This window comes from Vidua chalybeata, chromosome 3 (genome assembly GCF_026979565.1).
Source record: "Vidua chalybeata isolate OUT-0048 chromosome 3, bVidCha1 merged haplotype, whole genome shotgun sequence".
Taxonomy (NCBI): domain Eukaryota; kingdom Metazoa; phylum Chordata; class Aves; order Passeriformes; family Viduidae; genus Vidua; species Vidua chalybeata.
Genome location: NC_071532.1, coordinates 42,310,406 through 42,454,584, shown reverse-complemented (window position 1 = coordinate 42,454,584; position 144,179 = coordinate 42,310,406). Strand labels below are relative to the sequence as shown.

At 41.5% G+C, this 144,179-nt stretch overlaps 3 protein-coding genes across 6 annotated transcripts; 2 read left to right on the top strand and 1 right to left on the bottom strand.

The window, feature by feature from the left end:
• Positions 1-39,026: 39,026 nt before the first annotated feature.
• DLL1 (delta like canonical Notch ligand 1) lies at positions 39,027-47,169 on the bottom strand. The gene is made up of 11 exons (XM_053938251.1): positions 47,087-47,169; positions 46,579-46,890; positions 46,313-46,373; positions 45,747-46,004; positions 43,236-43,296; positions 42,633-42,763; positions 42,318-42,487; positions 41,973-42,189; positions 40,209-41,001; positions 39,979-40,093; positions 39,027-39,624 (listed from the first exon to the last, which is right to left on the bottom strand). The coding sequence occupies exons 1-11, from the start codon at positions 47,144-47,146 to the stop codon at positions 39,619-39,621; spliced, it is 2,184 nt and encodes a 727-aa protein (XP_053794226.1). The 5' UTR covers positions 47,147-47,169; the 3' UTR covers positions 39,027-39,618.
• An 8,156-nt stretch (positions 47,170-55,325) lies between these two features.
• On the top strand, positions 55,326-110,291 carry FAM120B (family with sequence similarity 120B). Of its 3 annotated transcripts, XM_053938509.1 has the most exons (10): positions 55,326-56,345; positions 60,645-60,825; positions 66,959-67,054; positions 73,060-73,232; positions 77,004-77,096; positions 92,236-92,442; positions 96,296-96,404; positions 97,670-97,783; positions 108,485-108,533; positions 109,374-110,291. In XM_053938509.1, the coding sequence occupies exons 1-10, from the start codon at positions 55,326-55,328 to the stop codon at positions 109,459-109,461; spliced, it is 2,130 nt and encodes a 709-aa protein (XP_053794484.1). In that variant the 3' UTR covers positions 109,462-110,291. The 3 variants fall into 3 exon arrangements, with proteins under 3 accessions (XP_053794484.1, XP_053794485.1, XP_053794487.1); XM_053938510.1 differs by lacking the exons at positions 108,485-108,533; positions 109,374-110,291 and adding an exon at positions 99,904-100,844; XM_053938512.1 differs by lacking the exon at positions 97,670-97,783 and having other exon boundaries at positions 108,485-109,465.
• LOC128785722 (uncharacterized) lies at positions 103,617-106,921 on the top strand. 2 transcript variants are annotated; one of them, XM_053938508.1, is made up of 2 exons: positions 103,617-105,931; positions 106,632-106,921. In XM_053938508.1, exons 1-2 carry the CDS (start codon positions 103,629-103,631, stop codon positions 106,633-106,635), a joined length of 2,307 nt encoding a protein of 768 aa, XP_053794483.1. In that variant the 5' UTR covers positions 103,617-103,628; the 3' UTR covers positions 106,636-106,921. The 2 variants fall into 2 exon arrangements, with proteins under 2 accessions (XP_053794483.1, XP_053794482.1); XM_053938507.1 differs by lacking the exon at positions 106,632-106,921 and adding an exon at positions 106,197-106,617.
• Positions 110,292-144,179: the final 33,888 nt, after the last annotated feature.

The following is a 144,179-nucleotide window of genomic DNA, read 5'->3' as shown; positions in this document are numbered from 1 at the left end:
GACAAATATTTACCAACCTTCTGTGCATAAAGTGACAGGCCACCTGTTCTCCCCTCTCATTATGTCTCCCTAAGTCTAAAGGTAACACTGCCTGGTTAGACCTACAACATTCAAACCACTTCAGAGGCTCATAAACATTTTCAACAAAGCTGAGCCAGATCTGCCAAGCTCTGTTTGTTTCATCCTCCGTCTTTTTTAACTCCAGCTACTGTACACTCCCTAGATGCAAACTCAACTAAATGCTGTTGCCTCTTCTATCATAAGAGGTAATTTCCTGTCTAGATTCTTAGCAAATAATTTCTGTCTTCTCAGCCAGAAATCCTTTAAGGTGCTCCCAGCCTTGACAAAGAGCTCCAAAGAGAAAAGCAATAGGCAATGCCATATTATTAGTTGCAATAACACTACTGGCAACACTAATAGTTATAAAAGACATCACAGTCATACAGTCATAGCAGTTGCATTTAGCATTGTAATGTAATTATAATGAAATTAATAACAGTAATGGTTTTAATCTATTCTTGTTTTCATTGAACTAGATGGGAGTTTTGGGATTCACTTCAGGGGAACAGGGTCAGATCCTAAATAGGCAAAGATTATCCTACAAAAAAAAAAAAAAAAAAAAAAAAAAAAAAAAAAAAGGACGCGGTATAGGGTTAAGTCTCCCTCCCTTTTCCACTCCAAGCAAAAGAAAACCAGGAAATATTAGAAAGCTGTCAGGGAGACAGGCAAACAAGAGACAAGCAGAGGTTAAAAAGCAAACAAAGCTGCATGCATAGCACTGAGTGGTGCCCTTATTCACACCAGCAGGGGAATGTCCACCTGAGCAGTCCCTTACCAACAGGAATGAGGGACTCCATGCACAGCTCCTCTGGAGGAATTAATATGTGCCTCACGTTTCACCTCTCTGCTTTCATTCTTATGTTTTCATTCTGCACTGAGGTGTTAGGTGCTCCTATGTGCTCAGGCTGCCCATCCATCCCAACTCGTGAGTATGGGAAGTTCTAGGATCCATGGGAGGAGACAATGTTTCCACACAGGCAGGAAACTCTCTTCCTTTGGCACACAGGATGGAGGTTGCTGCACACAGAGAAACCAACACACTGAGTGACCAACTGCAGCTTGGACATTCAAATGACACGAACCACGTTTCTTTACAGCAGGCCAAGTCTGAGATCACAAGACCCAATGCTGAATCAAAACATACCCTGTCAAAGGCCAGGAAAAAGAGCCCCATAGGCAGCCCTGCTCATGCTGCACCGTGTTCAGCATGAGTTCAGGTTTTGGTAAACTGGACCCAGAGGGGCAGCTCTGGCCCTGGAGGTAGGCTGAGTCATGCATTTCTAGTGGCACAAGGAAGAGTAGTTGTGAGTGCAGATGAACTTGACAGTTTTCCACCTCTGCCTCCTCTGATCTGCCATCAGTCACAAAACTTTCTGTTTCACATCTGTATTTTTCTGGGAATGGCATGACACAAAGCAAAGCCCCATGGTATTACAAAGTCATGAAAAAAAAAGGCAACATTAAAAAAAAAAAAAAAAAAAAAAAGGTACTGCCTGCTTGCTTGTTCCTCCATCTCACCACAGCCAAACATTAACAACTGACTGTTTCTTTGTAGATAGTTGACTGCTTCCAGCCCTGACATGTGCAATCACTTTCTGGTGTCCGACCCGACAAAGCACAGTGTGAAAGGATATACACATGAAAGCTAGGGTAAATTCAAAAACATCAGGCCTGGGTTGCAAGGGAGCTGAATTCAATATCAGCAAAACATACAGGAAAGGACAATGCACAATGGAAGTGGAGGGGGACAGAAGGGAGGGTGCACAGGGGGAGGGGATAACGTAAACATTCACTCATGAAAATATCAGATGATTCTTGTTGCACAGTGACTTGAATTCAAAGTATTTATGTGGTCATTTCCATTTCTTTTCCCAAGAGAGTGCTGGGACTGGCATGGCTGTCAGAGTAGTGTGAGAAGATGCCAGCACAGGCAAGCAGTTTCCAAGGCAGAACTACAGCAATGCCTGATATTGTATTAATGTGAGTGCTGGCCATCTGGCCATTAGGGACAAGCTGCTGCCAGGGTGTTTCTCTTTTTCCATCTCATTTCAGAAGCTCTGGAGCCGGGGACTGAGACCCCTAGGGAGATTCTGGCTAAAGATCATTCCAGCATCCACTGAGATGTTGTAGAGAAAGGGCCAGAGAGATGATAAGGCAGGAGAATGTGCTCACACCCACACAGGAAAAAAAAAAAACAAAAACAACAGAGAATAACACTGAATGGGGGGGTTAAAGGCAGAAAGAAAATGAGAGCAGATGAACAAGGGAATGGTTTAAACAAATAAGAGGGAGGAAGCAGGAAAAGAAAAATAAGAGGCACAGCACTTACTCAAAGGAGCCTTTAAAGGAGGAGAGAGGAACAGAGAAGAAAAGGAGTAGAAAGGGTTCAATAAGGAGAAATGGCTATCATTAAAGGCACAGGGCCTATGAAAGGACTACTAGCACAATGCACCTTTTCGGATTTTAACTACTCAGAACTAAAGTAAGGGCTTTCAGTCTACCCTCTTGAATAGTACCTTGTCCCAGGAGTCTGCAGCAGCCAGTGCTTGGGTTAAGGGATTAGGGAGTGTGGGTAAAGGTGCCAAAACTTTGTCCTGACAAAATAAACGCTCTTCCTTATGCTTGTTTATCTATTTTTTAACCATCATTGGATGTGCTTAGACTGGGAATTTTTCAGTGTGTAGAAAGACAAGTACAAATTTGATAGTCACTATTTTGTATCAGTATAGAAGATTGCATTCCTGGAAATGTCAGCAGCTTTACTTGATTGCTGCTAAATCAGAGTGAGAGAGAAAGACAGAAAGGCAAGGCAAGGCAAGGCAAGGCAAGGCAAGGCAAGGCAAGGCAAGGCAAGGCAAGGCAAGGCAAGGCAAGGCAAGGCAAGGCAAGGCAAGGCAAGGCAAGGCAAGGCAAGGCAAGGCAAGGCAAGGCAAGGCAAGGCAAGGCAAGGCAAGGCAAGGCAAGGCAAGGCAAGGCAAGGCAAGGCAAGGCAAGGCAAGGCAAGGCAAGGCAAGGCAAGGCAAGGCAAGGCAAGGCAAGGCAAGGCAAGGCAAGGCAAGGAAAGGAAAGGAAAGGAAAGGAAAGGAAGGAAAGGAAAGGAAAGGAAGGAAAGGAAAGGAAAGGAAAGGAAAGGAAAGGAAGGAAAGGAAAGGAAAGGAAAGGAAAGGAAAGGAAAGGAAAGGAAAGGAAAGGAAAGGAAAGGAAAGGAAAGGAAAGGAAAGGAAAGGAAAGGAAAGGAAAGGAAAGGAAAGGAAAGATGGATGTGGTACCAAATTCTTCTGTAAAGTAAAGCAAAATATCATCCTACAGAATAAATCTTGGCTAATGGGCAAGAGATTGTCATGGAAGATCAAGAGCACTAAAATGACAACCTGTGAAACCTCACTTCCTGCAAAAACTGCTCAAGAACCAGCATTACAGTGTCATTTCCTGAGTAAATCACTGAAAAGTAGGTGTAATGAACAGTTTCCACGTGCTCCCCAGAGACGCGGGCAGGGCCTTCCTAGTTCCCATGGCAACACTAAAAAAACTACTAACTCTAGCTAAGTACCGATATTGAAATGCTAATTAGCTAATTGCTCTGTTTCTTTTCTCTAAACTACCTGGAGATAACTGGCCTCCCACCCCTCCACGCTGCCATTCTGGGACTAACATGCAAATAAAAACCCCTTAGGATCATGGGAGTATTTCTAGGAGATAAAAAGGAATATAAATCAAAAACTGAACACAGTAGAGGAGTCTAGACAAATGCCCTAGCTGAGGAAGAGGGAAACACATCCCCTGATTGACTTTTAACTGTCGCCATCACCTAAGAAAGAACAGACTATATCAGGCTCTGAGAAGCAGGAAGACAGAGACAGAAAGCTCTGGTGCTGCCACCACGGAAGGAGCAGGGACAGCTGTTGTTCTGGACTTCAGCAACAGACTCTGTGCGCCATGCCTCCTCATCCTCGGGCCACCGGTGTGCCACAAGGAAAGAAGAAAGGATAGCTGCTGGTCTGGACTCCAGTGACAGACTCTGCATGCTTCCTTCCTTTTGGCTGCCTGGGAAAGCTACGACCGCGGGGGTGAGCTCTGCGTCAAGCCCCCTGCCCAGCTGATCTTTTTAATAAAGAGCTGAACATTAATAAAGGCATTAGCCCTGTTCATTTTAGTAGGCATCATGTGTAACTGTTACTTCTGTTGCTAATATTAGAATACTACTATTATTTTGTTCCAAGTGGATCTGCAGGCAGGACTGAAGTCTGACAACAGGATCCCTCCTGAGATTTCCCATGCTTCCTCATTTTACCTAATATCTGCCTGATCTGTCTCTGGCATTTAAAGAATCTTCTTCAAAAAGATGCTTCTCACATGAAAACTGCGGCATTAACTCCACACAGAGAAGCCTAAGTCCATCTCTGGATCATGGCAGCCTAAGAGGGGCAATCTGAACTCCACTGTGACACAAAGGACATTCAAGTCTCAGTGGTGAGTCTGGTATGGGTCTCACAGTTTGGGGTTATCAGTAGTTCTAGAGGACATGGATTACAAGAGAGGGGAACTGGGAGGAGAAGGCTTTTCATTGACATGAGGTCTCCCACATCAGGAGAGCCACTGCAGAAGTGGTCAAAGAGGATACCAGTGTTCTCTGGGCCCTCTGGATTAATCTGGTTGACAAAGCAACCCAGAGCCCTGTAGGAGGAGGGGTTGGGGAAGGCAGTCTAGGGTTGCCATGGGAAACAGCAGTTGTATGAGTTCCCCACCCCTTTGTAAGAGAATTGTATTCTCCCCCTGTCCTGTCAGTTATTGTTCAAGTCTGCCCCTTAGCCTAGAATCTTCTCTGTTCCATGTTTCCCCATTGGTTCCTCCACCAAGACCACTCCTTCCCCTTTCCCCCATTGGTTAATGTTATATCTCCCCTCCCTTTAGCCCTTTCCCGGTTGGCCCCTTGTATCCTAGACCCTCCTACCCTTACACAGTTAAAAGGTCCCTCATCCCGCCCCTCTGGGCTCTCGGAGCCCGCCTCCCTTCTGCCTCATTGTCTCCCTGTCTGACCCTTCTGCAATCCTTCAATAAACGAGCAGGATTTCAGCAGCCCGAGTGTCCCTCCCTTTCTTCTGGTGGACCCTCAGATAGTGCAGCTATCCGAGCCGTCATGCTGAGAGGCTACAAGCCCCCGCAGCTCAACAGAGCCCAAGTATCTGTTGCCCAGTGGAGTTAAAGTTGAGAAAATCAAGGTGTTCCCTTCTCTATGCAGATCACATGAAGAAGTACAATTTTCCCCCACTTCTGAGAAGCCTGTGACCATTACTGATTCCCCAGGGAGGTGACGTGGTGCACAGCCTGTCCTGGACTAGGAGAATAGGGGATTCCCGCATTGGTCCGAGAGGTAACCCTCAGCAGAAGGTTTATTTGGGGCACCGCCTGCACAGGTGCACTCCTGGTACTTCTGCTCTTTCTGAGGGCAGGAGGCAGCCACCACTGCTCTGTGGCAGCAGTCACACAGCTGGAGCACAGACACAGCTACTGTTTTTGCCAGAAGCACACGCTCTTGCAGCTGTGGAGATGTCTCGCCTCATCTGCTTGAGACAGTGGAGAGAAGTAGCTCAGAAATGAGAAGTGAGATGGAGATAAAACTCTGGGAAATCAGAGCAGGATACCACCAGCACCTGCCAAAACAGGAGTTTGCAATGGCCATTTGACAGAGCAACCTCAGAAATTATCATAAAACTCTTGTCAGTGTGGTTCTGTGATCTTGGCTGGACAGAGAAGCAATGACACAGAAATAAATGACAAAGTTTCCCACAGTGTCGGTTACATGAGGTTCACAGCACAGGAGAAAGCTGAAGATCATTGTGCAGGAAAGCACAAACCTTTACATCACAAGTAGTGTTGAGCCCAGCTTTACAATATTTACACCCCGTGATTATGATATTCTCTGGTTAGGAGAACATCTAACTAGCAATAATGGATTACACACATTAATTTTGGGATTACACACATTGTTTGGGATTTGATTTTGATTTTGTCCTGTGAAGGCAGAAAAACTATGAAGGACTTAATATTCAGAAATTATATAATTCACACTCCAGAAAAATCAAATCCTAATGCAAACATTTAAAAATAAATATGACCTTTTTCATAATATGCACTTTAACATTGGAACTTAACCTTGGCATGTCCTGAAAGACCAAGTTCCTCCAAAACTAAAGGTTCTTGTTACCTTTCAGGACCAGTCCTCAGTCTCTTCTAAATGTTAATATGGGACTTTCTTCCCTTTTTAGGCTTATTTTTTTTTTTAATCAAGAGCCAATTAGACAGATTTTGAATAAGGTTGGAGGACTTTTTGTTCAAATTAGAAATTTTTAGTCCCTTGAAGTGTAATGGGTTTTCAATAGAAATTCTCTCCTGCTATGCATTGATCAGTTATTGATTGGTGAGGGTTTAAACTAAATTATCACTGCCAAATAAAAAACTTTCAGGATGAAGGAATTGAGCTGAGTACAGTGTTATATGAAAAGTAAGCCAGTCCTTTGTGATGGAATCGAAAGGCCCTGGTCACTCCTGAAGAAAAAAAATGTTAATTGAAAAATTCCTTAAATAGGTAACAGCTCTGAAAGTCTGCTTTACATAAAAGATATGAAATCACAATCAGCCGACAGAGAGAAAAGGATCCTGCAGCTCAAGTGGTTTTTCTCTCTAAATGGTGCTGATTACTTTCCCATTCATGGATGACATGGAGTGATGGAAATTAGTCATTTCAGAAGAAAGGACTAATGATAGCTGAACTTGTGGGCACTGGGGGAAGTCTGATGATTGGCTCCTCGAGACAGAAAGTTAAAAGAAAAGAACTTCCTATTGGGTGGAAAGATTTATCCCAAAACTAGCAGGAAAACAAATATACGAACTTGGTCAGGCTTCAGGAGATCTGGGTTTTAATTTTTGCTTTCACCAGCAATCACAGGAGTCTCAAACCTTGTGGAAAGAGCAAGGGAAAAGAACTGTGTTGACTACACACAATTGGCTATTTAAAAAAAAAAGTTCTCAAACAAGTCATTTTCTTTCAATTTGGAAATTAGAAGAACGGATCTTGCTGATTGTCTGAGACAGGTGTGGGAGGTTAGAGCTTCATCCAGCTGTTAGCACTTCAATCAAAGACGTGATCTACAGAGGCACTAAAAAGCTTTTGGTAACCTCTGTGTAAGTTAAAAAGGGAGGTCAGTGTTCTTAAAGACAGGCCAGATCTTTGAGGAGGTAACTCTAGACACCTGTATCTCAACATGGATTGCACTCTGCCAGAGTCAGAGCATTGCAGTTGCTCCAAAGTCTCCAAAGCTGTATCTCCCCATATTCCCAATGGAGCATGGACATGTCTTGTCTTGCCCACATCCTTGACTACATTAATCTCTGTCTCTATGCTGCAAAGCCCACCAGAACCACCCTGAACATGGCTCTGCCTTCTCTGCTGGGAAATGTCTTTGTTGCAAGCCCCCATTATGTCTTTTTATGGGCCAGGTGGCATGTACACAATACTGAGTATCTTTCTTATCCTATCAAAAGGTAATATGGAATAGGATCATTTAGGCAACAAATCTAAACATGCCATTTCATTACAGGCAAAATTACTTCAGGAGAAGAAATCTGTAACCCTGTTTGCAGGATTTCAGTACCTCGAAGTCCGGGATTCAGGACAACCTTTTTCCCATTTCTGAACAGCTGGCTCCACAACTTGATGTAGATACCAAAACACCATCATTCAAATTCGTATTTACAGGGCTCTGTAGTGTCTGGTTTAGGGATTAGTTTAGTATGTAGTATTAGTTTATTCACACCTCTAGAAAAGAAAGGTCTGGTTTAGACTCCACAAAAATTCACTTTCAGTCTGGCACTTTGTACAACAAAATTACGTGCATTTCAAAATTTCAAAGGTGTCAGAGCCAAGATGGTTGCTTGGTTTCTTTCAGCCAGAGGAACCATATCTACCTAGTAAAAGCAGTTTATTTGATTATGCTAAGGTTTTTTACCCTTTCAGTAGTGATGAGTCACCTGGCCTAAGGAGGAATAGACCCTGAGGCAAATGAATCTGATGATGCTGAAGACAGCAGTCTGGGAGAAGGAAAACATATAAAAAGGAGACTGCAAATATTTTCTTCCCCTGCTGGGCACAAAATATCTTCTTCATTCTTGCTCATATCAGCATATTTATGCAACAGACAGATTAATAAATTAAATAGTACCTCCCTAATCTCCAATCTATCCCCAGCATGGATAGGATGAATTTTAGAATTAAAACTAAAAGAAAAACCTCTAATGAGGATGCAGAACTTTATCATCCACATAGCAAATATCGAGCAAATCATGTCAAGTTAAATCTGATGGTTTTATTGGAAGACCTGATTTGACCCACAACTCATTGCCAGATACCCTGTTATGTCTCTAGGGAATCAATGCTTTGGGTGGCCAGGAAGGTCCACTGGCCTGGAAAGTCAGGGTGCTGGAGTAATGCTGGGTGTCTTCCCAGAACATTCTGCACAATGGGGGTCAGAGTTCAAAAAAAGAGATTCAACAAAGGGAAGTCAAGTCTCATCTCTCCTGCACCTTGAATTTCAGAACCTACATTTTATGTGTCAGTGTTTCAGATTACAAGTGCCTCGCTGTCAGACTTTGGCAACTGACACAACATGTTTACTGGGCATGTTTTTCAGACTCCAGAAACTCACTGGGCAAATGAAAAATAATTTGTTTAACCATCCACACTACTCCTTTGAGGCGGGTATAATGAAAATGTCAATTTCACAACAGAGAAAACTGAGGAATGGAAAAAATATCACCTACCTAAGGTGAGGAAACCAGCATCACAGACAATGCTACAATGCAGATCCTCTAATTACTGGACTGCGTTCTTCTAATTGCCAAATAAACCCACAACCCTAGTTTACTTAACAATCCAGTAATAGAGCAATGACTGGGAGAAAACACACTTTGGTTTTGTAAAATTATCACTGAGGTTTGACAAGTCCTCACGCAGAGACCTGTAATGAGTTCAAACCACTCTTAAAACTAAAATCTGAAACAAGCTTCTGAAAAGGAATCTGTGTCACTTTCTGAAATGAACTGTTCATTTACATTCCTTTAATGATCTGACTGTATTGAACCCAATGCACTGAGCAACCCATGCAAGAAAGCTCATTTACACTTCCAACTTTGTTTTTCCAAGAGAGCTGTATTATTTACCTCCTCATTTCCTTTGGAGCATTTACGACAGGAGCTATAACCTAAATGTTTCAAGCAATACATGGAAGATGAAAGGTGACTAAATATATTCAAGCGGGTAATAAACAGAGAGCATTTGTAGGTGAAAACAACCAGCTTGGCATGAGAGAGAGGGAGAGAGGGATAGAGGGAGAGGGGGAGAGAGGGGGAAGGGGAGAGTGAGAGAGAGAGAGAAAAAGAGAGAGAGAGAGAGGGAGATAATGCAGTGGGTTTAATAGGAGGCTTTTAACATTTCCTGTTCGGGATTGGCTGGCTTATTAATGATTCAAGCACAAATTGAATTAACCAAATATTGAACATATGTTCTTTTAAACTCTCTTAAATCTACCAGAGCCTTGCACGAGAGAGCTATGCGGCCATGCTGTTCAAGATGGGGGAGGATGACAAGGGGGTATTGAGGGTGACTGGGTAAGTAAAACATAACCTGAAGGTGGTCAATTTAATGCTGTGTTAGTGGCCTGAACTTTCAGTTCCCAAAGGGAAAGGATGATTAATGCCACTACCAAATGTATACCCATACCTGACCCTGATCTCATCAAATCCTGCTGCCACCATCTGCTGTTTTTAATTCCTCTGCAATATTTGTATTTGCTACCTCCCTCCTACAAAGAGAGGGAGAAAAAAAAAATGTTCCCTGCTTATGAATGGTGTGATCTGGTTGTACTGGCTGAACGCTGGCCAGGAGGCATCTGTTGCTTATAGTCCTGACAGCATCTGCTACTATTTCTCACTTTTCCCAGCATGCTGTGAGATATGGTTTCTCCCAAAGGTGGCCTTTGTATGCACCATTGTCAATTCCATCATTGTCTGCCACAGCCTGTTCCCACGATGCAATGGTAGTTATTACCACGCTGCAAAACCTTTTCTTGCAGGCTATCTGTAATCTAAGATATTGTGTATTGAGTTATGCAGTTAACCCTTTTCCTATGCATCAAAACATTAAAATAAAAAGAAACAGGCTGGACCATTTTTGGTAGAAAAAGCTTCAGAGCTTGCAGTGGATGGGAAAATGAAGCAGATTTTCTTTTTTGGTTAGGTTGTTTTGGTTTGGGGTTTTTTTTTTTTTCTTTTAAAATAGTGACAGATTGGCATTAAGTCAAGGTTTAAAACCAAATAAAGATACCAAAAGCAAAAAATGTCCCAACAGCAGTTTTAATTAGCAGTTTTTAATTTAATTAGCAGTTTTAATTCCTTTAAAAATACTATAAAGGATGCATTGTTTTTTCTCCTGATTCCTGATACGGCTATTAAGCATTGTAACCAAATGTGTGTGAATGCTATTATTTATTTGTCTGATCCTTAAATACCCTCTGCTAGTGGGATACAGACTGAGATTTCTGATGGACATAGGCGTCCCAAGCTGTCATCTTGCCTTGTCCTTCTGTCAAACAGTTAGTGTGTCAAGCACTTCTGCTGGGAACTTTTAGAGTATGAGCCTGGAAGCACAGAATGGTCCCGTCTCCAGAGAGTCACTTTTAACTCATGACAATATCCTTGGTGTCAGCTCAGAATAGCCCACTATGGGGCAAGGAGAAAGAAAGCGCAACAGATGTTACTAGTAAAACCGTGTTTACAATTCAGTAAAATTATTGCCCTTATGTACCTTCTGACCAAAACCCACTTAAAAGACGGCTAGGTTCCTAGCGGTTGGAATTTTTAAGTCAATTCTGTTCACACAAACCTCCATGTAGAGAACCAGCGTTATTAAAAGAGACATCACACCTCTCATATGTATGTGCCTCTCCCATTCCCCCGAATCACCTGTTAACACTGTGGACTTTCAACTAAGATAGTTATCACCTACATCGTATTTATGGCAATTTCTATATCCATATAATCTTTGTAAATATCTCTCCCTATAATACATAGATCACAAGTGATATTTTATCTCGCCAAATGTATTCATGCATCTTTTATCCTCTTTTTTTCCTCAACTTTTTAATTTGAAGCTACTAACTACACATAAAATCACACTTAATCCCTTCAGAGGTACCTTTAAAATTCCATAGTAGTTAAAGTAACCTTTAACTACATAGTAGTTAAAGTAACCAAGGTAGCTGACTCTGGAAGTAGTACTGATAACTAACAGAATTTTTAAATCTTAGTGCTGACTAAAATACTGGAGAGAGGGAGGGGAAAAAACAACTATGGAACTTGTGAAGAAGACTTTTAAAATCAAGCCCCCCACTCTCCAGATCATCATCCCTCCTTCCGTCTAGTCTCCAGGAACTGTCAGGCAGTGCAATACAGCACATGGTGACAAAACAAGTATCAGAGAAGCATTTACAAGACTGCATTTGGCTACTGTTTCTCTTAGTCTCATTAGTATTATATTTTGCATTATCTCTATTACATTTTTGGATGGAAATTACTGAGGAAAGGAAAACATTGTAGGATTTAATATCTCTGTGATTCCTATTTTAAATGGGGACTTGTGCTATTTTACACTGCCAGCTCAAATAAGGCCAAGTGCAGTACCAGCATGGAAGTAACATGAACAAGTACTGTACAGACATACTACTCTCTTTAGCACCAGATCACCTTGCCTTCACACATTAGCAAGTTATTTAACATCCATTTTCAGTTTTAACATAAATTTAAATGAGGACTTCTGATTTAAAACTGGTTTGTGTTCTCTCTGAGCATATATTAAGTTTAGGGAGAATAGGCTAAGCCAGGTATGATGTTAGACAACAGATCTCCTGAGTTGTCGCTGGTTAAGACCATTTAAAATACATTGCTGAATTCATGATCAAGGTCCTCTCTGCAGTCTGAAACCGTTTTTCCACAGGCAACAGATAACAGAAAAACATGTCTGGGTAACTCACTTGCAGCTTTTCTACCACTAAAATAAAATGAGCTTGGGGAAGCACAGACTATCTAGAGCTGGGCCCCTGGACTCAGTATCTAGTCTCCATAATGGCTGCAAAATCTGAGCAATGGAGAAATTCACTAGTTCTTTTTAAAAATGGAGGATGAAAAAGAGTGTATGTGAAGGAATTCACATGCACAAACTGTATATGATCCACTTTTATAAAACTTTATATCCACAGGCAGAAAGCAATAAAATTATCTTAGCAGCCAGAAAACATGACTTGTGACATTGAGCAGGATTATAACATGCAAATGCTCCAAACAATAGATTTTAAGCTACAGATTCTTCCCAGGTTGGCTGTGAGAGCTAAGTTGCTGCAAACCTACCACCCACCATTCCTGAGTCTGTAGGTCCCTGAGGCACCACTGCATCCTTTGCTACTGCCGTTAAGATACAGGATCCTTTACTGACAGCTTTTTTTGCAGGAAGACCTGTGTGTTTATTATTTCCTGTAACAAGGAGAACCAAGCTAAGACCTGTTATGAAGGGCACTATGACCTTCCCAAGAACTTCAGTAAAACACAGCAAATCCCAGATGTGATGTGAGGAGGCACATAAGTGCTTATTTCAATAGAAAAGAGATTTGCACCCTATTGGCACAATATGGCTTCAACGAGCCTCACTGGGTATTTTTTCCAGCTTCAGGCCAACCATATAGACTGTGATGCTTTTCATTTTCACTGCTCTCTGCTGGCGGCCTGGCTGGAGCCAGCACATGGCTCCTGTGAGAGGTGCCAGCCAGGGGCACAAGCCCCACCTGAACCAGCACCAGTCAGGCTGCCAGCAGCTCCCCTGAGTGAAGAGCAGCACTGGCACATTTACAGAAAAGCCTGTGTATAAATGTTTTCGCGTGTCAGGAAATACTGCAGCAGTGATTTTTTTTTTCCTTGTTGTTCCAGCAGCAAGAACAAGTATGGACAAAATTCCTCTTAGGATGGGTGCGCAGGGTATTTAGGTGAGGAGCTATTCCCTCTCCTCCTCCCTGCAGCATTACTGCCAGCAGATCAGTTTGCAAACTAGAAAAGGGCCCCTGCTGTGTGCAGGTAGGTTTGGATGGCAAGCGAGAGCCGCTGGCTGCCCCTGCTCACCCACCCTCTGCTTGGTGAGGGTTTAGCTAAGCAGCTCCAGCTCCCGCCCCGCAAAACAGAGCTGGAAATATTGCACAGTAGTAGCAGAAGAGGCCTGTCCTGGATGGGGAAGGGGTCACAAGGGGAGCAGATCACTGCTGCTCGTCCCCTCGACAGTGGCCGCCCAGGTGCTCGCCTCGGGTCTCCGGACCACAGGTGACCTCCTTCCCATCGCCCGTGAGGCATCCGCCAGCGGTCTCCGCCCGCCACTGCAGCAGCGCCCAGCAGCGGGGCCGGCTGGGATCCTTTCTCCAGCCTTCTCTGGCCTTTCCCGGCCTTCTCTGGCCTCTCGCCGGCCTTCCTTCCCCGGCAACAGCGGGGCGGCAGCCAATGGAGCCATGGCGGGTCAGGGCGGCACGGTGGCGGTGGCGGCCGCGGCGGTGGCGGCGGCGCGGGCCTTTGTGCGGGGTGGCAGGTGACCACGGCGGGGGAACAAAGCGGGGTCAGGGTCCCTTTTCTCAGGCCCATGTTCTCCACTCCTTACAATCTGTCTGAATTTAACTTGCCATTGAGGGTCCTGCCTGTAGAAAACAGCTTTATGTCGACTAATCCAGGCAGAAGTAAGGGTAGACAGAGAGACAGATTTGAAGGCGGGGACGTGGCTATTCTGATGCCTCTTTTTTTTTTTTTTTTTTTTTTTTTTTTAAACTCCCCCTCCCTTCTCCACTGCCTCCAGTGAAAAGTTTTCTGAACAAAAAAAAAAAAAAAAAAAAAAAAAAAAAAAAAAAAGTGACAAGATTAATCAGCCCGTGGAGCTGAAACACATGCTTGACTTAAACAACCTCTTTGCTGTTATTAACAACTGCTCCAGCATTTCTCTTGTTATGCTAATGGTACAGATTAGAGTAAAATCTATTCCTTCTTTGCTGAACAGGCCAATTGATAGAGGCTGATCTATTTTCCTCCCCGTTTTAGTTCTTTTTTTCACCAGGCACAAGTGTTTGCAGCAGCAAGAACAACAGAACATGAAAAAAAATCCTAAAAAGCAAAACTGCACACAAGAGTGACTAGGCCCCACATTCACTAAAGTCATTAATAAATACAAATCTATATCATTCTCCACTATGCCCTGAAAGTAAAGTCTGAGTGTTGTAAGATACTGACCACAAAAGACAGGAAATTCAACATCATGCCTGATGTCCTGCCTTTACCTCATTCATTTTTTTTTTTAACTTGCAGACGAGTGCCTGCTAAAAGAGAAGCTTTGATTAGTTTTAATAATTCCTTGGATGAAATACGAAAGAGAAGGGAGTGTTGCTGGCTAGTCTTGGAGAGGGCAGCTTGACTCAACACCACACCATGTGCTGGAGCATCATTCGGTTGGAAGGAGACAGTCCTGTTGCCAGCATAGGTTGTGAGGACATTTGCTCTATGGCATCAAGGGGAGCAGGGAGGGGCCTGCGGGTCAGGCTGGCCTTGGTGGTTTGTGCCTCCTGTTAGCTTGGGCCTGACCCTAAGTGCTCTTTAGTTTTGCAGTGTTTCCCCCCCCCACAGTTTTTTTTGTAACCAAAGCCTGGGCTCTGCATTACAGGTAATAGCAAAGATGACATTGCAATCTATGAGTCTACAGTATGGTAAATATTTAAAAGGCTGGTATGTCTGACATGTCAGAGAGGAGCATTCAGCACGTAATAGCTGCTGAATTAGAATGTCTGCACCATCAACTTCCATTAGCAGCATGTGTATGGTATTTATATTAAACCCTTTATCACTTCCTCTGGATTTGAATTGTTCCTATCTAAATAAGTGGAAATATCATCACCCTGGTTTGGCGTAATCCTAACAGTGAGAATCCTCCCACAGATCTTGCTGATTTTCTAGATTTGGCCTGCTACTGTATACCGTGTATCTGTGTACAGTCACTGCCAAAAGGTTAATGTTTGCTGCTACCTACCTCCTTCTTCAACCCAGCCAGACCCAGTCACAGCTCGTAGATACTGTAAACTTGATCAGTTTCAACATTCCATTACTTCAATGAGTCAATCCACTTGTGATGCCTAAGGTAACACCAGTCTGATCTGCCTGGATCCAAAGACATTGAAGACATTTCTAGGCCAAGCCTAGATTTGGAGGTCTGCGCTTGGCTAGCGCTAAATTTGATCTGACAGATTTCATATTTGCACAGAGTCAAAGACCACAGGGATTTTTAGATCATCTGCTCTGACTTTCTGCATACCATATGCCATCATATCTTTTCCCAGTTATTCCCATATTGAGCCTAATTACCTGTAGTTGATTAAAACAGATCACCCATCCTGCTTTAATGAGTAGAAATTAAAAAAAAACAAAACAAAACAAAAAAATAAAAACCACCAAAAAAAACCCAAACTGCTACCTCCTGTGGTAGTTTGTACCAGTATTTTAATGACTTTAAGTCTGAAAAACATGTACCTAATTTCTTATTTGAGTGTGCCTTGCTTCCATGTCCATTTTTGATTTGGCCTTCCTGAACCTGACTTTTTCGCCTTGTAGAAATATTTCTTTGCAAATTTATGTCCATATTTGATATTTTTTTTGACAATATGAACTGGTTGAACTCCTTAAGGTGTTCAGTGAAAGCTGCTTCCTTGATCTTTCTTGGCTATTAAGTGAGGATTGACTGCTGTCACTTGCAAATCCTGTGCAGGCACCCAAGGACTGCTTTGACCCCTTTGCCATAGCTCAAGCAGCTTGTCCATAGCTCAAGTGCCACCCCTTTCCAAAATTGTCATATTTCAGGAGGCAAACCCACTTTTTCCAAGAGTGGCTCACCTATTTTGCTCCTAAGTATGCACTGTTTTGGAGTTTGAAAGATGTTTTGTTTGTCTGACACACGGATCACATTGCTCCATATGAACTGCTGTGTCCTCAAGCACTCCATTAATCTTTTATGTAAATTTATATTTAGAAGGGCAATTTTTTACTCCAAGATAAGCAGGATGAGGCTTGCATCTGGCTGTTGCCAAGCACTAGGAATAATCTCATTGAAAGATAATTATGCAGGGACACCTTCTTTTCCATACACGCCGATGTCTAGCTCTGGATCTGTTTATAATATGATCTACTGCAATATTTTAAAGGATTTCAGTCTTACTTTGTGTCCCATAGCATCAATACTGTATGAAGTATACTTTATTTCTATAGTAACCTTAAAAAGTTGAACTTCGAATCTTATTAAAGGAACTGGCAGTTATCTGGCAAGTTCAATTTTCTTTGGTGTCATTAATCTAAAAAATATTTCCATCATCTAATTTCTTATTGATTAAAATCTTTACTAATCTAAGCATTATTCACCTCAGATAAATGGTAGGCTAATTGGGTCACTGTTTCTTGAATCATCCTACTTGCTCTCTTTGAATGTTTTGCACTCTTTTACAGCTGGAGTATCCGGCTCTGAGGTGGATTTAAACTGAATGTCAACAAACTGAGGACTTCATCAGTCACTGGTTTCCAAATTTCTGTGTGTAAGTTACTGATCTCTAACATTTCATAAATTACTATCACTGAAAGATGTTGCCTTGTTTTTCTTCTATGAAAATAGGAGTATATCAAGAAAAGGAAAGAAAAGCTGTGAAATATCTATTTTTCCACATCTGAGTAATCAGTTTTTGTAATCTTAATCTCTTAATATTTATCATATCAATAGGAATTCTTTGGTTCCTACTGTATGTTAAAAAATTGTGTTCATTGTCTTTAGCAATTCCAGATACCAATTTACTAAACCTTAGCTTTCCCTTATCAATTTTCTAAATTTTGTCCCTTATTTTATCCTTTAGAGGAAGCTACTGGGTTTTAAGAAGAGTCATGACATTGTTTAGCACTTATGCCTCTTACAGCAAAAAACTGCAACCCAACGTAGTATTATAAAAAGGGATGAAGACAACTATTCCTGCAAATCAATGAGGAAAGAGCAAAAGTGGCTATAGTTGTATATGTTAGTTATATATTAATCTTTGTTGTTATTATTATTATACATCATTTTTAGTTCTAATGCTTCAGCCAGAGACAGTGAACTTCTGTCATAGCAAATAGTCAGGAAAGCTGAACAAAACTACAGTTTCCATTTACCAGCATTCACACAATTTGCTTCGGTCAACATACCATGCAATCCCTGGTTTACCCAAAAATAGCTTGTAGACAGAATCTGTGCCTAAAAATAAGTCATCAAGGGAACTAAACACAATAATAAAGAGACCTGGTGCTATGTGTACATTTTTCAAAAACTTGCACAATATCTAGCAATAAACACATTTTCAAACCTGAACTACTCCATCATTAGTTGTGTTGTGCACTGCCTCCTGTGTTGTTTATGTTTCTGTAGCATTTCGGAGTCCTATTTGTGGACCCATTATATTTAGGCATCAGCACTCTGTTGAACAATACCAGATTTTGTGGTCTTGCAAATCAGCTGCTAGTTGGAGAAGAAGTAATGCAGAGTTGGGAGATTTTCTCAGTGTGGAAGTTATCAGGTTTTCTGGATCAGAGACTTGTGACAGCCATTCACATTTCTGTCTGAGGTAACCTTAAACATTCATCTTTTAGCTCAGTGCACTCCAGTGGGAATATTGTTTCATAAACTAGCTTCTTGGACAGCTGATGGTGTACTGCACTCAGGCTGGAAAACAACTGATTAGGCAGTATTTCATAAAAGCTCCAGGGGACAGAGTTTTTGAAATGAATCAGAACATAATAAAGAAATGCCTAGACTCTGCATCACTGTCTTAGGGTTTGGCTGCAAAAACCTTTGTAGGCTGACACAAGCTCGCTCTGCCCACACTCCAGGGAAGCACAAACTCTTTTCACCCTAGTCAAAACCAAGGAAACTTTGTTCTAGCAGCCATGCAGCTGTATTAGTACTGCATGGATCCAAGGTGCTTTCTCCTGCATCTCTCAACAGGACTTCCTAGCAAAGGCTCAGCATCCCTTTAGCCACAGATTTCAGTTTGGAGCTGCCATGGGTCCAGTTACCTCATTGAACAAGCAGATTATCACACAGCACCATACAAAAAGGAGTTCTGTATAGTTTTGTGTGCACAAGAGATGGGCAAAACCCACTCAAAAGTCCATTGCATAAGACCTTTCTGCAAAAAATATTGCTGTACTATTGATAAGAAAAAATCTTGTTTCTAGAATTTGTTGTAGTTAGACAAAAACGGGTCAAAATCTTGTAATCTGGAAGTGACTTCTCCAGGAAAGAGGCAAAAATATCTTGTCTAGCAGGTTTTCATTGGCGGAATATTGTTATTCCCAAGAAAAACAACTGGTAAAGCCACAGGTACCAGCCCCATGCCGGGACTGTGTCAGACTGTAGTTGTACACTCTGAATGAATGATGCCACTGCTGTTTTAATTTGGCTTGTATAAGATGTTCTGGTTTTCATAAATATCTGTAATTTTGTAGTCTATCTTCTATATTATACATATATATTGACATTACAGCAGGTATTGTCAGTGTGTGACAGTCCTGAACTTAGCTCACCACTGGTGCTCTGTGCAAATTTGAGTCTAGCTGTTGAAGCAAGATGCACAGAAATTGGAGGAACCCCAAAGAAGATGAGAGAAGGCTGAGTAATTTCGGCCTGTCACATTCAGAAAAGTCTGATTGGCACTAGGATAAGAGTCTTCAAATATGCAAAAGGTCTCCATTAAAGAGAATAACCTGCTCTCCTTATCCACAAGTCAGGAGCTTAGACATTAGAAAACAGACAGACATTAGAAAAACTTTCTGACAGTTGTGACACTGAAGCACCCTGGATCACTAGGAGTGATTGCAGAATCTGTGTCACTAAAAGTCTGAAAGAAGCAGATTGAAAATATTTCTCAAGAAAGGGGATGAGTCTGCCTTGGTGCTGTGCTATGGACTTGAAGACCTCCCAGGGTACCTTCCAAGACTATTTTTCTGTGTTTACAGTACTACAACCTGAATGTAAAGGGCTCACTCTCCATAAAAAAAGAAAGAATTCTCCCTTTAAAGACCCAAAGACCAATGTGTTCGCAAGCTCTAGCTTGTAAGTGCTAAAAGCTTCTGAATAAGGGCTAGTGCCTGCAGATTTCTGTGGGTTAAATGAAAGTGTCTGGAGAAATTAACTGCTGCCCATTCCAGGTCCTTAACCATCACCATGTGCTGGAAATGCAACTGCAGACATGACAAAGAAGCAATTATCCCAACAAAATCAGTTATTACCAGTGATTCATATGGTAATGATGGTGGTGAGGATGATGATGGTACTGCTAAACTGTAGTGAGGATGATAATAACCAGTGTTTTATGGGATGGATTACAGGTTTAATCAAAATGAATAGTTTATCACAGATAATGAATTGTACAGGGGAATATGGTCCTAGAAAAATGCCGTTTTCTGAATGCCTGAAAATTACATTGATTTAAGTAGTGGGCTACCATATTTGCACTATTAATTTAGAGGAAGAGAGAATGTAGCATTTTTATGTAGATATTCTTTGCCATCCTTAAAAAATGGGTATTAATGTCATGATCACAGCAAGGACAACCACTGCAGAGTTCCACATCTTTATTGGCATCACTTGTATAAGTTCTAAAATTTTACTTGAGTCCCATTATTTGTTTTGTACCTGACATCAAAAGAAAAAAAAAAAAAAAAAAAAAAAAACTATGCATGTGCTAACATAAAACTAGGATTTGTGAGCATCTTGTGAATTTCATAAGCAACGATTCAGGAGAATATTTGAGCTCCTATTATTACAGTGGGACATAAGCATAGATGAGAGGGAAGATCTCTCTAACAAATAATAAATGGAGAAGCTTCAAAACAGGATATTATCACAAAAAAAATGTGTTAAGCATATTCATTTCCCAGCGTATGTTCTTTTTTCTAACAAAAAAAGGTTAGAAGCTTCATTTATATGTTGCAGGGGGAGACTAAGGAACAAAAAATGAGATAGAATGGGGTGACAAGATAAAATTAAAGAGTTGTCCATATTTTAAAAATGGATAGAGACATTTCAAATCCAAGAGAACATTGCTTTATCCATCAAAAGAAGCAGGTCTGGGCTACTAGCATATCTTCTGTCCCATTCATTTTAATTTTTCCTTGTATAGTTTGCATGTTTAAGTCTCTGTAAGACTGATTCTTGTTCATGCTTTTTTGCTGCTGTTGTTGATTTCAACTTATGCTCTTATTTACTTCACCAAGTACCCTCCAAATTCAGACAAGCTACAGAAATGCTGAAATCAATACAAGCCTCTTGAAGGATAGACCTTTTGTAATACAAAGGGGAGAATGACTAATAGATTACTGAAGCCTTAACAAAACCTCAACAGATCCCCATATGGTGCATTACAATTAAAAGAGTAGAGGATGGATTTCTAATTTTTTGGGTGGAGAAAAAAAAAAAGAAGAAAAGGAAGCATTTTAGTCAAGAAAATGAGTGAGATGGAGACAGAAGTGATGTGTGACCATACACCAGATAGAAACCCTTCTTTCTGAACCTCTCATCTCTGGATCACTGGTTCCAATCAAGCCCAGGTCAATAGCGAACAAAAATCATTTTAATCTGATGGCTGTTTGCTGACTTATGTGAAGTGAACTGGCTGTGTCAGTCCACTTCCCAGCTGACAGCTTTCGCCATCATCAAGGCCATTGCTACAGGTGGCAGTAATTGGTGCTTTTTTGAGGCCAGCTCAGCTAAAAGGCTGAAGAATGGAAAAATCAGTAGGGCTGAACCACCTCCTCCTCTTGTTCAGCTGCTCCCTCCAGGTGAGTGCTGGGGGAACTGCTGTTGCCTGCACCACATCTGCTCTTTGAGCCAACAAAAGACTTCAGGGCAAAGGGGAGTCCACTGAAGTGGTAAAGACCTCTTGTCAACACAGATCTTGGGGAGGCTGAGGGGTTGTAAGGCCCTAGGCCTGCAGTGCCCTGCAGGTGGATACTGTTGTTTGTTGGTGGCCCCAGGAGAATTTTGGTGTGAGCATGGGGCTCTGAAAGGACCCATCAGGCTATCCAATCTGGCAAGCCCAGTCCCCGAGGCCTAAGGGTCTATATAGTTAAAATTCTGTCTGCAAAACAGGACCAAGGCCTAAGCCCAGCTTTCACTGATGTGTGTGGAGGGACATCGGGGCTCACATGCAGATATGTCCAAAGAACTTTAATAAGCTTATATGAGAGGGGACCTGGCAAAGTGAGCTCAATCTAAGATTTTAAAATAATATAGGAAGAAATAAAAGATGAACTTTGAGAGCTTAATAAAAAATAATGCCCTGGAGAGGAGAGCTTTAATCTTTGATTTGATCCATGTTTCTCCGAGCAGCTGATACCTCCCCTGTTGTGAGGAGATAAAGTATTAGGAAGAGGATATTATGAGGAGGACTTTAAATTACACTGTAAGCCACAGCCACCTACCTTGTGTCCCTCAGATGCCTCCTGGGAATGTTGATTTTGACATGGGACATCAGAGATGCCAGGATGGTCTGGCTAACTGGGACACCAAGAGGTGCTCCAAAGCCTGCCCACATGGTGCTGACCAGTGATGTTTTCCACAAGGTAAATCTGTGCCCACCCCACTGCAGACAAGAAGAAGAGCAGTGAAGGGTGTCAGAACTGCCAGCAAGACCATCAAACCAAACCTCACAAAGTGGAAAATGCACCTTGTAAGTATCTGCTTTCCCTTTCAGGGACACATACAGAAGTTTTAGAAGGGTGAGTTCCCATCAGGCAATCTCCAAGTGGAAGGATCCATGCTGTTTATGGATTACCTGACATCTGAATGAGCTACTCCCAACATTGCAGTTCACAAGAAGTTTGTGTGCTAGTACAGCTATGAGACGTAGATGCATGGGATATGAACAAGGAATAAAAGAGTCTGTAAAAAAATTAGGAGGAATCTGTCTTTTGCACATTGAGCCTTGTGCAAGTCTTTACCATATATGTTCCTCTCACATATACACAAATGCCCTTTTCAGCACCTACCTCAAGCATCACTGTTCCTTGGCAGACTAGGTACTAAGGAATGCAGCACCTCAATTCTCAAATTATATTCAAAAAATACATGGTTGTTCCTCATGTGATGCCCTCCTGAGCTCTCACAATTCCCTTTCCATCATCAGATGGACTGTGGCTAGAAGCAATCCATTTGGAAGGCTGGAAGTGGTCCTCACAGGCATACATAATCTCTACTGCATTTCTCTAGAGCTGGAGAGAAATAAGTGATACATCTGCACAAAAGATATTCCCTTTCAGTTTTCATTGGTGATCCCCAGTTTGATTTCTGTCAAGAAAAGAAAACTCCTGGAATCTTTCAGCAGCTTCAGTCTGGAGGTTAATGAACATGGTCGCTGGTGAAACTGTCTGTGCACACTGAATTCCTTTGTAGCTCACAGTCTGAAGAGTTGGAATTCTCAGGGTGTTTCCAAAATCTAAAAGAAAGCTGTTGCTTGCCTGCTTGCTAAAAATATTCAGAAGGCCATAGGAGGAGGTAATGGTTTAATAGGCATTGGTCTTACCTGATCATGAGTCCATCTCTAGGCAGGAGGATGAAGAGCAACCACTTAGAGGACTGCAAGTCAGAGGTACATGTGATGACAACTGAGCTATCTGGGCTTTGGCTGAAGCCTTTACTTTCTAGGATCCTTTCTCAGTTCAAATGAAGTTACGCTTACTTTGCTCAGAGGTTTACCAGTAGGGTAGGTGCAAGGTTAATTTTGCTGCCATGGATAAAGAGTTGGAATGAATGTCCTGCCATGAGCAAGGAAGTTAAATGGCAGAGCCAGGATACAGAGTTTGTAGGATGAGCCAATCTCCACAGTATGCTGTGGGATATAAGATCTGTGATTCACAAAAGGGTGAGGATTTATATTAAGAAAAATGTCATTCAGGTATCATAAATGGATAAGCTAAAACATGCATTGTATGTTATAAGTTAATCTTCATCTTCTGGACTACAAACCAGGAAAAAAAATTCAGGGACAGATAGAAACATCATCCAGAGGTGAATTGCACCTGTGAGGTTTCTGACCATCCTCTGAATAATTTGATCTATTCTAAAGTTAGATTAGTACTGGAATAAATAGGCTGCAAATGGCAGAATGCTGTTTCAGTTGGAAACAGAGAAATTTCCACAGTGGCTCAGACCTCTGGTCCATTTCATCCAGGATCCCAGCGGAGTCACCAGCACATGCTTCTTCAGAAGCTGTTACATGCCTGTAATAGTTCTGTGAAGATACGCCTGGTTTGAGCTGTTTATGTCTAAATATTGCAATATTGTAAACTCTTCAGAATTTGGGTGAGCTTCAGTGAATATTCATAACTTGTAAGCTATGGGGTTTAGGGCACTAGAATTTTACGGTAATTGGGAATTACATGAGACCACCTACTTCATTAAAACAAAATGAAAGACAGAGTCAAAGCCAGGCCTGCAAAGGTAAACAGTGCATGAATTCACTGCCTCCATATTTAAAGCCATCAAAGCCTTTCAGTTAAAATCCTTTTCTGCTCTGGATCTCAGCATGAGTCTGGCTGCAGGGAGGTTTTGTGTGGTGGCCTGTCAGCTTCCATCTCCAACACAGTGAAATTCAACTAATTGTAAGTGCACACTGCTTCAGGCGTACACTGCACACCGTCACTCGGGCCATGCACACACGCCGTGACCCCTTCCACCTACTGCAGAATGTGGTATTCTTGCCCCACACACGCACACTTCTCTTTTTTGTTACTTGCAATCACTGAAAAGATGACAGGCCAGAGTAAGGAGAAGAAATCCCTGTTGTGTTTCTGCAAAAACCAGTATGGAGAGATTTAGTCCCACAACTACATATGTGCCAAGAGTTGCAGCAGTCTTTGGATTGTGCGTCCATTAATGAAAATGGCTTGGCCGGAGAGCACAGTGTGAAGCTGTGCTTGTCTGTGGGCTTTGATCTTACCTGCTGAAGCTGACCTCACTGCCATGTCAGGCTCTGCAATGCAGCTGAGGATCAGAAAGCATCAAGAGAAGAGGAGGAATAGAAAAATCAGGAATGCCTCACAGTTGAAAACCTTCTGTGACCCAAAATAGCCTCTATTAGTGCTAATTCTGAGTTGCTTGTAAAGTTCTGCAAGGTTCATAGGAATAGTGTAGTCACAGATTACTGGCAAACTGTCCCCAGCAGACTTTTTTTCAGCACATACTAATTCCTAAGATTTTTCCATCTGAACTTCACAGAAGTTATCTGCATTTGTTTCTATTTTTAGTTTGGATAGGCAAGTCTTTAGTTCTGTCAAAGCAGGCTTTCTTCTCTCACTCCTTAAACAAGAATCTTTTTCAGGTATTTAATTTGGCTATCAGCTTGATTATCACAGGTTATGAGTGATGAACTGCTTGCATGAATGCCATTATCTTCAACTGGACTCTTTTCTGGGAGGCACAATGTAGGACTATGTTTGCCTTCCTCCTCACTAAATTTCCTAATTCTCCGGCTGAGAGGATCATTTTCATCATTTCTGCTGCTGCCAGTTTATCAGCAAACTACAATGTCTGCAAACCATACATTTTATCCTTCTGTGCTCCCATTTTGTCCTTCATTGTGTGCTCAGTAATTAAGCAATCACCCACTCCACCCCACTTAGCATCCTTTGTACAGGCCTCCATGTCTTGGGGTGTATTAGGATCCAGACACACTGTGAGGTCAGCCCCGTTAGGGTTCTCAGGCAGGGCATAGATGTCTCCAAAGTTCACTGAGCTCAGCCTGAAGGCAAGTGCCTGCCTCTAGAATCATAAAGCTCCTATAGCAATGGGGGAATTTTAGGAACTGCGTGATTCAAAGCTTAGAAGCTAAATCATACCAAGCATCTCCCCAGCACTGGGGAACTGGGTTTCTGAATCAATCCTTTTGTGCCAGTCTTGTTTAGCTCCTGTATAAAGTCCTGGAAGAGGTAATTTCAATCCCACCCTATGCCTTTATTGTGTGTTAGTACCTGATCCTTCACTAATGACTCAAGGTGCTACAGTTGAATGAATCATGTAAATAAGATTAGTATTTGCTTATTTGTTATCACAACCTTTAGACTGATCCTCATAAAGTTAAGCTCTGTTCTGAGCAACCTTCCTGATGTGACTAGCTTTTATTTTTTCTGTTATTCTACTGCAGAAATGTTTCTTTTCAGTCAGATCATCTGATAGTTCTGCTGTCATATTCGACCTGTGACACTCTGTAATTCAATGCTGCTTCAGTGACAAAAACATTGGAAATCAACCACACAAGAGCAACAATTTAAATAAATAGTTCTGACTGCTCTAAAAGAACTCATAATCCAAAAGGCTTTCACTGCCACTCACCACTGAACCTCACCACTTCTGCTCACCTAATTATACAACACTTTTCTTCCCAAGCCATTGCACTTGAAGTGCTGCTTATACTGTACTTGGAGTGCTGTATATTCTCTGAAGGGCTGTTTGCCATCTCTGTGAGGCTGCTACTTACTTCCTGACAGAAGTGATCCCATTGCTATTTCTACTTTGTTTTGGAGGGAATAACTGGAGTGCTAGTGTTCAGAGGTGCTTCTAAAACACTACAAGAAGTACAAGTGCAACAGTTCACTTTTTGGAGATAGGAAATTGGACCACAGCAGTTACCCAATATCTCATCCTCAATTCAGTGTGAGAACTATGATCCAGAAGTACTAGATCCCTCTCCTGATTGTGAGAACACCTTTGTCCAAAAATATATTCTAGTTGTGGGAGCTCTGAGGAAAATAATAGCTGCCACTAGCTCCACCAGAAATTCATTGAAGATAGGACAGTCTCAAAAATATTTGAAGGAACAATTAAATTTCATTAAATAAATTTTTAAATCTCTGAGGAGTTAATAGAAAGAAACAGAATATGGTGATGTGTGTGTGGTGTATGTGTGCATGTATGTCAGAGATATGGATACAGATAAAGATACACATGTGTAGAATATATATATATATATATATATATATATATATATATAGTCTCTTCCTAACTATTCTCACTAGTTTTATTGCTTCATGTCTTTATTTCTAGGTGTTTGATAAATAAATTTAAAAGAAATAAGTAATTCTAAGTACTAGAGTCAAGAATGACTTTTCTTGAATCTTTTGATGTTGTGATATGGAATACACTGGATTTTTCTTATATGGCAAAGACAGCCTCTGAACATACGGACAGAAGTGTGCCAGTGAATTCTTGTTTTGAGGCCTTAAATGCTAGGGACCTATATAGCTTTTTACTGATATCCTGCAAGATATTAGTTCCATGCACAAGGCTTCACAAGGTAGAAAGTGGCACCACAGCAAACTGGAGACACAAGTATTCCTCTTCTCATTTGGCTTGAAATGTCTCACCCATTTGAACTCATGTTTAGGAAGAAGCAGATTAGATAGAATTGAATGGCTCAGCTGATCTTTACATGTGTTCTGATAGGTTTTGTGTTTCTGGAAGTAGCTATTCAAGAGTTAGGATTCCTTCTTTTAAAGGAGCATTTAGGTCTATCATACCAAATGGGTTCTCTCAGAACACCTCACCGACCTTGTGGGCGGAGAGCCAGTGTCCAACAGCAAAGTGCAGAGCTCAAAAGAATGACGAAGATAAATCATGTGTCCTCATGTGCCCTTCTTTACATGGGTTCTCAAGAAGAGCCAGACCCACCTTTCCACAGATTTCTCAGAGCCCTGAATCTCATCTCCTGCCTTAAAACTGTTTTCTGCAAAAGGCTATTAAATTTTTCCAATCAGGAAACTCTCAAAGGCTATCTTCTGACAACTGAGCCATCGCATTTGCAAAGCAAACAGCTTTCCACACTTTAAATTCACAGATCATCTGCCTGTTGTCAAATCTGGATTTTACCTTGAGCATTCTGGAACTGAAGGCAAAGCATTTTCTCACAACAGGGTAAATTCACTTGCCTTTTCTCCCCTGCAATTGCCCTATGGTTTCTCTGAGAAGCCAGAAATTACTGACGTTATTGCTAGTATGGGTGATTTTTGCCATGTTAACAGTAAATCGTAGTCATTAGCAAGCAAATACTGAATTACCCCATTTTATCTTTTTCTTGCAGCTAAAGACATTTTTCATCTCTTTCTTGCCATGATTCTTCTAAGATATCTGTAGGGTACAAGACTCATGATTAGTATTCCACTCTGCTAATCTTGATAAACAATATTTTTAAAGAGCTATGAGAAATCAGGAGGAGCTGTTGGTCTGAGGTGCAGCAGAAAATCGTTAACCTTCAGCTAGTTAATAATTCCCAGGAAATGTCCACCCTGCAGACATTACTGCTCTGATGATGAAAAGTGTTATATAAAAACAGACTATAATTATGAGGTGGGAATCAGGAGAAAAAGTTGTTTTTCTGAGAGTAAGTGCCCTCCAAATTTTATTTGGTTTTGATTTCCTTTTCCTAACAGTATTAAACACAAGCAGAATGAGCAGTGGGTTGCTTTAAACCATTGCTTCCCTCATATGTAAGCTAGTTTGTACAGACAAAGGGAGGTTTGGGCATTTGTTGGGTTTTTTGTTGGGGTTTTTTTTTTCGGTTTGGGAGTTTTTTGTGGTTTTTTTTGGTTTGGGTTTTTTTGTTGTTGTTGTTGTGGGATTTTTGTTTTGGTTTTTGGGTTTTTTTGGTTTTGTTTCTCTGAATACTGTTTATTTAAGTGACTGTTGGCTCTTTTCCTGTCCTTTGTTGACCCCAGGAAACAACTTTTTTTTTATGCATTTCCATTCTGGGATTTCTATTATCTACTGCCTTGTGCTGGGTGTACCTCAGTGAACAGGCCCAAAAGAGAAGCAGAGAGCTGAAGTTCCTATTGAACTAAGGTTTGAGGCCCAAGAAAACCATCACTTGAATCAAAGCTCTTCAGAAGGTAGTTTACAAGTCTACTTCCCAAGAAGAAACCAGTATGCAGTGTTATCACCTTCATGAAATTAAAGGAGGTGGTTTTACGATTTAGTGGAGAGAAGCCATGCTGTTAATTAGTCACACTTATTTGACAAAGAAGAGGGGGAGGATGAAAAGGGGAAAGGAAGTTGGGAAAGAAAAACAACAGAAGGGAAAAAATCTTTATGATGAGGTGCTTGGCAGGATGAAGGAACAAAAGGAAGGTTTTCTGCCTGTCTCCTGATATTTTCCAACTCAGCAAAAAAATCCATTGTGTATCTTAAGGGGAAAAAAAGTTAAAGTTGAAAGCTTAGTGTGTGAAAGCAACTGCTCAACCATTGTGTAATATGGGGTAATGTAATGTCACTGTTTCCCCATGATGTAAGTTGCAATTTTTGTTCCAGTTGCTGTGGTCAAAGTTATCACTTGTAGTTTTCAAAAGGGGGCAAGGAGGTGTGTGGAGATGGTATTTCTCTTTACCCTCACCACCCCTTCCCCACTCCCAGACAAATACTTCTGTTAGGACATATCAATGCTGACCAGATGTCACTGATTTTTTTTCATTTTTTGCATGTGTCCCTTAACAGCTGGTAAGAATATCAGCTCAAATTATTCACCACAAGCACACTCTTTCTGTGTGTCTCCAGATAAAGGGATTTGAAATCCTGGTTGTCAGAGAGGGATGCTGAAAACTGTGGAATGGATTTCTTTGGGGAGAGGGAATACTTCTTGAAGAACTTTAAACCAGTTGGGGATGGTCATGACTAGGATGCATATCCAAAGACATCTCCTCGGATTGATACTTCATGTTTTTGGAAACTGTTTTAAGCCCAGGATGTTTTCTTGGAACCATTGTGAAGTGTTCATAGGAATCAGTAATTCTAAATGTAGAGACTGTTTTGGTTTTGGTCATGTCAGCTAAAAAATAATCTTAGATGTGGTTACAGGTGAGAAATACAATGGGTGGATGGCAAATAGATACCACTGTGCAGGATGTTCTAGAATTGCTTGGGACCATACCAATGTGTCTTTGCTCCATGAACCTTCAATCTTTACATTTTGCAAATGGGCTGAGGGCAGTGCTGGGTTTGCAGTGGGACCACACACAGCCCTGGTGTCACAGCACTTGGGAGATGGCAGTGGGGACGTAGCAATTGGCATTACACCTGGAACCACACTTGGTGGGTGCCATGGTGCACAGCACACAACAGGAGCTGATTTATCCTCATAGGTCATGAGCTACTGGCCCTTGTCATCCATGTCATTACCTTCTGTCTAGCCATAACCTTCTCCTCCTCCCCTCATATTTACAGTTGTATCTGCTTTTCTCTTCAAAACTGTCACAACTAATCAGTGTTGTATAGAGTAGTGCAGTGTTCTCCCCAGTTATGGCTCCGTTGCAAAATAAGTGTGTTTTCTTTATGTGAGCAAAGATAATTAAGTGAGTCAGTATATGGAAGTCATGGCTTGACAGCATTTTTAACATTATCTTCAGACGAGTGATAAAAACAAGATCAGATGAAGATAACTCAGAGTTTCTGCATGCTCATAGACAGGATGCAAATCAAAACTTCAACTCTGTCTCTAAACTGGAAAAAACTCTGTGTTTATTTCATACTGCATCTTGTCTTTGGTGATGTTTTTAAATAACTACTTTAAAAGAAAGAGAAAAAGAATTTTAATAAACAGTAAGCACAGAAATTGACCTAGGAAGAGTATGTAACACATGACATGCCTCAAGTATGGTAAAGTTATACTTCACCTTATTAAGACTTGTATTCTATTACTTCTTGTCTCTACTGTTGCCTCATGGTTGATAAGAACAAGAATGCTTTTCTAAACATGCTAAGCTCTTGAAATTGTTCTTATTGTTCATATTTTCATATCTACCTACTCTTTAGTGAGGAAACTCTAATATTTTATTATGACATGGAACACTTTCCATATGTCCCACAACCTCCACCAGTTCCTGAAATCCATTCACTTATGAGGCCACCTCCTTCAAAGTGCAGAGATGGGAATTGACTGTAGATTCTGTCCATTTTATGATGCAGGGAGATGGGGCTCTAGACGACTGGAAAGGCAGTCTTGAGTGACCTAGATTTCTGTAAGAAATTATGTTTCCATCTGAGTCAATACCAGCCTTGCCATTGACTTCAAAGGGGCCAGGATAGAAGCTCCTGTGGCATTTTTGCTAAAATTGAGGTATTATGGTATTGCCATTATTTCTGAAGTGGTTTTACATGCATATAAAATTATTAAATAATAATTAATTCTAATTATTACTGTATTTTCCATATTATTTTCCATCACACTGTTTTGTTTGTTTCCCTGATGGCCTCAAGACACAGAGCAGATGTTTTCACTGAGCTGTCCTCAGTGACTTCTAAATTACTTCATCATTGAGAAATGGCAACAGTGGCAGTCTTTCTTGTGACATTCAATCTCATCATCCTTCATATGCTTATTAAAAACCAACTTCAGGGCCAAATATAACCAGCATTGGAACCACCATCTCCAGATAGCTCAGATAAAAAGAGGGGTGTAGAGAGGTAAAGGGGAGGAGAGAGAGGGGAACAAAAACAGTGAGACAAAACAAGAAGGAAATTGGCAGAAAAAAAAATTTAAAAAAGCAAGTAATTTGTGTCATTGAGAAGTATTATGGTTTGAATCCTCCTAAATTATTGATGGCCTGAAATTCACATATTAATTTAGATTAAATCTTGAATCTGTTTAGCCTTAGAAATAATGGAGCACATTATTAGAAAAAGGAAAAAACATTCCTCCAATGTCTTACAATGGAGTATTACTGAAAACTTCTGATTCCCCCAACAGAAAACCTACTTTAAAAAAGACAAGTCTTTAATCAGTAACAGCTGCTGCCAGCACCTGTTATTTATTCCAGTCATTAACACTTCCTTTAGCATTTCTGACAGAAATGGGTATCTTTTCTAACTGATAGAAAAGTGATCTTTGGAACATTCCCCAGTACTCAGTGGCTATATTTGATCTACAACGTGTGTTTGCATCTTATCACAGCTTTTCTTTTTCACTTGTGGGCTCCTTCTTTTTTTAAAGCATAGATTCTAAAAGCAGTGAGCATACCACTTATTTTGTTGAACATTTGTGCAGCCTCTAATTTTTGGTGTGCCCTAGTTAGCTGGTCACAGAGGTGGGGGCAGACAGTGCCTGTGGGGTGTGTACAGGTGCCAAAGGATTCCCAACCAATGTGGCCGTCCCAGTGCCTAGTTCTCATTGAGGTTAATGGAAATGCAGAGAGCATACAAACTGGGGTTTCAGTGCTACAGGTGTTGCAACGATTCTGTATCAGTTTTGCCTTCTGTCAGAACCTCCTTGCTCAGATCAAGCATAGCCAGGGTACCCCATGGAGCTGCGGAGGCGGTTCATCACCTGCCTTTCCCCACCCTGACACTGTCTAGAGGAGCAGGGTTCTCCAGGGAAAACCATGTCCTGCCTTACCTCTTCTTACAACAACCCTTGGCTGCCTTTTGCCCTTTCTCTTCCCAATGCAGGAAGCATCTAAGCCTGGTGAATCAGGAGATAACAGAAAATCAAACAGCAACAAGTGTAGTTCAGAGGCACTTTCCTTCATGTCCATTACCTATAGACTTCCAGCAGCAAAGCTAGTTTGGCACAGCTGCTTTCCACAATCATCCAAAACCCTCCTGTGCATGTGCAGAAGTAAGGCCTGAAAGGCTAGCCTGGTTTAAAAACCTTATGGTAAACAGTAATATATAGTATAAAATAACATATAAAAGATGTGTAGATGTGGCATTTGAGGACATGGTTTAGTGGTGGATTTGGCAGTGCTGGGTTAACAGTTGGACTTGATATTAAGGATATTTTCCAACCTAAATTACACTGATTCTCTCTTTCTGTGTGTAGTTAAACACAGCACCAGTGAAGAAATGTAAGCATACATGTAATATTGCTGCTCTTTGTCACCATTTTCTTTTTCTATGTCTCTCCTTTTGATTAATAGATATCTGTGAAATCTGTTTCATGCTTATTCACAGTTAAAACGTTGAGTTTGTAGTGGTTTCCTACCACCTTTAGATAATGCTTTTCATCTGAAAGCCACTGTTTTAAGATTGTTGACGTTGTGACAACATTTGTGTTAGTCTTGGGGTTTATAATGTTGTTTTACTAAAAAGTATGCATGGTGTTGGATTTAGGAGAACATTGTTTCTTTAATACAGATAGATAAAGAAAGCAGTGTATTGTATTTATCAAAAGGAAATGTCAGCAGAACTTTATAGTCTGGTAATTAGATAAGGCAGATAAGTCTGCTGAGTTTGTGTGCTCACAACTGCCATTCCAGATAACACTTCCTGAAGTCAATTAGAAGAACTTACACAACATCATATAGTTTTCACAATTCCTTTCTTTAGATTGGTATAGAAAGAAAGAAATAAAATTAAGATACAGGCTATGACAAGCAGGATATGTAGTAGTTGCACGATAGATTTTGCTCTGAACAATCAATCCTGCTGGCTTTGAGTGAGAATAACGGGCATCCAACTTTTCCAAAGACACCCACAGTCACAGGAGCAGCAGCTGTGCCAAAACATCACCACTGCGGGGCAATGGAGAATTCCATGGTCCCTTTGATTCACACTAAGGTAAAAACCAGACTGAAGTGAGAAGCTTTTATTTTTCAGACAGGTGGCCTTGGTAAACACCCCCATTTGCATGTATGGAAAACTTTGTAAAGGAAAATCTCTTCGTGCCTTAAAAAGGAAAGCACACAACTAATAGCCAAATTATCTTGGTTGTAGAACTTGGATCATACAGAAGGCCTGGTTCTCCTCCATACAATGTTTATATTAAATGTAGATGAGTATCGTGGTTTGACATACCTTGGTTTTTAGTTAAGGTATTAGTTAAGGTGTAGTTAAGGTATTTTCACTGAAAACTTCCTGAATTTTTTAAACCAATGGTAAAATATTATGGTAAAGTTCATACCTCATAACACGTTTTGCCTCATGTAATTAGATGTCCTTGAGAATACCAGTTTTTCCTTATCCAGGCTACCATTAATAGAATTTTCTGATATCTGGCCAAAAATGCAGTTTGCTTATACTAAGTACAACCCTCCTCAGGACACTGAAGTGCTACTTAGGGCCAGAAAATGGGATAAGGGGGAGAATTTATCTTTAAAAAATGCTTGCATTCTAAAGCAAAATCAAAAGTAAAATATACAACTTTTTAATGAGACAAAATTCCCAGATCAGTTCTATTTGGGGGGGGGGGGGGTGTGCGGGAAGAAAAAAGGAAGTTTCCAGGTAATTTGTTGTTTGCTGGGAAACACTTGTTATTTTGCTATCTTGCTTCATGAAGAAAATGAAACTCATAAGAGGCTTTTAAGAGTGTATTTCAGTTTACCATTTCTGAAAAACATTTTCCCCACTGAAAATCTCCTTTTTAAAAGCTTTGACTTCTAAGTGTTATGGAAAAGCATAGTTTTCTGGTATGTAAAAATTCTGATTAGAAATGACCATCAGCTGCCTCCAGCATGAATGTCTTGGCAATGGTGGGAGCAGAAATGGCTCTGCAGTGGATCCTTGCTGCAATAAAGGCTGGTCAGATTTGTCTGTCTACTGTGTTCTTTCCCACAGAAAAGTGCTGTCCCACAAAGTTCCAGTTTCGTGTTATGAAAAAGAACACAGGTCAGCCCAATTCTGATCTTTTCTCCTGCTCAGCCTCCAGCACCCTGGGAAGTTACCATGTGAAGATACACTAACCTGCTGTAAGCACTCAAACCTTGTCCAAAGAGCCATGTATTTTTTGAATGATACTTGCTTTTTTATAGCTGTACAGCCATGGTCTGGAGAACACAATGGTAAAACTTGCCTTTACTGACACTTTAGATAAATAAAAAAGGGAAGGGTAGGTATCTGCACTGATGTACGTGACTTTTTTCAATGTAGCTTCATCCATCCTGGCCATTCAGAGGTTATCATTGTATACCATTTCAAAAAATTGACCTGTTCATATGTAAGGCATGCATAAGGCAGGCTTTAAAGTAAGCAGTGCCAGTTTATATAGTTGCCCTAGCAGGTGAAATGGATCTGCACTAACCCTCAGAGTTACTCCCACAGCTGGCACACACCGTTCCTCATCTGTGCCAAGGAGTAAGGCATTCCTGAACATGTCACTAAGATACTCCAGATACACCTGTCCTGGAAAACTAAGCACTTCTGGTCTCTAAAATGCAATCATTTGTAGGGTTACACTGCTATGGTGATCCCTGCCAAGCTTTTGCCCCCACAGTTATCAGAGTCCCAGGGTGTTCCTTGGCACAGAGCAGGAGCCATCCCTCACAGTCAGGGTGGATGTAAGCAGCTGATTTGGTGGAGTAAGGCAGTTTAACACTGTGGGTGCAGACTGATCCATACTGACTGGCTACAGGGCCAGAGAGCAGTCCCAGCAGTGTGGAGTTTATTGGTGCAGGGGATGAGGCTGCAGCAGGATGAGAAAAGACTGAGGTTGTTTCTTCCTAAGAATAAAAGCCAACCTGTCACAAGGATGCTGTGACCTCCAACCTCACCTCCCATACAGCCCTGGCCCACTGACTAGGCAGCAAGCCCCCACATGGCAGTGGGTCTGTCATCCACCTCTGCTTCACCAAGAGCAGCAGGATCAACTGTCCAGTTGTCACAGCAGTTTCATCTGAAAATCTGCCTCACAGTACATGTTAGGTCTTTTCCAGCCAGGCTCTTGATTTCTCTGATTTACATAGCAGGTAACACAGACACAGGCAGAAAGCCAGGTCTTAACAGCTAGGTGAAAAACGTACCTCCCAAGGAGGGAAGGGAACAGAGACGCTCCTCATTCTTCCGACACAAGTAGATGTCAGGTGTCAGAAGAGACTGCTTCTCAGGTTGGGATTTGGCCTAGGAATAGTTCTCAGGTGATTTTATTTGGAGTACATGACTTTGGATGTTAGGCTGTAACAATAGGGACATTTCCCAGGGTTTGTCAGTAAAAAATTCCCATCTGTATCATTTCTGTGGCTTTCCTCCTTGACCCTAATAGTTCCAAGCTGAGTTTAATCTGTATCTCTACCTGCAAAACTGTTTTGCTGTAAGAGAACCTACCTACAACAGAGACAACTACAGACATTGATTGCAGATGCTGATCTGCAAGAGAAGGCTGATGGCACTGTGGCCATCCATGTCAACACTGTGGTGTGTGACATCCTTTCTGGGCCATGGACACACAGCTGTATCACATTCCCCCTGCACACACTGAGCACACACACACCACCACAGCTGCCTCCCTCCCCCTTCCAGTTTGTCTCCTCACTGCCAGTGCAGGGTTTGCATATCCTCTCTGAGATGATGGATGTTTCAATTGTGAGAGAGGGCTCTATTCCATGCAAGCATCTGAAAGTGCTTTGCAAAAAATAGCTCACACCTCACAGACAAGCCGTCTGATGCGCAGAAATAGGAAATAGCCTTACTTGCCTCAAAGGGTGTTTTAACATTCCCCACCACCACGGTATCCTCTCACAAGCACAAATTACCTTCTCCCTATTAGAACAACCAGGAGACCCCCATTTTCCTAAGGTCCTGGAAAGATTAAGTGACACAGGTCCAAGGTTGCACAGGAAGTCTGAAGGGAGTGCTGGAAATAGAAGGGGGCCCACCTGAATCCCTCTGCAGTGCCTTGACCACAAGACCATCCTTCCTCTCCCAAGGTTACATATCAGGTCTGTGGTGGAGCCAGGAATAGCCCCCAAGCTTCCTGTCACAAAAACTGTCCTGCACTGTGTACAAAAGAAGCACAAATATAAATTTCAATCAACTTATAAAGCTTGTTTGCAATTAAACCTAAGACTGCTGTCTGAACCTAAAGTTTTCTGTGTATTGAAAGATATGACACTCTTAAGAAATCTCTGTCTACTGCCAGGGCAGCTAATACCTCCCAGCAGCTAATCTCTCCTGCTTCTTCAGTGCTTCTAATTTCTTGACATGTCCTGTCTGTGCCAACAATGCAAATGCCACTTGCCACAGAGACACAGGCTGGCAGAGGTGTGGGCTGAGGGGTGCCCTCTCTGGCCACCCTGTTGAGAACTGGCCCCAAACAAGGAGGCCAAGTTCTTCAGGGCTGCTGCAGGATGGAGAGAAGGAGATGTTGCATGTCGAGGTATGCACATGAATTAACAGTGCCACAGTGACAGCCTGAGGAGGGACCCCAGGCCCCCAAAGTCCTGGCTCCAGGGGGATGAGTGCCCAGGGCACAGACCTGGCTGGACCAGCCTCAGGCTTTCATATCCACCACCCGGAGGACCAGGCGCTGCACCAGTGTGTGTGGCTTCCCTGGGGAGAGACGGAGATGTGCTGTGTCAGGAGGGGCACGGTGCCATGTGTCCCTGCAGTTTGCTGGAACCTTTCCATTAATTTAATGGGCTTTGAATTGGGCCCCGAATTCTCAGCTGTCCCAGCTAAATGGACTCCCCAGGTAGGCTCTCCTCTTGTTTTAGAATGAGGAGGCCATTCAAAGACCCTGCTGACCAGCAGATTCCTGCCGTTCTTTGGCAGCAGAGTTCCCATCCTGGGGTGAGCAGAGATCCATCACTGCCCCTTGGCCATCGTGTGCACCACCTGCATACATGGCTCCACAGTTGCATCTGCCATCCTCTCTCTCAAGCAAGACAGGCTTCACTTCCACCCCCTGCCCAGATAACCCATTTTTTTACCCAGTAAGGCTCAAGTACTACGGATGAGGAGAACGGAACCAGCGCTACACACTGCATACCTCAACCTGCTCTGGTCACTGAGAGCCACTGTATACACATATACTCAGGGCTGGGGGACTTGGTAATCCTGTAGAAGAAATAAATCCTGTGTGTGACTGTAGCCCTAACCTTGTTCAAGACAGAAACAGAAGAAGCCATTGGGCTGATCTGTGTAGCCATCATTTTAGGAGGTGTTTCAGAAAGACAGGACCATGCCCTCCCCTTTGCCTGTAGTTTTCTGTCACTCACCAAACTCAGCACTTCTGATAATTAGCACACTTGGACAAACTTATCTTTCTAAAGCTGTTTTATTTTTAAGCAAAGACAGGTAGATGCCAATGCTGCGCATTTTCACAAGAGAAGGGAGCTGTGTGCTTTTCCAAACCTTTACCTGACTGTAAATTAAAGTAGATCTTGCTGTAGCACAGAAAACCTGATGTTACAGAGGTACTCAACCACTGATGTCCTCTGTTTTGTTACTGCTATTTCTACAGAAGCAGCATTAAGAAAGCCTAGCCAAGACCATGGCACGGACTGCAAAGTGTAGTACATCATAAGAGATGAGCCTGCTCCATAAAGCTTGGGAAGAAGAGTAAATACAGAGAAATAAAATGCTTTGGCCAAGGTTGAAAAACAAATGAGCAACAAAGATAGCAACAACACCTTCCAAGGCTCACTTTTCTGTCCAATCTGTGAGATTATGTTGCACTGAGCACCTGCTGCCATACACACCATCATGCCTCATTTAATATATGATGCATTGACTGATTATTGGCAGGTTCTTATGTCACTGCTTAAATTGAAACTGCTGTTCAGACCATCACTGACAGGCTGGTTTTCAATACCTCACATCACTTTCCTTACAAAAATGTTCCCTAAAGGGACACTTTGGGATAGATGAAGAGGATAACCACATCAGGACACTTTGTGGGAAGTGAGCCTGTATGCCTTGTCTAAGGTTTCACTTAGCAAAAAGTTAAGCTTATAAACAGACAAGCCTCTGCAGTCAGTGTGAGTTTTCCACTGACCTCACTCAAAAGTGGAGTTCCAGTGGTTCATGTACTTATGCACACTAGAATAAGGGGAATACATAAAGATCACCAGCTGCAATAATTGCTTGATTATATGTGCTATCCCACTCTTTGTGTTTAGGATATCATCCCCCTCCCCTGAAGTGAATGGGGGCAGAGGATTTTCACCACCTTCGCAAAGCTGCAGAAGGTGGCCCACAATGGAGTAAAAATTAGATTATTCCCTAGATTTCCCTTATTTTCCTGAAGTGAAGAACCCTTTGCCTGTTTCTCTGCAGATTAACATGCAGCATGTGAAGGCAAGCTTGTTAGAGCAAACTAAACTGGGGAAATTGCCTGAGCATTCAGAGCCAAGCCAGGGGATGGGATCACCCTCTGTCCCACTATGAAGGCAGCAGGCACCAGGGGCAGAGCAGAAACCAAAGATACAACTGGTACTTCAGTAAGTGTTGTCAGGGGAGTTGTGGCCACCAGTCAGTTCACTGTTACCATTTCCTGGAGAGGGAAGTCTGGGGGAGCTCACAGCCCCTGGGAGCGCATCAAGGACCTGAGGTAGGGGCCCTACCTTGCTGGTGTGCCCCAAAATCCCCTGGACTGCAGGCAAGTGTTTGAACTTTCAAAAAAGGAGTTGAGTCATGACAAGCCCCAGGTTGGGATTGCAATGGAGTACACTCAACTCTTGCTCTTCCTCAGGAAGTGACTCCATATGTGTTTACATAAACACACAGCCCAATATGACTGGGCAAATATTACTCAAGGTTTTGCCATGTGCCTTTGGAGTAAGACTGAGCACAACTATGGGGTCAATAGGTCAGAAGGTTAGGAGGGGAAATATGGAGGGTCTACACACAACAAGTTTTTCCCCAGTCTTTGTAATAAATCTCAGTCCTACTCAATGCCCCCATGAGTCCACACAGGCCTGTCAGATGCCTGGTTGCAAAGTTCTGTCAGTTCATCATCAGATATGGAATAAACATATCACTCTGGTTATCATTAATAATATTTATTTTGGAAAAATATTTTTAAATGAATTTCTTCATTCACAAAACGGTAAAAAAATCAAATAACATTTGCACAATATTCCATAAATACATTTATATACAAAAAAATATAGTCACATAGACCCGAAGTGCCTTTGTACATATTTACCAAAAAATTTAAATTATAAAAAAATGAACATCACAAAATACTCAAGCTTTACAATTATCATGAAAATATTTTTACAGATTCAAAAAAATAACACACTTTTTCTCACCTAGTAAAACACATTTTAGTATCAAAAAGACAATAAAGGCAGTGTTTGTGTTTCTAATTCAAGAAAAGACTGGCTCATAATAATCCAAAATATACACTTCAGGCAGTGCATGCTTCTTATGTAGTAATTGAGTCCATTCATTTAAATATATATAGAAAAGCAACTGACCATAGTGCAATGATAAAATTCATAAAAGGCAGTGCAACAGTAATCCTTGAACACAGACCCTTGCCTGGTGTCCATCTTGTTTCTTTATTTTGCAGTCACTTTGCTAACTTCAGTAGAGAACCAGCTCAAGCCTGAATTTAGTTTCTCAGCAGCAGTCAGTGAAGGAATCTATCTCCTATTCCTCTTTCAGCAGCATTCATTGGGGCACGTCTCCTCTGAAATTGTTCTGAACAACCATCTTGCCATATGACCTCTGGTTTACACCTGGAAAGAGAAAACACAAGCAGAGATCAGGAGAGGTTAATGAAACATATGAAGAGGGCTGTAAGGTTGCAGAGGGTCAGGACTCTGCATGAAGCACACCAAGGAATGGGTCAGCACACCTCAACCACACTACCATTGTACCCTAGTCTACAAAACTTGTCAAACCCACAACATCCACAGCAGCAAGTCACTGAGCTTGTCTTTACCATGTCCACAGCATCATAAACTCAAGCTGTCTGGATTTCAAAAGGTACAAACCACTGTGGCATTATGGAAAGGAGTTTATCTGCCCTGGCATATATTGGATGGGAGCTGCAGACCAAGACTTTTCTCTGCTGTTGCAACCCTACTAACCTCAGTAGCTATGATGCACTCATCTTTCTCTTCTGATATGACATACACCGACTGGTACTTTGTGTCCTTTGAAGTGGAATATACTGAATCTGGTCGCTTTCTTTCAGAAGTATCACTATTGAAGGCAAAAAGAGAAAGAACAAGTCAGATGGCTGTTGCTTAATGCTACTTATGAGATATACACTCCCCCTTCAAAGCTAAGCCGCCCCCTGCACTCAAATGTGAGATACCTCTTTAGTTGTACTGCACTTTTCTCTTCTGCCTCTGAATCATACGTTTCACACTTGGCTTCACATTTGCTGTGCTCCTCCTTAACTGAGTCCTCATTCTTGAGTTCATGCACCAGATTGTAATCCACTGATGGGTATCTGACTTTGTAGCCATTTTTATCAGAGTTATCGCTGTGAAAGTCTACTTTCTTATTTGTATTTTTAATCTGAGTGGCACCAATGACACTTATGGAAATGTCCTTTTCGCGCTGGCAGTTTGCCAGGTTATTCATAGTCTCAGTCTCACTTCTGCAGGCATCGGGCTGGTGGTGCCTCTTCTGCACTCTGAGCCTGATGCAGACGACCACAGCAGCACACCCCAGCAGCAGCATGAGGACCAGAATAATCCCAGCACAGACGGCAATCCAGGGGAACTGGGAGTTCTGGCCTTCTGTGTACTTTTCAGTGAAGTCAACGATGACGGGTCCCTGAGGTGGCTCAGGGAGCAGAAACTGGCAGTTGAGCCCGCCGTAGCCCCGGGCACACTCACAGACATAGCGGTTGTTTCTTTCATGGCAGGTGGCCCCATTGTGGCAAGGGTTGTGTTCGCATCTGCTCACCGGGGTGCTGCAGTTCTTCCCGTTGTATCCTGGGGGGCAGGTGCAGGAATAGTCATTGATGCCATCCTGGCAGGTCCCTCCGTTGACACAGGGGAAGGAGGCACAGTCGTCCACGTTGTCATCACAGTGCCTCCCAGTGAAGCCAGCCTGGCACTGGCAGATATAGGAGTTCCCCAGATCAACACACTGGGCTCCTGCAAGACAGGAAGGGGTACGAGCTGAGTGGTGGGCAGACAGACACAACAGGCCCCCACTCACTGCTCTTGGGACAAAAGGCACAACCAGCAGCTGAGGAAAGCTTTCTTTTTGAGAGGTCAGCTTGACCTTTGACAATTCTAATCCAACATAAAAAGCACATTTTTTAAAGAAAGATTCTTGTTAAACAGATTTAATTTTCATTCTCAATACTATTCCTTTTTTAACATTTCACTCAACTCGAACCAGAACACTACCCCAGGTCAGACTAACACCACATCACATGTTACAGAGTTTGAGTGGCAATGAATAAGGAGGATTACAGTACAGAAAGTCTTCCCTAGTTTAATCAAAGCAGGAAAATTACTGTTACCAGATTACAAGTAATAATGCTTAGCACTTGTGTGGCATTTGCATCCACAGACCTTTAAGACTCTTTGTAAAGGATTTGACAGTATAATCTTCCATGTTTACATGCATGAAGCTTCAGACCAAGTTACTTGGCCACTTGGCCATCAGAAAATGCAATCTGCAGCAATGGCCCAAGCTATGCCATTGCTTTCTTAGTACAGATCCTCCTCCACCAAGTCAACTATTGACATGACACAAACTTTTTTACAAGAGGGTGTAGTGGTAGGGCAAGGCAAAATGGCTTTAAACTGAAAGAGAGCAGGTTTAGATAAGATACTATGAAAGAATTATTTACTGTGGGAGAACCAGTTGCCCAGAGAAGTGGTGGATGTTCCATCCCTGGCAGTGTTCAAGGCCAGATTCCATGGGGCTTTGAACAGCCTGGTCTAGTGAGAGGTGTCCTTGCCCATGGCAGGGGCTTGTAACTAGATGACCTTTAAGGTCCCTTCCAACCCAGACCATTCTATGATTCTATGATTGATCAGCATGCCTTGATCGGTGTGACTTGTTAGGAACTCCAGACCAGATGCCAAAGTAAGTGTATGCTGCTTGGCCTTACCATTAGCACAAGGGCTGGAACTGCAGTAATCAATTTTCTTTTCACAGTTGAACCCAGAATAACCCAGTGGGCAGTGGCAGCTGTAGCCCCCGTCAGGGTTGTCAGTGCAGCGCCCACCGTTGAAGCATGGTCCGTCTGCACAAGTCATCGCACTCAGCTCACAGTTCTTCCCATAGAAGCCTGGGGGGCAGGCACAGGAATAGCTGTTCTCGAGATCCTGGGGGGAAGAAACGAGAAACGATCAAAACATTTGTCTGAACTTGCTCTGAAATCCAAAAAGGGATTTTAAAAATTAGTAAAACTGACATTAACTCCTCCCTTGGAGGAGTTTAACAAACAACTTACAGTGCAGCTTCCACCATTCTTGCAAGGGTTGGCGTCGCATTCATTGATTTCAGTCTCACAGTTGGAGCCTGTATATCCAGGTCGGCATGAACAAGTGTAGCTCCCCTGACCAGTATTAGTGCACGTGGCACCATTCTTGCAGGGCTTGTGGTGGGTGCAGTAGTTCAGGTCTGTTAAAGATATATTTTCTTTTTTTAAAGAGAGCAGCCGCAGTGCTTACTACTTTGCAACACTAGCAGACAGTGGGTGAGCTGAAAATAGTTGCCTGCTCTCTGTATTTTAAATCAGATGCTCAGGCAAGGACTGAGAACTCACCCTGGTTGCAGAAAAGGCCACCCCAGCCTTCCTGGCAGTTGCACTGCCACGGCTGCTGACAGGTACCATGAAGACAGCCTGGGTATCGGATGCACTCATCACAATATCGCCCCTGCCAGCCCACTCTGCATCTGAAATAAAAGATAACAAAAAAGTCTCATCTGATTTAGACTTCTCACAGTTGAAAACCCTATCACAAACTTTGCAAGCACACTGATGCCAGGGATCAAGTTTCCTAAAAGCCCTCGGTGATCCTTCATGTGAGAAAGTCACCAAGTCCAACCATAGCATCAGCTTTCGTCAGTCCTAGCTATTTCTTCCACTTCCTTAGATAGACCCATGGTTCTTATAGCTAATTTGTTTAACAACAAAGAGCCAAACCTTTCACACGGCACTGTAAACCCATTAGGTTAATATTAATGGCACTGATGTTTGACTTATGGAATAATACTTTGATCTGGCATCAACCAAGTATTTCAAATTTCCATCTAATATGAAGAAAGGCCTTTAAACCAACCCTTCACATGTCCATTGGCTTATTTAACACCAGAGCATCAACACTGATAGACAAAGAAGGAAGCAGGAAGGGAATGGAAAACTTACTTGCATTCCCCAGGCTTGTCGCAAAAGCCGTGTTGCTCATCACATCCAGGCAAACAAATTGCTGTAAACAAACCAAGCAGGGTAAGACATCAGCACTCATGCCAAAACAACTCTCTTTTACAAGTCTGAGTCTGAGAGCACCTTGTGGGTGGGGAGTGACTCCCTTTTACTAGGTTGGGGCAGTTAAGCACAGCTGAATTAATCTCTGGAGTCTGAAGGAGTATTGATCTTGCCCCATAACTGGGCACTTTACTTATCACCAGGGATGAGCATTCTTCTTAATACAGTTGCACACAGACAAAAGAGGGCTCACAATTGCTCCCTTCCCCACAGCCCCTCACCCCTCTTCCCTTCCCAGTGAGGGTCAGAAGTCCTTTTTTCCAATTCTATGCACACAGCTCCACCTCTTAATATCCCCCGAAAGTGTGTGTGCAGATAAGAGTGGACAGCTGGTGTGCAGGGTGCCAGTGCAAGACAGCTGCTCTATTGTCTATTCTCTCCCAGCAGCTGCCCCACTGCAACAATACCCTGGCCCCGGAGCCAATGGGGCCGGTGGCCGGCGACCGGGCAGCCTATCCCTGCCCACAGATAATCTATGGCACGTGCGTGATTTCGCTGCAAAAAAACTTTTTTTTTCTTATTCAAATAAATAAGTCTAAAGTTCTTCCTCCCTCCTTCCCCCCTCCACCCTGCTCCAAAAAGGGGCGGGCGGGTGGGTGCAGCCCTGGTAAAAGAGGTAAGCGGGCCAGCGGGAGGGAGGATGAGAGAAGGGAAAAAAGGGACTTCTGCTCATTACTTTGCCTGGTTATGGAACTCATTAAGCAGGCACTGCAAAGTTTTAATTCAAAAAAGCCAGCCAGAGACAATGGCATGCGAGGGGAAGGAGGGGGGAAGAAAAAGAAAGAAAGAATCAGTGCTGATAATCAGATCGCCTCCAAGTTGGAAAGAATAGAGCTGGGGGCAAGGCAACGGGAAGCAATCTGCAGCTGGCAGCTCCACTCACTAACAGCAAAACATTCTTTTTGCATGCACACATAAACACATCTTCCCTGCCTAGTAGGTTTGTGTCAGTGGTATAAGCTGTTTTTTTCCTGAGGGAAAACACAGCAAAGAATGTATGTAATGCGTTAAGAAAGACGGACAGCCTTCTGCTTCGCTGTGGGAATAGCAGAGATGTACAGGCATTCAAAAGTGCTGACAGCCCCAAAAGAGCCCAAAAAAAAAGTTTCCTTTTTCCCCACCCCTTGACACAACTGAGCTAGGTACTTTTGATCATAGGAAAGGTTGTAGCTCTTATTTAAAACACCATCAAAGAAAATGTGAGCCCCTTTGCCTGCTGTTTATTGTGCAACATCGTACCATGAACCGCTTAAAGCATCCTAGCAGTCACTAAGTGTGAATAATCAATCAGGAATGGTTTGATAGCAGCTCAGCTGAGACCACAGTGTAGGTGGGTTTAAAGAGAAACAAAAACACAAAAAGAAGAAAGGTGAGAGGCTGCTTTGCAGCCTGGAACTGTTTTCTTCCTGCCTGCCTGGCCCTTTGATAACTACAGAGGAGCATTGGCCCAGTACGTCATCTGCCAGCATATTTCAGATCCATGTATAGACACAGAGAATGCCATCACAGGTTGCAGCAGGGGCTCTGTGTGGACGTTTGGGTGTACACTGCTATGGATCTACAAATGGCGGAATCTCATACAACCGGAAAGTATCTGACATCCTGGACTATCCTGTCTGTGATCTGCTTACTGTCCCAGCTTTTCCTGCTGTATCAACACACCACATTCCTCAAAAACTTCAAGATCTGGGATATGTTTCATGTCCCTCACTACTTTATTTGTATTAATTATCATGGCAATGGGTCAGAAGTGAGCTGGGGAATAAGCTGAATGTTCTTGTGGCCCCATGTGCAGAAATTTCTGTTAGTGGCAGCATATGAGTACCCTAAATGAGAAATGTACAGTCTAGAAGCCATAGAGAATGTCTTGGACTTCCTGATATTGTTCTTAATACAAGGCCACAGAGGATCGGACCATAGCAAGCCTATGCACAAGGCTGTCACATGGATGTTGCCAAAGCCTAGCTACCTCCCCTGAAGCTACATACCCTATAGGTGATGATATCAAAGTTGCGTGGCTGGAGGGTGGATAGGTGTAAAAAATAGTCCTGACATATTTTAATAAATCCTCAAGCAACTGCTGAACATTTTGATACTAGATTAAATGGTCTAAAGCAAATAAATGAGCAAGAGTGTAGTGCTGGCACTGACATTTTGTTGTCTTGAGAAGGGACTGCATTAATTTTCTGCATTAACTTTCTGTGACAACGCTGAGATCTCCCATCCCTTGCTATGTTAAGGCTTGGGCAAGGAACCAGACATCCACCCACCATTGCTTGGTTCTCCCTCCCCATGGGGACTGATGTCAGAGAAAGACCCTTCCACCAACCCCAAGAGCTCAGGAGACACTGCTGCAAGGGGCACCCAAGGAGGCAAGAGGTGGATACTTACGCTCAGTGCAGTACTGGCCTTTCCAGCCCGGGTTGCAGACTTTCTCACCACGCTCTCCACAGGTGAAGTGACCAAAGGCATCATCCCGGGGGCGGCAGAAGACAGAGCAGCCTTCTCCGTAGTAGTGCTCATCGCACACGAAGCGATAGGAGTATTTGAGGTCAGTGCGGCCGCTGCTGTGCAGGTCCTGGGACCACTCTTCACCCACTGCCAAGTGTCTCTGGGTGGCCAGGCGGCTGATGAGGCGCTCAGGGTTTTCTGTGTGAAAGTGGAGAGGAGAGTGGTTAGAGAGCCCAAAGTAGGCAGGGCATAAGGGGGTCTCTGGTTTTCTGTGTGAAAGTGGAGAGGAGAGTGGTTAGAGAGCCCAAAGTAGGCAGGGCATAAGGGGGTCTCTGGTGGGAGGGGAACTGCAGAGGCGGGATGACATGGCTGCATGCCAACAGGTTGGCCTCTGTTGCCACAGGTCTACTGTAAAGGAGAATGTGCTACACATTGCAGAGAAAGGGGTCAAATAGGGCTGCAGGGCTGCGATTATTACGAGGAAAAGTGTGTTTCAGGACACTTACCAGTGGTGAGGTCATCAGGTGAGTCAGTATGCAGAGCCTCAATGATGAGCGAGAAGGTGCCCTGTAGAAAGAAGAAGCAGAGACAACCCACCAGGAGAGCATGAGAGCAGGTAGGCCCAAGGGGCAGTGCCACCAGTCCCCAGGAGTTATCAGTGGTTGTCCCCCTCCCATCTTGACACTTCAAGGGGATTGGTGGCCTCTTGGAATGGCACGGGATGGGAAGGGATGGATATGTGCTGCCCCCTCCAGCATCGCCCCCCACTTACGGGCCAGGTGAAGCCGAAGGGGAAGCGGATGGGATTGCTGAAGGCGGGGTCGGCACCGCCCGCGCCATCGGGGACGCTGAAGGAGTTGGCGCCGAGGACAGGGGTGATGGCGCTGCCGTAGGTGCAGGGCGGCTCGGGGGACACGCTGGCCTGGTAGTGCTTGAGGCAGACGCGGAAGAAGGTCTTACAGTCGCACTGCTGGAGCCCGCCGGCGCCGGGGCCGCCCCCGCGGCAGCAATTGCGGTTGCTGAGCAGCCCCTTCTTATTGACAAATTCTTGCAGCTTCAGCTCGAAGACCCCGGAGGAGCCGACCTGTGGGGCGGGGACAGCGGCCGTCAGCCACCGAGCAGCCCGCTCCCCAGCCCGACCCTGGCCACGGCCCCGACCCCGGCCCCGGCGGCCACCCCCTCCCCGCTCCTCACGGCTGCAACCGGCAGCGACAGTCATTGGCATCCCCCGCGGGACTCCCCGGTGCAGGCATTCCTATCCCCTCCCCGCGGGCACTTACCTGGCAGCGGCTCAGCAGCACCGAGAGGACGGCGAGCGTCAGCAGGAACCGACCTCCCATTTTGGAGGTGCAGCTCTGGTGCCCTCGCTTTCCTTCCCCTTATCTCCTCGTCAGAGGAAAAAGGGGAAAGTGTCTCTCGAGGTAAGGGAAAAAACACAGCGGCCAAAGCCGCTCGTCCCAGCAGAGCTGGAAGAGTTAGTGTCACGGTCTCCTTCTTTCAGGAGTGTCTCTGACTTTTTTTTCCCTTTTGTCGATACCTCTAGATGTAGCCTGTCAGCAACTGACAGCTCTTTCGGATGGCAAAAGAAAAAGAGAGGAAAAGAGGACGGGGGGAAAAAAATAATATTTATCTGTTAAACTCTTTTTCTTTCGCAATCCACGATGCTCCTCCTTTTCTCCAGGAAGAAAAAAATAAAAATAATAAAATAAAAGCAACTTAATTCCCAACAGAGGCAAAGAAAAGGCTTCCCAAGGAAGATTAAAAATTGACGATCTGGAAATCCCTGCAGAGGCAGCGGCGGAGGCAGCGGCGATAATTCCCGGGGCGGTGCGATTCGGGAGCGGCTCTGCGGGGCTGCGCTCGCCCTGCGCACGTCGGGGCTGGTGGGTGTCAAACAGCAGCGGTGGCGGGCAGGTCACGTCGGAGCCTTGATCGCCTTTTTTCTTTTTCTTTTTTTTCTCTTTTCCTTTTTTTTTTTTTTTTTTTTCAAAGGAAGCGAAGCTCCCTTTCCTTTTGTGTGGGTTTACTTTTGTTTTTAGAGGAATCCCAGCCAACAAAAATAAGCTCGTGTCTCAACAGCAGCGAACAGAGCGTGGCCGGGTGTGCTCCTACGGGGGAGGGGGTGCCTGCTCTGCTCCGCTCCGCTCCGTGCCGCGGCTCGGCTCGGCTCGGCGGCTCTCCGAGGGTGAAGCACTAACGATCTGCCTCTCCTTGGGCGCCTGCCGCCCTTATATCCCGCCGGCCGACTGCATGCCTAATGAGATGCAAATGAGCAGCCCCCCAATCTGGCTAGAGCTGTGACAAAGGAGCCACTTTTCCAAACCCTCCTCTCAATGGATCGCCAAATGGTCAGTGAGCTGTAAAATGTGCAACCCTCCTCCCCCTCCCCTTCGCGCTCACAAAACGTGTTCATTTACATTCCTGCAAATTTGGTAACCGCAAGAATCCCCCTTCTGCTCCGGCGAGAGGGTAACACCCCCTCTGCGCCGGGAGAGGCAGTGCAACACGCTCCGGCCAGAGAGCAGCCCCGGGGACGGCGGGCTGTAATTGCCTCTTGGAACGTTCAGAGGAGCCGCCGTGACCCCAAAAAGTGACTCGGTGATCGTGGCTACTCCAAGGCGCTTCTCCGGCGTTAAAGGGACGAAGGAGGTGGGAGCCATCGAGCCATAACGAGGGGAGTCCCATCCCATGAAATTCACACCGCATTTACCCTGGCATAACCGGGGTAATTGGGGAGGGGGACAACGAACGTGGACGAAGTGACCCGGGGCTCGCTCTTCCCTTGGCTCCGCTCACGGCGCGCATCCCGCCGGCGGAGGCACGGGGGATCCCCGGGGGTCCGGCGGTGAGGGAGGACGCGGGCGGGTTCGCGCCGGGGACTCGTGGAGGGGACCCGTTTGCGGGCCTCCGCGGGTCCCGTCCCCACCACCACCGCTGCTGGAGAGAGCCACTCGCTGCGCCCGGGTCCCTCACCCCTCTATGATTATTATCATAATCACCAGCAACCTTTCCCCCTCTCTCTCCGTCTCTCTCTCTCTCCCTCTCTCTTTTTTTCGTCCTTCAGCTTAGTAAAAAGTGAGTTTGGTGTGTGTCGTTCGCGTGGCTGTCATTAAGGCCGTTTGTTATTGTGTGAGGGCTGAATCAGTTAGCTCTTTGTGCTGTCAGCTGTATGGTAATGTAGACAGCACCTGCTCCCTGCACAATGCGAGGGAGAGAAAGAGCTCCCCTCGGCGCACGCTACTGCCTCTACAACAATGTCCGCACATTTTTTAAAGAAATCCCTTCCAGCACTTCCCCCCTCCGCAACACACATACACACACACTCACATACACGCACAAAATAAACTAGCCCAGTCGTCACCTTTATAAAACTTTTAACGTAGCCATCAGACAGTACAACTTTTGTTTTGATCTTTAAAATATGGAAAGGAGTTTACTGGTGCGGTGAAAAGGGGATAGAGACTATTACCATTTGAGGAGTTTCTTAATGATGGATGGAAGCAGGGGATAAAAGTTGGAGGGCAACTCTGGCATGTCACTCGAATCAAAGTTTTCCACTTTGTTTAGGCACTCTGTTTAAACACCTTTGGTAGGCACAGGCGGATTCATTAGGATGCAAGGTGTAACTGTCTCTGTAAATGTCATTTTAATTGTAACAGATCATTTCAACACAGATTAAGCTTGTGTGCAAAAGGAGAGGATTTGGCTACAATAACCTCACTGTAGGTATGCCGTGCTAAAAGCCTTATTATGGCGGCTTTATTGGGTTGAAGCGTGCATTTGCATGGCAAAATGTAGCTTCCATTGAAGCAGATGTCTTGATCACAAATTATCTTACAATGCGCTAGGAAAAAAAAAATCTTAAAGACTTATTAAAGTAAAAGCATTGAGTACTACCAATTAAAATAAAATCACTGAATGAGTTCATTCAGCCCAGCTCTTGACTGTTCCAGGACTGTAGCTGCCCACATTCATTTACTAGGGGTTTGTGGCATCTACCCCAAATCCAGGCCACCTACTCCAACCCTTGGTACAAGCATCCAGATCTTTGCAACGTTTTGCCACTCAACATGTGCCCTTTACATCTAATTGTAGTCGAATGAGCCATCTACATCCAGGTGCTCTTACTCTCACCTCTCCCCGCCCCCCGACGTATAAGCAAAAGTTTAAAATGTACAGAAATGTTTGGGTTTGACTTTTTTTTTTTTTTTTTTTTTTTTTTTTTTTTTTTTTTTTTTTACCCCGGAGTTGTGTCTGGACAGGGAGGGGACCAGCGATCCCGCAGGCATCCTGCGAGGACGTATGGAAGGCGGCCAGGAGGGAGCGGAGCGGAGCGGGCAGCGGATACCCGGAGGCCCGGCCGCCCGCCCCCGCCGTGCCCAGCCTCAGCAGCGGGGAGCGGCGGGACGCATCCCGCAGCAGCGCCGGTTTTCACTGCACATTACTTTTGCCACCTAGCGTCAACATCTTTTCAAGTGGCTTGTCGCTGCTTCGCAAACTTTGCTGCGGCGTTATCCCCAGGAAAAAGAGAGAGAGGGAAAACATCACTTCGTATGAGGTTTACTAAGCTAGTGGGGCGGGGGGGCCGGGGTGAGCGGCAATATCTGTCTTGAAATTTGGGTGGTGGCCCGTCGGTGGAGGCGAGAAGTGATATATCAACACGGATCTTTTAATCTACGAGAGAGAGAAAGTTGGTCCATTAGCATCTCCTTGCTTAAAAAACTGGAAATAAAAAGTTACACGCGCGAGGGCTTTAACCTAGCGATAGGGAAAAAAAAAAAAAAAAAACGAAAAAACTTGCCCCCAAATCCTTAACAACCCCGTTTCGGTACCGGGTATTTGTTAAATTGACATGGCACAGATTTCTCGATTACCGCTGCTGAGCGTGACTGAAAGGCGCCGTGAGAGCCGGCAGGATCCTGCCCACGGCGCTCATTCTTCTCTGGCTTAATTTATGCCACGCGATTCTGTATTGGGGAAATCAAGCAGAAAGCTCCTTTTTCTGCTTTTTTTCCCCCCTCTCCCTCTCTCTTTCAGATGCTGGACTAACGGGGAGACTGTTTAACTTAAGTATTTCTATAGGAGGCTGTTGTAGTTTAACTCCTGCCCACCAGTAGCTGAGGCGAACAAAGGAGGGACTCGAGGTCTAACTATTCATCCATTCTCTGCACTTTAATTTTCATTGATTTCGAAGACAAGGGGAGCCCTTAGGGATTCTCGCTGAAGGGGGATGACACGCCTTTAGACGCGATCAGCCCCCCAGCCAGCCATCTGCTCCCAACCAAATGGCGCTTTTTCGCTCCCAACCGCGTGTCTCTACACCGCGCTCGCCCGCCGCCCCCCGCCGTCCCCCGCCGCCCCCGTGCTGTTCGCCGTGCCCGCGCACCGCCACCGGCCCCCGCTGCCAGGCACGGACGGTCCCTTCCCTTCCTGTCCCGTCCTGTTCCGTCCCGTCCCGTCCCGCCCGACGCCCTGCGCGGCCGCACCCGCCCCGCCGGGTGAGCCGGCGGCGGGACCCCCGGGGGCGGGCGCGGAGAGTGGGGTCCTGCCAGGGCGCGGTGACCCCGCACGGCCGGGACGCGGCGGGCCCGGCCCCGCCTGCCAGCGGCTCGCTGGGGTTGGTGGGGTATTGTGCTCTCCCTCCCTGCCCCTAATTGATACCCTTCCCGCAACGGCGGCCCCCCTCTCCTGCTGCGGCGAGTATTTACGGTCGCGTCGCGCACCAGCGCGGCCGAGAGCTCCACATCAGCTGCAGTTTTTATTTCTAAGCGAGATTATGGGAAAAGTCACTTTAAAAAGGGGGGTAGGTGGGATATGTGTATGTATTAATTAGGGAGACGCGCTGCCATCGCTGGCGTGCAACACTGATTTTTCCCGGGATGGAGGGCTTCGGGCATATGGCGAAGGGTGCGTCGGCGGAGGGACGTGAACGTGTGAAGCTATGTGTAGCCGAGTGTGCATAATATTTTAATTAGATCTATAGTCCCTATGGAGGTATGTGTGCGCTGCTGCCCCTCCGCCGCACGCCTCCTTCACCTGTTCCGCCGGGCCGGGCCGGGCCGGGCGGGAAGGCATGGGAAGCGGGGGGAGGGCAGGCAGGGTGCCTGTGGGCTGGGGCTCTGGCTTCCCCGCTGGCCCCAGGCTCGGCGGCGTGACCGGGAGTGCTGGCGCTGCCCCGGGCCCCGCCGCCGGGCGCCCCGACCCGAGACGGGTGCGTGACGGGCGCGGAGGGGCCGCGGTGCCGGAGGGGCGCTCCGCCGCTCTTGCCGTGTGCAGGGAGGAGGATTAAGTTTAGCGTGTAGGTTAGCCCAAAGTTGCAAAGGCATGTGCTGATTAGAATAAGAAAGGACAGTCGCGTGGCTCAGCTGGCACACAGCGAGGCCAGATGATAGATAAGCAGCTCTGGGTCTTCCCTTCCCCCCAGCCCCCTTTTTGAAATCGCAAATCATCTGCTCCGGCCCTATCCTAGCCCCTCATTTTCATTACAATGGTTGTGTGTTTACCTGGGATCCTGGGACGGGGCATTCCTTTGTCTCCCGAGGAGATTACCGCAGCCAGCTGCTCTCCAACCCTTCCCTGGGCAAATCCCGAAGTGGCCCCTATATGTGTTTTACTGATTGCACACGAGAAGGCCAGATACCCCCTCCCCCCGCCCCGGCCCCGTTTCTCTGCGCTACTTGTTTGTTTGGGTTTGCTCCCTGGCTCGCTTCCGACGGGATTTAGCTTGTGGGAAACTAAGAGGGATAAAATTGATCACTCGTGTGCGTGAGCTGTCATTGCTCCCGAAGTTGGAAGGGTGAAGGGCTGCTTACCTCCGCCCGGGGGGCCAGAACCACGGGACCCCCCAGGGAACGACAGGTCAAAAGGGGTTTGGGGAAATAAGGTTTCCCCCTCCTTGCCCTCCCTCAGCCCTCGGGTTCCACCCCTGTCCTCGGTCTGTGGGTGAACTTTTCCCAAAACATCCCGTGGGTGCTCTGAAATGGGCAGGTCCCATTCCTTCCCATGCCCCTGCTCTGGGACACGCAGTTTCAAATGCTCTTTCTGCCTGTGCCCACTTTGAGAGCACCTCGGCCTTGCATTTGGAGTACTGGTGCCCACCTTTAAATTCAAGGATACTCAAGATCTTCACCACACCAGAAGCCACAGAACACATTTGAACTAGATAATCTTCTGAAGTGCTTTACCACATTAAATATCCCTTGTTCTTGATATTAATCCTGCGCCCCAGCAGACAGATTGCCCTGTCAAGCAAGTCCAGTGTAAACCCATGCAGTGCTGAGGCCTGGCTTGTCTTGGCAGCAGTGTCACAGAGAGGGAGGGTGAGTGACAGGACTCAGATCACATACAGGTGATAAAAATGTGATGGCACTTCTCAAAAAAACGTTCTGCATCACAGCTATGAGATTTTGCTGTATGGCTGGAAAGATCCCTTTCTGCTATCAGCTTCAGTAGCAATATTCGCTGTCTCTGCCAGTTCTTGTAGGAAAATTCCCTCTTTTGCCCAGCATTATTAATCGTCATCTTAAGCCAGAACTATAAATAGTAGCTGCAAACCACCACTCCAGCACAGGTCGCTCTCTAGAGCCCTCTGACAGCACAGAGTGCTGCTGTACTGTGTTGCATTTCATGCATTGAAGGGTTTTTGTGTTCCCCCGCTTTGCACAGTGTGTACATCTTGTGCACTGTATGCTGGCTGCAGCGCAAAACTTGCTGCTTATAAACTATGGGGGAGGAGAGGGGGCAGCATTTTGATTACATACTTCCAGAGCTTTCCAAACCACTTCCAATTTGTGCAGTTTTTATTTCTTTCTGCATGTCTCCACATTCAGGGTAGGCAGGGGGTGGGAGAAGGTGGGGGCAAAAACTACTCTGCAGAAGGTGATTATGAGAAAGAAGATGGGTATGGATGGGGTGGGCCTGAGCTTTTGGAAATGCTCTCCCGTTTTCTGAGAGCATCTGCCCGGAGACGAACAGATGTGGGCACCTGTGGTGACAGGCCACATATGCTCCATCCTATTCACAGGCATTCAGACACAGCCACAATGGTGAGGCTTTGTGCACTCGGAGTCACCAAATATATTAATCTGCACTCCCCAGAGCACCACTCTCTTTAATTTTTCACTGGCAATAACATCTGATCTAATCTTCCCACGGGCTCCCTCGTGTCCCTCTTTCCCCTCCCGGAAAGATGTGAAGTTATTCAAGTCCCCCACCTGTTGCCGGCGGGCTGCGAGCGGGTCTCGCTCCCGGCCCGCACCCAAGGCGTTAACCCGGGATGTGCGGGCCGGGGACAACGGGGGTTCCCCTCCGCTGGCAATCGTCGGGCACGACAAAGCGAACCCGTCCACCCACCGAAGGTCGAGCTGCCAGGGAGGGACATAAATCTCCCAAGTGCGACTCGGGGGGGGCTGAACCAATTTCGGTGCGCGACACTTTCATGTCCCCCGCCCCGTCCCCCCCGTGCCGGCCAGGTTTGTTCGGGGGCACAATGGCCCCTCCGGCCCCATTGTGGCCGTACAAAGCCGAGGGACCAGAGCCTACGGGCGCGGACACCCACGGCTGCCAGCGGCCCGGCCCCTCACAGGCCCGCCCCGCCCCGCCGCCGGGCGCAGGCGCGGCCCCGCCCCGCGGGAAGCGGAAGCGGTGCTCGGGTCAGTGCTGGGAGGTGGGATCGCGGCCCGGGGGCTCCTTGGGGCCGGGGTCGGGGCCGGGGCCGGGGCCGGGGCCGGGGCCGGGGCCGGGGCCGGGGCCGGGGCCGGGGCCGGGGGGGGCCGGGGCCGGGGCGAGGGAGCCGCACGGACCCCGGGGCGGGGGCTCGGCCCTGCCGGGGCTGCGTGCGGCGGTTCCCGCATCCTGCGAGGTTCTGAAAGGCCCCTTCCAAACCAAACTGTGATTAAAGAGGGTGGTATTCAGAACTGTCTTTAACTGATAGGTTTCGGGAATGCTTTTAAAAGCTGTCTATTTACTGTACTTTGTAAACTCACATTCCTTTCTTTACCTTTTGAATACCATAAGCATGTATATTTCTTAATAAAAAACCAAAATCTGTCCTTGTTTTTCTTGTATTGTGTACTTCTCTATACGTTATTAACCTGAAATCTCCCTCACTGGAGATACTCAAGAACCGTCCAAACTCAATCCTGTACTGTGTGCTCTAGGATGGGGGGTTGGACTTGAGGTTCTTTCCAGCCTTACTCATTCAATGTGAATGAAGGAGTGAATTTTTTTTGGTCATACTTACAAGAATCTTTTGATACTTACATTTTTCACTGCTATAAAAAGCAGAAGTAGAAGGGAAAAGGAATATTTTCAGTTTGCAGAGGGGAAGTAAACTGTTTCAAATTGTTAAAAACTGGGATATAGTGATGAACTATCAGCAAAAGCAGAAAAATAACAGTACTGTTTCCAAGCAGCTTTCAAAAATATTATTGTAGAATTTCATTGTTTTCCAGTGTTGCATCTTAGAACGTTGTTTTTATTTTTCTTCTTTCAGACTGCTGTGCGTTTCAGAGATCAGCCATGGGTGTTAGAGGCTTGCAGGGATTTGTGGCAAGAGTTTGCCCTGATGCGTGCCAAACGATAGATCTGAGAGAAATGGCAGAAAAGCATCGCATTGATCATCCTGATTGCCCACCTGTTATCGTAGTAGATGCCATGAGTTGCGTTAGACACTGGTACACACCAGAATCCTGGGTGTGCGGTGGCCAGTGGCGGGAGTACCTTGCCATTTTAGAGGACTTTATCAATGCTTTTATGGCAGCTGGTATCAAGTTGGTGTTTTACTTCGATGGGGTGGTAGAAGAGAAAAAGAGAGATGAGTGGATCAAACGGAGGATGAAAAATACTGAGGAAATAGCCAGATTATTTCAGTTTATCAAGACTCACAGGAAACAACCAGGGAGAGAAATGTTTGTTCTTCCTTCAGCTCTGCCTACTTTTACACGTTATGCCCTGAAATCACTCGGTCAAAAAACAGTCTGCACACTGCAAGAGGCAGACTTTGAGGTGGCTGCATATGGTTTGCAGCACAACTGTATAGGAATTCTGGGGCAAGATAGTGACTACCTCATCTATAACACATGTCCCTACTTTTCCATTGAGAACCTCTGTTTGGACAGACTGGTCACTGTTATGTATTCTCGAGAAGTTCTTTGCCATGTGCTGGGTATTAGTTTAACACACCTTCCTCTCTTTGCATGCTTGCTTGGCAATGATGTTGTTCCAGAGAGCATGTTGGAAGGCTTTTGGCACAAATGTTTAACCACCACTCCCCACAGGAATAACAGCTACAACAGAAGAACAAACATACTGCTGTCTGTAGCAAATTACATCTCAAAAATTCCGTGCTCGTACAGCAGCCTGAAACACTTGGAAGAGATTCTACCTCTGGGATCAGACAAGACATTGCTTTGTAGAGGAGTGAACTCCTATCTTTTGCCTGGGCAGCAGTCTCCATGGGTTCCTCCCAATGAAACAAATTGTCAAATGTTTTCCCTTCAACAACAATCAGCTCTCTGTCAAGATAAAGAAATCTTTCAGGTAACTTGTTTTTTAAAGTTTAGTGATCACTTTATTGCCACGACTAGTTAGTGGAAGTTACTAATGAGTACATCAATCCTATTGATTTAAATTTGCTTGTGCAAATATCTTTTTTCTGTTAAGTAGAGCCCCAGTTAAGACTATTTCATGCATTAATATGAGCACAGATGCAGCGTATTTAATAAAAAGTAGTTTCTCTCTTTTTGAAATGTCAAGTAGGTCAAATAATGGGGAGCAGTTCCTGTATAGGCTAGTAGCTGGGCACAGGAATGTGCTTCCCATGTATTATGTAATTTCCCATGTTTATATGATTTGTGTAGTGACTTGGTTTTTACTTTGACAACCCACAGGTCAGCCATAAGCTGTTCAGTAATCTGCTTGGCTGTGCCTCTCAGTGGAGGTATCAAAGGTAGCTGTGCTAAGAATGCAGAAGTTGAAATTGCTTGTGGTGGAGGCATGGAAACTCCCGAATCATCTCATAGAGTCATAAAGATCACCTAGTTCCAGATGTGCTGAGCACTAGACCAGGTTACTCAGAGCCCCATCCAACCTGGCCTTGAATACTTCCAGGGATGATCCAACTCCTCTCTTGCAACCTAGACCAGTGGCACAACCTTCACAGCAAAGGGCTTCTTCCTAATACCTAATCTAAACCTACTTTCTGTCAGTTTAAATCCATTTCCCCTCATCCTGTCACTACACACCCTTGTGAAAAGTCCCTCTCCAGCTCTTTTGTAGCCCCCTTTAGGTATTTGAAGGCTGCTGTAAGGTGTCTCCAGAGCCTTCTCTTCTCCAGTTACACAACTCCAGCTCTCTCAGCCTGTTTTCATAGCAGAAGTGCTCTAGACCTCTGATCATCTTTGGAGCCCTCTGGACTCACTCCAACAGGTCAAAGTCCTTCCTGTGCTGAGGACATCAGAGCTGGACCAAGCACTCCAGGTAGGGTCTCACCAGAGCAGAGTAGACAGGGAGAATCCTCTCCCTTGCCCTGCTGGTCACACTACCTTGGATGCACACCAGGGTTCAGCTGGCTTTCTGGGCTGTGAGTGCATGTTGCTGGTCAAGCTCATAGGTCAAGCAGCTTATTCAGCAACACCCTAAAGTCCTTAGAGCTGCTGTCAATCCATTCTCCATCCAGCTTGTATTTGTGGCCAGGATTGCTCCGACCCAAGTGTGGCATCTTGTACTCAGCCCTGTTGAAATTGATGAGGTTTGTACAGGCCCACCTGTCCAGATTCCTCTGGAGGGATCCTTTCCCTCCTGCATGTCGATGGCACCACACAGCCTGGTGTCACCAGCAGATTTGCCGAGGGACCACTCAATCTCATTGTCCATGTTCCTGGCTAAGATGTTAAACTGTGCTGGTCCCAGTACTGACCCTGAGGACACCACCTGTCACTGGCCTCCCCTTGCACATCAAGCCATTGACCACAACTCTTTCTGTGCAACCATCCAACCAGTTCCCCATCCACCAAAAGGTCCATGGGTGAAATCCATGCTTCTCCAGTTCAGGGACAAGGATGTTGTACAGGACAGTGTCAAATGCAATAAGTCTGTATTTTGTCATTTTTGGTTCAGGTTAAATTACCCTTGTTTTCATTGTCCCTGAATGACCCAAAAGCACTTCAATGGGTTTAGTAATTCCCAAAGGGCAGGGGTGCAGTAGCAAGTGTTAGTTATGGCATCCCATACGGACAGAGATGCACTGGTGTTGGGGTGAGATATGATATGTCAGATTGAGTCACTCTGGGAATTTGGATATATTAGCTTAGGGTGGTGTACCTGGCTAAAAGAAAATGTGCTACTGTGCATCAGAGTTTATGGTATACTAGTAAGTCTAGAGTACAATTCTGTCAATTCATGGCAATTAAGATAACATATTGAGATTTTTAAAAAAATCTATACAAGGAAGTGTATTTTAGACCCTATATTAGCCATCTGTTACTCCCTGTTTTATTAGGTCCTTTTAGACTTCAAACACAGAGGTATTTTTCTTTCTCTTTCTTATCTTGAGCATTTTCTTTAAAACAATTTTTCTGTTTCCTCATATTACTCTAAAGTAACAATATGATTTACATTTTGCTTTCTAAAAAGACTATAAAATATTTTATAACTGCATTGTAACCTATGCAATGCTCATTTCAGCTAAACTGTAGATATATTTGGGCTTTTATATTCACCACACACAGATACAATATATATCACTTTTGACTCTTGTAGTTAAATAGAAGATATTTTAAAAAATCAGCAGCCATACATCATAATAAGGTGTTGAAAAACCTCTTTCTGCTTGAAGTGCAAGGAAAAAATAGCCAGAATGCAATTATCTAGGTTGGATTATGGCCAGGACAATAGTGGCAATATCCTTATTCCTTAAGAGAATGTACCATGTGGTCTTTATGACAAATGGTCATTATTTCTTGGCTTGGTCTTTAATTTGAAGGGTTGAAGTTCTGAAGCATCATGCTGAGCTACTGCTCTAATAAAATAATAATGTTTAGAAACTCCATTGAAGAACACCCTGTTGCTGCAAGAATCCTACATGAAGCCAGTCCCTGGGCCAAGGAAATTACAGTAAAAATGTTAGACACATTAACTTCTCTTTTGTTTTTGTTACAAGTGTTCAAATATTTGTATATGTAATGTGTGTGCTTTGCTTCATATTTTGAAATCCATATGTAGTTATGCTTACCTTGCACACTATCTCAACTTCATGTAAATGGCACACAAACCTCAATTCCCACCATGAGGGCATAGCCTCATGTTGCTGTTTCTCTCAGAAGAGCATAACATAATGCTGATTATAGGCATTAATCAGAAATATTTTTCAAGACACAGACATTGAATACAGCAATACTTTTGGGATCAGCTTGTAGTTTTTTTCAGTACCTAAGGATGTATAGATTTTTAGCAAATTGGAATAAACTAGCATTGTTGATGGTCTCATCTGTGGCTGGTTTCTGTGCAATAGTTCAGTGCTTCATTAAAATCATGCTTAGAAACACTTGATGCTCTGTTTTTATTTTATAAGAAAGTATACTTGGGGGGATTACATTGTTTACACATATTAGGAATATTGAAGTATTTCTTGCAGGGAAACCTTTAATTTATTGTGTAAGTGCTCTGTTGATTGGCACTGTACACAGAAAGCATGATATTTTAGTAGAATTAGTTTTGATCACTAATTACCCAGTGAATGACTGCAGCTTTGACCTGCTGAGTTCCCAGGTTTGCAGATACTGGAATTCTGCAGTAGTGGTGAATTTGTTTCCAGCCAGTGGTCCAGTATCTCCTGGTGAAAGAATCTGTGGTAGCTGCAGAGGGATGACACAGCCCAAATAGTACAGCTAGCACGACACATGCAGGGAATGCAGAGCAGAGAAGCATCAGTGCCTGCTCACCATATGGCACAGGTCCTGGAGAATTTGTTAGTGGCACCCCATGGAACTATTCATTTCGCTCAGCTGTTGGAACGCCCCGAGTTTTGGTCTGGGGTTGTGAAGTAGAAAGTCTGTCTGGCTGTGCACTTGGCCAATCCAGATTGCCAGTGTTACTGGTTGGAATTCTGTGTTGCCTGAGAGCATCTTTGTTGCTTTCTCACCTAGGCTGTTCCAGACCAGCAGACCCTGCTGGTACTGAGGCTGCTTGTAGCCAGATGTATCTGTATCCTGTGTGTGGTTAATGTGCAGCCTGTGTGATGCTCTTAATTCTGCTTTTTAGCAACATGCCTGCAGACCCGGTTTTCCTCACTAGAGTAGATGTCATTTCTTTTCACAGTGTAGAGCTATTGCAAAGTAAAAGTGTGGTGAAGAGTTCTAATTTTACCAGAATGTAAACTACACCAAGTCAGGTCAGGAAAGAAATACAGCTGTCTTACATCGTTCATCTTGCAATAAAATTGGAAGTTTGCATTTTGTTGTTACTTCACTCACCGTTTAAAGAAAGAAGATACATTTTCAGGTGACCAAAGGAGGGCAGCTATGCTGGAATACAGAATTAATTTTAAGAATAATTACTTTCTAAAAAACTGTTGTTCAAGCTCCTAAATTTTAAGAATTAAAGGAAGGGCTAAGAAAGGTAATGATAGTTTTCCTGGGGATTCCTGTCCACAAAAAGACGGATGTCTGAAAAGGTACTATACTGGTGTTATTTGAAAAAGCACTTGTTCCCTCCCTGGCTATTCCCTCAATTTCTACTGATGGAGAAATATCTATTTCCTCAAATAGTGAATACATTTTGTTACTTTTAGATTCTTCTTAATTTTGGAGATAATGCCTTCTTCCTTCTTTGAACAAACAGTTAGCTAAAGAACAGCATATCCAATCTGAAAATTATTCGATCTTCAATATCCTGAGTCATGGAGAGATTGAGTGCAGCAACTCCTTGGAAGATGACTATGATACAGAGATTCCTGGACAGGCACTTATCTACCGCCCTGCTCGTCAGCATATTTATTCTATCTTGTTGGAATCTGGAAAAGGTAAGGATTAAACTACTTACACCGTGATTCAAGTATACTTTCAATTTTGAAATATGAAATCTTGAATTCATTGCTTCAGTGGCTGTATCAGCATTTAGGATAGAAAATGCATTTAGGATAAAAAACTCTGAGCAGCTGAAATGTAATTCTTATGGAAGTAAGAGAAAATGTGAGAGTGAAATTGTGGGGCCTTTTCTACATGCTGTTTCATTTCAGTGCTTTTAAAGTGATTTTTAAAAATTTGAGGTTTTTTCCTTGCTAAATGGGAAGTTGTGAAAGTTGTTAATGATCAAAAGATTGAGCAAAGCAATGGTCTTTACGAAATTTTTGAATGTTTGAAGGTACATGAAACCTAATGTTGCTTGGATAAGTGTGGCTCTGCATGAATTAGTGAGTAGTAATACACTTTTACAGAACAATAATGCACTGTTAAAGTTATACCTTCTGCTGATTTTAAGTCTGCAATTTTCAGAGCAGTCAAATACAGTTACTGTAATAATACAAATGCAAGTAGTCATGCCAGCGATTATTAGTTCTTTCATCCAAGTGCTAGAAAAATATGATTTCCTTATCCAGTGGTATAAACAAATTCGGTAGCAGGTTCTTATGTCTGTGCTTGCATTCATCTCCTTGAAGACAGAGAGTTCTTTATTCACATCCTTGGACCAATTTCATGTTCTTAAGACTTCCTTTAGTTAAGTGTTATCTTTACAGTGTCTTTCAGCCAGTGAGTTGAAAATTAAAAGTGTACTGAATGTGTTGATTTCTCCGTGGTAATCGATTTACATTTTGTTGATGAAAGTGTACCGCCATCAAACTTAATATTCAAACTATTTGCTTAGAAAGGCACAAAAAGGTAATTAAGTACATGACTCCCTCAGCAGCCAGAGGTTGAAGTTGTGCCATAATAGGAAAAATTGAATCAGAGTTTACATAGCAATTTGGAGAGAATAACAAAAATCTCAGTAGTAATCATGCACATCTCTCATTTTTCATTTTTTGGTGTACTGCCTCCAAATTTTGTAGATAATTTTAACTTGGTTGGGTTTTACTTATTCATCTAAACAGCAGGATATTCACTGATGTTTTCAGAAACACCCAGACCAAAATTCCTAATTAACAATTATTGCTGCAAGAAGGCAGGGTAGTAGGCAGGTTAGCATTTGTGTTACTCAAAGAAGTACTCAAAGAAGATTAGGATTGAAATACAAAAACATTTATTTAGAGTCATGTTGAAAATGAAATTTTAATGTGAAAGTTGTCTTCTTTTAAGGAAGTGATTTTAGAATAAAACCACAGATAGGATGTGTTATTTATTCTTAGTTCAGGCTTACAGTTCCAGAGATAATTTTCTAAACTAAATCATAGTTTAGAAAATCAATCCTTAACCCTTCCAGAAAGGTAGGTAGATTGTGTCTGCATGGGTGCCTCTATTAAATCTGCATTTTCAGTGCATGTATTTACCTCTAACTGCTTTAACCATGTCACTTCCCAGTAGTTCATGACTTGTTTTTTTTTTTATTCCAGTGTATAGTTGCTTCTAAGTCAGGAGTGTAGATCATTAGTCACAGTCTGTGTTGGAATGCATAGGTATGTGTAAGCATTATTTTTTTATGGATTCACTGCTAGACCTACAAAGAAGCTTTGTTCTTTACAAAGTAGAATCCTTTGCCAGTTTCCTTTAGATGTGGTCAAGTTGACTGTTTTTTGTAATTTGATAAGGGATAGGATGGGAAGAAGTAGTCTACACTGTCCATAGGTTGTAGTATAATGTAGAATGACATTGGATTAACATTATAAAAGAGCTTACTGGAACAAGACAAGGAATTAAATTAGTCCATGTGGAATCTGCCACCATTATGCAGCTGCTGATGTAGCACATTTGAAGCTAAGTCAACTAACTCTACACAATGTTTGTTCCAGTTTGCAGTGGTGATACATGCGTTAGTGATTCTCCTTTTCATTCCTTAATATTGTCAATTAAAATTTGGTGGAAAATGACCTCTTTGCAGATCTGCTTACTTACTGTTAATTGGCAAAGCACCCAAAATTTAGTAAAAGCAGCGGTTACAGTTTTAGTAAGAACAGGTTAAAGCTAATGTAAACTGTTTGCCCTACTCTGAAGCAAGAGACTGTTAGTTTTGAATGTCTAGGTTGTGATTTCCAAGGGTGTCTAAGAGACCCACAAATACATAGGAGCAGGATGTCATATCCTTTGAAACCATCAGCCCATACCATGCCACTGCCTGAAGCCATAGTGGGATGTGTTGCTTTTGCTATCAGTGCCACTTTAAATAATTCCCTTGCACAGCCACTCATTTCAATCCTTGCACATCGTCACAGTTGTGCTGTTGCAGCTGTTTGTGCAGCTGTGTGGTGGCCTAGTTTGAGAAACTGAAAATAGCCTCTGTCTCTCTTCCCTGCCTTTCTTGTAGTCAGGTAACTAACCTGGTCTGTTTCCCTATCTGGCTCTGTGTAGCTGCAAGCAGTTGTGGTGAAACACCCCAAGGGAATGGCAAGGAGTGGGAATGAGCAGATCAGTGCCTACCTGTAAAAGATAGCAGAGCTCCTGAAAGAATTGCTTATATAACATTGCCTTTGATATAGTTTGGTGTGTGGTGTGTGTACCTTTACTCATGGGAATGTTGGAGAATCACAGCCTTATTTTTGATCCTACAGAAATAAATAAAGGGCTGATGGTGATTCTGACAGCACAGCATTTGTTGTCTGTGTATTTCAAAAGTGTATTTATAATTAATTGAGCCATTCTGATCAATATGTGAAATATTGCATAGAGTGATAGAAATTGTCAATGCTTTAGCATCTTTCAGAGAAAAAGTACTTCTGGAAAAATTCAAGTAGGAGGGGAAAATAACAGTAAATAATACACTCAGATAAGCCAGCCAAGCTTTCTTATGTGTGCAAAGAGTTCAGAACAAAGCCAGCAGGTTTTGGCACTAGTGCAGTCCATGAAAATACCTGTACCTGCATGTCCATTGCCAATTAGGAGGTTATGTAATGTAGCCTGAGCCTGTGGCCAGCTCCTCGAAGTCCTGGCATCACTCCCAGTTCTAACATTAGCAGGCCAGACTGATCCTTGCTTTGACTCTGTCAAAAACAGTCCCTTAGCAGAATTTTTGGCAGTTATCACCAGTGACCGCTCAGGAGAGTTGACGTTGTTGCAGGTATAGAGGAACACACTTAACAACATTTTCCAACTGTCTTGTGGTTTGCACATAGTTGAAGCTGTCCTTAGGCTGCTTAAGCAGTGCTTTCACAGGTCATTCAGAATCTATTTAAACAAAGGAACTGCTATTTTTTTTAATTTAGTTGGTGCTATTCTTTATATGCATTGTGGGGAAAAATGTTTGAAAACTTAGTGGTTTTTTTTTCCCCAAAACATTTCTATGCGGAGAGGGTTGACATTTAGAAATCATATATCCACTTTGTTCTTGGTATGTCAGTTTGCAGGACCTTCCTTTCAGCTATATTTATTTGGCTGTTTATGTGAACAATAATATATGTTTGTTACTAATGGGCTATAGTAATGAAAAGCACTCAGCTGATTCGGTGCTATGTCCTGTACCTACATTCACAAACATTAAAAGAATGAAACTGTAGACTTCCTATCAACTTCCCTTTTTAGTGTGCATGAGTTCAATGGTTGATGTCAAAAATAATCTCTCACTGGTATTTAGAATCAAGGCACATTTTGATATGTTTTTCTGTAATTTGTGGAACTCATAAAGAGCAACGCTCCCCACCAGCAAAGCTTTTCTATTTCCATGCTTCTTTATGCCATCTTAACTTCTCCTCATGTCCTTGACAACTCCCTCCTGCAGTATATGGTGTTCCTAAGCATGTTCCCTATTGCTTCCTGCCCTTCCCAAATCCCATCTACCTTTTCTCTCATCTCTAGCTCTTCTACAGCTATTTGTGTATTGATTTGCCATTCAGTCTGTTTGGATACAACAGGTAAGTTGACTTTCCTGCCTTTCTTTCAGTTGGTGCCCTAGTAGGATCCCTCTGTCAGCTGAGTATTCAGTTCCACAAAATGTGTAGGACTTTAATCCATTTGAAATCACTTCTCCTTTGGCAGATTTAGTTGAAGCAAAGCAGTGCATCCATGAATTAATTGTAAGACAGATGTCCTAATTGTATTAGGTTTGCCTCCTTAACAAACCAGGCTAAAATTTAGGAGTCTGAGTGAGCTGAATAAATTGAATAAAGCAGCATAATCCACACACTAAATCTTAAAACCAAATGCTAAAACATCAGAATATTTCTGAAAGTGACTTTGGGTTACTTAATTGAAGGGTTTTGTTCATGAAATAGCATTATCATAGACAATTATTTATAATCAAGATGTGAGATTATTCAGCTACTGGAATGTACCATATAAGGCTTTTTCCACCTCTAGTGTAGGCATTTTTAGTTTTATTTTTAATGTCACCAGTTTTTGAACAAATAAGCATGGCGAGCCATGTGTAATATTGTCCCTCATACTCTATGTGTTGGTTCTTCAGTCCCTCACCTTTATTGGGAGTTTATGCTGCAGGTCCATGGGGAGGGAGGGAGGCAGGCAGGCAGGAAGGAAGGCAGGAAGGCAGGAAGGAAGGCAGGAAGGAAGGCAGGAAGGCAGGAAGGCAGGAAGGAAGGAAGGAAGGAAGGAAGGAAGGACGGAAGGAGATTGTAAAGCAGATTTTGTAGTGTTCTTTTTCCCTTCTCTGACATTAGAAATTCATCTGAGGAATTTCTGCCCTTGCACCATAGCATACTACTTTTTCATTCATGTCAACAGTTATCTCCAGCATTGAGCTATGAGTGAGATCAGGAAACTGTCTGACAAAATCTTTTTGGGTGGACAAGGAAAGGACAGTGTTCGAAAGATTTGTTTGGTTTGTTTTAATCTAGGGGAAGTTTTTGATTAGGGTTCACAACATGGCATCAAAAATACTTGTGCACTGAACTTCAGGGAGATTGGAATTCGTGATAAAAGACAGGAATTTTTAAGGATAGTGGCTTCAGTATTGGTTGTGAGCTGGAAGAAATTAGAGATGCAATCCTGTGAATCTGGAAAGGGACAAGGGAAGGAAAAAAAGAAAATATTTGAAAACATTACTCCAAGTGCCCAGGACTAGCTAAACCTCTTTAACTAATACTGTTTACCAGACTACAGAGAGGAAATTTAGGGCACTATGACATGGGTATCATAAGGAAAAATCTGGATAGAATGCAAAACACAGTGATAGTAACACTGATTCTATGTTTGGTTTGTTTTTTTTTTGTTTGTTTGTTTTTTTTTTTAATGTACACTTGCATTGGAATGATTTTGAGCTGACTATTGTAACTTGGATAGTCTGCATTTCAAAAATTCTTAATGCATGATTTTTTTTCTGAGGACTGGCTTGTTTGGGTTTTTTTAAGCATCAAGTAGTTAGATGCCCAATGCCTGTAGTGAAATTTTTAATTTAAAGGGCATCTTTAGGGGGGCTGAGCAGGGTTAAGGTTAGGGACTAGGAAATCCATCTGAAGTATTATATATAAACAATTCCTTTATGCTCGATAAAAGGTCTGGAACAATGGGCTATAAAAGCTCTACATCTGATGGTGGGATGACTCCATTGCTGTCAGCTTTCAAAATGCCATCAAGGCCCCCCTGTTAAGATTTTGGCTCAAACCCTGACACAGGAAATGTCAGGGCAAGTTGGGAGGTGAATCATATTAAGCTCTGCCTGGATATGTGGCAGTGTGATAGTGCTGAGAGACTGAGGTAGCTCATGCAGGTCCTTGAGCTATGCCACATGCCTCCAGAGATTCCTGAGCTGCCTTGGGCTGGGAAGACCTAAGCCTGTTTGAGAATGTTTTCCACAGACTCTTGTATTTACAGTTTTGGTTGCAATTCCCCAGTCCAAACTCATTTTTATAGTACATAATTGAAACTCTCTTTATTTGTTCTGACGATTTGCCATAAAGATACTGAAACAATTTTTTCTTGGTTCGTTTCTAAAGCTGAGCAAACAAGTTATCAATAAGTGCCTTCTATTTAGAATCCTGATTACAGCTTATTCCAGCTGCTACAGTAGTGTCAATATTTGCATTTGACTTACTGATCCAATTCTGTCTTTTTTAGGTGGAACCTATCCTTTGGTAAAAGAGTGGTTTGTCTATTTTGGAAATTCTCTCAAGCAGCCGGACCTCATACAACCTGTACAACCTTCTCTTACAGGTAGAATAAAAATGTGTATAAATCTAAACTGAAAGAACCACTTCACTAAAAACAGGTTGGACAATTCATCATATGTTTGATACAGAATCCAGGATGACTGTGGAGAACAAGGAGCTAAAGAGCTGTGTGCTTGTAGCTGCTTTTAATTGCCCTTTGTAATTATAATAGGATTCAGTGTTGAGATACATGTGTTTGCTGGGTCTCTGGATAAACCCAATGCTAATTCAAACATCCATTCTAAAATGCAGACAATTTCTTAGAAGTTCTAAATACTGCTCTGAGGCCAGGATAAGTGGTGTGTAGGGCCATATTAAAACTCGTCCATTAAGCTGTTTGACAAATTGTGTTAATGAGAACAGTGGAGAATGGAAAAAGGAGTAATTTTTATATAGTCTCTGACAACCCAGAGAGAGATTCCAGCTTTTAATGAAAAAAAAAAAAAAAAATGGGCTATCTGTTTCTGTGAAGCTGTTTCTGCTCTCTTAAACCTTAAGTATTTTGCATGTTTTTATCTTCTTCCTTTTGGTAAAAAAACACGTTAATGAGCACTCTTAGTGAAATTTGAGTTATGAGCAATGTGTTACATTTATGAGGAAGTATCATACATTTCAGTGAAAAGATTGAGCACTGTATATATATAATTGTGTATATATCTATACAATTGTATCATGCAGGATAAGTTTAGGATGGGAAGTAAACAATTTTATTATGTCAGGGGGAAAATTGTTCTAAGTGTTCATTTGTCCATGCAGTTGTAGTCATCCTTGATCTCACAGCTCTCAGCTCTCTCTATCGTCTGTTAGCAAATGGATCAGGAACTCAGAGATTTCTCTAGTCTTTCACATGAAATGTGTTTGTTCCAGTGATACACAATAGCATTGATATCTTGTTAAGAGAAGTTACTGTCTACTCAGCTTTTGGAGAGTAATTACCAGTGCATCTTCCCTTGGCATCCAGAGCCTTCTGTAGTAGTTCTTGTACTGATCTGGTCTAAATCCAAATTCAGAAGCTGAAATGCAGGCACTCCTTTGTAAATTTATAATAAATTTTCTTTTTCATATCTATATGAAAAAAGATTGCATATTTATATTCATATTTGAAACTCATATATTTAATGAGAGTCTTTGAATTCGAAGATGAAGGAAAACCAGTTGCTTTTGAGATATCAGCCTTTTCAAAATCCTTTTTAAAGGACAGTTCAGAAAGAAATAGGTTATATAGATAAAGTACAAAAGAGTTTTTATTTGCTATACAGTCCAGTATATATTTCACTGTCCAGTACCCCTGACACAATATTAGGAGAGTGATTATCTAATTGGCTTTATAAAAGCATGAAATTGCTGTGAAATTTTCCAACTAATTAATTAATATGAATATGCAGAGTGAAAATTGATCAGTTCGTCCTGTGCAACTGTTTTATTTCAGCATACATTCTGGGAATGTGCTGCAAAACAAGGAAACAAAACTCAACAAAGTACAAACTGTACCTATGCAGTTACATTTCAAATTGTCTGGCAAATATACTGTATTTATTGTTGTGAAATTTTCCATCCCAGATAGGATACTTCTTTCCTCCCTTTCTGGAGAATCCACTTAATCTCATGTACTCTGGTTCTATAGCTCTGCAAACATACAACACATAGAACCCACCTTCATGTTGACAATAAACAGGATTTTAAGTGTGTTTGTTTATAGCAACCACATAAGTGGAGTTTATAAAAACAGGATCTTCTCAGATACAGTCTTTACAAACTCAGTAATGAAAGGCTGTTCAAGCAGACTATTAAAAAATGGGAGGAGGACTTTTAGTGTTTATTTTTAGTGCTCTGTTGTCATTCCTTCAGCAGACAAATATTTTTCTAAAATTTTTGCAGTCCATATTTGTATGCCTTACATTTGCTCATGCATCTTTGATTTTCCACAGCATGACTTTCTGATTCACCAAATAAGGTTCTCAACAGCACATCACATTTTTTTCAGACAGGGATTATATTTAGAGCTAAATTTAAAGTTGTTTTAGGAAGTTAGAGTTCAAGGCTGTCAATCAAGATCAGCTTACTCAAAAAAACAAAAGAGAATTTTACCAAAAACCTATTTCAAACATCAAAAGTGCAATTAATTTGGGAAGGCTCTTTATCTTTTTTGAAAAAAACTGATAACCTGATCATCAAAACTACTTTAGAGCTGTACTGAGAATATATGGAAAATCTTCACTCTCTTCCAGTTTGATTTAGATTAAAAAGTCTAAAGAAACTTTAAACTGTAGTGTACATAATGATAAATACTTTAAATTTTGCATTGATATTTTAAAATAAAAGTAGAATTCCTACTAACTTTGTGTGTGTGTATAAAACAGCAGTAGTGCCTTGCATCTGGAAAGGTTGCAGGTGATAGATTGAATGTTAGCTTTTTTTAAAAACGAAATATCAAATCCCAAAGGCAGGTTGGTAAGTAAGACAATAACTTAAAATATATTTAAAATATAGTGTGTATTACCTATATTTTTTATTTTTGAGAGACAGGCTTCTGAATTAGCATCTGTGCTTGCTTGCACAATTCTGTGTCTCTTTCTTCTTTCTCGAATGTTTCTTTTCAGTTGAATGAATATGATCATGATTTACACACATTGACAGAGCAGCACTTATATTGATAAAAAGTGTCACTGGCAAATCAATTTTGTTAGAAGATCTATGATCTAGGAAAATACTGTTTCACATCCATGTCTTCTGAACATAGCAGCTATATTTGATATATCTGCAGTTTATGTGGAACATAAAAAGTTCTAAAGTCTTTACTGGAAATGTATAGATTCTGCTGTTCATTTTATTTCTGATAATACACAGGATATTGTAGCTTCATACCACAGAGTTTGGATGTACTTTCAGTATTCTAATCATTGCATCCTTCATGAATATGTCATGAATATTTTTGAGTTCAAAATGCTGTATCTGTCATTAATAATCAGATTTAATTGGCATTTGAGCTTTTTGGCCACAGTTACTGTTGAGTGTTCCTAGCAAGTACATTTTTATAAACTTATTTTTATTGCTCAGTATTTACATGAGCATATAAAAATGAAGAAATATTAAAAGTCTGTTACTGGTGTTATAAAATAAAATTTCAATAGTCATGACTTCAAATATACATGAACATTTATTATTATAATATATATACACAGTAATGATGTGTTTAAAGTTGCTACAAATGTGAGGATCACCTTATTTTAAATGTTGAGTTAAATGATATAATAGAATTAATGCATTCCACAACTTTTGCATGTATTGCATATCCATAAATCAATCACTGAAATTCAAACAGATGAAATAAATGTTTATGTAGTCCCTTGAAGTGCCTTTGTTTCTCATGCTGCTTTCTATATGATAATGGTATTAAATGTGTGAGTATAAAGGAAAAAGATAAAAAGTGATTTGTCCATGCTTTTTTTTTTTTTTTTTAAAGTTGTGGGTTGTCTGTTTTTGTGTTTAGGCAGGTAATATCTCAACTCCATGGAGGTCTTATTAAAGCTCCTCTTCTTGGGGTTCCTGAGGACTGCAGTTCACATAGTGCTGAATATGGTTTTTACACAATTTTGTGTGTGTTGAGAGTAATTATGTTTGCATATGTTTGTGTAATTCATGGAAAATTGTGGTTCCTACAACCTCAACAGATAAACTTATCATTACTAGTCTTTATAGTAACAACGTTTCAGTTAGATACATAGAAATATGTTTTGGTGTGTTTTCCTTTTCTTACTCAGTTTTGCTTGTTTTTCAGGTTAATTTATAAAATATATAGACATGTTCAGAAAATAAAATATTTCTTCTGCCCATCCAAGTAAATTTCTATTTCAGAAATGTTTTCTAATTACTGTAAATAGTGTAATGAGCATGTACGTAAAGCAGAGAGCATTTTGAGGATCTGCCATAGATGAATCTTAGATCTGCTGTGGACTGCATGTATGGTGGGACAGTCATTAAGCTTTAGGATATTTGTTTCTTTGTTTTACTTATCTTTCATTTCATTTGATTTAATAGATTAGCCTTGGGTATTACATGGAATTTAATTACTTGAAGAAGAGAACCCTTCAGAAAAAAAGCCCTTTTTGTTGGTGTGTTCCAAAAGGAGACAGCATCAAATTTTCTTTCCCAGAGTAAATAACTCACTTTTTTTCCCAGGCACAATTAGATATTTCTGAAAGTGTAAGAAACTGTTTATGGAAGAGATGTCTTGAGTTTTTTTTTGAGTTCTCTCAATATAGATCTAAAATTTTGAATATTGGCAAAGTTAATGGTTTTACTCTGAAGAAAGAAAGATTTCTGCTTTTACGTATGCCCCTGGATGCAAAAGAGAACTTTCCTTTTAACTGATTCTTGGTGTATCTCTTCGTGTGCAGAAACCATCAAAACTATTTGAGTTTACCCATATACAGATTGTCTCACACATCAGGGTTGCTTAGGCTTGGCAACAAAAGTTGGCACTTTGTTGGTTTCGTGCATGTTATATTTGATTTTCTTCCTGGAAGTCAGTCTCTGCTGTTCTTTTTTTACTTAAGGCAGCAATTTCCAATATCAAAACCAGTAATGTGAGTCTGTACTGTGCTGTCTGTACTACCTCACTCACTGCCACTATTTATGTTATCTCTTACCTGCATTTCTACCTCCAATCAAGCAATTGGTTTTTTTTTTTCTTAATAATACATTTCCCTTAGAAATAAGGTTAGAAACTTATGGATTATATGATAGTCTTTTTATGGTTAAAACTTTTGACAGAAGAGTTAGCCTTAAAAATAGTAAAGGAAACATCCATCAGGGAGATAAAGAAAGAAAATACTAACTTTTCTTCTAGTTTCCCCCTCTCCAAAGAATTAGTACCATTTGGTTAATGGGCTTTCCTTGCTAAATAAACATCATCTATGCAGATTTCAGCACTCTGTAACTTTAGCCATTTATTATCACCAAGTGTTCCTAACTGGTCTGCAGCTGATGCATTTCACATTAAAAAGGAAGAGGTGTTACCAAATGTAGCTTAATAAGTCCACATTTAAAATTCACACCTCATTTTATTTAACTACAGAAGCAGCTGTACTTTATGGTACGATTCTGACTTTTATTGAGATTCTCAGGCATAACCAGTTCACTGTTCTGTTGTTTCACGTGCATTAGTGTTTATTTTGATAACAGATTAAATGTAATTTAAATGAGGAGCAAATTTTGCATTAGCCCACATGTGACACAAGCTGGGAGATGGCAGCATGGGGTAAAGATTAAGGATTTAGACACAAGTGTGAATGATGCTAGAGAAGGTCTGGAAAGATCCATTATTCATAACTGATGACAGTTCTTTTTTGTGTGTTTGCAACAGTGTTTCATACAGTAGCCTAGGAAGTGCAAATTACCAGATCGCTGTGGTTTTTGTTCCCAAACTGGAATGTGCTGCAGAGGAGCCAAACCCACACAGTGCCTAGTGGAGAGTGCCTGCTCACCACCAAGTGGCATGGGTGTTCATTGAAACAGGTGATCATGAGGGAGACAGTGTGAGCATCCTTCAGGGACCCCTGCTATGTTAACTCCAGCAGAGAGAGAGGAAAACAGACCTGGTGGTTCTTTGCTGAATCACTGTTTTACTGTGAAGTGAGTCTCATTTAATGCTGTGCATCCCCAAGGGAAAAAACACACTTGCAGGCAAACTTTGCCCTTGCATAGATTAAAGGCTTGCTGTCTCAAGATTGTCTATGTTATTGTAAGGGTTGAATTCAGTCCACTCTGCTTAAACATGCCTGTATTCAATAAATTTGGTTTAAATTACAGGCCATTTTTTTCGTTGATTTTTTTTTTGTCAAATACAAGTTTTGTCAAATACATTTTATTTTTGACTCTGTGGTCCTGGCAAGTGCCAAGAATTTCATTTCCTTTCCTGCCAGAGCAGTCATTTCCTTTCCGATTGTAATGAGGTAGACATGTTTCATCTTGTCGCTGCCAAAATAAAATAATGGATTTCTTTTGTAGGTGGAACACCTAATTTGAAAACACTGTGGCTTGCCAAAGGGCCTGACGTGGAGAAGCAACGGTATAGTACATTTCTGGCATGCTTTCACCTTCAAGATGAGATGGAAGAACTCCAGGCTCTGGAAGCACCTGTTGCAGGATTCTGCTGCTTGCTGGCCTATCTTATGATGCAGGTAAGAGGGACGGTTGCTTTTTTGTCAGCTGTCAGCCCTGGTAAGTGTGAAGGACAAATAAACTGTTTTTTGCTAGCCCGTGCTGGGTACTTCTCTTAATCCTTACTGTAGGCATAGCTGATCAAATATAATAGTACTGCATTACAGTATTTTTAATTACTCCACTTAGCGTGCACCATCCTGTTCAAGAAATACTTGGGGTTTTTAGTAGCTATTCATAACTCTCACGTGCCCATGACAAAACTCCTCAGGCAGTCTAGCAGAGAGAGGGATTTCCTCTGCTCTAAGTTGCTCCTTTTGTGTTTCCTTTGTGTCATCAAAAGGAGACATCCCCTCAGGTGACTTTGCAGACTGTGCAAACAGACAGTATAAATATTTAGTCAGCTCTCACTACTTTTTTCATGCCTTCTTGTCAGTCTACTAATTTTCAAGCCAGAATTGAGGATATAGCTCTTCTCATTAAATTCTGAGTAATAGGGGATCATTAGGTAGCACTTCTGTTATAATTCCAAATACTTGGCATACTGCAGACTACCCTAATTGTAATAAAAAGGGACACAAGATTAAATACAATATTGCTTCATTATTTACTTTTCTCTTAGGTATTTAATATTTTGTCTGTACTTGCCACATTTCAAATGGTGATCTCACAAGCAGATTTTCCTCTCTGAGGATGAGCAAATGATGCATTTATCTAATCTGATAAGCTCAGCTTCACTTGTAATTAAACTGAACTGCATTTTGTCTTTTGTTTTTTTAGACTTCAGTTTCCTCAATAACAGATTTGTACTAGTGTGTGATACATGAAAACAAGTTCCTCCTGACTTTTCCTTTCATTTCCCTTCATGTGTTTACTCAAACTTAGATGACATATTGAGGAAGTACATATGGGAATTACACAAATGATCCATATGGGTAATTTTTTTTCTTTAATATTTGTATAACAGAATACAAATTGACTTTTTTTTAAGCTAATACTTATTAAACATTATTTCATGCCTTGCAATTTCAAGTCAGCAGGATATATATCACATACCTACATTTTAACATACTTGAAGTGTTTTTCCTATTAGAATGTGAAAATGCAGCTTCATTTATCACTATTTCACTTATTTATTGACTTATTCTGTGCACCATTTCATAGCATGACAACTAAATTATTTGAGAAGGGTTTCTTTAGTGGGATTAAGAAGAGGAGTAACAGGATGGAACACCTACAGAAATGTGGATTTACTGAACATTGATCACAGGATATTAATAAAATAGAAAAAAAAATAGCTTGTCAGGAAAATGGTTTTCAGAACTGTTTATCCAATGGCCACTATTATAAACAGAGACGAAATCAGATTTACAGCTCTTGCTTTCAACAGGAGTAACAGCAGAGAGATCATGCAAAGGGCTTAGTTTGATGGAAGGGTTTTCATGGCAGTGCCAGTTTCACAAGAACTGCCCCATTTTCCTGATTCTTTTCTGCCCTTGGAGTTGCACTGATACAGTTTACCCTGGGAACCAGACTGGGGAATTGGTTTGAGTTATTTTAAACTTTGGTTATTTCTCTGATATTGTCTGTTTGTTCTCTTGGGATGTTTGAGAGGAAAACATATGGGGCAGGAGTGTCAGTAGCCATGCTTTGAGCTGGCCATATTGCTTCCATTTGTTTTATAGCTGAGAAAACAAGGCTTGTCTAGCTGTGTTCTGACTCTTGTATTTACACTTTGGTCTTAAACTTTTATTAGAGAAGGAAGGTGAATTGTTTCCACAGAAATTATTTAAGTTGAGAAAATTGTAGGTTGCCTTGAAGCAGCCTGAAGTCTTCCTTCAGCTCATATGAGGGAAAATAAAATTCTTTAAAATTTCATTACTTATAATTGAATCTAAGCTAAAAGTGAGGGTGTTGCAGGAACCAGCATTCTAACCAAGCCATCTGGCTTCCTCAGAATGTATGTGCAAGTATGTAATGAAAACTTCAGATGCATTTTTTTTAAGTAAGAAAAAAAAAAACAGTAAAGAAACAATATGTTAAAAATGTGTTAATATGAAAAATGTTTTTTTTTTCAAGGCTACCTTTCAAATATTCTCTAAATTAAGAACAAAAATAGCGAAAAAATTACAAAATATTAGGTCTGTCTTTAAAGTTGGCAAAGCAGTGAATGAGTTCAAATCAAAAAGAGAAGCCTCCAGACAAAGGGGAATTTTCTCTTTCAATCTCTAACAGTTTTGGATTAAATCTGACAGTGGAACTGTGATAACTCACCAAATTTGATTACTGAATAAAATATTTCTCTGAAGAAGTGTTTCTATAGTCATAAGCATTTTTGGCTGATCTGTTAGGGGCATTTTCTTGCTGTTGTCCTTGCAAGCAATCTTTGATTTCCTTTTCTTAGGACAAAATTTTGCAGGTATTAAGAAACGTTTGTAGATAAAAGTCACTTTTTCTGTTACTTCAGTGTATGAAATGTGCAGGTTTAGTAAACCTCTCTGTTGCCATCTACACAAAGGTGGCACCTGACTTGAATTACAGGGTAAAGTAGGGCCATTATCAGATCTTAGCAGACAGGTGGAGTTAATGAATACCAAGGAGCGTTTTGAAAGCTTAACATGTTCCTGATATCCCCTACATTCTTGTGCCTTATGCAAGACTTAACAGCGTCATAGAGGAGAAAGTATTTTACAGTGGGACAAGCAGTGGGGCTTGATTAAAAAAAAAAAAATCCCGAATAGTGATTGAATGATTTTTATCCTATTAAAAGAAAGGCAATGCAGAGTTTTTGGCAGTCTCTTAAGTGTTCTGTACGTCTACGATGCACATTTCCACATTTTGCAAGAGAAACCTTTCCTCAAGTTCCAATTGATAAGAAATTGTAATGCTCTGTGGATCTCACTTTGGAGCTCTCTGTATATCAACTATTGTAACAGATAAGTGGTCTTGGTGCACTTGTGTTGATACACAATGTTTTATAAGAGGAAGGAAAGGATTAGAACTCGACTGATACTGTCATGGAATCATGCCAGCTGCTGTCAAGGTGCTGCGTTTCTTCTGAGCTGATCATGTGCCTCTGCAAGATCTCTAAATACCTTTTCACAGCAGAAAAATTGTCCATTCCTCCTTTACTGATAGAATTGAACTGTTACATCAATTTAGATGTGTCATTTCCTTTTCCCCACTTGAACATTTTAGATTTTAGTTTTAAGTTTTCCCTGCTTCCATATGTAGCCTTAAAACCTGAAAGAAATCAAATATGTTTTGATAAATCCTGAAATTTAGGTTAAAATAGGTAATTGAAAAATTTTTGAATATTTTTGAAATTTCTAACAGATAAATGTGTAAGCATTTTTTTTTAATTCCCAATGGTCAGCATATCTGGGGCTGATTGAGCTGATTTTTATCCTATGTCTTGATTATAAAGGATTTTTAAAAATTTTTTTTTCTTACTGTGCTTGATGTAACAGAGAGCGAGAAATTTCCTGTTATTAAGAAACTCCAAGGGAAGTAGAGAAGGGAAAAATGAAGGGTAGGTATTTTGTTTGGTGTGTGGAAATCCATGTGTATACACTATACCAAAGAGTTGGGGTATGTATGCACTTGCTTCAAGCTGTGAAAGAAAGTATTTTGTTCCCTGTGCATTTTCCTAGATGATGCATTCCTGGTGGTCATCATTACATGAGGTCACTGTTCCAAGTTTGATGTGCTTGAGCAAGAGAATTCAATATATATGTTTTAGGTCCTCTTCAGAGCCTTCAGATAATGTGGCATTTTTTCATCTGTTTTAGGTCAGTAGCCTCTCTCTGGAGGACTTAAATGCATTTCTGGCACTCATTATCTGTCTCAAAGGGAAATCAGTAGCTCAACTGACAGGCCTGCAGGTATGGACTGGAATAATTGTGCAGCATGAAATATTCATGGAAACATTGTGATAAATGTTTTGGGAGTAAATCATTCTGCATTAGTTTTTTTACAGATACAGGAGCTAAGGATCAGGGTAAATATATAGGCTTTTCATGTGCTATATTTTATGTGAATACTTATATTTATTAATCACACAAAAAATTAAAATGGAAGGGACATTTTGTAGTGTTTGCAATCCTAGAGTGAGCAAATTATTCTCAGATATCTTCCTTCCTTAGCTTCCAAACTTCCATCTGTTGAAAAATTGGTAACATGAATCCTGTCATAAAACATTGCTTCATTTTTTTTACTGAGGAGGACTTTGGTTTTGGATGTGAGTTGTATGAAAATCTCTAGGTTAAATTAAATTTTGGTATTACTGCTTGAAGGAGAATATAAACAATATAAACCTAACCAGAAAAAAGTTACCTAATGTGACTCACTGCAGTGAAAACTATTTGGATTACACTGTTCTGTAAGTATTTGGATGTTCTTCTAAATATTTTATATATATTCCATGCAAATCTGTTTTTTCTTTTCTTATCTTCTGCCTTTCCACATGTGGATTGAAGGTTCCTAAATTCTTACGTCAATTGCTATTTTGAGTTGTGGGACTGTTCAAAGAAATGGAATGGTTAGAGCCTTAATGTATCTTCATTCTGTAAATCTTGCTTGTATTTCCAATAAATTCCATTTCTTTGAACAGTCCATGAGGGAATTTTGAAAGTACTTTTTTGCTGATCTCAAGGTAATGCTCCTGTTACTATCCATTTGTTTTTAGTGCACAAGTACCAAAATAACAAAACCAGTGTGATCCCAGTTCCATTGTTTGGTTCCTTAAAACAGATGAAGTCCAGGCTCCTATAAGTTTCTTCAAAGTTATTACAAGTTTGATTTGTAGCTGACTGTGTAACAAAAAGGAAGCAATGAAATGAAGGCAATATGGAACACAGCAGAAATGTAGGATTTATTTTTGTCAGATACATTACTGCACACAGTGTTGCACTCAGCGTTGGGAGGATCAGTACTTCAAGTCTCTGTGGCAGTCATTCAGCAACAGCGTAAAGGAAATCAAGCCCAAGCAGGAAGTGTTGAAACAACTTGTTTATAAATGCATTTCCAGGGGTTATTATGTAAGTTTCAAAAGTGCTTCTAAGTTTATTCTGCTTGAATTAGAGGTCTTTGTTTGATTCATTGTGTTGTGGCTCTTTGGAAATACAAATCTGCATCCAAACGCATAACATTAATCAATGTATGCTACTTATCAGCATTGTGCTGATTGAAAGTTGTTCACAAGATTTTGTTATTTACCCACAAAGCTTATGGCAGATCAGCTGTGCATACAGAAGTGCAGGAAGTGTGAAGCTGGTCTTACACTGTGTCATGTATCACTTTATGAAGTGGACAGAGTATTGTTGGAATTGACTTCTGCATGCCATTGGCAATTCCTTTGCAAAGTTATGTCACTCTGCTGCTTATATAAGCACTTCATGCACTGTCCCACAATGCCTTCTGCTGTGCTAGAAACCAACACAAGATCCATGTAACATAGCTGAAATTTTTTGTATCACGCCACTTAGTAGATCAGCTCCTTATCTTATATAAAAATGCATGGTAGTGCCTTTGGTAATAGTTTGAGCCAGAATAAATCCTTCTGAAGGGAATAGTGAGGAAAGATTTTGGTCTCTTTCTCTTCTGAGGTTGTGAATACATAAATAATAGTCTCAAAACTTTCCCTCATTGCCTTCAAATTAACCTCTTTTCCTGTGTTTTAATGACCAGAATTTCCCTGTAGAAAAAAAAGTTGCTGTTTCTCAGTTGTATGTGTATCCGTGTCGTGTCAAGCTGTATCAAGAATAGAGAACTTAATAATGTTCTAAGAATTCTCTCTTAAAAGGGCAGGGGACTAAATAAGTAGAATATTTTATACAAATATTCTAAGAATAATGATCAATAAAGAAAGCTTTCTGAAAATTACCATTCAAGCATCTAATTTTCAAGATCCCATCTCAGAATAGCTTAAACTATTTTTAGTCATTACTGTGTTTATTTAGTCATTTTACAAGCTTGAGTTATGCTCAATAGAGTTATTGAGTTATTTTAATAGTGAATAAAGTATCAACAGGTATTTAATAGCTTAATTTTCTAGATATTTGTGTTTAAAATCAAAGATCCAAGTGCAGTGAATTACACTAACATGCAGTTGATTATTAAATGGAGTTTACAAGAATCAGGAATAGAGTTTAATCTGTTTACCATAGTTTTTGTTCTCCATTGAAAAGTTAAAAGCAATCCCTAGAAACACCTAAATTACAGAGCTTCCAAAGACAATGGTAAAATTAGTCAGCATCTGCAAAATTTTATGAAGATATTTTCTCATTTGCCATTTTGGATTTAACATTATAATATTATTTAAATGTAGAAAAAAATGTTTATTTCTTTTAAATATTTCTTTGAAGAACACTAATTTGATTTTAAAAAATTATCTCTTTCTGTAAAGAAGCCATTTAGCAAATATGTTTTAGCAGAATACTTAACTTCCACTATGAAATATGAGAGGAAATATAAATAGAGCCCATTCTGATGGAATGAAGAGAGTGTTTCAGCCTTCACTTTCAAATCTACTTTCTAATATGCTGTCCATATTTCATAATTAATGAGATCCATAAACCCACAAGTCTATGAAACAGAAAAGTCTATGGTTTGGATAAAGTGGGTTAAAGCCATAAAAAATATAGTTTATCTCATGCTGAAAGAAAGTAGGCTGTGAACATGTAACAACACTATACATTAAATATTACTTTCTGAGAATAGCATAATGTTTATACATGAAGATTTGATTATTTTTCAAGATCGATGGTTTCAAAATACCAAAATGTGCACATGATAAAAAAGACATTTTTCTGGTTAGACTTTTTCTAGTTTTTTTGTGTTGCCCCCCCTTACATGGTAGATTAGCATTCTACTTTGCCTGAGCCTCCCATAGAGCTTATATGTAAGGTCAGAATTAAATTTTGGACCCCAGGTTGTCTAGTTCCCTTCTTTCTATTTTAATCTGGTGTGTGGTGTTGGCAAAAAGCCCAGAGAGCCATCAGTCTAACTTTGAGTCCATTGCAGAGAAAAAGAGGTACCAGCAGTTGTGCTTCCAGACTTGTTTTTTATATTGTGCTTGCCTTGGTTGTTTACAAGTGCAATTACCGTAATGTGTGTAAAATACTGCCCAAAGAGGAAAAAGCATAATGAATTATAAACACAATTACATTTTTTTCTAAGATTACCCTAAATATGTGACAATATGAAAAATTTGTGTTGGAGGTTTAAACCTGTGAATCACATCTTTTCTGAAAGTTGTGACCAAAGATGAAATGGAAACATTTGGTTAAAAAGGAAATTGGTAGATAAATTTTGTGTCCTGATAAATTATTTTTAAAGTGAAAATGTATGTCAGAAAATAGGAAATCAAAGTTAATAGCAGGTGTGTGGGTGGACATACACATCACTGCTGGAATTTAGGGCATTTGCAAACCCTTGATATCTTTGCTTTATAATGTCTCATTTGGCAATATCTGTTTAATAATAGCATCTTTGGTGCCACTTGTAAAAGGAGCAGTTTGGCTGTGTATGAGGTATAAGACAGTAATGTGCTGAAATATATTCCTTCAATTTTTTAAGAGCTTTTTGTTATTCAGAATTGTTACTGATGTGAAATGAGCACAATCATTTTAGATTAAATTATAAGATTCAGAGAGTCTTTGCTACTTGATTGCAAATGAACTTTCACACAATCGGTATTAGGTATTATTTAATTACCTTTTGGAATAAGAATAATAATAATAAGTAGAAGAAAAAGAAGAAGTACTCAGCAAACTAGTTAACTAGCTTGAAAGTTGGAAATAGCTTTAGCAAGAATTTTACTTGCACAGAACTTTTGAGTAGTTTTCATTGTGCAGTGTCATGGAAGCAAAATTATCTTGGTTTTATACCTTGGTTTACCTTGGTATTATACCATATTACACAAGGTATTTTTCTCTGAATATTTTCCTGAGGGATACTTGGCCACATCCATGCAAAACAGCAGTATGTTTTAGAGTCATAAGTAGTAGTGTAGGTGTCTTGGTTGGGATCCCTCAGATTTAAAGGATGCTGTTTTTTCTTTTTTGTTTTTTTAAAGGATGTGTTTTTTCTTCTGTGCCATGCAGACAGAAAGGCATAAATAATACCCAGATTCTGAACACTCGATAATTTCAATCTCCTGATGAAGCCAAGCAAGCCAAGCTCTGTTTGTCAATACCACTATGCGTGATATTTTTCAAAGAGACCCCAAACAGCCTTTGTGAGCTATCTGTATTTTTCAAAATACGATTATTGAAAAAAAAATCCTTTTTTCCCCCAGGGAGTGTGTATTGTGTCTGTGTGACTCTTTCCTAATTAATATTTGCTTGATGTCTAATTGGATTGAGTAAAACATAAAATGCAAGTAAGAATATTGTAAAGATCTTAGGGATCTTATATACAAAGGACCTGCTTCTGTAATGTAAATTAGTATTAACTAAAATGGAATTTGAGTGCAGTCCCAGATGCTTTACTGCATCAGGGTTCATATTCCCTCAAAATTTGCGTCTGTCAAAAGTGTTTTAAAAATTATAGGTGAGATTGTAACTGGCAGGTGGTGGAGAGCAGGGGGGATTGAGGTGATTTGCTGATCTTGGCGTGCTCCCAGCCCATTTTCTCATCTGCGGTCTTTAGGTTTCTTCAGTGTTCTGGGCTAATCTGGAACTAAAGTTCACCAGTATGGGATGTGTATTTCAAGTTGGTATTGGTTCAGTCCCTGTTCAAAATTAGAAATACTCTTCTCATATACTCAAGATCTTAAATGAACCAGTCCAAATAGAAAGTTCCACTGCACTTACATGGGTCAAGCATTAGTTCAAATACAATTGTTTCAGGAGCTGTAGTTCTCACTGCTTACAGAACTTTTCAAAGACCCATCTCTAAATTTGTAGCTATTTTCATAAGCATCTTTTGAAGTTCTGAAAAAAGTTTTCTTAGTCCACTGACAACTAGCTCTACCTTTTTTGCTGCTGTTGGTTCATAGGCATATTAAAAAGAAATCTTGGGCTTAACTAACCTATTCAACTTGTAGACAAAATTGGTGTTCTGCTCCACTCTTCCCATTTTCTTCTTGACAAAATTTGGTATATTTATTAGTATTATTAGAGTCTATTTCCCTGAACATTTTTTGCAGTTGACGTGAGCCCCAATGCCAGAATTCACATAGCTGTGTAAATTCTATTATATAAAATTGGCACAAATGCAAACCACAGCATAACTAGAGCACAGAACTGTCAAGGCTGGAAGAGGCCTCTAAGATCATCTAGTCCAACCATCAGCCCAGCACCACCATAACTACCCCTAAACAACGTTCCCAAATGCCACCTTCAGATGCTTGAATGCTTCCGGAGATTGCGACTTCACCACCTCCCTGGGCAACTTATTCCAGTGCCTAACCACTCTTGCAGTGAAAAAAATTTCCTATCATCTAGTCTTTATCTGTCCTGGTGCAGCTTAAGGTTATTTTTATCTCATTCTTTCACTTGAAGCATGGCAGAAGTGACCAACCCCCACCTCACTACAGCCTCCATTCAGGTGTTGTAGAGAGCTGAGTTGTAGGTCATCTCTTCCACTTTGTGAAAAAAAATTCATTTGTTTAGATGGATTCAGTTTGCCCAGGGAGAAAATCTTGCGCAAGGTTTTCAGCAAGGGTCTTAAAAAGAGGATTTTTATTTCTTCGTGGAAGATGGTCTTGCATTTTTCTGCATAATTGTGTTAAGTTTGCTGTGCATTTCTGTGAGTTTTCCCCTTTACTGTCCTGTAGCTCATAATTAGCAAGGTTTCAAGAACATGGAAATAGCAGCAATATTTCAGTTACAAATTGCTTTTAGACTGTATATAGCCTAAAGAATATTTCAGGATGCTTAAGGTAAAAGGCACTCTGGAATTTCAGATAACAAAATTGCTGTTAATTTTTAATCCATGCCAAATAATATTGCAGGAAGTGAAACATGTTTGTTAGTAGTGAGGGTAATAAAGCTCTCCCAAAATATCAAGCAAACTGACAGCTTTGAAAAAGTCAGAGATAACTTATTATAGAGAGGGGAAAATAAATATTTCTGGTGTCACCTGGCATTTTCCTGCCACGTTTGTGTTGGTCAAAGTGTACGTTTACTTCTGAATTCAATAGTTCTCACTTCCTTGCATATTGTATGCTGGAAGGATCCAGCAGCCCATGAGGCTTGGAGGTGGTGTTTGCATGGAATAGGTGGGGTTGCTCCCCGCTGCCTTTGAGGGCTGACCTGTGTCCCCCAGGGCAGGTGACATCCAGGGGCTGGAGCAGGGAGGGAACGGAGCTGTCGGGAAGCGGTGGCACGCGCGCACCTGCCCGTCACCTGCTCGGGGCCGCCTGCACTTGCCCGCACGCCTCTGTCATGCCCGAGCAGGAATGCGAGCTGCACATCTGTCCCTGGAAAAAGAAGCAGATGGCTGTGTGCAGCTTCAGAGAAGCCAAATGTTTGTTGAAATGAGCCTCTTAGAGGTGGATGCCTTTATAGGTGTATGGTGACAGTGCTTTGCTGGACGTACTGGAGCTTTTCAAATTACTACAGTAGAAATGTTCATCTGGAAGATACCAGAAACAGCAAGAACTGATTTGTTCCCTTTCTTTTCAAGTGTATTCTTGATTGACATGGCCATTGTCCAGGGGTTAAAAGTTAAGACAGTGTCCAGTTCCTATCTGTTGCTTCTTTGACTTTGGTGAAATTGTTCTGTTCTTTCTTGTATTTTAGTTCTTGCTTGTAACAGTAATCTCAAGAATATAAGTATTTTAGCCAAAAGTGCTGTGTGAAAGTGAACTTTTAATATGTTAACATTAATATTGATGTCATACATATATTCTCCCCTTCATCTTTGTTTTGGGGTTATTTCATTTGATGTTCACTGAGAAACAGCTGAGATGTGGTTGAAGGAACTTTTTATAAAGAAATGGAACTGTGTTAAGAGAAAAGTGATGAAAGTACATTATAATATCCCTTACCAGCATTATTTTTTAGCATCCAAAGACATCATCACTTGTTAAGACATTCTAATCCCAATGTTACATGTGAGGAAAGAACAAACAGGGACAATAAACACCAAATGTGTAAAGGTAGTTGGGTATTACCTCCAAAGAAAATTTGTGATTTATGGAGAGATTTAGTCAATTGTTTATAATCTCATCAGCATGTCAGCATGCTTAACTTCCTAGCAAAATCATACAATTGTATGTTGTATTTGTACCCTGAGGCTCCAGTACAATAGAGGAATAGTTCAGGCTAGGAGCAATAGTAAGTAGTATTTTTCAATTACAGGAGGCTGAAAGCATAGTGGTGTTTGCAGGAAGTTTATTTTGGCACAGCACCTTCTGCATTAAAAAAAAAAAGGTATCCCTTGTTTTAAAATGGCTGTGGATCAGTTCCTGAGGCTGAAATGTGAAATGTTATCAGCAAAGTGCCTGCAGAGTCCAGTGCTGGCTGAAGGGCCACAATGCCAAAGTTTGGCTTATTACAGAGCATGCATTTTCTTTAAAACAGCATTCTTCTCTTGTATTCAATAAGTCTTTAAAAATGGCCAAGTTACTCTCACATAAACTCTGTGTTTATTTTTAATTTGCTCTGACATAGTGCTAACACAAGAAAATGTAGAATACTACCTGTAAATAATTTTATTTTTGTTAAAACCTAAATTTTTAGTCAGTCCTTGAATAGCTCAGAAGACCATCTTTATGCAACAGCTGTGTGCACCAAACAAGGATTCTCTAATTTCTCTGTATGCATTCATCTAAACCACAGCACAGGGTTGGCATTCTTATGTCAAAAGGCAGCAAATTTCAAGCTGTGTATGGCTATTTTCCATTTTGAAAGGAATATGTGTTCTGGAAGTGGATACTCTATTGTAGCTGAGTTTCAAATTAAATCCTGCTATCTTGAACATCCCTGATCACAGGTTACAGTTTGTCAGCTCCCTTCACAGGTCATCTGAAATGCTGCTGCATGACTCATTTGATTTGTCTTGGAGCTCGGAATTGTCATGAAATAGAAGCAGACAAGTTCTTCTTTTCCTCCTCAACCTGTGGACTTAACACCTAGAAAATTCCTTAGCCAGAACTGTTTACTGTGGACTGTATCACGGACCATATCACTTCAAAGAGTGAACCGCAGTATCAACAATCTTACTGTGCAGCTGCTTTGCAATACAAAGAAACCAAAGGGAGAAAAAAAAAAAAACCTACAAAACCTATATTACACTGGCAAGCAATATTTGCTCTACTGGAATTCTCTACACAAAGTATCTTGGTTCAATGACAATTTTATTTGAAGTGCTTATGACATTAATAACAGTTATGATAATGTTTCTGGAAACTGCAGTGCTTCAGACATAATAAATTTTGACAGATCTAATTCTGTTGAGATTCACTGATCTTTCTGTTGGTTGCAGTGCGAAATAAAACAGACCCTTAAGAAATACAAACTCAAACATCTTAAGAGAGGGGATGGTCTTACATTAGGACAGTTGAATAAATCTTGAATTTCCATTCTGAATCTAGGGAGGAAAATAAAGAATACTGATTTTTAAGCTTGGCTAATTAAGTCTGGCACAATTGTAGCAGTGAACTGAGCAGTTGCAGGCCTAAGCAGCTGTCATTTGCCAAGAGAGTCTGAGGCTGTGGAAGGACAGACTGCATTAGCAAAGGCAGTGAAGCACACTCTATCCAGTAGTTCTGTTTGTGGCAGAATTTTTACACCTAAAACTGTGTTGCATGGACCAGTCCTTTGATTAAACAAAGGGATAGTGCTGGATTAAAGTCTGGATAAGGACTTCAGCTCAGGAGTATGGTCAGGATGAGGCAGCAGCAAATGACGACCCTCATTTTGAAGATTTTGGTAATGGAGCTAGACAGTGTAAAGTAGAATACAGAAATATATAGTGAGTTTCAGAAAGTAAAAGAGTGGGAAAAGTTTGGTGTTTGAAGGCTTACAGTGGAAGGTTATTAGGAGAGAAGTGACCTTTTGCATGCTTTCTAAATTTTTTCTCTGTGTCCCCTAATAAATAATTGAATGTGTTGACCAATTGCAGCTGCATTTGACAGAAATGTAGGAGTCTGGGAGAGTAGTACTTACTGCTGGTTGTTTTAAATAGACAGCAGGGAAGATGGAGAAGGCACTCTAAGTTGCCCAACAGGACAAAACTTTATTGTGGCATCACTTTTATTAGGGCATCCATGTGAGAGGGGGACATCACTACAGGGGGCTACAAGAATTTTCAGAGTCCAAAAATTTAAAATGTGTTTCCCTACCAACTAAATTCAACATTATACATGTGATGGAAAGGTTAGGATGTTCGAGGATAAGTATGTATCCAAAAACATGAATAAATATTTAAGACACTAAAAGTTAAAATCATTCACATTTGTAGAAGGGACATGGCTGCAGGCTGGGCTACAGTCAGATGGTTAGCGTGGTGACTATAATTCAGAATTGATGTCAGCATTCTGTAGATGTCATAGGTACTGTGGACTGTCACTAGCACTTTAGATCAGAGCTGAGCAGTTGTGGCTAAAATAAGGGAAGTAATGTTATTTCAGTCTTTCTGCAGGTGTTAATGTGTTGTCTATTGCAGAACTGAATAAATAAGCTGAGAGGACTAAAGTTTTTAATTGTGAAATTAATTATTACAGAAGTGTCACTTATGCTGGGGTTTGTTGTGGATATGATAAGAGTTCTGATAAAAGCAACTGTTTATGAAAATTAAACAAGAAATTAGATGTAATCATTTTGGAACTGAAGGAAATTTTTTCTAGTTGAAAATTGGTTAGCAGTAGTACTTTTGTGTTATTATTTGCACTTAATGGTGAAAGCAATTTTAAATTTTTTTTTTAAGTTTACTTCAGTGGTGGTTTTGGTTTAATGTAAATACAAGTGTTGTTCCACAGAGAGGTATCATTTTACATCAAAGTCCTGATAAAACCCAGTAAATAAACTTTCCTGAACATATAAATCCTAAACAATTGGGTTGTTTACAGCTAAATATTTACTTCAAAGTCTTAGAAGTATTTAAAAACTGGTTTTTCTAGTTTCTGTTGCAGCCAATGCCCTCATAGGATCTCTTTCCAATCCTCGTTTACCTTGTTTAAGCAGGAAGAGCTTAATTTAAGCTGTAATCTTTCATCAGAATAAACCTTAGACTGTTTTCAAAATACTGGTGCTCCTCTCCCCCCTCAGTTTGACAATGCCTGGCAGCTTATTGCTTAAAGCTGACTGATGCCTAGTAAATGCACTATTTCACCAGCGCACCTCTGCAGGTTGACACTGCTGTAATTTACCAACATTGTACCAGTTTAGGTTATCTTTTTTTCAAGAACAGATAATAGAGTCCAGTGTGCAGAGACTTTAGCATCCTTTGCCAGCTCCCACTGGGAATTTATACTAATGGCTGAAGGCAGGACAATCTGGTCTCTGTCTTTGGGTTGAGGTTGTTTAGTGATGCTTTCCATTGCAAAGACTTGTCATCAGCTGAGTGTTCATCTCTCTATATTTAGAACACAGTGTGCCTTAGAGCTCTCAGGCAAAGCTAAGCCTTACTGTTCTAGTGACAAGTTCCTGAGATAGGATCTACCTGCTGCCTTTATTGCTCAAGCACAAATTGCCTATGGTTAAATATTTGATCATTTAAGATACAGGTGGCTGCTAGGGGAGTTAATGTAAGAAGCAGCAATACCGATGATATACTAACTGAGTTCAAATGGATCTAAAAGGAGCTGGTTAAACTAGACAAGTACACAGATTTTGATCACTACCACTTGAATTCCAGCAGTTTATTACATGGGACAAATTACATTGATTTGTAACTATAGTTGTTGAATTGATTCATTTTAACTAGAAATCATCAAATACTAACCTGTCCTTGAGTGTTACGTTTTCCATTTTATCACAAAAACAGGTGTGTTCTTTTGTAGGTGGGTGAGGAAGGTGGGGAAGGGAGAAGTGGAGAAATGAATTATGTAATTTTAAAGCTTTTTCTTTCTAAATGTCTATGTCAAAATGTTAGCCATAGTCATGTCTTCTGTATTTAACTTCACCACAGGAAGAAGGCAACAGAACAGGAAAAAAGTAAACTCTAACCTAAGTAACAATTATTAATACAGACTTTTTACATTGAAAAAGAACATGCCCAGAATGTTGTTGAAAATCCTACTAAAGGAACACTTTTTAAAATGAAATGTTGTATTTAGTACATTGATATAGAGAGGACATGTAAAGCAGCACAATAAAGAACTGTAAAATTGTCATCATGTATTTTCTCCTTGATTTCAAGACATTCAGATGGTGAGATGGCTTTGCTGTGTCTGCTGACATCTAGCATGTTCAGATACTCACCCTCACATTTCAAATGTCGTAGAACATATTTATTATAATTTTGGCAGAATTTGAAGCTTTTAAATTGCAATCAGTTGAGGGGCAAAAGTTTTTGTGGGTTTTTTGTTTTTTTTTTTTTTTTTTTTTATGCTCCTGGAAATAGTTTGTGCAGCTTTAAAAATGCATAGTACAAGGTTTAGACCTCTATCAAAAAATCCCTTCTGAACTTACAAAGAAGAGTCAGAGGACTACTAGTATTTCCTTAAAACATAAAGGTATTTTTACATCCTGATTATTTTTTAATTATTATTTCATTAGATGAAATTTGAACAGGAAATTTGCATTTCATATACAAGATCCATGTATTTTCTCTTCCTGTAAGTTAAAACTATTCAGCAGGATGTGCAGTCTCAGTCTAGACTTGAAAAGTGCTGCTGTGAGCAAACACCTTCCATCCTGCCAAGCCTCTTTCTGTCACTTATGCACATGCACACGGCCGCAGAGATTGGTCTGAACTCAGTAATATAAGTCTTCTAGCAAAGAGATTTCTGAAATTTGTTAGGAAAAACCTTTATGTATGCATAGTGTTGTGGATTCTGTAGCACTTCTCTTGCTCTTTTCAAGTAGCTTACCCAGTTCAGATCAGGCCTCTGATATCAGTAACCTCTGCTGCAATGATACTAGAGGACTGTGAACTTTTGAGTTCTGAGTCTTCAAATAGGAAAAATTTATCTTTTTCCCCAAGTGCTGGGAGGGTGGGGAGCTGCCATTGGTAGGCTTAGCAGCAGGGCCACAGCAGAGGCAACTGGTGCAGGAGGAGCAGTTCTCACACATTCCCTATGTCTCTCACACAAATGTCATCAGCTGGTGGTAGGAGTAGCATCAGTGATATCATAGGGCTGCATCTCACGTGGTTCACTGGGGTCCTGAGTTTATAGATATGGTAAAAAGAACAGACACAATTTCCAAAAGGAAGTAATCTCTAGGGTGTAATGCCCTGCAAGACAAGACTTATTTTCTTTTGGAATTTTCCACTTCTCATCATGACGTCTTAACGCTGCAGACACTAGCAGTTGTGAGCATTCTCATGGCAAGGCCACTCTGTGGTTTGCCATGTGTACAGCCTCATTGTTACAGACTCACTGTGCTTTCATTTTCATTGGTTTTCATTGCCAGACATGGAAAATAGAAACTACCCTTTAATGAATGTATTTCCTATCCTATTAAAGAAATCACTGTTGATAGCTCTTGCATTGGTCTTGCTCATACTAATTTCCATTACAACACCAAGCCTTACCTAATATCCCTCACACACACACAAACACTCCACCCCCCAATACTAAAGTGTTTTAGGAAAGTCCTGGACTAATATCCCTAGAAGACAATGAAGTCTTCTAACTGTAGAGCCTGTCACCAGCAACATTATTTTATCTTGTTGGTCAGTAGGTCTCAAGTTTAACTGAAAAGAACACAGCTAGGGTTGTATCTTCCTTAGCAGATCTTCAGGTTTGATCTGGTGATCAGAAACAATCTAGTAAATGCAATGTAAGAATCTCAGCTGCAACATGATAAGTGACTGTGTGCACTCTAGCAGTTTACTTTAGTACAAATACTGGTTCACTTAAACCACATTCCTCTTTCAAGTACCCTTCAGCATTGTTAAACACTTTGCAAACCCCTGCTTTACTTGCCAGAGCAAGAGAATTATGAGTGTGCATGTAGTTACTAGTCTCAGCTGGTAAAATGGTAGCTGACATCTGGAGGCAATAACTTTCTGAAACTCAGTGGCCTGATCCCCTACTGAAAATACATTTGTTTTAAAGGGAGGGCTCCTTACTCTAATATGAAGTGTCACAATCAGAAAAGCATGGACCTTCCATTTTCTAAATGACTGCTCAAATTCTAGTGGGAGGTGTCCCTGCCCATGGAAGGAGGCTTGAAGCTAGATGAATGTTAAGGTCCCTTTCAACCCAAACCATTGTACAGTTCTGTGAAATTAGCTTGTGTTGTCTGCAATGGTCTGGATGTCAGTAGTTGTTTCCAGTTGTCTGCACTGAATGAATTTCAGCTACTGTCATGTTGGGTCAGTGCCCTGGTGGCCAGCCTGATGCCTTTCCAGGAATCACTAGAGACAGAAGAAGTTCTTCCCAGAGAGCTCTGAACCTCCCTGCCTTGCATCTCCCTGCCTGTATCTTCATATCTGAGTCCTCTTTTGCTTTTACATTTTACAGAAAGCTGCCAATGGAGATGCACCTCGTATCTACAAGTCAGCTTAACAGAACCCTACTGCCCCTTGTCTGTGGTTAGGGAGAACTCCATCACAGAAGTCAGCTTCACCTAGACAAATTTTGCAACAGAATTCAGCTCATTGCATAATAGTGCAGAAAACCAAATCCTTTCACCAGGGTCTAGCTCTATTCTCCAAGTGATTTATGATTTTCATTTTTGGAAGAAGCTTTGTAGCTCTTTATTGCTAGCAAAGGTTTCCAGATTTTGTTATATGGACCTTAGGAAGGAAAAGTTCTGATTCATTAGTATTACATTTCATGGATTTTGCTACTACTTGTCATTTTTTTAAAACAAAGGCACTGATGCTGTATGTTCATACCTTTAAGTCTTTTGGAGATCTTTCAAGATGTAAGATGTAGTAATAATGGCCAACCCTTTCCATTGCATTTCAGACAAACAGTTCACAACTCTGCAGGAGTTAGAGCTAAGACAATTTGAGTCACTTTTTGCCCTTTCTATTCTGGACTATTTTGGATACTATTCCATTTCTGGTATAATTTATATCATAAGGGTACACCAGCTACAAGGGATTACAGTATTGATGGCCGCACTGTTATGAATCTCTCCTGATCCTAACAGACTGCTGTGGAACAGACTGCAAAAGGCATTGCCCATTGAGAGCTTTGTACTGTTTAAACAATACTTAAAATCAGAGTTTCCCCCATACTGGATTCAAGGTTTTTATATTTTGCTGTCCTCTGCCACAACAGGATGTTAAATTCACACATGGAATTTATCTTGGCCGTAAGTTTTAATTGTCTTGTTGAGTTTCTCATTTTGCATTTTCTAAATGTTGTCACACAATTCCAGTATTTCTTCTGGAGACATCCAGCTTGAAGTGAAATAATTTGACTTTCAGATTACAGTAGATAGAAATTCTGGAGTGTTTAAAACAAAAGCTAGGATACAATAAACTTTGGTCTGTCAAATGCTGCAATTTAAATGATCTCTAAATACTGTAACATTTCCGGGGTAAGAAAACTCTGGAAGGTCAGTGGATCACTGTACACATCAATTTGTACTCCCAGTTCATGTTTTGCATTCCACTAACAGAACTTTTTTCCCTGCAGAGCTGCTAATACTTGAAAAATGCTATGGAGCCATTTATTTTGTCTTTCCATTTACATTTTGAATGTATTTGTCTTAAAAACTTGAATGAGATGCTGTGTTTGTTAAACTTCACTTATTCTACTTCACTGAATAAAACTAGATACAGAACCCTCAGACAAATTCTGGTGTGGAGTAGAGGGCCATCATTGTCACAACATCAGGACAGCTGACAATTTTCTCTGCTGCTTGTGTGTTTATATGTGATGGTAAGATGGTTCATATTTCCTGACTTGTGCAACCTGCCTTTGTGTGTGTGTGTGTGTGTTCACAGCTTGCACAAGTAGACTCCAGGGCTGTACATCTGGGTGCTGTCCTTATCCGCGGCCTTACAACTTTGCTCATGGCCAACAGTGCCTGCGGCTTTCCATTCAGGATGGATGATCTGATGCCTTGGGCAGTGTTTGATGGAAAACTTTTTCAAGAAAAATACCAGAAGGCACACCAAGGTTGCTCTGTGGAAGAACTTTTGGAAGGCAATGTAAGTAATCGCTTCCTTTTAGTTCTGCATTCTTTGTAAAAATGTTCCTGTGCATTTTGTTTGTTGCTTTTGTATTAATGTTTACACTTTTCCCCTTTCTTTGTATTTTTCTTCTCTTTCTTATTCCTTTTTCATTCTCTCCACAAAAAATAATTTTTTAAAAAAGAGTAGAAATACTGAGCTTATGAAGGAAGCTGTAATTTTACCTTTATTTTTGTTCCCACTACTCAGAAAATAATAGAAGGAAAATAGTTGTCAATTTCAAAAATGAAAATGCCTACAGTAGTTTTCTAGTATTGAGATATGAATGAGATCTTTCTCCCATAAGATTTTAAGCAACATATTAAGAACACCTTTAAAAAACCCAAAAGTTTAAGAGTGATATTTTTAAAGGCATTAAGGAACCTAAATTTTGAGATGAAGGTTTGGCAAATTCAAAGAGGAACTGCAAATAAGAAACAGGTACATTCTTTTAGAATAGGTAAATATGGGTATTTCTTTTAGACTCTCACCAAGTACCTTTCTGTAGCTCTAAGTACTTATTTAGTTCTCAGTCACATTTATCTTACAAATCTGGGGATTTATAAGATTTGCATGCTCTGTTACCAGAAGAGCAGTGTGATTTCAGACATGTCTGGGCAGGGAGGTTCTGCTGAGCACTGTGCATTGCACAGGGACAGCATGTCCAGGCTCAGAGGTAGGGTCTGCTGGACTTGGTGCCAGACTGTGCTGATGCACTGGTGAAGCCTCAAACCAGACCTGCCTTGTGCCCCACCAGCACAGAATATGTGGAGAGATGCTTGGGTAAATCTGTACCCATCTGGGAAGGTAGCTCTAAAGACCTTCAATTAATGTGTCTTTCTCAATTTATGTGTCTGAAAAGCCTGTATCATTTAATTACTTTTGAAAGTCTTACCTTCAAAATGCTTTTACCTGCTATTACTTGAGGTTGAAGTAAAGTAATTACAGAGAAAAAAGGTTTCAGTTTTGATTTATTTTGATCTTACACATCAATGCCAGCTGCTTTTGTAAAACTGGTTTTCTTTTGTGATTTTGTGTCCAGCTGCATACCATACTGGTCTGGAGTGAGGAGTGCAGCTCTTGTGGGTGGGTGGAATGAACATGTTTTTAGCATGAAGGAGGAGAATAATCCTTTCCATATGTGTTCAATCATATGATTAGGACCATAACCTCTATCCAAATCCCGTGGTTCCTATTAATTGGTCTGTTGATTTCAGTAGATTTTGGATTGGGCTAATGGTTCATTCAGGAATTTCATACAGGAATTTTACAAAACAGTAGAGAGTTTAAAGAAAAAATGGGAAAATGTTAAATATCCAAAGTGAAATTGATACTTGTTTTCCTCTTGGGTAGAATTCAGGTTAGTGAATAACTTTGACAATAGAAATTTAAATCTGTACAACTTTTATATTAATTGATACAGATATTTTTAAATGTGTTATGTAGTATGTTTTAGCTAACATTTTAAAATCTTGTGTTGGAGTTCTGTTTTATTCTGTTTTATAATGAAGATCTTACTTTTCTAGGACAGAGTTAGAAATATGCTTGGTCAACTGAAATATTCAGGTTAGGGTTTTTAAAAGCCTGATGCTCTGTTTTAAACAAACCCCAGATAAACTGTTCTGTTGAGAGGAAAAATACTCTAGCTATGTGAACTTTCAGAGTAGATTACATACCTTTCTCTTTTTTTGGTACAATTTTATGGTACATATATGGCAGAGATATGTACCCAGACTAATAAAATAGCTTTCCAGCTTATCAGTTTGAGGCAGGAATCTGTTTTGGGGAGAATTGCCAAGGGATGCCAGTTTAGCTGGGAACACTGGTAAGGCAACAAGTATATGTGATTGGTTATTCCTCTTATTATAAGTTCAACTTTAAAAAAAATAAATAAAAATGGTACTTAGTTCCTGGCAGAGCTTAATATACTGCTGGAAGCCAAGATCTTTTAGCACTTGTTTGTTAACAATCTAAACTTGAGCACCACAAATCTAATCTGGTGATAGTCACAGTATTGTATTCAGAAAAGAAGTTATTCTACATGGTACATTTTGTTATGAAAAAGAAAAATAATAGGAAAAAGTTATTCCTTCGGTTGTTCAGTGCTTGTCTCCTAACTCCTAGGGTCCCTTCTCTATTATCTGGATAGTTGCATTACTTCAGGGACTTGAGGCAATCTCAGAATCAGTGTTGTTTTGAATCTGATAGTTTTAAATACAGATGATAGGTTTCTGACAATTACAGTGGAAATACAATCCTGGTTAAATATTTACATTTATATCAAGATTTTTGAACATCTTAGGGTTTGCTTCCTACAGGTTCTTATACCAAAAGAAGAAAATGTGTACATTAAATACAGTTGATATTTTTGTGAGCAAGTTTTTTGTGTAGCTCAGCTCTTTGTAGCCTAACAGCTGTTAAAAGATAAAAAAATGGACAGCTTCTGATAAGAACAAAAATAGACCCATCTTGTTTTTTTACAAAATTATGCTAAGCTCATATTATGCTAGTTCTGTTTTTCAAAACTGTAATCACATTAGTTTGTTTATCCACACAGAAAATTGGCTATAATAGTCTCATAAAGAAGTGAGGCAATGATATTATCACTTTATTAGCCTTTTTATTGTGCTTCTCACTAATGAGTATGTTCATGGTCAATTTTTTTAAAATTAAAACCAAATTACATCATGGGGTCGGCATAATTGATGTGTTTTGTTCTTTTCTGATCTCGCTTTTCATCCAACCTCCATACATTCTGAATTTATTCTCCCAGGAATAAAATGAAAGGTTTTTCTCTGTGCTCTTCACAGGCTGGACCCAGTTTGTGTGGTAAAACAATTTTTTTAAAAAATCTGTGGGTTTTAGTTAAGTCTCTCTAAAGATGATTGTTAACTCAAGAAATGTATTAGGGAAGTTCTCAGCACGGAGTCAGACTCTACCTTTAATTTAAGAAACCTCTCTAGTTACTGCAGTCTTGCTACCTATTAGATTTTTTTAGCTTATTCTGTCATCTTCAAAAGGAAATGTCATCCTGTAAAAATCAGTTCAATTTTATGAAAATAACAAATTATGCTATTATTCTAAAATCTCTCTCTTCTCCTAATTCTCTTCATTGTGTAGTAAATCCCACATGCCCAGTACCAATCAGGAAAAAAAGAAATACACACTAAGAACTGTCACTTTTTCAAAGCTTACAGAAATCAGAGGAAGTTAAGGATGTATCACATCTCTCAATATTGCATCCTTAAATAGCTTAAGCTTGACCTTTTGACAGTAGAATTTTTCATCACACCACAAGGTAAACAGTTGAATTTAATTCCCCCATTTCTTTTTAGACTTAGTTACGTTTTATAGTCAGGAGTTGGGGCAGATGTATTACTGTTGGGTAAGTTCTGTTTCTAATGTATGAGATTAAGAGACTGATTCTAACTGGTGTATTTTCCATTAGTTCATCAGTCCTTATCTGGAGGCTTTAACCATCTCTGCCTGAGGTATTGCAGATGGAAGTCTACTTAAGTGTATCTACAGGTGCAGGGTCATAGAATAGGACAGCAAGGGATTTGCAGATGTGAGCAGAGAAGGAAAAACTACTTCACTGAGAAAGGGGAAAGCATTTCTTCTGCACCCCTACTCATCCCTCCAGGTATCCACATTTAATATTAAATTTTCAAACTTTATTTCCTGTAAACGTGTGAATCAGATCTACCAGCTTCAGGCATGCACAAGTGTGGCTAAGACAAGTCTTAGAGTTGTTGTGTTTGTGTTTAATTTGTGTTACACCTGAAGAAAGAAGAGCAGAAGAGTAATTGATTTTTAACTGTGTTTTCTGCAGGAGTCTTTGTACACACCCTTCCAGAATTTGAAGTCTCTCATTTGCAAGGTTTGCATGGCAAAGAACAGAACAATACAGAGCAGACCAAGAGGGAATGGATTTAACACAGGTTGGCATTGTGTGAATTTTCTCTATAAAGTTAATATATAGATAAACTAAATTATTCTTCAAGAGCAGCAGCAATTACATAGGCAGCCCATCAAGCTAAGTAAATTTTAAGTTCTTTCTCCAAGAAGCAATTAATAGATCTAAAAAAATATTTACTCTTTTTAGCAATTTATGTGAATTTGATTACTGAAGTTTATATAGAATAATATTTCCATCTAGGTACATAGCTAGTGAGATATATGCAATAAGTGTCATTAGTTGACAGAAACATCACTATTTATTCAGTGGCTAAAGATATTTTTATAGGAGAAATTAAATGGCTCAGCTTTTTCTTTCCATCCCTCAGAGGAGCTATTTAACATTGATAGTTGAAGGTCGGAATGAGACAATGAAAATAAACTACTTCTTATTAGATTCGCTGACATATTTCAAAATAGAAGAGAGCTTTTGGTCAGTTTGAAAAACTGTGCTTTCTTGCTTAATATCTTGCTCTTTCCCCCCAACTTTATGGCTCAGTTTGCTAAAGAATTCAGTTTGCAAAATTGTTTTCCCTACCTGAGCTGCCTGACTTCCAGGGTAAAAAACATCTAAAAGGTTTTTAACATCAATCATAGATCAACCTAAATGTTGAGGCGTTGAGACTTTGAAATAATTTACAGTGAATCTCAGTGTTTATGCTCATATTATATTTATTACCTGCTTAATACCTGATCAGTTGTAATGTCAGTGAGGACAAAAATTACCCCTTCAGAATTCCTTGAGAAATTACAACAGACAGAATGATTTTCTGCTAGTTCAGTACTTTGCATTATGTGGCAGCAATACTTCTGATGTGGCTCTACAACAAATTCATGCTGGACACTCAAAATTGAGGATAACTGTTGGTGATTTATAATACCAGACCTTGGTAGCATCTGCTTTTCCTTGAGAGCTATATTTAACCATTTTAATTATGATTTGTGATTCCAATTTGGAGAGAGATTTCTGTTTGTTTTAATGACTGCAGTCTCCAAATTTATGTCATAAAATTTTGATCTGGTTTCTAAATACACTTGTTAACAGCTTGTAATCATGATGTGCATAGATGGAAATAAGGACAAGAGCCATGCTTGTTAGGCTGACTTTAGCTTGGAAAGATCATAATTTGCATGAGTATTTTGGCACAAAACTAAGAAATACTGTTTCCTGAAAATAATACACTGTCTCGCTTTTTCTCCATTTAAGCTTACATATTGTCAGAGTTGCTTAGTGAATACTGTTTTTCAGGAAGAGAACAAAGAGTTTTTAATCCCAGGTTCCAACAGCCACACAGAAGTCATTTTGTTTCTCCATATCATAACCAGATGAGGGGGTTCACACAAAGACATCTGCAATCCCAAGGTAAAAAATGGGTACATGTTTGTGGGTTTGGAATTGTCCCTATCACCAGTATAACAGCTCTGTGTCTACCTGCAGTTCATGTTTATGTGTGCAGTAACCCTACAGCAGTCAGCAACAAATCTGCATTGATGCCTTAAGTTTTAGCTTTTATATTTTTCAGATTCTGGGCTGCTTTAGTGTGTAGTTCTGAGCTTCATCTTAAGTCTTGGTAAGCGCTCTTCACAGAGTAGGTAGACAGAACAAGTCCTTTTCTAGCCTGGGACCAAGGACAGCCCATACTAGTTTCGGGCCCAAGAGCATAAACAACAGTGGACTTAAGAGAGAAAAACAAGACGGATGGGACTTCATAACCTAAAGCTGTAATTGGACAATTAACTCCAACATGCAAATGGACCAAAAGTTATAAAAATGTGAGACCTTGTGACCGGTTGAACATTTTTGTGACCATTTTTGGTTCATCTTGGGTGTAGCCCTGGCTGGGCTCTTGTACTGCCCAAGGTGTATCCATTGAGGCCTTTTAATAAATACCTACTTCATTCTTTAACTCTCTCTAGCCTCTGTTCTAGGTCATCTTTCACAAGGCATCAGCATCAGTTACACAGTTGTGTATTGCCAGTTGCAAAAACTAATTCTGCAGGGTGAGATGGAGTGTAGCATTGTAATCTGCAGTCATCTTCTATTCACAATGTTCTAGGAAATAAGCTTTCATGTGGTATTTGTAATCTTCATGCTTGGTCTCAGCTGAACTGTGTTTAAAATTGTAACAGTTCTAAAACAAATTGGCACAGCTGCACAGAAATGTGTCTGAAGTCTTTAGCTGCAGATCTTCGTTCATACTTCAGCAAAACCCTCAAGCATATGAATAAAGTTACACACATTCTTAAGTGGTTTTCTAGATCAGGGCTCTGCTTCCAGGTCACTGCCTAAGTGATACAAATGCAAGTTTTGTCTTGCCTTGGCATTAATCTTAAGTCATTCACCAGTCTCACTTCTTGAAAAGACCAGACATTTCAGTGAAATGCCACAGTGAATAACACTGTTGAGCTGACTTAATTCAGTTTTACTTCCTCATTACTGTGAGTTGAAGCACATACATGTAGATTAAAGAAAATAAGCAAAAGGAAGAGAGGTGTCTAAGAAACATCAATTATTTTATTAAGTCTGCAGAGCCTGAATTTCTTTTATGTTTCCAGGTGAGGTTTTCAAATAACATTGCTGATGTGATTAGGAAAGATAAATAATAAATAGATACAGTGAAGTCTTTAATGTGTTTCAGCTGCCACTGTTGAATGCTTCAGAGAAAGATAATATAATTTGATTCACAAATAATATTCTTTGTAAAATATAAAGCTAAAATATAGAGTATGTATGCTGACCACAAGCAAAACCCAAACTGGTCATTGTTACCAGTTCTTGACCATCTGAAGAAACCTGATATTCAGGGGTCAGATAATCTCTGACCAGCTCCAGAGATCTTATGGTTAGTGTATTCCACAAAGTATGTTCCACAGTAGCTGTGCTGCTGTGTTATAAATGTCTTTCAGTAGCATTATTTAAACATCTTGGCTTCTTCTACACTATCCCTATTTCTTACCCTCAGGACACTCTTAAAGCATGATCCTGTAATTGCAGTTAAATTGCCTGTGTTATAGGTAAAACAGGTTTATTGGAAAAATACATCTATCCTTATAAAAGAGCCCTGCAATGTTTTAGAGCTCCTTTTAAAGCGATCTGCCAACATGACTCATTTTGGCAAAATTTTTTTCCTAAGTTTGCTAATATTAGCACAGGTATTTGGGTTACTTCTCTATGTAGCTGTTGTCTGTTATATGTGTGTCTCAGCAAAGAGAGAGAAAAAAAGAACAAAAAAGTAGCCATTTTCTGTTCATGGTAGCTTATGTGATAAAACTCCCTAGTAATAATACTGATATCTGTCTATCCCATCCTCTATGTACCTTTCCATGGTACACTGTTATGGCTCCCACTTTTACATATAATATATTGAAACAGATATTTTTAGAGTTAAATTAACAAAATGAATTAAATATTTATAATTTAGCTTGTAGAAATATGTATTGAATTTTAACCTTTTACTTAAGAAACCTCTGCCTGGTACAAAGGGCATAGGAAAATGCAAATTTCTAGAGCTTCTTGCATAAAGGACAATACCAGAAGAGGCAAGGAACCCAGATAAAGAAGCTCCTCTGTCTCCAAACCTATCAAGACTGACAGACGTACTCAGATAAGCACCAAAGGACCAAAAGCGCACGCGCAGAGAGGAAAAGTTCAAAAGTTCAATCATGAGGAAGACCACAATCTTCAGCCTCAGGACCACCGAGAGACCCCCGTACGACCACCACAGCAAACCACGCGTGCCCAGAAGGGCGTGGACTTATTTAGCATGAGAGGCGAGGACAGGCGGGGCCAGGGGTTAAATATGCATGAAAAAGTTGTGCAATGTATTGCATATGGAACATCTTTAGGAATAAAGGTGTGGGTCAGACTGAGGCTCGGAGCACAAGTTTTGGAGAGCTATCTCACTTGTGCTGGGCACTGACATACATACCTGTCCTAGGGTGGCTGTATGATGCCTTTATCCCCAATCGTCTGCCCTGTTTATGTTGAAGTCTTGTTCCAAGAGTGAAAGGAGGAGGGAAGAAGCTCAGGGTTTGTTTTCAAAAAACTCACTCCCTCCTCCACATTCCGGCTCCGGGACGGTGTTGTCTGCAGACGGACGGACAGCGAGACAGAGCTCTCCTTTGCTTTTCTAGTTAGTTTTAGCTAGCTGAGGCAGAGAAGTTCCCTGGACTGTGGTTTTTTTCCCTTTCTCTGGACCTGCTCTGGACTGAACACCAGAAGAGCATCAGCAGCTCACATCTGTGGCCCAGCGGGCCGGGCCTGGGCCGCGGCATTGCCAGCGCCGGAAGGACTGGTCAGAGACTGAGTGAGCTGAGCTGCAGCCCGGGGGGACTTGCTCTGAATTTGTCTCTCTTGGAGTGGCAAGAAGTCTTATTGTTTAATATTGTCTAAGTTCTCTTGTGTAATAAACAGGTTTTTTCCACTTTTTTCCTCCAGAGGTATTTTCTCCCGAACCGGCTGGGAGGAGGGGCCAATTGACTCTGCTTTCCTAAAAGAACCCTTTTGTGGGGGGGGAGGGGAATTCTTTCCCCAGACTTGCCCTGAACCAGAACAAATACATTATTTTGGCGCCCAACTACCGGGGCTCGAGAAAGTGGAAAAAACCTTTATTCCTCTACTGATTGCATGCTGGTTGTGTTTGTTTTGTAGTGGGTTAAAGCACCCAGTAGCCATGTTGCTTACATCCATAATGTCTCTTGGGGTGGAGGCCTTCATGTGGTTCTGGTCACTAGGCCTTTTTGAGGTTTTAGTACTTTTCTGGTCACTTGGATTGTCCCTTACACGCGGTTTTTACAGTAGAAGAGCACAGATTAAAATAGCTATTGTGCTGGCCTTGGCAATAGTGATTTATAAGGCGCTTGTAAAGATACTGGATTCTGTTCGAAATATGTATGCTTTATGGTTTTTTCACCCTACCCTGCATCCTAGTTCCAGTAGGATGTTCTGGGAGTTTATTAGTAATTGCACCTGGTTTGTTAGAGGAGGAGCAGAGGATGAGGTTTTCCAACCCCTCCTTTCCTTCTTCCCTTTTGAATCTGTTATGTCATTTTTTGAGAATGTTCAGTCTCCCCTGAATGTTAAAGAGACCCTCTTTCTGGTATTTATTCTGGGAAACTCCCTGGGAAACTTCCTTTATACAGCCTGCAGTTTCTCTAGAGTGAAGGCTGAAAAATCCAGAGGGACTGATGAAACCCCTCATCCAGATGTGGAAAATCCTAAGTGGTGTGGAGAATGGGAGAAAATAGGCCAGACCCTGAAGGAATTTTCTGACCCTGTAGAGTGGGATTTTCCAAGTGAACAAATTCAGAACCCAGATGAGGTAGGGAAATACCTGAAAGAGAAGTGCCATGATGACTCTAAGGAGAAAAGGATCATTGCAATAAGCTGGGCTCTGGCTTATGCTTATCGCACACTGCCAGATACTGTAGGCCAGCAGACAGAGGCAGGGGGGCAGGGAGATAAACCAGCAGCAATCCCAGTCACTCAGTCCGCAGCCAACCCCCCAGTTACTCAGGCTGTAGCTAAACCAGACAGTGAACCTAAACCACTGGCAGTTGCTGCGGGAAAGAAGAGAAGCAAAACTGACCGGCCAGGGACTGATGATGATGATCCAGGAGAAGGACCCTCAAAGCTAATTACTGACACAAAAGCCGAAGTTAAGGCAACTGATGCAGGATCAGAAGCCACTACTGAGTCCTATTCCCTGAAGGACCTTCGTGGCCTAAGGAAGGATTACACTCGACGACCTGATGAGTCTATAATTAGTTGGTTGGTCCGTCTTTGGGATGCTGCAGGGGAGGCTACAATTCTGGATGGTAGCGAAGCGAGACATTTGGGATCCCTGTCACATGATCCTGCCATTGATCAAGGAATGATGAGGGGGGCTAATCCTCGCAGCCTCTGGGCACGGGTTCTGGACAGTGTAGCACAAAGATACTTGTGTGCAGATGATCTTTATATGCAGCAAACCCAGTGGAAGACTATAGAGCAAGGAATTCAACGCTTGAGGGAAATGGCAGTGGTAGAGATTGTCTTCTCGGATGATCTAGATACTGTAAATCCAGACTTGGTACCATGTACATCTGTGATGTGGCGAAAACTTGTAAGACTTGGGCCAGATGAATATGCTTCTGCTGTAGCAATAATGAAGCAAGGTGACGGTGAGGAGACTGTGCTTGATATGACAAAGAAGCTCCGAGCATATGCAGATGCTGTACATGGCCCAACACACATGAGAATTGCAGCAGTAGAAACACAAGTGCAGAAAATAGAAAAAAAGATAGAGAACAAGATAGAGGAGAATCTTAAGAGATTCAGGGAGGAGATTAAAGAGGACCTTCTTAAAATTTCTGCAGTACAGATCAGAGGTCCTGGTACCCAATGCAGACGTCCCTCAGATAGGGAGAGAAGGTACACCTCACGAGCTGAGCTGTGGTTCTTCCTGCGCGATTGTGGAGAAAATATGAGGAAATGGGATGCGAAACCTACTGCTGATCTGGCACAGCGGGTGCGTGAATTGAAGGGAAGCAAGACTCCGAGAGGAATTTTCACCAAAAGGGAAGCAGCTCCAGTGACCCATAACCAAACTGCCATATATGATGATGATGACGATATTTTCAATCCCCTTGAAGGAACCTCCAAGACATATGCCCCAGGAAAGAAGGATAACCAGGCTTAGAGGGGCCCTGCCTCTAGCCAGGTAGAGGCTAGGGAAAACCGTATTTTCTGGACGGTGTGGATTCGTTGGCCTGGCACATCAGAACCACAAGAATATAAAGCTTTGGTCGACACTGGTGCGCAGTGCACATTAATCCCATCAAACTATGTGGGGACAGAACCTGTTTCTATTGCTGGTGTGACAGGGGGATCACAGGACTTTACTTCAGTGGAAGCTGAGATCAGCCTGACTGGAAATGAGTGGAAGAAACAGTCTATTGTAACTGGCCCAGAGGCCCCATGTATTTTAGGCATAGACTTCCTCCGAAGTGGGTATTTCAAAGACCCAAAGGGACTCAGGTGGGCATTTGGAATAGCAGCTGTAGAGACAGGGGGCATCAAGCAATTGAACAGCTTACCTGGACTATCAGAAAACCCATCTGCAGTAGGACTTTTGAAGGTAGAAGAGCAACGAGTGCCAATTGCGACCTCGACAGTGCATCGCCGGCAGTACCGAACGAATCGAGATGCCGTGATCCCCATCCACAAAATGATCCGTGAGCTGGAGAACCAAGGGGTGGTTAGCAAAACCCATTCACCCTTCAACAGCCCCATCTGGCCTGTGCGTAAATCCGAAGGAGAATGGAGATTGACAGTGGACTACCGTGCCCTAAATGAGGTGACTCCACCACTGAGCGCTGCTGTGCCGGACATGCTGGAACTCCAGTACGAGCTGGAGTCCAAGGCGGCAAAGTGGTATGCCACTATTGATATTGCCAATGCGTTTTTCTCCATTCCTCTGGCAGCAGAATGCAGGCCTCAGTTTGCTTTCACCTGGAGGGGCGTGCAGTACACCTGGAACCGACTGCCCCAGGGGTGGAAACACAGCCCCACCATCTGCCATGGACTGATCCAGGCTGCACTGGAAAAGGGTGAGGCTCCAGAACACCTGCAGTACATTGATGACATCATTGTGTGGGGGAAAACAGCAGCAGAGGTATTTGAGAAAGGGGAGAAAATCATCCAGATTCTCCTGAAAGCTGGTTTTGCCATCAAGAAGAGCAAGGTCAAGGGACCTGCTCGAGAGATCCAGTTCCTGGGAGTGAAGTGGCAAGATGGACGGCGTCAGATTCCTATAGATATCATTAACAAGATCACAGCGATGTCTCCACCAACCAGCAAGAAGGAAACACAAGCTTTCTTAGGCGCCATAGGTTTTTGGAGAATGCACATTCCTGAGTATAGCCAGATCGTGAGCCCTCTCTACCTGGTCACTCGCAAGAAGAATGATTTCCACTGGGGCCCTGAGCAGCAACAAGCCTTCACCCAGATCAAGCAGGAGATTGCCCATGCAGTAGCCCTTGGCCCAGTCAGGACAGGACCAGATGTGAAGAATGTGCTTTACTCTGCAGCCGGGAACCATGGTTTGTCCTGGAGCCTTTGGCAGAAAGTGCCTGGTGAGACTCGAGGCCGACCACTGGGATTTTGGAGTCGAAGCTATAGGGGGTCTGAAGCCAACTATACTCCAACAGAGAAGGAAATTTTAGCAGCCTATGAAGGAGTTCAGGCCGCCTCGGAGGTGATCGGTACAGAAGCGCAACTCCTCCTGGCACCCCGACTGCCAGTGCTGGGGTGGATGTTCAAAGCAAAGATTCCCTCCACCCACCATGCCACCAGTGCCACATGGAGCAAGTGGATTGCCCTTATTACGCAGCGCGCCCGGATTGGAAAATTGAATCGCCCTGGGATTTTGGAGATAATTACAAACTGGCCTGAAGGTGAAAACTTTAGTCTTGCAGATGAAGAGGAGGAAGTGGCACATGCTGAAGAAGCGCCACCATATAACCAACTGCCAGCAGAAGAAACACACTATGCTCTTTTCACTGATGGCTCTTGCCGCATTGTAGGAATGAAACGGAAGTGGAAAGCAGCCGTATGGAGTCCCACACGACGAGTTGCGGAAGCTACTGAAGGGGAAGGTGGATCAAGTCAATTTGCTGAACTCAAAGTGGTTCAACTGGCCCTGGACATTGCTGAAAGGGAGAAGTGGCCAAAACTCTACCTCTACACTGATTCATGGATGGTAGCCAATGCTCTGTGGGGGTGGCTGGAGAGGTGGAAGAAAGCTAATTGGCAGCGTAGAGGAAAACCAATTTGGGCTGCTGATGAGTGGAAAAACATTGCCACCAGGGTAGAGAAGCTACCGGTGAAAGTTCGTCATGTAGATGCCCATGTCCCCAAGAGCAGAGCCAATGAGGAACACCAAAACAACCAGCAAGTAGATCGGGCTGCAAAGATAGGGGTATCAAAGATAGACTTGGATTGGCAACACAAAGGGGAATTGTTCTTGGCACGATGGGCCCATGATGCCTCAGGCCATCAGGGTAGAGATGCCACTTTTAAGTGGGCACGAGATCGAGGGGTGGATCTAACCATGGGCAGTATATCTCAGGTAATCCACGACTGTGAGACATGTGCTACCATCAAACAGGCCAAGCGGGTAAAGCCCCTGTGGTACGGTGGGCGGTGGTCCACGTATAGATATGGGGAGGCCTGGCAGATTGACTACATCACACTGCCCCAGACACGCCACAGCAAGCGTTATGTGCTCACAATGGTAGAAGCCACCACAGGATGGTTGGAAACCTATCCTGTGCCTCATGCTACGGCCCGTAACACCATCCTAGGCCTTGAAAAGCAAATTCTTTGGAGGCATGGTACCCCTGAGAGGATTGAGTCCGACAATGGAACTCATTTCAAGAACAGCCTTATCAACACTTGGGCTAGGGAACATGGTATTGAGTGGGTGTACCATATTCCCTACCATGCACCAGCTGCAGGAAAAGTAGAGAGGTACAATGGATTGTTGAAAACCACACTGAAAGCATTGGGTGGGGGATCTCTCAAGAATTGGGAACAGAATCTGGCAAAAGCCACCTGGTTAGTTAACACCCGAGGCTCTACCAGTCGATGGGGCCCTGCCCAGTCTCAGCTTTTGCATATAGTAGATGGAGACAAAGTCCCAGTAGTGCATGTTAGAGGCTTGTTAGGAAAGACAGTGTGGATCAATTCTGCCTCAAGTACGGACAAAGCCATTCGTGGGATTGTCTTTGCTCAGGGACCAGGTTGTACATGGTGGATAATGCAGAGAGATGGAAGAACACGATGTGTACCTCAGGGAGATCTGATTGTTGGGTGAGAACTATGTATAAATATCACTGTTTGCTGAATACTGCTGCCATTGTCTGTGTATAGTTGTATATTAGATGTATAATGTATCTATTTATAGGGTTTGAATATATATATTAGTTTTAGTAGTAAGCTGACGATATGGGGATAAGGGGTGGAATGTCCTAGGGTGGCTGTATGATGCCTTTATCCCCAATCGTCTGCCCTGTTTATGTTGAAGTCTTGTTCCAAGAGTGAAAGGAGGAGGGAAGAAGCTCAGGGTTTGTTTTCAAAAAACTCACTCCCTCCTCCACATTCCGGCTCCGGGACGGTGTTGTCTGCAGACGGACGGACAGCGAGACAGAGCTCTCCTTTGCTTTTCTAGTTAGTTTTAGCTAGCTGAGGCAGAGAAGTTCCCTGGACTGTGGTTTTTTTCCCTTTCTCTGGACCTGCTCTGGACTGAACACCAGAAGAGCATCAGCAGCTCACATCTGTGGCCCAGCGGGCCGGGCCTGGGCCGCGGCATTGCCAGCGCCGGAAGGACTGGTCAGAGACTGAGTGAGCTGAGCTGCAGCCCGGGGGGACTTGCTCTGAATTTGTCTCTCTTGGAGTGGCAAGAAGTCTTATTGTTTAATATTGTCTAAGTTCTCTTGTGTAATAAACAGGTTTTTTCCACTTTTTTCCTCCAGAGGTATTTTCTCCCGAACCGGCTGGGGGGAGGGGCCAATTGACTCTGCTTTCCTAAAGGAACCCTTTTGTGGGGGGGGAGGGGAATTCTTTCCCCAGACTTGCCCTGAACCAGAACAATACCCACTTCATAACTACCCCAAGTTATGGACTCTATTTATTTATTCCACGTATCACTTCAATATAAATCATTGGATTAAATACAGTAAAAAGTAATGGAACAGTAACCGTGGGACCCGTATCTTCTGTATCAGAAGTGATAAGACAGCCTTTGCTCTCTCTTATCAGTTAATGTTTAAGAATTCTGTGACAATGTCTCATCTTCACCAGTGGAGGAAAGAGTGCCTCCATCAAGAAAGCATCAACCCGAGAAGCAGTGGTATTTCTCTGAGAGGATGGCTTCAATCCCCTCAGGCAGAACAAGAACTGGACTCAGGCATCCTTCATTATATGGCCAATAGTAGCTACCCAGCTGCTGTAATAAGCAGCTCATCCTCTAACTGTATTTTGAGTGCAGGGAATTCAGCTGTGGCTTTTTTTGCTTTTTAGGAAGGTTGGGGAGTTTTTTGTTTGATATTATTCATTTAACTTGCTCTCCATAAATTTCTTGGCTGTGTATTACAAATGGATACAATCACACCCCTGTTACTCAGAGCAGGACACCTAAGCCTCAGGAAGGTATATTTTCCCTTAATATTTCTTGTTTGATAATTTATGGATTTTAGATTTGTGGCTGCAGCACCACACCACAGCCCATATAACCTATGGGTAAACAAACTTCATTAATTAGAAGTTAAGACCACTAATACATTGTTTTACATCACAATGCTAACTCATTCTATAAGAACCTAAAAATAAACTGAGCATTAAGAACATGGAAACCATTGTTAATTATCCATTTCTTCACATAATGTAATTGCATCAAAAGGGTACATTCATTTCAGTCTTAGCACACTTCAAAACACATAACTGCTGATAATACAAGGAGCCTCTCATTTGCAAGATACTTAGTCAAGTCTTCCACACTGGTGTTGCTTTCAAGCATACTTCTGATTAATAGGATTTTGGTAGAACTGTAATGCAGATGGGACCTAGTAGAATGTCAGTGCTGAGAAATGATTTAATTTACATTGTGAGTACTGCTTTGCAAATAGGGCTCTCTAACTAAAGCAGTATTGTGTGCACAGGCACACTTAAACCAGTATGAAAATATTTGTAAATATACCTTATGTCTGGTTCTAAACAGCATATTATCCTTACCTGAATTCACACAGTCATATCTGCCAGCCACAGATGAGATTCATTATCCCAACCCATTAATTGGACTAGGTTTAAAAGTTACAGTCACCAAGAGTTTTAAAAAGAGCCACCATGCACTTTATCCTCCAGGATCTCAGAATACTAGCCATAATTACACACCAACTGGACAGAGACATATATTTTTTTTAAGATATGTATAATTGTAACTTTTCTTGCACGCTATCTTAATAAGCCCTTGTTTTTGCTTAAATGCTCAATGAATGTATTTAATTCCTCTCTTACTCTCTCCAGGTGGAGGATCAGGACATCCACACTGGAGGAGACATCACCTTCCTCCTTGGTAAAGAATTCCTGTCTACAAGTGGCAAATGGGATGGTGGAATAGTTGCCACTGGGATAATTTTTGTTTATGAAAACCTGTTTTTATGAACTTTGCAGAGTAATTAGATAGTGTGACTGTGGAGGAAATCACACAAAGCTGAGGCTGTTTAGCTTGTTAATCACTTACCATGTTAGGTCTAAGCTTGTTATGAGACCAGAATCACCAAAACTTAAGTTACAGGTACCTGAGGGACAGTAGCTTCCCAGTATAGCTACACTGTTTTGTCCATTTGACAAGGGAAAGTCTGAATTGTTTTTTATAACATTGTGAGATATTACTGAGTGTAAATTCAAGACTTAAACTATAATTTTGGCATATTTTTGTAATAGTTGTTTATATTACAATACTTTCCTCACCATTAATAATATGTCATGTATATGCTGTATTGTGGTTTATGTCTTGATTGTGGATTATATATGTGTCTTAAGGGTTATACCATTGTTACTGAAACCCTGAAGAGTTTGAAACATGACATCACTGATGCAAGCATTATTTGCCAGTGAAACAATGTGACCTTCTTGTAAAATGTAACACCTTTTTACAAAGGGAAAAATTTGCTTTTACATTTGATACTGTTAGTTAAGCAACTTTTAATAATTTTTTCAACTGAGGAAAGAATCTATCATGCTCTACTTCTATAAACTTCTATAATATTCTGTAATGAATAATACATATGAGAATTTAATATTTCTTTTCTGTCCAGAAGTCTAATTTAAACACTTACCTTTAAAATGATTTCTTAAAAATTGGTATGTTTCACTTTGTGATTCAGTTTCAGTAATATATGTATTTGTTTAGTTCTAAAATCAAGGGGGTGTCAAGAGAGGAGCCAGGCTCTTCTCGATGGTGCCAAGCAATAGGACAAAAAGCAATGGGCAGAAAATGATGCACAGGAAGTTCCACTTGACTATGAGGAGAAGTTCTTCACTGGGGAGGTGACCAAGCACTGGAACATACTGTCCAGAGATGTTGTGGAATCTCCCTTGCTGGAGATGTTCAAGAACCACCTGGCCTCAATCCTGTGCCATGTGCTCTAAGATGACCATGACTGAACAGTGAGGTTGGACCAGATGACCCCCTGTGGTCCCTTCCAACCTGACCCATTCTGTGATTCTGTGATTATTCAGTAATGTTGTTTCTTAGGCCTTGTGCAGGTGACTCCTTTGAGTCAACTGTCAGTGCACCTTCATTCCTGTTTAGTATCCATATTATGTCAAAGTGAATAGCATTGTCAGACATCTATAACTCCATTCTCAATTTCCTCCCATGTATTTTTCTGTTTGTAACCCAATAAATATATTTTTCATACTCTGTATATAGCAACAGTCCAACTAAATAAATAAGCAATAAGGATTTCTCATTTTATTAAAAGTCTGAGCAGACACCATTTCACACAACACGGTGTCTTGATTTGCATTTCAGAAAATGCACTGTCATCATAGGGGTATTCCTGCTTCCTTTTTCAATTGATTTTCCACTGACTGTAATTGTATTATCATCATTTTTTTACTATCATTTTTATCCCTCCCTTCCAAGCCTTTTGAAATAATGTGGTCTGAATTTTATGGAAACTTCACTGGTTTCAGGGATCTCATAATGTATAATAGTGTATTTTAAAAGAATGTGATTGTGTGCCAGAATTTGTTGGTAATTCCCTCTTCAGGCTTTGATATGAGAAAAGATGTCTGTTGTCCTCAATAAACAAAGTTAAATACAGTCAGAGTGGGAGTTTTGCTGTGCTACCTGTGCTATGAATTGTTGGTAATAATTACCCTGATTACTGAAGAATTGATAGCGTCTCTGTGAGGTTGTTTTTCTTCCTAATGTTAGACCATAAGCAGAAGCTGCTTATTATTGTTATTTCCAAGCCAAAAGATTTTTTTCCCACCAGGAATAGTAGAGGGAAAGCAGAAGCATGACGTTGAAACATAGAGGTGCTACTTTTCTGTCTCACTGAACTTTGAATTGTTCACAATACCACACATCTTATGGAATCTAGAAAGAAATAATATCAGAGAACATGACTGTAAAGGTTCTAGTTTAATAGGGTTCCTTTATTATGTGGACCACAGGGTTGCTTTGAATGGTTACAGAACAGAGGACAGACAGACATGTGGATTTGAAGTGAAGGAACATATTTTTGTGAAGAAAAGCACTCTTGTTCAGCTGTACTGCTTAGTCTTCTCTGACTCAAATATTCACTGAAATTGTCGATTGATTTATTAGCTTTATGTGTTTCCCTTCTAGAAGGGGATCCAGAGAACATTCTATTACATCAATAACTTAGTCAACAATGACTCAGCAGAAATTGTGGCATGGTCATTGTGAGAGAGTGACTGACAGGAACACATCTATCATCTTTCCTCTTTATGTGTCCTTCCTCTCAAATTACTTTGCTCATTTGTGACACCATCACACTGGGAATCTGAATCTGGACTGAAGAAAACCCTGAAACAACAAGTTAATCTTATGATGCTATGGCACTGCAAGTATCAAAACATATAGTTTATGCCTCTTTTATAAAACAGGAGACTACAATTTTAATTGCTCTGCTATCTTAGCAAGTGCTATGCTTGGATGGACGGGAACAGCTGTCCTAAAGCTCTACAGATCTTTTTGTGCCATGCTGTCTGAGAAAAAGTATAAGGATACTCCAACATACGGTATTATGTTGCAGAGGTGATCTTTATTTAGATGCTGGGGAGGAAAATCAAAAGTTTGCATGTTCACATTTAAACACTGACTCCCCATTGGCAGCTAAACTGGGAAACAGGCTAGTATGTGCTCTTTCACTTGGAAGTTTGATGGGATAGTCCTCTGTGATGCAGAGCCTCTTTCTCTTAGAGAGCATCTTTTGGTTCTGTGGAAGCATGGTCAGCCCAGTAAATGTCCAGAAACCTTGGTATGTTTCTGCCATAAAGGCACGTGATGCCTGAGAGCACAGGAATGCCATGGGGTTCTGTGAGCCTGGTGAGGCTGCCCTCTTGGGTACATGCTTGATGGCCTGGCAAACTCATCAGTGCAGGTCATTCAGGATGGCTGAGGTTGCTCAGGACGGGGCTCGTGATGATGACTATTACAAGCACCAGTGTTTCCTGATGTCCCTGGTGCAGAGGTGACTGACAGTTCCATGCCTACATCCTGAAGGCATTGCCAGGCTCTCCTCCTGGTTCTCAAAGGGTTTGACTGCCTACAGCTGGGTGACCTTGGATCTAGCTAGTCAGTGAGGAAGACTTCTGTGAAAGAGCTGTGGGAAGCCTCCTGGGAATCTCATGAGACTCTTGACTCAAGAGCAATGTTTAAGCCCAGGTACTTGCCCTTGGTGCTTGCCTAATCTATTTTGTAGGAACTCAGCCCTGTGCCTGTCTGATTCTGCCTTTGCCTTGATTATTTTACTTCCTTGTGTGACATAGACATCCCTCCTCCCCATGGACTTGTTCAGTGATCACAGGACTGTTGTGTGAAGCTGGTTACCACCATCAGTCCTGCTCTGCTGTTCTTCAGGTAATGTGGGACTGCATCCTCAGCAGTGAGGCCACTGCCCTACATTGCCCCTCCACTGCTGGCTTGCCTTCCCTTGTGGAGCAGTCCCCCCTTGCTGCTCCATGACAGCTTTAAGACCCTGACAGCACAGGGGGTCAGGAAGTTTGGCTGAAACTACCATAGTACTTGGATAGTGTCAAAACAATAGATATGGCCTGTGGGCTGAAAACAGCTGGGAAAACTGAAAATGGCTACAAACCAGCCAAGTGTCTTTGTGTATCCCTGCAGAATTAGGACCTTGCTTTCATTGCTTTCTTAAACCTTACAGCTGACACCCAGACCTTTCTCACCCATAGCCAGGCTGATGGGTACACTGTGTTTCAACTGTGCCCACCACAAACGTGAAGCTGGTTCAGAACATAGAAGGTCATTTGTTAGAGTATGTTCTTGAAACCGATACTCATAGAGCTTTCTGACTTGTACTGTTTTTGAAGCCCTAGGTTGGTGATCAGGCATTAAGTTTAGCCTACAGTTTTTACCTAGAAATATGGCATTGAGGCAACACATGATGAGTTGAAAAATGGTCTGTAAAAGACAGGGGCAGCTGGCAGGGTATTCTCAGTGCTCATCAGCCTAAATTTATTTAATCTTAATACAAAATTAAGGTCTAATGTTTGATTTTGCTTGTGGCAACTGGGAAAATGTTGTATTAATTGTATTAAAACCCCTCGACCTTAGAGTCTGGAATATTTGTTCAGGTAAGGAATCCAAACCAGTTACTGACTGATGCTGTACTGGGTGCTGCTCATTGCCTGGGTAGCAGCTATGGTAGTGCACAGCTTAAAACTCACTAACACCCCTGAAATCAGAGTGCATGCAGGACATCAGCTGTAGCAGTTGCAACTGCTGTCTCCTATACCTTTAAAAACTACAAATACAAATATACAGCACCAAGCCTGGCAGAGTTCAAGGAGAGTTTGGACAATGCTCTCAGGCATGTGGTGTGACTCTTGGGGATGATGCTGGGCAGGACTAGGGGTTGGACTCAATGATCCAACTGGACATATTTTGTGATTCTGTGAAATAGGGAGATAGGCATTTCTTCAGGGCAAAGAACTGTTCTGCTTGCAGAATTTCAGTCACACAGTGTTGTATTCTGCACTGGGTGTTTGATATCAAAATGTATCTTGCCAATAAGCTTCACCAAAAGACTCTCTTCTTCTCAGTGATGACATTTATAATAACTGTTTACCATTCCTTTGGACATGAAGGACTTGATTTGGTGATCAGATACAAGCACACACCTGAAAGTTACACATGCAAGGACAAGACAGAATACAAGATATGGGTGCACACAACCCATCAATTTAGTATTCTGAGGCTTTTGTCTTTGCATTAGTTCTTATCTTCCCAGTTATACATTAGATGACTTATCAAATGACCTTTTATTAGTAGTGCACCCATAGATAAATGGATACATTAACTGTAAATATGGTTAATCTAGGCATTATTTTTATATTAATACACTGATATTTCAAATGTATTAAGCTTCTGTTTTTCATGCCAGAAGACACAAGAAATGTTAGGCACAGAAACCAATCCTGAACATAAGCTCTCTGAAGATGCCTGATATCTGCAGGCTTTTTAATTGGAAATAGTGCTGTCTCAAAAATTACGTAGCCAAGTCTGCAGCTGTTTTTTGGACTCATATTAAAGAGTAAAACTGTACTGTAAGAGCTGTGCTGATATCAGATGTGTTTCCTAAATATGCTTTAAGTGGCTTAAAAACTCATTAATTAGTGAAAGCAATCATAGTTTTTAGAAAAGTGATGAGAAACTTGCATGGCAGTTACGGCATTTGGAAAATTTAGGTCAAGGTAACCATTCAGGAGTTACCTTCATCACATTCAGCTTTATTTTAGGCAAGAGGTTGTTCATAAATAGCAGAAGACCAGCAGGCTCTGTATCTACTTCCTGATAAAACTTTGATTTTTTAACACTTGTGATCATGATACAGCTCATCTAAAAGGGATGTAAGTGTATAATGTGCTGCCTTTTGGTAATCATTTTTCTCCTCTAGTTTAATTACCCATCAGGTCCTTCAGTCCTTCTGATCTACATTCTGCTGAAGCATTTTCAATTCCAATGAAGTTTATGGAGGTCTGAGGCAGGGTGCTGGTGACAAGGCTGAAGTTCTTTTTACATAATACACATAGGAAAGACACCACATTTAAATAGGGTGATAAGGCTGCCCCCAAATCTTCACCATCTTTGAGGAACTTGCAATACTCCTCTCTTTAACAAAGCCTTAATTTTGTAGATATGATTTGATTTCTATTCCACTTTCCCTGTGCAGAGGAGGGGGGTTTCACAAAGGAGTAAATAGGAGATTTTCAAACAAATCCACTACGAAATTGCATTTCCAAACAGAAGAGGGAAAGCAGCTATACAGTTGATATACAGTAGCACAGAGCATTTAGAAGCTGGCCAGTGCATCAAGACCAAAATTTCTAGGTTTTAAAAACAAATCAGAAACCTTGAGCATATACTGGTTTGGAATACACTTAATGCAGTTTTGTTTGTGGTTTTTATTGACTACCTGTCTATGTAGGCTCATCTTGTAACTGTGTGACACCAGTGCAAGTCTAGGCAGTGACAGTGGTTTATGCTTTAAATAAAGATTAGATTTTAATGATTTCCTGAAGTTTGTGAACAAAAGAAATATTAACCTGCAAATTCAGCCTTCTTGCATTTTGAGGTGGGAATTCTTTTGCTTATTTGCATTGCTGGTTACTATATTAATTTTTGGCAATAAATAGTGCTGCAAGAAACTTTTGCTCCAAGCAAGTTAAAAAATAGCATCAAAGAAAAAATATTAAGTGCTAACAGGAGCCAGTTTGCATGTCTTAATACTTCCTTGTTGGGAGCAGGAAAGAAATCTCAAATTTGTCACTGTGCATTTGTTTACACTAAGGTGTTATTGCTTAATCACTCCACCATCCCTCTCCCTCATAAACACCCCCATCTCCCTGGAGAAAGAGTTCAGTTTAGCAAGGCTGATCGTTTATGATGTTAGAAAATAGGAAGGGAGGGAGGAGAGGGCAAAAAGAAAAAAGATAAATAAAGCTTTTCCTCTGTCCTGGTGATCCAGGAGTGCAGTGTTTCAGGGGGTTTTTAACTGCTGTGTGTAATGCTTACTAGGGGCTTACAGCTGGTGCCAGCTCAAGCATTTAGATTTTGAGAGGATGAGTGTTCAGCCTGCTGGAGGATAAGATGCCTCTCTGTGTGCTGGATATGATCTATCCTTTGAGGGGACATAGTTTCAGTCACAAAACAGTTGTGCTTTTAGGTATGTGAGGGTAGCATGTGTGAAGTTTCTGTAAGGGACTCGGTAGCATTTTCCTCCCATATGAAAAGTTTTCTTGCTCTTTATATGACTTCAGTGAGATCCCTGAAGGGCCAGAGGGAGGGTCTTTTTTTTTTTTTTCCTGAATTCTGTTGGTTTTAAGTTGGGAGTACCAGAACAGAAGTTTAAAAGTAATTTTATGAAAGAAAATTAAGCAGATATGAGGCCAGGGTTGCTTGAAAAACGAAAAGGCTATGCATCTAAAAGAACTGTGTCCTTTTAGATGTGTTAGGCTGACAATGCTGGGAAATAAGCCCAGGCGTTCTGACTTCTGGTAGTTTCCCTGACTGCTGGACTACAAACTGGCATGACAGATTGCATCCAGCACAGTAGGCTGCAGAAAGTAGTTAATGGGAAATAGACTGCTTTGATGTTCACTTCTGGTGGGCTGATCCTCTGGTTTAAAGGCTAAACATCTATTGTCTCCAGTAGTTTTCTTTATGAAAAACCTTTCACAAAATCTGTAATTTCCATTTTGTTTTCTGAAACTGTGGTTTGTTCTATTTCTACATTCAGTAGCCAGCAAACATTTTCAAAAGTGATTTGTAATTTTCGTGACTCTAACTTCAGAGGCCACAGATATGGCCTTATTTCTCAGAAATAAGCTAAGCATCTGTCCTCTTCTGCAAAAGCAGATTTCTCTAAAGTATTTCCATCAGAGCACCAGAAATGAAGGCACCTAAACACACTGCCTACTTTGCTGGAAAATGGGGCTAAGCACTGCAGAGATGCACCTTAGAAACCAGGATCGGCTAGAATTAAAATGTGGGGGGGAGGGTGAGGAGAGTGAGAGCAAATACAGTAACAGCCTATGGTTAGAAATCTTAACAATGACAGTGAGTTCTGTTTAATTCCTAACTGCTTAAAAGCAGGCCTGGGGAAATGCTCTGCTTAGAAATGTCATGGAAAGTGCAGCTGGTCCATAGGCTTTATCTTGAAAAGCAAAGGATCTTTCCCATTTTGCAGTAACACTGCCATTTACTGGGCCATACCACTAGTAATTTGCAACAATGGGAGGGAAAAAAGCTGCCATTTGACCTAGAATGCAATTTTCAACTAAGTAATAAAGTGACCATTAGTGCCCGAGAGGATAATACCAGGAATAAGAACAAATTACTGTGAGGTGCAAAGGAGGCTTGGGCATTGTATTGCAAATTTCTTATGGCACTATTGTTCCCCCCCACACACACACACTAATACTTTTAAAGTGCCCCCACTCAACACTTGCTTCTTGTAGGACCCTTACAAACCACATAAGAATTACCCCTTCAAAGATGAATCAGGATCTAATTGTTGTTAACAAAGCGCCACCTGCAGAGAAATGTTACAATATACCTTCATTACAAAGCATTCAATCTCTCTCACGGTCACAAGTCCTGGCTACAGTACAGACAAAAAGAAGTAGTTGCTAGCATTAAGATCAGGCACCTGAAATTATTTGTAAGACACTGCCAGTCCCTGCACAAATATGGTCCTAACATTGCATGATTCCTGCTAGAACTGCTCTGTTTATGCTGCTTCAGAGCAAGTTTTGCTGGGATCTCTCTATTTGCAGCTCTAACCTGTCACTGGAGCCATCATATTGGTGTGGACATCAGGAGAAGAAGCTGCACCATTCACCCTGCTTTTTCAGGATGTGCTCTAGCATATGCTCTCAGTAAAGACTCTTCTGTATTTTATGGATTGACAATGCCTTGGTTTCTCTGCCTGAATGAGATTTTACTTGTGGGTGCAGCACATCCACTACAGGTCCTGCCTGCAGCTTCAGTGGTTGGAATTGAAGACAAGACCCACCAGCGTCTGTCACATTTGTGGCTGTGTGTCCACAGAAGTCAAAGCCAAATGACACTACTCTTGTCTGTCCTGAAAATTCCAGTCATCTGTTTTACAGCTAATTGAAAACTACTGTCCACAGGCTCACTTTGCTCATGCCTTGTTTACAGAGTTAGGGAGTCAGCTTGACTGAGAGCTAACCTCCCCAAGAAACTAACAACAAATTCAGATAATGAGTTTTTGATCAGTTAATCTGTCTGTTGTGGCCAGCACAAAGAAGGGACAGACAGTGGTAGGTGGAAGCAGGTGAGAGAGCACAGGAGCTTCCCTTCCATTTAGGAGAAGGACTTGCTCAATATTAAGGCGAAACCAATCTTTTACAAAAAGCATTTTGTAAAGCTTGTTTGGTGGGTTTTTTTAAGCAGTGGGTTTTTAAAGCAGAATCACAGAACAGCCCAGGTTTGAAGGGGCTTTGTAAAATCACCTGACCCAACCTTCCTTGAGAGAAGGAGCCCAGATGAGATTATTTAGCATCCTGTCTGCTCACACCTTAAAAACCTCCAGTGATGAGGACCATATCACATCCCTGCAGAGGTTGTTCCAGTGAATGATTGTTCTCATTGTAAAGAATTTATTTACTATATTGAAATGAAAACTTTCCTTGTCCCTTGTCTTCTTATTTCAGTAAACATGAATATCCTGCTCATTCTGAGGATCAGAAAGTTGGAGAGTGAAGGAAAGGTGGAAGCAGTCTCCCCTCTTTCTGTTCCTTGCTCAGATTACCCATCTCCTTACCTGTCAGATTATCCATGCTGCTTCAGAGAACTGAGGGACTCATTAGAAGGGAATGCTCAGATACCTTGGACAGGTTGATTTCTTAACTGATGGACTTAGAGGCAGGAACTTCTGGAGATCTAAGCAATATTAACATCCTTCGGCTGCTGGTTTTCCTAGAAAAAACTACCTCTGTCCAGAAATAGCACGCTCAGGGCCTGCTTTGTTGGATAAATATTCCCAGTGCCCCACTTGCCTCATTTTTTGGAACATATGTAGTGCAAATAGAGATACAGAATTTTTTTTTTACTCATAAAGAGCACATTTATATGAAGCCAAACCAATCCTTCTGGATCCTGAAAGACTTCAATTGTTAAATGTGATTCCAAATGTTCTTAACTGGCAGAAACTGGCTCTATATGCTCACCCTGCAGCTGTTTTGTAAACAGTCAGTATTATTGCTGCAATTAAAACACATGCTTTGGATTTTTCATTTTGACTTTGGCTATCATTGACCATCTCCAACTTCCACTTAAGAAGACTGTTCACCATAAAGGATCTGCACTGCTTTAAAAATAGTGAAGATTTGCCAGAGGACCAAATGGTGATGACTGAAATACAGTCTTTAGTGTAACTGGGAGAGTGAGGCTGCACCAAATTAGTATGTACCAGCTCTGGTTGTACATGCAGTGGAGGAAAGGAACAAAACATCCCCTGTGACTGGAACACCATTCCCCAAACAGCACTAAAAGAGGTGGACTTCCAAGAACACAGTCCCAGACTTGCAGATTGCCTTTTTGATACTGAAAGTCATTGATGGCATAAAGCATAACACAGCCCAGAGCATAAAATGAGCAGTCTGCCATCCTTGTGCTTGAAATTTATCAAAAATGGCTCAGCTACTCATTCTTCTTAGGTTAAAAGTGTTCTTAAGTGGATTAGCTAGAGTTGTAGTGCTCGCCTCTAGCAGTTAGCAGCAAGAGCACAGTCCTGGGACGCCTTGCTCCTTATGCAGTAATCTGCAGTGTGTGTGTGTCTGTCCACTCACTGGCACAAATGGTTCATTAGGGAGCTCTCACTGAACACGTGTTCAGAGTTGATGAGGATCTAATTTGTTCTGCTGTAAGAAGATTCTGTCTAATCATTAGGATGGGGGTCAGAGTTAGGAATTCTGACTGATTCCCCTGCACCTTCCTAGATCTGTCATTTACTGACCCTGTGACCTTGCTCAAGATATACCAGAATCTTATGACACTCATTGTCATCAGCTGGGGCACAGATCCATCTTTAGAAGTTTCTAGGAAGCTGAGAGACATGGAAAGTGACTGCTGCAGTGTGTATTCCACACTAAATGTGTGGAATATTACCCCAAATACGCTGTGGTGCTGAGGCCAGATACTGAGCTGTGCAAAACTAGGAGCCACTTGAAAATATCAGCAGATGACTCTTTGTGCACCTCTTTGCTAAAAAGCTGTATTCACCTCTCAGAGATACTGTAGTTTGAAGAAGGGCAGGAGATCCTTGTGTGAATTGGGCTATAGAACTGCAGAGCATCTGGGTAAAGCTCCCGAGAAGAAACTGTGAATAAACAGGAGGATGTACAGGGGGTTTTCCAGGCTGCAAATCTCTGACCAAATTCATGCTCTCTAAAGAAAGGCACAAGGAGCAGAGATGGAAGCATTTGCCATTTCCAAAACAGCTTGGCAGTCCCCCAGGACTGCAGACAAGCTTCACTGGAGGGTCTGCTCTTCTGCTGACACAAGAGATGGATGTACATATGAGTCCCATTAGCATTGAAGGGAGGTGCCTGCTAAACTTTCCCATGAACTAGTGGAGGAAAAGGCTTCTGAAGGTATCTCACGAGGTAACAGAAGGCTGTGGCTGCACATGCTGCCTCTCTTTATATCTGCCTGTGATACAGCTGTACATTTACATCGCTTGGATGTATCTACTTGACATCTTGCTGTCTGTCACAAAGAGGCACTTTGGAGCCATGAAGCATACTTGCCCACTATCGTCAGTGCAGGGCTATAAATACCCAACTTGCATGTAAACTGTTTGTATACTGCCCCTCAATCCCAGATTGATCTGTTGTTAATTCTAAGGACTGCAGTCTCCTTTGAATCCTATTTTTATTTAATGTTCATCAGCAGGAATATATGTTTTATTTCTTTTTTTTTTCCTTTTGTGGCTGTTTTTTCTGTCTTTTGTAGCAAGCATTAAAGTTTATTTTGGGCTGAGGAAAGCTATGCCCTTTGTGACAATGTGTTGTGGAGCTTTATTTAATCCTGTGGGGTTTTTGGGTGCATTTTGCTGGGGGACGGATGGAAGGAGTAAAAGAAAAAGCTGTAGAAATAGTGGAACTGGAAATCTAGATTCCTAGAAGGTGGCAATCTGTTAACTAGTGTTCTTGGGAAAACCTGTCTGTGATGAAAATAAAGCCCCATCGTTAAAACCCAGTGCATTTTCCTTTTCTGCCCCTGAATGTTGTTAACAATGTTGCACTCTGGTTAAGTAAAAATCTCAAACTGCAGTGAAGTGTTAGTAATCGGTTCCTGAGCAGATTCCCTAATGCTATTCACTTTTCCCTGCTAATCTTCCTGTGTGAGTTATAACAATGCAGCACCAAATGAGAAGGAAATGTCAGGTTATGTTTCAGGGCCAGCCTCCTGCCCACCCTCCATCTGTGCTGATGTCAATGCTTATTGGAACATATGCTGCCTGTTGCTCACTGACCATCTGTTAGCTGAGCTGATGAAGTGTTCCCGTTGCTGGGACAACCCGGCCCTTTATTGCCAGTGGCACCGCAAACATTTTCTGCTCAGGTTTCACTTTTATCTGTGCTCTGGAATGGCAGCTCTGCCATGGCAGGGGTTACCCCATCCCTGCACTTTCCTGCCCCTGGGTGGGGAGCGCAGTCAAAATTCAAGGTGCAAGTTTTGGGGCAAGCTACTAAAAGGCTGCAGCAGAGCTAATGTGCCTGTGTACTAACTGCTGGCATTACAGCTAGGACACAGGGCCAGGCATGCTTTCCAGTGGGAGCCCAGGGTCAAGGGAGCATGTCTGGTAGTGGTTAGAAAGTTTTTGTGAAGAGACTGTGATGACTGGTATCATGCAGAAACACCCATAGCCCTGAAGACATGCAAGGCTACAGAGGGATTTTTGGAGAAAAGCAAAAGGCAAGGGATGGGCTATTTTTCCCTTGGTTAAGAGTCACTTGTTCTGAGACTTCTGCATGTTGTAGTAGTGCCTGACTGCTGCAGATCTTTTGGACATAACTGAATCTAAATGTAACAATCTTTTTTAATGGTGTGGGCCTCAGTTTAAGCCATAGCAATGATAAAACCATTTGCCCGCACACAGCCTTTTAGCAGCTCTGTCTGGTGAGCTTCCCCCTCTCTTAAAAATGTCTACAAACATTAATCAATCCTCATGACAAGCCTGTGGGGCTGGCAGGTGGCATTCCCACTTTACAGAGGGAGAAGCAAGTGTGAGAGCTGGCACGAGATGGGCGGCATGCCCACCTCTCAGCCTAGCCTGCTGAGATCACTAGACCAGATTGCCCTTCATTACTCACCAAGAGCCCCGGCTCTGCCATGGTGCCAAGAGGAGCTGCATTCCAGACACCAGGGTTGAGAAGACTCTGCCCTGTTGTTCCTTCCATCTTATATGTGAAGGGGATAGAGCAGCATGTGATAAATGAATGCTGTTGGTGAAACTGACCACGATAAATAGGGTGAAATATGACAGCTGTTAAGATACAGAAAGTCTGGATGCTTGGGAATGTTAAACGCTCTGAAGTTGTGAAATGTCTTGGTCTTTCACTTTCTGTGTTTTCCTCACTGACCCTGGGGTTTTGTTTCCTGAATGACCTGATCTCTCACCCCAACTTTGGAACTGAAGACTATCCCATCATCCTTCCATTTCTCTCACTTCCCTTCCCCTCAGCCTTGCCTCTTTCAAGTTTTCTGAAAGACTTTTTTCAGATATATTGTCCCTTTGCAGTTCCCTAGCTTGCAGAAGCAAACTTTCTAGTCTTTCATCCAGCCTATCCTTTCTGTTTCCTACCTCAATCCAGTTGTTCCTGTAGCCTGGCCAGTCAGCTGTACTCTGGCTGGCCTTTCTACCACCTTCCCTTACTTCTCATGCTTCTAAAATCCCCTTTTCTTCTGTTCCTAGCATAAAAATCCTCTTCCCATTTCTGTCAGGTATCTATACCTCTTTTTGTAAGGCTAAGTTGTAAGTTTTTCAGGGAAAAGGCTCTTTATTTTTCATCCTATGCATCAATTATTGTTTTAATTAAATTACTGAATATTACAATAATGTGTGCTCAGAGACTACATGATGTGTGGTAGAGCTGGATAAGATATCATCCATTCTGACATAATCCTAGGTGTTAATAATAATGCACAATTTCAGCAAATGTTGCTATTTCAGGACGTTCTGGCAGAACAGGCTGGTTTTACTCACCCCAGGGACAAACACATGAACAAATTACCACAAAGCCAGCAAGGGTGGGGATTCACATTGCCTCATCTGCTTTGTGGTGAGTGCCTGAGTGTTGGGTCTTACTCTGTGGCACATGTGGGGTAGGGGCCTGTGCTTGTGTCGAGCTGCATGCTGGGTCTCTTACCTTGCCTTTATTGTGATTATGATAAAAGCATTTATCTACAGCTTATCACAATTACCACAAGGGAGCCTGAGCACTCTAAATTCAAACTGTCTCTTGTGGCAATTTGTTTCATGCCAGTCAGCTTTTAAATCCACTTTCGTGTCCTTGTTGGTTGCCAGAATGGTGTAAATGTGTCAACATGTAGATGAAAATTAGGCTGATCTTTCCTCCTCTCCAAGAACATCATAGATCTTGGTAGTTTTGGTATCTTTACAGACCTAGACAGCTCTGCATTTTGAATCAAAACAAAGCAGAATTTAACACTTTGCTTCAAGATTTGTCAGCTTCATTTTCCCTCAGTGCAAAAATGTGAAGGAATACTAATACCATAAGCTATTATAAGTCCAGCCCTCAGCAGGATTCGTAGTTCCCAACTGAAAGTGCTATTTTTACCAGGGCAGGACTGCACATTTTGTGCAGATTTTAGGCCTAGATTAAATGGTGGCACTGCTTTCTACATGCACTGAGAAGAAAGATTATGCTATGTCTTAAATGAGTGCTATTTGAACAGTGAGAGTGGGCAATTAAAGAGCTTTGAAATCTTGAGATACTACCAGCAAGGCAAGATGAGGCATATACACGTAATGTACCAGAAATGTGTAATGTCTGTGCATTTCTAGGGAAGTGTAGGGGCCAAGGGTCACGTTGAAACTCCAGATAGCGATTCCCTGGCTGCCACCATGGGCACCTATGGAATGACTGGTGTCCTCCTATTGAGCAATGCCAAAGGTCCCTGGTGCTGTGCCTGTTTGCAGCACTGGAAGGCAAATTGCAGACATCTTACTGGAAGCACAGGTACAGGGATCTGAGGTGCACACACAGCCTTGGCCTGCAGAAAGCTGAGGGGTACTTACAAATTGCCTGTTTGATGTTGGCAGGTGTACCAGAGCCAGTTACAGAAGCACTGCTGGGCTGCTTGGGAAGTTCATCAGCTGGGCAATGTTTATTGACACCATTAGAGAAATACTGATTTTTGCCAGCCAAGAACCTGATCTCTGCTGTGGCTGGAGTGTCAGGCATTCAGAGCTCTGCTTAATCACAGCTTTAACACATTTCCTGAATCTGGATGCCTGAATCTTGTAAGAACAACAAATGCTTGCACTTCTGTGCTCTAAGGTTGGCAACGAGGAGCTGTTGTGTGTACTTTTGTGAAAAAATCCCGTCCTCACCCCAGTGCTGGGGGCGGGCTGCCACCGACACCAGTTGCGCGAGGATTTACCCTGTGCTGCCTGGAGATCTGTGGGCTCTGGAGATCACTCTCTGCACAAATTAACTAAAAGATGCCTTAGGTAGGTGTCCAGCCAGCACAGAAGGAACCCAGCTCCATTACTAGCCTGCAATCCCCAGTTTTCCAGCTGTCACTATGTAATACGGTCTCCCCCTCACGTAATTCCTTCCTGTAGTCCAATAGAAGTCCTTTAAAGAAGAAAAGAAGAAAGAGAGAGGAACAACAAGCAAGTAATCCTGTCATACGATCTGCCCCAGTAGTTTGGGGCCTGTTTCTCTTTCAGGGGCTGTGAGTGTGCTTTGAGGTGCACAATAGAGATGCCTTCTCCATTGACTGGGGAGCTCAATGAGCCAAACTGGGCGGCGGCCCCGGGAACAGCAGCAGCAGCAGCAGCAGCAGTGGTGCAGTGCAGCAAAGGGCCCAACTGTTAACTGATTTAACACTCTGCCAGCTGCAGTCCCTGAGCTCTGAGAGGAGCAGCGGGCCTTTGAATATTACCTTTCAGCCAATTAGACATATGTCACTTCATAAAACCTCTCGAGTGCGCTCCCATTGAGGGGAGGAACTGCTGGGGACAAGGAGGGAACTGCGTTACCTGCCGTCCTCCCGGCTGCACTGTCCCTCCCTCGAGAAGGAATTTCTAATTGTTTCTGGAATTATTTTCAGCAAGTATCAAGAAGACTGCAGGTGCTGAATGCAGAAGCTTGGCCCAACAATCAATTTCACCAAAAAGCAATGCCCATGAAGTTTTTAGTAGTGAGCTGCAACTCAGGGAGAGCACTGGGATCTGTGTGCTTTGTCCGAAGGAGGTGCAGCAGCAGCCACTGTACCACTGAGCCAGCCAGCGCAGCCAGGGTCTGCAGGGGTGGACAGTACATGAGAGGGCATGGATGTCATGGATGGTTTTTTCCAGAATCAGTGTTTATCTAGGTCAAAGAACAGACTTTTTACTCTTTCAGATTGATTGAAATTTTTATTACATAGGCTTTATTACATTACATTACATATGTAATTTTTATTACATATACAAGGCTGAAATTCTTATTTCAGTCATGCCAATTTCTTTATGTTCCTTATATTAAAGCACTCAAAAATGCAATATTAAAAGGCATCTTAATTCATGGTAAAATATGGCAGATTATGGTAAGTTTTTAAAACAAAACATTTATTAAAATGTGTTTAAAATAATTTGATTACAAAAGTCAATTTAATAACAAGTGAATTGAAGAAGTTGTGACAAAATTAATAAAATTAAAAGTATAAAGATTTCCTTTTCATAGCAATGTAGAAATCAAAGCAGCCTGGACATGAGGGCTCTAAGAGACAGAAAGACATTTACTTTAAAATCCTGACCTAAAGCTTTCAAGTTGGCAGTTGTTGCTAACACTGTTAGTGAACAGAAATGAGTGAGTCAGAGATGTCTGAATAATGCTAGTTTTTTCCCACTGAAGATAAGACACCTTCATGGGGTTTGCACACTATCAGAGCTCAACAAGAAACTGTGTGTGGCATACAAGAAAAGAGGGAAATAGGGGGGTGGTTTTACTTTGGGAGAGAAGTGCTCAAGCTAAGTTAGGTTGGTCTCTGAATGAGTGTGAGCAATTTATTCAGCTTTGGCTTTTGGTTTTTGGTTTTCTTCCTCAGTCTCTTCAATCATCTTCACAGCAGGATGTTCTCTGCTTTAAACTTTCAGTGCTCAGTAATCAGGCAGTAGTGATTGTCAAGGGCAATGAGAGAAAGTGGGCTTTGGGATGATCCAAATGTGCAGGAGTAGTCTTCAGGTATTCAGTCCTTTTCACACATGGAGAAAACCTTGAGCTTTGTTTTTGAAAAAGAAACCCTCTTTTCAATAAATCTTTCCCCTTGCGGGGTTTTGACTAGCTTCAGGCAGTGATGACGGATTATGGAGTGGTAATATATAAGCTGGAATGAGAAGCTATTTGGAAGATCTCAGGCTTGCAGTCAGACAAATAATTTAAGCTGGCATAAGGTGTCAGTATTGATAAAAGTAGTAGATCCACACTTCCTCTGCTTCTGACTGCTTGTTCTTACCCTATGCTATTCTCTTCCTTTCACAGTACTTTTACTATCTTAATGGCAAACTGGAGCATATTCAGCTGGAGCTGGGAGAGGACAAGGGTGTACCTGAATCTGCTTTGCCCAGTCTAATTCATTGCATGAATTGCCCATGTTTCAGGAGGCAGGACAAGATACCACCAGGATGGACAGTGAGAGCTGGGACACAGAGAGACCACGGCCACTTTTTCTCTGGGTTAGCATTTTTTATTGTCTCCACTGAAATTTATTTTATTTCCATTTAACAATGACAGTTTCCCATTCTTAGCAGCTTTGAAAGGATCACCTTTCAAAAGAAGAGAGTCGAGGAGATCTTACAATGCACAAGTATCTTGTCCAGCCAATATCTGGAATTCAGGCATTCCTCTTGCTCATGGTTCCTGTGGTCAAAATTCTTCTGAAGCTCCTCACAGGTGTTGCTACCTCTAGACTTAGTTTAGAGGTGCAAGCTTCATCAGTGGGGTAGTTCAGAGCTGCTAAGCATGCTTTTGTTGGCAGCCTTCACTTTATCAGAGTACATAGTTCTTGACTAAAAAAAAAGACTTTGAACACAAGTAGGGAACTGGTAATTTTAAGTATACCAGAATAAACAACATTCTATTTTCCCCCTGTGGAATTATGTCAGATATTTGCTTCACAGGTCTTGTATAACATAATTATTCCCTTTTTAATCTTTCTCTGCCAAATCTTCACTGAAGTGAATCACTGATCTTGCAAACTGTTCATTTCAGTCTTTTACATGTACAGCTTGAAACTTGCATATCTCTGTGCATTTGAATCTATTACTAATGTGTAAGCATTCATCAGTTTGGCAGGAATGGACACTACACATCTGTAATTCATAAGCTTCAAGACAGTTTTTGGTGATGATGATTCAAGCATCCACTGAATGTCCAAATTCCCTTTGGCATCAGTTGTCCAGCCATAACTTGCTGGATCCAGCAGAATGGGTTCACATTGCAGGAATCATCTCCAAATGCCTGCTTAATGGTTTGCATGAAGTTCATGCTGGAATAAGCAATCTTTGCATGGGGGAAGCTGTCTGGAGTCGATTTCATCTCTTTTGGCAGAGAAGGATTGATAATGGCATCAGTTGTTGCACTTTTAGGGACAAACAGATGGCATGTGAATTCTTGTAATTTCGGAAAGAAGCCTGATGAAAGCTCCCAGGGTTGTCCAAACACTGAGAAGTTATATTGATAATGACATTTTCTTTGCATGAGTTCTAGGGCTCCCAGTTTTCATTTGTCTGAAAAAAACACCAACAGCACTGCATCCCCAGAAGACATGCAGGCCAATCAGTGCCCTGCATGTGTCAGTCCCAGGGGAGCACACTATTATATTTCTGTCAGGGAGTGATGCTTTGTGGCTGTTTTCTGACTTTCTCATGCATTAGCCAAGATCTATAATTCTGCTGGGTTGTGCCCATTGTTTGAGCATGCAGTATAACACTCATTTTTCTTCTCTGAGAAGTCCTGTGTTCTTGTGGTGGTCTCTGCCTAGGAAGAAAGAAAGGATCACAGTGGAATTGAGATGTACTTTACTGTTGCGACTTACAACCATACCCCCACACTATCTTTAAAGAAAGAATTTCGTGACATTGCACTTGCTGATGGGACAAGAGAAAAACTTGTCTCCAATTTGGATTTCATGTCCTGCAGTTGTGTCCTTGAAATATTTGCTGGTAGAGGATCCTCTTGGATTTCTCAGTACCTTTTGTTGTTATTGACTGGTAAATGCCTAACAATGTTTTAACTTTACGACTTTCTGCACCTTCATATAGTTCAAATGAGCAGAGATGCCTTGTTAACACCACTCAGCCTTTGGACAAGTCTTTATTAATAACACAGACAGATGGGATAGTGATGGGGGGCTTTGGTGGATTGCTTTTTTTTTTCCCATCTGACTAAATAAACAAATCTTAGTTAAAGAGGTTTATCTGTTGCTCTGTTGTTGCTGATGGGCTTAAGTCTTCCTTCTATCCTGTTAGCATTGTATGAAGAAGCCATGTGTGTTCGACTTAATTCAGTACTGAGGACTGAAAAGACCACAGCTCACTCTCACTGCGTATTTTAATGTCTGCTGTCCTCTTTAAAAGTGCTCTACACAGCACCACTTGGATGCCTATTGATTTTTACTTGGTTGCTTTCAGCTCGGTGTTCAGCACTAAATTATCTTTGGCAAGCATATCCATCAACAAGTTGTCTGGATATGTGATTTGTTTTCCCTTTGTCACCCTGGCTGATACATACCTAGTGTCTCCTTCAAACCTGGCCTTCTGGGCTCCAAAGGCTTTTTTTTTTCTCAGCTGAACTATTATTTATTGGGTTTTATTTATTTCTCTTTCAATAGAATCACTCTTGCTTTAAGATAAAAGCTGCTATCATATCTGGATTGACAAAGACGTTTCATGAAAAATGCAGAGATAACTTGGTATGCAAAAGGGTTTTTCCCTGTGAAATATCCAAAATTTGGATTATCCTTTCAGTATTTTTCAGTGCTGTTATTTTGGTTGCCTTTGCTTGAAAGTAAAATAGCAACACCACCAGAAATTAGTGAACTCTTGCAGCCACAGTTTCTCTATTGAATATGGCAAGGACCCTGGTTCTTTGCAATGTTCCTTGAGCATCAGCACATGGTGTATTACATCTTACAGGAAATTGCTACTCCTCTGTCTTCTCAAGTATCATATGAGGGGAATATTTTGGGGGGCTGTGGGTTTTGAGTTTTGTGGGTTTTTTCTTTTTGAAGACAAATTCATACTACTTGGATCCTGGATCATACTATGATCCTTGGATCATACTACCTGTCTCCCTGTGCAGCCATTACTGCTTTAACCCTTTTACCCAATGGCACCCCAAAAGATCTATTTTTGGCCATGGTTATTCATACTTTTCATAATCTTGAATATGTGATACATCACTTTTGTTCAAGCCTCAGGCAGAATCCTGAAACAGAATCTGATTGCAGATTTCAGCAGCTTTCAGAAGAGTATTTTCAAATGAACAGTCAAATGTGACTTTAGCTTAGAGCTTGGCATTCCAAAATTGTGTGGTGGTTGGACCCTCACACACTTTCTCTGTTGTTTCAAAAATACTGACTCCTCTCTCCACTGCTTACTTTCACTGACATAACAAATTTGCAATAAAATATGTGTACAGGAGGCAGCAGCAAAGGTCACTATCATGTAAACATAAGCAGAATGATCACATGTGTCATGAAAACTGATATTGTGACATTTATTTTTTCATTTATTTGGTTACCATCTTGGAAAAGCTAAACCAGATTGACAGCAGTAATTTGTCATCAAACTGTTAAAACACATAGGTAAGTTCTGTAACAACAGCCAAACCAAAGAGATAATGAAAAGTCTGATGATTCATATAAAAATAAAATATAATAAATCCATCCTAACTTAAAATTTAGCCCTTTGCATGATACACTTACCAGTCATTAATTAAGAAGAAAAGTGCTCTATTTCCACCTTAGAGAACACTCAAACAGGAATAGGAGGAGTAATACAGATATTCTTTACACTATCCCTGACTTCCCTTAATTACACAGAGTGTGTGAAATTTTAGCAAAAAGGCAGAATTTGACAACTTCAGTAAGATACAACAGCAAAATAATGCAAAGATGTATTTCCATCAGAACAAATTGCTTTCATTAAAATTTTTGTTTTATTCAACTCATATAAATGTCTGATATTGCTATTATTTTTCTGTCTCCCCTTTAGAACCTATCTGGTTCATCAGACTTTTCATTATCTCTTATGTGGTTGCAAATGCCCTTTTTAGGCCCAGAGAGCAGTATTTGATGCAATAAATATTTGATTAAATAAATATTACCTTCAGAAGGCAACACCCTGTGCAGAACACTGTTAGTACACTTCTCCCACTCACCTTTCTTTGATCACCTGCATTTGGATAGACAAACATGCAAGACTAAATAATCTGATGAATAAGGCAAATTGACTGCCTGTATAATGCTTTGTATTTTTGCTTTGATTTAGATATTTCAAAAGGCTCATAATGAGCAAGGCAGGGAAAGTTGAGAATTGTCCACCTAAGTAAATTAGTTAAAATATAAGGCAAGAAATTCACAGCAAAAGTAGAGGAACTAGAGGACCATGATGTCTGCAGGATTTCTCCTTTGTGTTTGTGTACTCTGATGTTTAATAAAATGTCAGCTCTAGTTGAGATTTTTCCCCATGTCTGAGAAATTTGTCATGTCTGCAATACAGATTCCCTGTACATAGTAAGCTTTAGCATTTGATAGGGACTTGTCTTCAATGAGGCCACAAGTAGAACCACCTTCCTCAGTGCAAGTGTCTATTTACATGAGACTTGTAGGAATTTAATAACTTATAGTGCAATTTTGACTTCCATCAAACCTGGTGGAGAGTGGCCAGTCAACTTGAAGGATATTAAGAGAGTTGAGTGTACATGAATCTGGGCAAATGTTCAGAAAAATTAATGAACAAACCTCTTTTTTAGTAAACTTGTTTTCAAATGGTTGTTAAACATCAGTCTCTTATCTTTGTTTAATAATATTTCGTCCTCCTACTGCTTTTGTTGCTGTTGTGAATCCGTGATGCGTTGGACAGTTTCTTATCTGCTGATGTGTTCATTTAGGAATGTGATGTGAGGGTCACTTTTCCTAACAGCTTATCTCCTTTGAAAATTTAGGCAGGTACAATGAACATAGTCATAGGTCTCCAAATATGAGGTTTTGTCCTATTTCAAACATGCACCCCATGCTTGAAACCATTGGTCATTCTTGCCTATTTTCTTTCCTATGCCTTAGAAAACTTGGGAGTTAAACACAGGTACTATATCTGTCTTAGAGCAGAACAATTAAGGTAATTAGCCAAAGTAACCACTCAGTCTGTGTAATGCAGAGCTGAGGAAAGTTCTCACCATGAACTCACCATGAGGGAGTTCTCACCATGAAAGAAGTAATTGAAGTTACCGCCATACTCTCAGTATCTGCTGTCAACTTGAGAATTTAGCCACATGCAAACCAAAAAGAACAATGCCCAAGCAAAAGGAAAAGGGAAAACAAGGCATTTAAGACTACCTCAGAGGAGATTAGATGAAGATCCCACTACAGGAACTCTTGACACTCCAGCCAAAAGCTTAAGAGGCTGCTGTGAATTAGAGGTGTCAGAAAGCAGAGCTAACAAAAGCCACTGTGCCCAGCAGGCTGAGCCGTGCTCCTGGGAGGCCTCACTGCCCATCAGAAATTAGTTACTGGGACAGAGGAGGTGAAAGAAAGGGAGCCCTGCAAGTCGAGTGAGCAACATGGGCAGGAGGTGTGCCTTGGGATTGCTGCAGTAGCCCCCATTCAGAGCAGGGCTATGGGGTAACTGCTGGCAATAGGGTGTGTAGCAATATTTGAGATCTGATCTGCCACAAAAAAATACAGATGTTACTGAAATAAATCATCTGAGGTGCTTCGAGACGATGGAATAAATGTCAAAATTGAATGGCTGTAGAGAAGCACTATGGCAGGAATGAAGAGTAACATTTTGCACTTATCTTTTTTCAGACCTTTGTTCCCTCAATATTTCCATTGGGGTGGCATTTGGACCATAGTGGGATGGACATGCTGGTGCCACCCATACTCATCCCTTTCATGGCAACCAGTGGCTGGTGAGACATGGGAGTGATGGTTCTCTTGCCCCACAGCTGTGGCAGCCCAGGAAACACTTGGAGAATGGTGTGCTGCAAGTCATTGCAAGGCTTGAGGGATGGTGGAGACACTGCATTGCATTTAGAGTTCAAGCTCAGGGCATTCCTGGAGAATTCCTTGCAGACAGTGTGCCATAACACTATCTGTAAACATACTTCCACCTGAGCTCATAAGAAGAAATAAGGAAATTATTTAGAGATGTATCTTTTCTAAAAGCTCCAACTCTTAAGTCCTGAGGCTGTGTATTGGTAGTACTATGTGTTGCTGATTGATCGGAGTGTTCAGCTAGGAGATCTGTACAGGGGAGGCTGGGTCAGGGCTCCTGCCAGCAGGGCTTGGTGAAATGTGTGACTCGGCACATATTGACACATGTGAGTGTCCTTCTGTTCAACGGGATCTATCCTGCAGAGTGCATTGTCATTCCTCTCAGACACACCATGATGCAACACTCAGCAGCAAATACCTCTTGTCATTAACTTCACCAGCTACTGGTTTTCTAACCCTTCCCTTCATCTGGGGGAAAATTTTCACTTGCAAATATCTCCAGAGCAAGCCTTCTCATCCAGAGGAAGCAGAAGGAAATTGCCCTCCTTAATGAGCATGGGCTAAAAGAGGAGGGATGCTTCCTGTGTTCTATGAACACAGTTGGTCAATCATAGATACTGTTTGATATGCCTGAACTTCTCCTTCAATCAGACTGTAAAGGCAGGGTCCTGACTCATTCTTCTGTTACTTTTCACAGCTGGCAAGTGCCAACTTGCACATTGCAGCTAAATTCCTGCTAAATTTGGAGTAACTGAACTTCTCCCCTTATCCACATGGTTACAGCTCTCTCTTGCAGGTGCTGCCCTGAACTGTTGGGTACCACTTCATCGGCTAAACAGCTTTATTGTGCCACACTTGTCAAGAGCAACCTCATTTCAGCGAAAAGTTAGTTTTGTACGGCATTACCTACAGGCTGAATCTGATGGGGTTCTTACTTCAGCTGGTGCTTCCCTTGCTTTCTATAGAAATGTTGTGAGGAGAAGGTTAAGGTAAGGACTGCAAAATGCTTCCAGCCCTAGGTCTAAAGTCAAGCAGACTCTAGTGCCAATGTTGAACTTAATTCCTCCTCATCAGCTCTGAGAGGCTGAAAAGGCTGCTCTGTCACCAGCCAAGTGCAGCCATGGGATCTGAGTCTGTATGTCCCTCACATATAATAGCACTGTGGAATTCAGAGTTAAAGTAGCCTGTGTATTGATGTCGTCATCATTGTATGACATCTTTAACAGGCTAATAGAAAAGCTGATGGGAAAAATCCTGGTAGGCTTTTGTTGTTTGGTGGGTTTTTTTTTGTTTTTTTTTTTGGTTTTTGGTTTGGTCTGGGTTTTTTGGGTTTGTTTGTTTTTGGGGTTTTTTGTGTTGTTTTTTTTTTTTTGTTTGTTTTGTTTTTGTAGTTTTTGTTTTTGTTTTTGTTTTTGTTTGTGGTGGTTTTTTTTTTGCCTTGGTTTGGTTTGGTTTGGTTTTTTTTAACGACCAATAGGTCAGCTTTAAAAAAAAAGTTTGACAGGTTTAAATAAGAGCTCAAAAAGATCCTGGAAACAGAGGCACTTCTGAGAACTCCAAGTGTGAAGCTGTAAAGTCTTCATATGCTAAAAAAGAGGATCTTTAACACTTCAGCTTTTGTCCTTTATTCAGCTATCTTGTGTTGTTGCAAATCCAGTAAGAGTTGAAAACGGGTAGCCTCTTCACAGTGCCTTTTTTTTTTTTTTTGGCTGTTTAATAAACATACACTAGATACAAATTTAGCCAATAAAAGGTTCATGTAGTATGTATGTATGTATAATACATGCACAAAAGGGCTATTCAAAATGCATAGCAACCACTCGGCAGGGTTTAATTTTCCTTAACAGTTTTCCATTTTCCTTTAAATTTGAGATGGGAGTGGGGGGGTAGCAATCAGAATCCTTGGCATAAATAGGATAATAATAAGGAAGTTCCTGGTATTGTTGAAGTAACAGTTCTTAGCAAAGCATACAACTGAATTCAGATAAAAGGAAGTTTCTGATTAAAAGGAACTGCATGAATTAAAAATGTGAAAAGTTATTGGAAATTCCTCATAGCTGTAAAACATTGCTCTGTTAATTATATGAGAAATTAAAAACTAGCTGATATTTCTGTAACACGTTTCTTAGTTTCGTTGACACTTTAAAAATATATTTTAAACACTATTAGCATTCTGCATGATAGCATACATAAATTATGTCAGCCAAACAGTACAGCAGGTTGCATCATTGCCTTCTGTGACATTTATGAAGCCAGCATCTGCTGTGCACGATGGGTTGCCTTTTTCCAAAGCCTATCTAAGGGTTTTACAGCTGGCTTTCCAAATATATGCCCTGCCATGTTCTTAAAGTGACACACACAAAAACACACACAGACCCCGCATCATTGGCAGATTTAGATTTTCATCCACTTTTCTCACTTAGTGGAACCTGTTGGAGTGTCAGGTCTTGTGTGTCCTGGCAGGGAAGACCCAAGTGTTAAACAGATGTTTCTGTTACAGTAACGCCTGGATGCCCAGAGTGAGGCCGTAATTCCATTTTAGCACAAGTGAAGTAGAAATTTTTAGTAGTTGTAGCACAGTGCAAGGGTTGAGACTGCTGAGTGCTGTAAAACCTGAAAAATACAGAGGCAGGGGTTATTTTTAAGTTTTTGATACCTAATGATAAAGATAAGGGTTTTTTGGGTTTTTTTTTCCTTATTATTTCCAGGAGAATCTAACCTTCTAACTGTCACTATAACCTGGTAGCTAGCTGCCTTCACACGCTGAATGGCCCAGGGGCTGGGCTCTTCTCAGGCACCTAAACAATCTAGCTTTGGCATTGTGCTGGGGGAAAGGCTGGGAATGTGCCTGCAGGGTTTTGTGAATGCCAGGAAGATAGGGTTTTAAAGAACCTGGCCTCTGGAAAGATACCGAATCGGGAGTGGTGATAAAATAGCGTCAGTTCTGGCAGCCCGAACAGGACACTTTACAAGTCAGACTGCCTGGTTTATTTGGACCTGTTAGGTTTTTTTGTTTGTTTTGCTTTCTGTATTGAACAGCACAAATCTGTGATGTATTAGTGAAATAGGTGGAAGAAAAGCATCATCATCTGTTTGCTTCTTTATCTTCCTCTGCTACAGAAATAGCTTTTTCCTGTCTAAATGGACAGAATAGTCTTGTGATACCTGGGTTCAGATACATGCGTGCATGCATATGTGCATACGTGCTTCTGTGTGTGTGTGTCTGCATAGACATATATGAAACACTCCCCATAAGTCCTGAAATCAAACAAAGCCTGAGGCCCTGCTGTGCACCAAATCCTCCTGCAATTCTATGTAATGCGGGCAGCACTTCTTCCTCAGAGAGGTTTTCTGTGCCCCTCTGTTTACCTGGTTTTCTGAGAAGCAAACAGAAGCAGACATGTTACCGAGAGGCATCCCAGCTCTCTCAGCTGACTGAAGGAATCAGCTTCAGATTCCACGGCAAAACCCACCTACAAAATGCAAAACTGCTACTTTACCTTTTTTTTTTTTTTTTTTTTTTTTTTTTAACATCCTTAATGTCTTCAGTGGCTTGAGATACCTTTCTCTGGGGCACAAGTTCTTGCAAAAATCCAGTCATTTCATCAAAGCCCCAGACTCTGGAGAACATAGGCTGTGCCATCACAGGGCTGCTTTTCAAGGAGGCATCTGTGCTAAGCATATGGCAACTATTTATTATAGCTGTTGCATTGAGAAACAACAATTCCCATGATAATTGTTTCTCGTATATCAAGATGCTTCAATCTCTGTTTCCCACAGCATTCTGCTTGTCTGGTATGTGTGTGCCAATGTCACCACAGTCCTAGCAGACAGTTGTCTACGTTTTGTCATTACTGAGGGTAAACAGACATGACTTGAGTGGGAAGGAGAGTGGGGGAAGTGGACTGCTAATTTAGTCTGTCTTTAGTACTGCACTGTGAAAGCAGCACTGAATGATTTGCCGGCAATATTTACAAATCTCCCCTCCCTCAATACATCCATCCCTTTTCTTCAAGCACACATTGTTTAAGGGCATTAATGCTTATTATTTGCCAGCCTGCAGTACAGACGATGCTTGGTTTTGCAAGGGGTGAGTGACTTTCCCCCCCCCCCAACAATCTATTGCTCTCTTCATTATTCTAGAAGAAGCACACCTGTATTCCCTTGAAAATATACAGCATATATGGACATTTACACATGTATGAGTATATTTTCAGCATTCTATACAATATAAACCTTTTCTCCTTTTACATACAGTGATCACATACATACCTTTCATTTGCTAGATGTCAAAAATCCCTAAATGAACACATTAATTATTAAAAAAAAAAAAAGAAAATGAAACAAAGAGGCAAAGAAAGAGGCAAAGAAGCAGGGAAGCAGGGAAGGAAGGAAAGGAAGGAAAGGAAGGAGGGAAGGAAGGAGGGAAGGAAGGAGGGAAGGAAGGAGGGAAGGAAGGAGGGAAGGAGGGAAGGAAGGAGGGAAGGAGGGAAGGAAGGAAGGAAGGAAGGAAGGAAGGAAGGAAGGAAGGAAGGAAGGAAGGAAGGAAGGAAGGAAGGAAGGAAGGAAGGAAGGAAGGAAGGAAGGAAGGAAGGAAGGAAGGAAGGAAGGAAGGAAGGAAGGAAGGAAGGGAAGGAAGGAAGGAAGGAAGGAAGGAAGGAAGGAAGGAAGGAAGGAAGGAAGGAAGGAAGGAAGGAAGGAAGGAAGGAAGGAAGGAAGGAAGGAAGGAAGGAAGGAAGGAAGGAAGGAAGGAAGGAAGGAAGGAAGGAAGGAAGGAAGGAAGGAAGGAAGGAAGGAAGGAAGGAAGGAAGGAAGGAGGAAGGAAGGAAGGAAGGAAGGAAGGAAGGAAGGAAGGAAGGAAGGAAGGAAGGAAGGAAGGAAGGAAGGAAGGAAGGAAGGAAGGAAGGAAGGAAGGAAGGAAGGAAGGAAGGAAGGAAGGAAGGAAGGAAGGAAGGAAGGAAGGAAGGAAGGAAGGAAGGAAGGAAGGAAGGAAGGAAGGAAGGAAGGAAGGAAGGAAGGAAGGAAGGAAGGAAGGAAGGGAAGAAGGAAGGAAGGAAGGAAGGAAGGAAGGAAGGAAGGAAGGAAGAAGGAAGGAAGGAAGGAAGGAAGGAAGGAAGGAAGGAAGGAAGGAAGGAAGGAAGGAAGGAAGGAAGGAAGGAAGGAAGGAAGGAAGGAAGGAAGGAAGGAAGGAAGGAAGGAAGGAAGGAAGGAAGGAAGGAAGGAAGGAAGGAAGGAAGGAAGAAGGAAGGAAGGAAGGAAGGAAGGAAGGAAGGAAGGAAGGGAAGGAAGGAAGGAAGGAAGGAAGGAAGGAAGGAAGGAAGGAAGGAAGGAAGGAAGGAAGGAAGGAAGGAAGGAAGGAAGGGAAGGAAGGAAGGAAGGAAGGAAGGAAGGAAGGAAGGAAGGAAGGAAGGAAGGAAGGAAGGAAGGAAGGAAGGAAGGAAGGAAGGAAGGAAGGAAGGAAGGAAGGAAGGAAGGAAGGAAGGAAGGAAGGAAGGAAGGAAGGAAGGAAGGAAGGAAGGAAGGAAGGAAGGAAGGAAGGAAGGAAGGAAGGAAGGAAGGAAGGAAGGAAGGAAGGGAAGGAAGGAAGGAAGGAAGGAAGGAAGGAAGGAAGGAAGGAAGGAAGGAAGGAAGGAAGGAAGGCTCCCAATATCTCGTCACCAGCAAGACCTCAATTTTTGCTGCCTGACCTGGGTGTGATGTTCACTTATGGGCTTTGAGTCTTGGGGAACATTATAGGGACATATTTTGAAACTGCAGCAGTTCATCCTCTAGTCTCTTTGTTTTCATAAATTGGTGCAGTTTCTTAGCCTCTCAGCATTAGTTTTTTGGCCCATGCCAGGTGAGATTTAGGTCCATATATATAATAATGCTTGCTTTTTTTTGGTTTGTATGATTTTTTGGGGAAGACAAGGGATAGGATGCACCTTTTATGAGTTACTGAAAGTGTTTTATAACTGGAGATGGGTGATCAAAATCAGCATCTGAGAGTTCTGTGCAACAGATAAACATTGTACTCATTTCCTCAGATAGAGCCACTCCTAAGAAACTGTAAGCAAGGAAAATCATGATTTAATTTATATAAATGGAATTTAGGATCTAAATTATGCATAAAGATATAAGTTTGGTGCAGCAATCCAGACTTAGGTAGGAAGGGTGTTGACTTTTATAATGTTTGAACATAGGTCCAGCATAACCAAGATTTGATTTTGGATCATTCTGTGAGTACATAAGCAAAAAGTAGAGTCTTAATGTTTGAGAAATTAGGGTCTGTTCAAAACACAGCATTGCTCCCTTTTGAAGGTCCCAAGCTCTTCATATCATGTTGAGCAATACTCATTTATGAATGATTGAATGATATGTATGAGCAATACATTTATGAATCTGACCTTTGTTCTTTTGTGTAGCACTGATGTGTTTACATTGACCACAGGACATTCTCATGTACTGTGTCATTCCTAAGTTCCTCCCATTGTAACCAACTTCTGTGCTTTTATGTTAAAACCTGAGCTGAAACAATTTTAGTTGTCACATGAGGTGGTGCAGCTCTTTCTGAAGTTACATGTTTGCTGCTTTATACCCTCCTAACTGGGTCCTGTATTTGCATGTAAAAGTCTCAGTTCATAATGCTGCTTTATTTTTGGCTTTGTGCAAGCTCTTTCTAGTTGAATCAATAGTTAAAACTGCTCCTTAAGGCAGATAAATATGTCATTAGTAGAAATAATGGAGCAGTAGTCAGCGGCAAAACTGATGCTTCATCTAAATGTGTGAAAGGCATTTTATTTAGTTGGCATGTCGCTAACATCTATTAAGTTAAATTATGAGAAGTGTTTTGAGGACTTTCACATGGAACGTGAAGCCTTTTATTCCTTATTTACATATGTGAATATATATGCATGGAAATTTCAACCCATGAATTAACTCCAGAGGAAAACAAACCACCAGATAAACACAAAGCCTGGGGTTGTGTTTGGGTTTAGTATTTCTTCCCTTTAGAAAGCAAAGAAGCATCCTTACAGAATTTTCTGATTAATTTATTCAAAGAACTTAATTGATGTATCACAACACAGTGCTATCATTTACATGGCATTAAAAAATGGAATTACTTAGTTCATCACACTGACAGCAGCCAGCTGAGAGACTAGCATGAAGTCAACCTTTGGTGATAATCTTTATGAATTCAAAATGTGTGTTTCTATTTAAGTCTGACTGTGCGGTGGTTTATTAACACCAGTTAACACTGGTAGGGATGGATGGATGGATGGATGGATGGATGGATGGATGGATGGATGGATGGATGATAGACAGACAATTCCAGATCCTGTTGGAAGTCATCATACATCTAAGAGTTTTACTGTAGACACAAACCTCATGCAAAGCAACTTCTGATCTTCCCTACTGGAAGAATGTTTTTAATTTATCCCACCTGATCCTTCAGGGTCTGGATCTGGGGACCTCAACACCTCTACAGGCCACTAAGTGTCATAGAATGGGGCACAGGTGAGGCACGACTGAGACCTAGGAAGTGTCAACTCTCAAACAATTGATGTCTCTGCTCTGCAGCCCAAGGTTCTCTACCAGCAACTCTGCCAGGAACTGCTGGGGAGATGAGGGGTGAGATGAGAATAGATGGGTGAGAAGAGAGTGTCTCCCTATACCAGGGTGTTTTACCAGTAGCATAAGAATAGCTGGAAAAAAATTACGTATCTTTGGTTTTTCATCTCCCTACAAGCACCAAGTACCTTGTCACACTGCCTCATAAAGATCTTAAAGATGATTTTAATACTTGAAACTTCCTTTGTCTTCAAAGAACAACAAGACTTTGAGACAGATATGTGGCAATTCACTTAGCCAAGCACTGCAGTTTCAGTTTGTCTGCAATGATCTGCAAACCACAGACTCTGAAATGAGCAAGGGGTTATGTGAATGTTCCTTGTAAGTATTTATTTTTATTTTCTCTAGCAGAAGCTGTCAAATAAAGCATGTCCTGCCCTTCAGAGTTTTTGCTGTCTATGCGGAGCGTCTGCAAGCCAGGTCTTTGCTTAGTACACTTAATTAGAGTTTGCTTATTAAAACAGTGGAAAATATAAGCTGGTTGAACTCTGGGAATTAAATTTTGCTGCGTTCTATTCTTGGTTGCCATCAGTTGCTTCCTAGTATTGGCAAATATGCTCATGAAATCTGGGCATGTCTGGAGCAGGAAAGGTTAGCAGATTTAAGAAGGAGGCTTTAAAACTTGATTTAATAGAGCAGTAGCTTAGACTTTAGTCTGTAGCATAATTTCAGCATTGCTCCAGGGTAAGTATTCAATTTTGACTATTTTTTTTTCTTTCCAGACTCAATGAAACAGATGCCACTCAATACTTGTCTTGGATAAATATATTCTGAGGATCCTCCATCCAATTGTAAGTGATTACATGGCTAAAAGTGCAGTCTGTAACAGAGAAAACAGATGTGGCAATAATTATCCCTGTGCCCTGCCTATCAAACATTAACTATTGCTGCTGGAAAAAAAAGGGGCTGAAACCAAAACAAAGTGGGATTTGCTACACCAGATCAGACCATCAATTCACTTTGCCTGAATCTCCAGATATGGGCTGAGCCTGATAATTTATAAGGAAATCAGGTATGCTTCTTTATAACATTGTAAAAAATGTATAATGTTTCTTTGGTTCACTATCAGTTGCTTGCACAATTCTTCCATGTCAGGCACAAAACTCAGAGTGTCCTGAGTCTAATTATAATTATTTGAGTGTTTTAAATCTACAGCCTCAGTTTTCCATATGGTTTTACTACCCCCAAAAGCAGTAGCCAGCTATGCTCTGTCTTCAGTTATATGGGAATTGAAATGCCTTGATAGAAAGTTTGAGGTTGGATCACTGAAAATAACTTATGCCTGTGGCTGTTGTGGAAAATTCCATCTGGATGTGCAAGCTTATCATCTGACCTTCCAAGATGCTGGTGAGATTAGCACTAGCCAGAGTGACCAGGCTGTGTGCAAGATCTCAGCCAAGGCTAGAATTCTTCTTCCTTCAGCAAAAATCACTGCAGCCTTTTCTGGTTGCTCTTGTTTTGCTGTCACATAGCTGAAGATGATTCAATCTGAAGACCTAAGTGTCCAATAAGTAGTCTGCAACATGAATTTATCTCTTCTGCTATTTTTTTCTGATTCTTTTTAAAAAGGTTTCAGTTCTGAAAATGTGAAGCTCCTCTCTGAGGCTGACAAAGGTATTTTGCCCAGATTCCCATCAGCTAACTGGAGGCATCTAACCTATGATACCTAAGGGCATTCATACATCTAACCTATGATACCTAAGGGCTGGCTGAAAGCTGCAGATCCAAACTGGTAGTCTGTCTTTCTTCACTTGCCAGTCCGGGACATAGCAAGTATTTTCAGAGGGCAGCTGAGGGCCTCCAAAAATAGGTGGGAAAATATTCTGCTACAGGCACTGACTGTGCCTGTTTTGTCTCTGACTGCAAAGGGAGCCTGCAGTGCTGACACAAAGTAGAAGCCTGGTGGCTTGGTGGCAGTGGCTTGGCTCCCTGAGGTGTGTTATTCCAGTCAGCCTCATGGTTCCTTTGCTTCTGCTCAAGGTAGGGGAAAGCCAGTCTCTTGCAGAGATTATTCAGTTCACTTGAGATCCAAATCTGTTCTTGGGAAGTGCTGCTTTTCCTTTGACTATTAGAAACCAGATTGCTTTCCTAAAGTCTTACACCAGAGTAGAGGGAGAGAGGACTTTTTGCAGAACCTGGGAGCTCTATTGGTTCTCTGGAAATCTCTGGGACCTTTTGCTCTCCCAAATAAGGAAGACTAAATATTACCATCTATGGGACAAAAATGCCATACCAAAAGCTTTGGACTTCTTTAAGTAAAAATATATGCTACATTGATTAGAAAATAGTCTGCTGTGACATCTGAGCACAACACATTCATGCCTGTACATTTTATTAAATGACCTGCTTTTATTTTAAAAGCTAAATATAATGAAAATATAATGAAAATTAAAACTTGTCAACACATTGCTCCATAGAAGTAGTCCTGATCACGTTAACACAAGTTAGAAGTATGTGCCACTATTTTCTGATGTACAGATAAATGTGGTAATCTCTTTCAATTGTCTGGAGTGGTTGGTCAATAAGATCAATCTGCTGTGCCAGGCTTATCCCCTCAGTTCCTCCTCAGCTGGTCCGGCTTTGGACATGGGATGGACTTGCTGATGGGCAGTAGAGGCATGACCCTGTAACACAAGGTAGCCAGAGGCTGATGGTTAAAAGAGGAAACTAATGCAAACTGCTTATCATTGACAGGCAGATAAACCTTGGAAACTGGGTGAACTCGCCCGTGTGAATTGTGTGAGAAATAAGGCCATGCTCTCTGTTAACCTGCTTTAATCTCCTTCAGGGCACTGCAATTTATCATCCTCCCAAAGTCAAAGCCCTTCTCAGTACGGAAGAATGGGAAGTTTCATAGCCAAGGATCCTTGGGACACAAGTGTTCAGGTCAGAAAAATCTCATGGACTTTCTGGGTTTGAAATACTACTGTCTACAGTATGTTCTGATTATATTTTTCTGTTGCTCCACGCATGTCAAATATACTTACAGGTTGGTCTCCCAAGGGATGTTGTGGGGGCAGACAAGGCTTATTTTTTTTGCAAAACTCTCTTAAAGTTGGGCAAAATGTTTAGTATCACATATGTGCACTCATCCAGGAGAAAGGTGTGATATGTCCTGCTCCTGTTTTACATGGAAAACATGAGAGAGAACTAACAGAGATGAAGGCAACTCCCAGGACACAGTTGAGAGCAAGTTGGGCTCGTTCAGAACGCAAGACCTTTTCTCTGCATTCTCCAGCAACTTGTGCTGAGCAGCATCAGGGGCAGCCACTGCTTTGGTTCAGCAGCAATCACCATGCTAACCATTCATTAGTGTCTGACACTACTTAGCATGCCTTGTGCTCTTTGAGGAGCACCAGGTAAGTCCTCACAGCTTTTGCTAGGCAGAGGATAACTTTCATTACCTGACCAGATTTGCTGATCTCCTGGTAGGCACCTCACCCCTTGCACAGCTCTGTGGCCAGATTGTATCAGGCTGCTGAGCATTTCCAGCCACAAACAAGAATGATCTTGTTTGATTTTGAAAGCCATGACTTGGGCAAAATCCCATTGCTCTTTTCTGATCCATCTTCTGCTGACATCAGCTTTATGCCTGAATTCTTTCCAAGCACAGTCAGAAGAGCAAGCTGCAGGTTTAAGCTCACTGTGGGCAGTGAATTCCCTCTCACATCTTAAAAGCCTTTTGCTTTTCCACAACTCTGTAGCATCTTGTAGGTCTCAGGGGGGGAATTACAAGTTGTAAATTTCTTTACCCGTCCCCCTTTCACACTTCTGAGAGTGAAAAATAAAATGCTGCCAGCATTTTATTTTTGCAGCAGGGCCATCCCTCTACCTCTGAATAAACATTTGTATGAGGGCTCTCATTCTTGCCAAGGTGTTAGGATAACATTCTCATGCTGATTCCCCTGTCCTCCCTCAGCACCCCAGTGCTGGAGGTCCATTTCCGAGGCTTTGAAATGGCCATGCTCTCACCTCATCCCATACACATGGAAATGAGATCACCAGAAGGAGGGAGCTAGTAAATCCCATGGGGAAGCCAACAGGGCAGGTTAGGAAATATGACCTTCAGTGTATTGATGGTTGGGTGAAGAGCTCCACATGGGCAAAGAGGCTGCAATGAAAACAGAGGAGGCCAGGTTGCCCAAGGCACAGAGGCACTGATGAAAATCTTGGGCCTCTTTTCCTTCAAACTCCACGGCCCATTTCACCATTGTTTCAGCAAAAAGCCAAAGCTTTTCACCGTTGGCTTCTTGTTATAAGCAAAAGACAGAGGATTTTGTATCATTAGCATCAATTATCATAATCATTGTATGTGTAAGGGTTTGGATGTAGCATGACCAAAGCTGTGCTGAAAATCAGCAGGGAAAGTACTGTCATCATGCTCATCTCAACATATGCACACTCTGTAGAAAGACCACATTCTCAGGCTGCTTTTCATTTGGCTTAAACATCAGGTGCAAATACTTTTGTGTACCTTATAAATCCTGGTGAAGATCAGTACTTGTCTCTTTAGTGCAACCCACCAGGATTTACACACATGTGGGCCTGTCTTAAGAAGCTCAGCTGTAAAAATAATTCTTATCACACATTACAAAGCTGACTGAGGTGTTAAACACAGCAGACATTTGGTGAAGCATACTCCTGGACAGGACCAAGTAGTTGTTAAGCATGCTAAGAAACAGTTCTCTCATTCAAACAGAGGCCACCAAAATGGTTTTTGAATAAGAACTCACTGAGTTTTCTTTCCCCTTTCATCTTGTCAGGAAATCTCTGTGAACTTCTCTCCTCTCCATTTGCTTGCCTTCCCCTTTCTCTGCTGTCATTTACCAGCTGGGCTATTTT

Bases quoted from the DNA above. Each gene is read 5' to 3' on its own strand.
- DLL1 (XM_053938251.1), bottom strand. From the start codon at position 47,146: ATGGGAGGTCGGTTCCTGCTGACGCTCGCCGTCCTCTCGGTGCTGCTG. The intron at 46,374-46,578 runs GTAAGTGGGGGG...TTCTTTCTACAG, and splicing joins CCTTCGGCTTCACCTGGCCC to GGCACCTTCTCGCTCATCAT. The intron at 43,297-45,746 runs GTAAGTATCCAC...GTTTGTTTACAG, and splicing joins AGGCCAGTACTGCACTGAGC to CAATTTGTTTGCCTGGATGT.
- LOC128785722 (XM_053938507.1), top strand. From the start codon at position 103,629: ATGATCCGTGAGCTGGAGAACCAAGGGGTGGTTAGCAAAACCCATTCA. The intron at 105,932-106,196 runs GTACAATGGATT...GTCTTTGCTCAG, and splicing joins GCTGCAGGAAAAGTAGAGAG to GGACCAGGTTGTACATGGTG.
- FAM120B (XM_053938509.1), top strand. From the start codon at position 55,326: ATGGGTGTTAGAGGCTTGCAGGGATTTGTGGCAAGAGTTTGCCCTGAT. The intron at 56,346-60,644 runs GTAACTTGTTTT...TTGAACAAACAG, and splicing joins AAGATAAAGAAATCTTTCAG to TTAGCTAAAGAACAGCATAT. The intron at 96,405-97,669 runs GTTGGCATTGTG...ACTGTTTTTCAG, and splicing joins AGGGAATGGATTTAACACAG to GAAGAGAACAAAGAGTTTTT.